The 144179-nt window shown below is 36.6% G+C and overlaps 7 protein-coding genes across 8 annotated transcripts; 3 read left to right on the top strand and 4 right to left on the bottom strand.

The window, feature by feature from the left end:
* Positions 1-42397: 42397 nt before the first annotated feature.
* Positions 42398-48380, top strand: LOC104896361 (peroxidase 57). Its single transcript, XM_010683107.4, has 4 exons — positions 42398-42853; positions 46526-46705; positions 46814-46973; positions 47751-48380. Exons 1-4 carry the CDS (start codon positions 42545-42547, stop codon positions 48155-48157), a joined length of 1056 nt encoding a protein of 351 aa, XP_010681409.2. The 5' UTR covers positions 42398-42544; the 3' UTR covers positions 48158-48380.
* A 10081-nt stretch (positions 48381-58461) lies between these two features.
* On the top strand, positions 58462-69038 carry LOC104896360 (hypothetical protein). Its single transcript, XM_010683106.4, has 7 exons — positions 58462-58835; positions 66844-66987; positions 67077-67151; positions 67252-67445; positions 67533-67704; positions 67783-68193; positions 68731-69038. The coding sequence occupies exons 1-7, from the start codon at positions 58596-58598 to the stop codon at positions 68860-68862; spliced, it is 1368 nt and encodes a 455-aa protein (XP_010681408.1). The 5' UTR covers positions 58462-58595; the 3' UTR covers positions 68863-69038.
* A 1238-nt stretch (positions 69039-70276) lies between these two features.
* Positions 70277-77288, bottom strand: LOC104896359 (hypothetical protein). 2 transcript variants are annotated; one of them, XM_048647435.2, is made up of 12 exons: positions 76808-77288; positions 76645-76731; positions 75963-76130; positions 75127-75206; positions 74233-74321; positions 73982-74085; positions 73830-73911; positions 73642-73717; positions 73438-73552; positions 71840-72371; positions 70742-70803; positions 70277-70653 (listed from the first exon to the last, which is right to left on the bottom strand). In XM_048647435.2, exons 1-11 carry the CDS (start codon positions 77064-77066, stop codon positions 70743-70745), a joined length of 1653 nt encoding a protein of 550 aa, XP_048503392.1. In that variant the 5' UTR covers positions 77067-77288; the 3' UTR covers positions 70277-70653; position 70742. The 2 variants fall into 2 exon arrangements, with proteins under 2 accessions (XP_048503392.1, XP_010681405.2); XM_010683103.3 differs by lacking the exon at positions 70742-70803 and having other exon boundaries at positions 76808-77286.
* An 18754-nt stretch (positions 77289-96042) lies between these two features.
* On the bottom strand, positions 96043-108034 carry LOC104896358 (probable transmembrane ascorbate ferrireductase 4). Its single transcript, XM_010683102.4, has 4 exons — positions 107689-108034; positions 107556-107607; positions 107201-107397; positions 96043-96645 (listed from the first exon to the last, which is right to left on the bottom strand). Exons 1-4 carry the CDS (start codon positions 107830-107832, stop codon positions 96334-96336), a joined length of 705 nt encoding a protein of 234 aa, XP_010681404.1. The 5' UTR covers positions 107833-108034; the 3' UTR covers positions 96043-96333.
* A 1787-nt stretch (positions 108035-109821) lies between these two features.
* Positions 109822-110891, top strand: LOC104896415 (protein FAR-RED IMPAIRED RESPONSE 1-like). Its single transcript, XM_010683165.2, has 2 exons — positions 109822-110479; positions 110707-110891. Exons 1-2 carry the CDS (start codon positions 109822-109824, stop codon positions 110889-110891), a joined length of 843 nt encoding a protein of 280 aa, XP_010681467.2.
* Positions 110892-115659: 4768 nt separating this feature from the next.
* Positions 115660-118116, bottom strand: LOC104896356 (uncharacterized). The gene is made up of 8 exons (XM_057395710.1): positions 117957-118116; positions 117660-117880; positions 117438-117575; positions 117273-117347; positions 116965-117205; positions 116616-116842; positions 115885-115980; positions 115660-115809 (listed from the first exon to the last, which is right to left on the bottom strand). Exons 1-8 carry the CDS (start codon positions 118114-118116, stop codon positions 115660-115662), a joined length of 1308 nt encoding a protein of 435 aa, XP_057251693.1.
* A 6608-nt stretch (positions 118117-124724) lies between these two features.
* Positions 124725-134801, bottom strand: LOC104896354 (protein decapping 5). Its single transcript, XM_010683101.4, has 8 exons — positions 134512-134801; positions 131993-132093; positions 130518-130595; positions 129507-130445; positions 126432-126503; positions 125553-125741; positions 125323-125433; positions 124725-125227 (listed from the first exon to the last, which is right to left on the bottom strand). Exons 1-8 carry the CDS (start codon positions 134654-134656, stop codon positions 125081-125083), a joined length of 1782 nt encoding a protein of 593 aa, XP_010681403.2. The 5' UTR covers positions 134657-134801; the 3' UTR covers positions 124725-125080.
* Between the last annotated feature and the right edge of the window lie 9378 nt (positions 134802-144179).

The raw sequence follows: 144179 nt of genomic DNA, 5'->3' as shown, positions 1-144179 counted from the left end.
AGGAATGAAATGTTTATTTGAAGGCTCTTCATCACATTGAGGAATTTAGTGAACTTGTCATTCAATTTTCTCTCCACCAACCGTTCAGGATAAGGAACCGGGGGCACATAGGTCTTAGTTGGTGGTGATGATGGTAATGGAGCTTCAACACCAACTTGGACTTGTGGCTCATCTTTTTCCACATTCTCTTCTTTCTAATTAACCTTTCTTAACTTCATCTTCGTTCTCAACAACCTCAACTTCTTCTTTCTTCTCAAACTCCTCATTAGGCATCTTGGGACCCTCATAACTTGTTCCCAACCTAATGGATGACTTTGGTTTGATGTAGGTTGGGGTTAGGGATGGGTTGGCCTGGAACTTAATTTGTGGGAGTATAGGGGATTTTTCAGCTACGTAGGCAATTTGGGTTTCAAGCATTTTGTTATGGGCTTGTAGATCTTGAAACCTTTGCTCATGATTTTGGAGAATTTGGTTCATGGATTAGAGTTGTTGGAGAATTTAGAGAGAGGTTGGATCGGGAAATGGAGTGGGTTCGGGATTTTGCTTGGGGAATGGAGGATTAGAGGGAGGTTTTTGGGTATTGGCTCTTTGATGTGGAGCTTGGTAAACATTGGACCCTTGTGAGGATCAACCACCTTGATTGTAGTTTTGGTTATACCCTTGCATATACCCTTGGTGTTGAGCTTGGTTGTACCCTTGTTGAGGTTGATTCCATTCTTGTTGAGGTTGGTTGAAGCCTCGGGTGTAGTTTTGTTGAGATCATTTCCAATCCCCTTTGGTTCCCTTGGCAACCATCACCTCTAGAGTTTATCGCCGCCATATGCTCCGAATGGGTACCTCCACAATAAGAAGTATCATGGTTACTACCATCACAAATATCATAAGAAAAAGAATTCATTTGTAAAGGATTAGATGATGCAAGGTTGTTAACCGCTGGGTCTTAGTTCTTCCTATTTACTTTCTCTCTTATTACCCGAAATTAGTGAATTTTAGCCCCAAAAATCACTTATTTCTCCCTTTATTGTCTGTTCTTAATATCTTACACATCGTCTATGAAGCTACGGGAAATCAAAAATCGCATCACTCGGATCTTCTTCTTTAACGGGAAAAAATCGATGGCCACAACAAGAAAATCACCCTTTATGACGGTCAAAATCCGTCGGTGAAAACATGGTGTCCGACGGTAACCTTATTACCGATGGCCAGCCGTTACTAACTGGCCGTCGAAAAATTAGTCGTCGGTAATTCAGAGTTTACCGACAGATTAACCATCGATAACAGTTATCGTTGGTTTTTTTAGTTACCGACGGAGATACTGTCTGTCACAAATTACCGACGGTATTTGATCATTTTACGGACGGATTAAACCGTCGGTAATTGCTGCTATTTTTAATCCGTATATTTTTTTTTTTAATTTTCTTTTTCATAATATTTGATAAAATAAAAAATGCAATTCAACTAAAATCAAGACTTTGTACATCTACAATCTAATAAAAATAAACATTTCATTTAACAATTTGTAAAACATTACATATGTGCTTCCAAAAAGAATACAATAACTTTGATAAATCTAAAAAAAAACTGATATACTTACAATCAAATACAACTAATACAATTAAAATATGATAAATCTGAAACAAAAAATAAAAAATTTCTAATTAAAATAACTAAATTTCTAGATCTTCAATCTTGAGGAATCAAATTCTGCAACCAAAAACATTAATAAAAAACCCATATCAGAAAAAAAATGAACATAAACCATACAATAACTAAACAAAATAAATTACACACCAAATGCACCGGTAGTGACGACGACGACAAGGATTCGATGCCCCTTGTGCAGAGGAGGTCGAGCCTCTTACCCAGGAACGGAAGGCTGAGGCGTCCCCTTAGAAGGCGCTCAAGAAGCCTGCCAAAGAAGCTGCCAATGGGCCGGTTAAATCAACCACGGCTATGGTGGCCAAGAAAGGGAGCGATCTCGTCCCCCCGTCCCCTGATGAACGGCCGGGTGGCTGAGGTCGGCAGTTCTTCATATAAGCAGCTCACCCTCCCGGCGAGGATACCCGGCGCTGGAGTCTTTTGCCAAGCCAAAGAAGTCGGGCTTCCTTGAGTGCTCTGAGGTAGAGGTGCCTGATACCCTCCAAAAGAGGTGGACTCACTCTCTTGTTAAGGACGGGTCCATGTTCCAGCCCAAGCTCAACATTTTGGACGATGAGTCATTGCTGCTGGACCGCCCTCTGGAAGCCGGTAACTTGGGGTACCAGCTACTGAAGGGCCTTCAACTGAAGTACCGACATGCCTATTGATCCAGGGAACGCCCCTCCGATGCCTAAGTCAGTAATGGGTAAACCGGTAGCTCTCAAGTGGAGTATGATTGTGATTGTGGACGTACCTTATGACTCAGATCAACGGGGTATTTAAGCACATGCCTTTTTTTTCTTGCAGATACCGTATCATGTGCTATCATCTTGGTCAAATGGTTTTATGCTATCATGTGTAGTAGCACGGCAAATAAAAAAGGCCTGTGCTTTATTTTGACTTGTAAGAAGAAGCCAACAACTTGTTTCTTCCTGCCAGGAAAGCACCTATTACAGCTCATGGTTTAAGGATCCAGTGCAACAAATAGGTAAGGAAACTGCCTAGGAGGAATGATATTAATGCAGACGTGCATGGAGAAAGCTTTGCACCCTTACTTTGAGGTAACAAATGTGAGTGTTCATGAATGTGATTTCTTTTGCAGGCTTTGGTCTTGTTATCATAGGCCTGTGAAGATTATATAAGGAAATTTAAAATTATTCTACTTCTCTCCACATATTTCTGAGAATTTAAAGTCAATGTTGATATTTATATCTTAGTGTTGATGGTGGATTTTTAGGCTAAGGATATCAGTTATATTGCGATAGAAGCCATGCACATTGGATCCTGCTAGTGGGTGGATTCTGTGAAAAAAGACTGATGACATCTACTCAACAACTGAGCATGGAGGCACTAGTGATCAAGAAAAATAATAATTTTCATAGATCTATCAATTTCTTAAAGACTATAAACGAGCATCTACAGGTCGTTATATTTGATTTCCCTCTCCTCTCTAGTTTTGTCATGTTGGCTTTCATGTGGCACTAGAAGAATTTCAAGCGTTTCAAACAGCATACTATTTTTTTAAAGTAGTTATTTCATGATATTATTCAGAATTCTTAATATGTTTACTTTAATTGGTTATGAATTGTAATACTTCCTCCGTTCTGTTTTAAATGAAACATTGGGTGAAATGACACTATTCATTGATCAATTTTGACTCCAATTTATCGCTATTACATAAAGAAAAAACATAGTCAAGTGGGATCTTGTTTGATTCGTCTCGATGCATATTATCAAATTATAACTTTTTTATATTTTTTACGTGTACACAACTAAAGATATTAATGACTAAAGAAGCGCATTGGGTTGCGTGAAAAAGCAAACGTTCCATTTAAAATGGAACGGAGGAAGTATTGTTTTTGAAAATTTCATCTTCGATATTTTTTATTATAGGATTAAGAGAATCAACATGATGACTTGGAGTAGCAACTCATGATATCAAGGATGCCAGGAAAATGCATGTATATGGCAAGATGACAAAGGATGGAAAAGAGATATATGACTATTAGATCTAATTATAGATTATCGTATGAATATGTTTTATTTGATGTTCTTTATTTTATATTGAACATAATATTGTTTTTCATTAGTTTATGTATGGTATATGCATATAGCATTGATAAGTGTACAAAATTATATCATATATTACAATATGTTTCCAATTCTTTTGTCCATATTGTGTAGTCTTATTAGTACTTTTATTTTCAATATAGATCTATACATTTATACACACTTAATTTCCTAATAAAGAAAAGTATTACTTAATTATCCACAAGGTGGTCATAGGAGATGACAAAATGTATTACCTAATGATGCACGAGATGTTACATGAAATAGCAAAAAGTGATACGTAATGTTGAATAAAGTCTTACTATAGGCTATGGTAACACTTATAGTACTACCAAAGATTTAAAAAGTGTTGCGTAATAAATTTCAGGCAACACTTTAAAAGTGTAACAATATGTAATAAAAGTGTTACACATGTGACTTTAAAGTAATATTTGTTTAAGTGTTACTATAGTCTTTCAAAAGTGTTACCTAATAGCATAGGTAACACGTGCAGATGTAACACACAAAATAGTGTTACGTACGTATTAGCTAATGTAACACTTTAAGTACTTTAAGTAACATTTTTTTGGTGTTACTTAATGACAATTATGTAGTGGTTCCTATGGGAATGCCTGGACGTGGAAGCATTTGGTGTGGTATAGCGTACGGAGTAGCATTTACATCGCTCATTCCTCCCCATTCGTCAGAAATAGCCTATGCGTCGTGTCCTAAACTAACGTAGATCCTTATTGGGAAATTTTGTTGAGGCCTGTAGCGTCATACCCAAAATCGATACAAATTGTGGTTTCCGTACTAGTGTTTGCTTTGTTTCTCCAAGAAATAGGAGAAGTACCTAAAAAAAACAAACAAAACATCCCACTAACAGAATGACGAGACAACGGGCACCTGTCCCAACCGAAACCACAATAAACACAAAACTAAAGATCACTATCAACACAAAGAAGTAAGCCTTGACCAGGAAGACACTTCAAATAATGTAGTATATGAATAACAGCATCAAAATGTGTCTCGTGTGGTTATTTCATGAATTAAGATAGGACATGGACCGAATAATGAGATTCAAGTGAGTCAATATTATGGCTGATTTTTACAGGTTGACGTTGACGTAATGACTTAAGGTCCTTAAAGTTACGACGCAAGGTCAGCCGCAAGGATAAGATGCAGAGCCCAAGTCAGCGAAGCTGTTAACTAATATTCCGAGAAAGAAGGGGTCGAGATTAAAAGCGTTTGACTAAGTAAGAGCACAAGTAATGACAGTTGACCAAAGCTAGGGAACACATATGATGAGTCGAGAATAATAAGGAGAATCTCCTAGATTTTCGGAGAACAACCGTTGTAAAATCTTAGCTTAGGATTATAGTATTTAAGCACAGAAAAAGCCATAAAAAGATACGACATTATTGATAAAAAAGCATACAAGGAACAATTATTCATTATTCACATTCACTGATACTACTTTTTGTACTTAGATCAAGATAGATTGTAACGATTGTGGTTTATCTAGAACGACGATCATCGATAGTGCATCGGTGGAATCATCTCCACCCGCGGTTTTTACCCACCTTCATTGGGGTTTTCCGCATCACCATTTCCTTGTGTCCATTCCCTTGAATCCCCTTTGCGTTAGTTAGTTGATTCATAAGTCCGAATATCTGGTTGTCGTGTCCCTGACTTCAATTCTGTCGTAAGGCAAATTTCAGCATAAATAATTTGGCTCCCATTGTGGGGCACAACCAGATTAATTACTTTCTTCTAGAACCCATCCAATGGCTGAAACACCAAGTTTCGATGAAATGCAAAAGCTCTATTTTTTTTTTTTTTGATTAGGAAATTAAGTCACCGCAAGGGCTAACCCCTACAAGGCTACTAGCCTGTAGGAAACACCAACACATTGGCTGGTAAGGCATGCATAGCATGCTAAGAAAATACCCCAACATAATGCTGGGAGTAAGGATCGAACCCCTGACTTCAGGGGGCCAAAGGGGAGCGCTCTACCTACTTGAGCTAACTCCTATCCTTAAATGCAAAAGCTCTATGATCAAATGAAAGCAGAGATGACCGAAATGAAGAGAGATAATGAGGGTTTATCCTCTGACTTCTCTTCGTCTCAAGAGAAAATCCAGAAGTTGCAAGAGGAGTTGGCCTCATCGAAAGCATCCAAGACAAAGCGCGGTGCCAATATGGAAGACATTCCTTTCATGCAAAATTATACTAATTCAGACAGTGTCGAAACTGAAGACGACGCGGAGTTCGAGTTGGAAGATCCTGTGAGTGATGTAGAAAAGACTCCTAGCGACGAAGATGCAGATCCCATGGCGAAGCGGATGAAGCGAAACCGGCGCCTAATGAAGCTTATGTCCCAGCTCCCAGGGGCGCCGACGCCAAGCATCGTTGAGCATCCTGATGGCTATGCAGAGTCGCCATTCATGGAGAGAATTTCAAAGATCGTACTCCCTAAAAAGCTCAATCTCTCCGTCCTCATCGCCAACTATGATGGTTCAACCGACATAGGCGAGCATGTTACCCAATACAAGCAGAGAATATGGCAAGCGTCAATCCCCTGGCACCTCGTGGAAGCGTACATGTTCAAGTCTTTTGGAGCCACGCTAACCGGTCCAGCCCTCAAATGGATTGGGTCCCTCAAGCCAGGAAGCATCAGCAACTTCTCTACCTTTGTCAACAAGTTTTATGACAAGTTCAAAGGCAGCCGCAGCCTGGAAAGTAGACTAGCGATCTATATGACGTCGTTTAAGGACCTAAAGAATCTGTTCGCGATTACTATAATCGCTTTAATAAAGTGATGATTAGTATTAAAGATCTTGACACTAAAACTGCCATTGAATGTTTCAGGAAAGGTCTAATTCTTCGGTCAAAGCTCTACAACTATTTGACGAAATACCCGTGCTAGGCGTTCGAGGCAGTCAAAGCCCGAGCACTTGCGCAGATGAGATTGGAAGAAGATGATGCCATCCTCAACACTATATCAACGTGTCGTGCGCCCGAAAGTCCCAACGATCGCAAGTCTTACGCTCCTAAGAAGAACAATTGGTGAAATCACCCTTACAATCGCCCTGGTCTAGTACATAACGTTACTGATGTTATTTGCAATACAAGTGCTGACACAAGGACGAAGTCGCCAACTTATCCTGACCTTGAGTCCTATGGATTCTCTGTCGATGTCGGAGGTGTCGTAAACGCCTTAACCAAAATTGGAGCGCCGTCCTGTTGGCCGCGAAAGAGTGATTGGCCTGACACGCAAAAAGATCAATTGAAATGGTGCCGACTCCATCTCGACCATGGCCATAAAACAGAAGAATGCATTGCGTTACGTCGGGAGGTCGCGTTCATGCTCAATAAAGGCCATCTGCAAGATCTGTTGAGTGACAAAAGCAAGGCGTCCTTCGAAAGGAATCTTTCTCAGCCAATTCAGCCCGCGTCGCCAACACATGTAAAGGTAATTAACGTGATTTCAGGTGGATCTGATGTATGTGGACTGACATATTCTGCAGCAAAAAGGCTAGCAAGAGAGGGTGCCCCCTCTTCCGCCATTCATAAGTCTTGCAGGTCCGAAGAAGAGCACATGCTGGAAGCGATGGTGATCACCTTCGATGATGATGACGTATGCGAGGCAGAACACCATGATGGCCTAGTCATATCCTTAACCAAGTTGCTCCTGAAGCAGACAGTCTTCAGCCAACATCATCTTAAAAAGCGCTCTCGAAGGTATGGGATTGTGTGAAAACGATATTACTAAAAAATCCACTATTTTAGTTGGTTTCAATGTAGAGGCCAACATACTGTCGGAGAGATCACACTATCGATGCTAGCCAAAGGTGTCAACTTGCCAACCAAATTCAATGTCGTGGATTGCCCGTCTGCCTACTATATCATTCTCGGACTCCATGGATCCATAAAATGAAGGCAGTCCCATCAAAATACCACCAGATGTTGAAATTTCCCACCAAATGGGGCGTCCAAGAAATAAAAGGCGAACAGAAGTCCGCACGAGAATGCTACAGCTCGTCGCTCAAACCGCCAAAGGCATCAATCTAGCAATTAATGAATTGATCAGCACCCGACGCACCCGATGAACAAAACATGGACGAAGTTACGCTTGATCCAGTCGTTCCAGACCTTGTCGTTCGACTAGGAGCGACGTTGTCGCCAGAAATGCGAGGTCAGGTAATTGACTTTTTGAAAGCTAATAAAGATTGTTTGGCTTGGTCCCATGAAGATATGACAGGAATAAGTCCCGGTGTCATTACGTAGTAACTCAACGTCGATCCCGATCACAAGCCGGTAAAGCGGAAACGACGGAAGTTTGCGCCTGAACGAAACCAAATGATCAACGACGAGGTTCAAAAATTGATCGACGCCGGAAAGATACGCGACGTAAAATACCCAGAATGGCTAGCCAACGTCGTGTTCGTGAGCAAAAAGAATGGAAAGTGGAGGGTCTGTATTGACCTTACGGACTTGAACAAGGCTTTCCCCAAAGATATGTTTCCTCTTCCACACATAGACGTGATGGTTGAAGCGACAGGAGGGCACGAGCTCTTGACATTCATGGACGCATACTCTGGATACAATCAAATCTTGACGCACCCCGACGATCAGGAAAAGACAGCATTCGTCACCAACAAAGGTATATATTGTCATAAAGTTATGCCCTTTGGATTGAAAAATCCAGGTGCCACCTATCAACGATTGGTCAATCAAATGTTCAAAGACCAATTGGGCGACATGATGGAAGTATATATTGACGATATGCTCGTGAAATCTAAGCAAGCGAAAGATCACATCCAGCATTTGTCAGAGGCCTTCGACGTCCTTCGCAAGTATGGTATGAAACTGAATCCCACTAAGCGTACGTTTGGAGTTGCTGCAGGAAAATTTTTAGGGTATGTCGTGACGCAACGAGGGATCGAAGCCAGCCCAGACCAAATACGAGCCCTCATAAACATCCAATCCCCAAGGAACGTCAAAGAAGTGCGGAAATTAACCGGAAGCGTAGCTGCTTTAAATCGTTTCATATCCAGGTCGTCAGAGAACTATCATTTATGCTACGACGTGCTGCGAAAAAAATAAAGGCTTCGACTGGTCGCAACAACACGAATATGCATTGCAAGCACTCAAGAAATACCTCGCGTCACCACCATTGTTGTAAAAGCCTTGTGACGGAGAGACGTTACAACTTTATTTGGCTATGAGTGGCGTGTCCGTCAGTGCAGTTCTGACACGAGAAGCAGAAAGTCAACAGCTCCCGATATATTATTTCAGTAAGTCTCTGCTAGACGGAGAGACCAGGTATGTCTCTTTGGGAAAACTCATCTAAGCTATAGTAGTCGATGTTAAGAAACTTAGACACCATTTTGAAACGCATATTGTTGTCGTGATGACTAATTACCCTGTAAAATCTGTCGTACGACGACCTGAGTTAACAAGACGAATGAGCAAGTGCGCGACAGCACTCAGTGGATACGACATCCAGTACCACCCCATAACCGCCATCAAGTCGCAAGCATTGGCAGATTTTGTGGCGGATTTTAGCCCAGAGCTAGAAAAGTTAGCGAATGATGAAGTCGCGCAAATTAACCATATTGACCATGAACCTTGGATTCTATTTGTTGACGGATCATCTAACTTTCGTGGTGCAAGTCTAGGTATTGTGCTAAAGTCGCCACAAGGGAACAAGGTGGTAGGAGACATCTGTTGTGAGTTTAGAGCGACGAATAACGAAGCCGAATACGAAGCGCTAATAGCAGGAATTACCTTGGCAGGAAACCTGGGGGTGAAAGCGCTAAAAGTCTACAGCGATTCATTATTAAAAGTTAGCCAAAACAAAGGAGAATTCGCTGCAAAAGTTCCAAAATGGCAATGTATTTAGAGATAGCTTAGCAAAAGTGTAAAATGTTTAGCCCGTTTGATATCTTGCAGATCCCAAGAGATCAGAATACCCAAGCAGACGCATTAGCCAATCTCGGCTCTTCCTTAAAGGACATATCATTCACCTCCGTCCCCATAGTTCATTTGGCGAGTCCAGCAATCACCAAAGATGCTAACAAAATCGTCGCAACGACGGAGGAGCACGCCCAAGTTAACGACGACGACAACCTTGCTGCTGACAACAGCAATGCAAACGACGATGGAGACGTCGCAAAGACAAACGATCTTAGCCATGAAGAAGTGAGTATCAGTTGGACAAAACCATTTTACGATTACCTACCTAACGATGTACTTCCAGAAGGCAAGGCAGAGGCGCGCAGAATCCGCTTCAAAGCGTCAAGATATGTAATCAGCAGGGAGTGTTGTTTAAAAAGGCTGTCGAAGGCCCCTAGTTGCGCTGCTTAGAAAGAAATCAGTGGGACAAAGTCTTGGATGATCTGCATGAAGGAACGTGTGGGAATCACTCAGGAGGACGCAACCTATCCAACAAAGCGTTGCGCATGGGTTAGTATTGGCCAATGATGAAAAAGGACGCTATTGGGTATCTCACCAAATGTTATAGTTGTCAGCGACACGCAGGTATGATGCATAAAGCCTGTGAGATTTTACATCCTTCTTTAACCTCATGGCCTTTCATGAAATGGGGAATGGACATAGTTGGTAAACTACCTCCAGCCCCAGGTAAGAAGGTCTTTATGTTGACACTAACCGATTATTTTTCTAAATGATTAGAAGCAGATTCTTTTCAACAGGTACGCGACAATGAAGTTATGTCTTTTATATACACTAACATAATTTGCAGGTTTGGTGTCCCTTCTGAGATAACATGCGACAATGGGTCGCAGTTTATTAGCGACAAGACAAAACACTTCTGTGACAAGTGGAATATTACGTTGCTGACGTCAACGCCAAGGTATCCACAAGCTAATGGCCAAGCTAAGTCTAGCAACAAGACAGTCATTGATACCTTAAAGAAGCGACTTAACACGAAGAAAGGCAAGTGGGCAGAAGCGTTACAATCCATCCTGTCGGCGAATAGCATGACACGACGCACCGCGACAGGACAAATACCGTTTTCATTAGTCTATGGATGCAAAGCTGTTTTGCCATCAGAGGTAAATGTCCCAACTGCTAGATATGGATTAATCACATAGCAGTAGAACCGCAACGAGCTTTTCAACGATTTTGATACTATAGAAGAACTATGAGATGTGGCATTAGTGCGTATGGCAGCCCAACAATAAGTCGTGGCAAGGAGTTTCAACAAGAGTGTCAAGTAAAATCATTTGTCGAAGGTGATTGGGTCCTAAGGAAGGTGTTCCAGAATACGCAAGAAATCAACGCTGGTAAGTTAGGACCTAAATGGGAAGGACCATATTAGATTAGCAAAGTAGTAGGCAACGGGCCTAACGGCTGGTCCGACATGACGGAAGCCTTGTACCACGTAGTTGGAACATTACGCATCTTAAGTGATACTTCTTCTAGCTAATTGATTTGCTACGTTTCATTTCCAATTTTTAGTTAATAAAACGACACTATTATAATGTCGACGTCGCTGACTGTCAGCGACCTTAGTGTTGTCTTACTGTGCGTTGTTTTTTTCAAGACATCTACTTACCTTTGTCTCAATAATGTTGCAACGTTCCAACGATGCGACGAGTAAACATTTATTTCATTGCGCAATAAGAGTAGATTGAAGATGTCACCATCAACGATCTTCCAGTTTTCTTTACTTCAATAAATAAATTACGACGATTGTCCTTGAGATTGCCTGCGATGGTTATCTACAATGTTCTACATGCTAGCCCTGCTACTTACATGTAAGCATCTATGTATTTCTTTTGGATATTTTAGTTACCACACTAGTGAGTCCATAAGATTGCGTCTGAACGACCAAGGTAGGCTAACTAAGCGCCTGATCATGCCCATAAGACGTCAGTGTTGTGCATGTACATGTTATGTTTTATGCACATGTTATGTTTTGATGATGAAAATTAATATAATATTTAGTTGCATGAAAGTATGTAACAGTTGCAACAGATGCATGAAGAAAAAAATTGATAAACGAAGACTTTGAAGAAAAGAAGAATCAAGAATGAAGTCCAAGTTTATAGTTTCTTAGAATAGTTACTTTGGATTAAAATGTAATATGCTCTAACTTGGTGATATGCTATGTGCTAAATATAGAAATATAAAGTTAGTATAATTATTATTTTCTTTGAGTTAAGAAAGTAAATAATTGTATTAAAATTATATATCTATATAAAAAGGAAATAGGTTTTCAAAATCAGAAATAAAAAGGAATTAAGGAAAAACGTGTTTTTTGAAAAAGATTTTATAAAATCGTGTTTATAAAAGAATTTGATAAAAACGAGTTTTAGAAAAAGATTTTATAAAAATTGTATTTCCTTAAAATGTGTTTTACAAAATAAAAGAATTTTGGAAAAAGATTTTTACAGAAATCAAGTTTCCTTAAAACGTGTTGAAAAGATTTTTTACAAAATAATTTTATCTAAAACGTGTTTTCAAATTGATTTTAGAAAAACTGGAATTTCCTAAAAAACAAGTTTTATAAAATCAGATTTTATTTTGGAAAATACTTTTTGAGTTGAAAAGAAAATTTGTTATGGAAAACATATCTTTTTAAGAATAAAGATAAAGATGAAAAAGATAAAGACTGATTTTCTAAAAGAGAATTAAATCCCTTGAATTAAGGAATTGAAAGATATCCTTTGGAAGGATATTCGTCCAACTCATGTTCTATAAAAGGGATTCATAATTCACTTTTAGATCTCACGTTTTCAGAGAGAAAAATCGAGTCTATTAAAAGTTGGAAATTATTTCCTCCGGCACTGAGCAAGTCAGATTTAAGTTACTATTTTACAATTGTAATTTTCCTCTATTTGCTTGACTAAGAAGCACATCATTGAGGATCGTTCTTTCTTTGTAACTTTACCATTATAGAGAGTGTCAACACTTCGAGTTAAGTGTTGGGGGTCACTACTAGGGTTAGTAGTGAGGGGAATCTTATTGTATCAAGAGTTTGATATTTTAGGGTTCAAATAAATAATAAAGAGTTTTATTTCTTGTGGACGTAGATCTCAGAGGTGAGATTGAACCACGTTATATCTTGTGTTTGCGTGTCAAATCTAATATCTTTTTAGTTTATTATTCGCAAAAACTCAAATCAGCGATTTACGAGTGTTTGGCACGCATGCCAGGCACTGAGCCATAAAAGGAATTTTGCGAAAATCGATTAGATTTCACCACTCAATGCAACCCCCCCTTCTTGAGTGTCACCTTGGGTTCCAACAAGTGGTATCAGAGCAGGCTATTCTCGTAAGACTCACATCTAGAGAATAGAAATCATGAATACGCAAGATGACTATCGTGAAGTGTCCAGTTTTCAACGGGAAAGATTATGGATGGTGGAAGACTAGGATGAGGATCTACATTCAGGGTTCTGATTTTGAATGCTAGAGAATCATAAAGATTGGACCTCTCCCTATTCAAAACAAAGATGATGAAGGAAAACTGATCGATAAGGAGGAAGATGAGTACAATTCTGTTGACTATGGAAAAGCCGAAAAGAATTACAAAGCTATGAGTATTCTCCAATCTGGAATTGGACCTAATGAATATTCAAGAATCTCGGCGTGTACCACTGCTAAGGAAATTTGGGACACACTGGAATTGGCCCATGAAGGTACAAATGAGGTAAAACAGTCTAGGATAGATTTACTAGTCCATGAATATGAATTGTTCACAATGAATAAGGACGAATCTATTAAAGATATGTTTACAAGATTCACACTAATAACTAATGAACTAAGATCCTTAGGAAAAATTATTCTTCTGAAGATTTAGTTAGAAAATGTTAAGAAGTTTGACTAATAAATGGCTTCCCAAAATCACTGCTATTCAAGAGGCTAAAGATCTAACAAAACTCTCACTAGAACAACTAATTGGTTCTTTAATGACCCATGAACTTGTTTAGATCCTAAATCAAATGAACCAAAGAATAAAGGGTTGGCCTTAAAAACTGAAGTAGAAACGGATGATAGTGAAAGTGATGAAGAAGTAGCGCTCTAACTAGAAAGTTTCAAAATTTCTTAAAAAAGAACAGGAGCAACAACTTCAGGAGAAGTGGGAACTTCAAAGGTAAAGGCACTACTTTTAACCCTAAGAAAAGTGCTACTAACTCTGGTTGTTTCAAGTGTGGTGAGTTGATCACAGGATTAAAGAATGCCCTCTGTGGAATGAAGAAAAGCCTAAGGAAAAACGAGAGCAGTCGAAGAAAGAGTACAAGAAAGCTATGATTGCAGCAGTCTGGGGAGACTCGGATTCTGACGAGGATCAGTGCCAGGCACAGTGCCACGAGGCAAAATTTTTGAATGCTGTACAGACAACTCTGAAGACGGCACTGCCTGACGACTCACATCTATGCTTGATGGCTAAAAGTTCGAACCCCTTGAAGAAGAAAGACAGTGAGGTAAGTCTAACTTCTTAAAACCTTCAATTCATCTTCTTTCAAAAAGTAAGCTTGTCACATTGCTTGGAAACGTAATTGATGATTGTCAAAACATGAATGATAATTTTGATAGCATGAAAAGGGAAATAAAAAACTTGACCAGGCTAAAAATTGGATTAGAAACAGAATATAAGGATTTATTGAAAGAAAACAAAACTCTGATGAAAAGGATTGACGAGAAAGACATAGAGATAAACACCCTAAAACACGAAAAGACTCTAATGATAATCTCGTAAATAGCTCAGTGCCAGTCACTGAGTTCGAAGCTGAAAAATCTAGTCTTGAGGAACAAATTTAAAAATTAAATCACGAGTTGAATGATCTTAAGAACTCAAGACAACAATCAAGAATTGTTCCACTAATGCTGCCTAGTGATGCAAAGATAAGAGAAGAGCTAGATAAAGTTAAAAGAGACTTAGAGACTTCCCGAAAAAAGAAGTAGTGATTTAAATACCTCAGTTGAATTTTTGGAATCACAACTTTCTATTGCTCGAAAGATGCACGAAAAATGGACTAATGGGATGAATGCTCTAAATTACTTAACTTGCACCACAAACAACATGAACAAAACTGGATTAGGATATACTGACCAGCAACCCAGTGCCAGGCTCAGTGCCAGAACCTTCGAAAGAGACTTTCGAAAGAGAAAATACGTGGGCCTTCCTGAAATCTAATTTGCAATTTTTGTGGAAAAATGGTCACTATTGACGACTGCAACAAAAAGAAAAATCGAATTGCAAAGAATATCAAACATGTTACTCAAATCTGGGTTAGGAAAGACATACTAAATGCTCAACGTAAGAAAAAGGGACCCAAACAAATATGGGTTCCTAAAACCAACAAGTGATCATGAAGAAAAAGGTAACATGCCCTTGAATTTATTTGTACTGACGACCAAATAGCTGATATTTTCACTAAATCACTTGCTCGTGAAAGATTTGAAAAACTTAGATTAGCTTGGGGATTGATGTCTGGTACTTAGTTGATTTATGTGCTTATTTTACCCCTTTACATGCTTAAGAGTTCGAAAGATTCTATCTCCACTAAGTCAGACTTTTGATTTAATTCAAGACTCCTGAAAAAGCTATTGATGTTGTCCTGATAACTGACACCTAAGTTGCTTCAGAATAATTCCATGGAAAAACTCCAACAAACGTATGATTTTTTAAAAAATTTATCCATTGATGTTGCTTTGATAAAAACCTTAAAAACTTTCAAAAATTGGTTTTCAAAATTCATTTTAAAAATTATATGCAAGGCATTAGAAGGGCATAGTGGACTTAAACCTAAACACATTAACCGGCCCTCCCCCTAAATCTCTCAAAACCCGTCAAACGCTTCAAAACCTTTGCTTCAAAATCCTCAGCCACAAAAAAAAAAAAAAAGGCCCAGAATACTCCCACAAAAAGATGCCGGCCATGAAAAAACCGTCCAAGAAAAGCCCTCCGACAAACATTCCGGCCTAGTACAAACCCACCACAAGATCGTCCCTGAACACGGCGCCAGCGACTTCTTCTTGTCGCCCACCGCCTTCTCCGACTACTTCCGCTGCTACGACTTCTGGTGCCTCCTCCTCTCGCAAACGAAAAGGTGCGAATTCCGGTAAGCCCCAATCTCCTTCTAAGAGACCGAAAACTTCTCCGGTGAAGATTCTGACTGGACGTGTTTTTCCGACTACTTGGTTAAAACGTCCGGCCTTTAAGTTTTTGTTGGATGAATTGATAACTCAAGGATGGATTAAATTGTTGGGTTATAACGATGGAATTTATGAATCTGAGGTTAAACAATTTTATGAGAATTTGGTGGTAAGTGATGATTTGGTTTTATCCTCTGTTGTTAATGATGTTGTGATTACTTTAACTGTCACTGAATTGGCTCAAGTTTTGGGGGTCCCTTCTAGTGGATTTTCGGAATTACCGTACCAAACATGGCCTTTTTGTCAGGGATTGACAACGCCACTATTATTGTAGGGTGCTTAATGGTGGTGGAAGAAGTGCGTGACATGAAGAAACAATTGCAGCAGCTACACCATAAACACCTTTCCTTTTATCCTAGTCCTACTATGTAATTGTGTCTATGCCTTGTAGTTTTTGGAAAAACATGTCATTTTTGTTAAACTGTTTTGATGCTTTTTGGATGTTCTTTTGGATTATTTTGGAGATTGTGAATTGGTGTTGGTTGTAGCACCAGCATCACTAGCTTAATTAGTTGAGCTATTGGATTATTTTGAATCTATTCTGATTATGTGCATGATTGTTTGTCTTTTTGCTACTTTTTGAGAATGACAAAAGGGGATAAAGAAAGCATATAATATTGACTAGAATCTTGATGATATCCTAGGTTGAACTAATGTGAATTGAATATAAATGAGCATGTGGGACAAAAGTGAATAATTGAATGCTATTAATCTGATGTACGGATAGGTTTTATAAAGGGTGAATAATCCATGCATTTTTTAAGGGGGAACAAAAGAATATATGCATACTTTAAGGGGGAAAAAATGTTTATCTAACAATATTATATTCATGGTTTGTCATCGTCAAAAAGGGGGAATTTGTTGTGCACGTACATGTTATGTTTTATGCACATGTTATGTTTTGATGATGAAAATTAATATAATATGTTGTAGCATGAAAGTATGTAACAGTTGCAACAGATGCATGAAGAAAGAAATTGATAAACGAAGACTTTGAAGAAAAGAAGAATCAAGAATGAAGTCCAAGTTTATAGTTTCTTAGAATAGTTACTTTGGATTAAAATGTAATATACTCTAACTTGGTGATATGCTATGTGCTAAATATAGAAATATAAAGTTAGTATAATTATTATTTTCTTTGAGTTAAGAAAGTAAATAATTGTATTAAAATTATATATCTATATAAAAAGGAAATATGTTTTCGAAATCAGAAATAAAAAGGAATTAAGGAAAAACGTGTTTTTAGAAAAAGATTTTATAAAATCGTGTTTATAAAAGAATTTGATAAAAAAGAGTTTTAGAAAAAGATTTTATAAAAATTGTATTTCTTTAAAACGTGTTTTACAAAATAAAAGAATTTTGGAAAAATATTTTTACAGAAATCAAGTTTCCTTAAAACGTATTAAAAAGATTTTTTACAAAATAATTTTATCTAAAACGTGTTATCTAAAAACGTGTTTTCAAATAGATTTTAGAAAAACTGGAATTTCCTAAAAAACAAGTTTTATAAAATCAGATTTTATTTTGGAAAATACTTTTTGAGTTGAAAAGAAAATTTCTTATGGAAAACATATCTTTTTAAGAATAAAGATAAAGATGAAAAAGATAAAGATTGATTTTCTAAAAGAGAATTAAATCCCTTGAATTAAGGAATTGAAAGATATCCTTTGGAAGGATATTCGTCCAACTCATGTTCTATGAAAGGGATTCATAATTCACTTTTAGATCTCACGTTTTCAGATAGAAAAATCGAGTTTATTAAAAGTTGAAAACTATTTCCTCCGGCACTTAGCATAGCACTGAGCGAGTCAGATTTAAGTTACTATTTTACAATTGTAATTTTCCTCTATTTGCTTGACTAAGAAGCACATCATTGAGGATCGTTCTTTCTTTGTAACTTTACCATTATAGAGAGTGTCAACACTTAGAGTTAAGTATTGGGGGTCACTACTAGGGTTAGTAGTGAGGGGAATCTTATTGTATCAAGAGTTTGATATTTTAGGGTTCAAAGAAATAAAGAGTTTTATTTCTTGTGGACGTAGATCTCAAAGGTGAGATTGAACCACGTTATATCTTGTGTTTGCATGTCAAATCTAATATCTTTTTAGTTTATTATTTGCAAAAACTCAAATCCGCGATTTACGAGTGTTTGGCACAGTGCCAGTTACTGTGCCATAAAAGGAATTTTGCGAAAATCAATTAGATTTCACCACTCAATTCAACCCCCCCTTCTTGAGTGTCACCTTGGGTTCCAACAGTCAGAATAGCGACAAATAACGAAATGCATGCATGTCACACAAAAGAGTTGTCTGAATGGCCAAAAAGCATAAAAACATCAAAGTTATGGTCACTCCCCTAAGTGACCCAAAAGTACAAAGATAAAAGTCACTCTCTAGAGTGACTCAAAACATAGTTTGATAAAAGTGTAACAATATGTATTAAAATTGTTACATATGTGAATTTAAAGTAACATTTGTTTAAGTGTTACTATAGTCTTTCAAAAGTGTTACCGAATAGCATAGGTAACACGTGCAGATGTAACACCCAAAAAAGTGTTACGTATTAGCTAATGTAACACTTTAAGTACCTTAACTAACATTTTTTGGGTGTTACTTAATGACAATTATGTAGTAGTGACTTTTGTAAGGCCTGGACGTGGAAGCATTGGGTGTGTTATAGCGTATGGAGTAGCATTCACATCGCTCATTCCTCCACATTCGTCAGAAATAGCCTATGCGTCGTGTTCTGAACTAACGTAGATCCTTATTGGGAAATTTTGTCGAGGCCTGTAGCGACATACCCAAAACCGACGTAAATTGTGGTTTCCGTACTAGTGTTTGCTTTGTTTCTCCAAGAAATAGGAGAAGTACCCAAAAAAAAAATTCCCACTAACAGCACAACAAGACAACGTGCACCTGTCCCAACCGAAACCATAATAAACACAAAACTAAAGATCACTATCAACACAAAGAAGTAAGCCTTAACCAGGACGACACTTCAAATAATGTAGCATATGAATAACGGCATCAAAATGTGTTTCATGTGAGTATTTCATGAATTAAGATGGACATGGACCGAATAATGAGATTCAAGTGAGTCAATATTATTGCTGATTTTTATAGGTTGACGTTGACGTAATAATTTAAGGTCATTAACATTACGACGCGAGGTCAGCCGCAAGGATAAGACGCAGAGACCAAGTCAGGGAAGTTGTTAACTAAAATTCTGAGAAAGAAGGGCTCAAGATTAAAAGCGTTTGACTAAGTAAGAGCACAAGTAATGGCACTTGAGCAAAGCTAGGGAACGCATATGATGAGTTGAGAATAACAAGGAGAATCTCCTAGATTTCGGGAGAACAACCATTGTAAAATCTTAGCTTAGGATTATAGTATTTAAGCACATAAAAAGCCATAAAAAAGATACGACATTATTGATAAAAAAGCATACAAGCAACAATTATTTATTAGTCACATTCACTTATACTACTTTTTGTACTTAGATCAAAAGATAGATTGTAACGATTGTGGCTCATTTAGAATGACAATCATCCATAGTGTATTGGTGGAATCATCTCCACCCGCGGTTTTTACCCACCTTCATTGGGGTTTTCCTCATCACCATTTCCTTGTGTCCATTCCCTTAAATCCCCCTTTGTGTTAATTACTTGATTCATAAGTCCGAATATCCGGTTGTCGTGTCCCATACTTTAATTCTGTCGTAAGGAAAATTTCAGCATAAACAGTCAACACAAATAATTTAGGCGACTAATAAGCATGCGATAATCCGGTGAGTCATAATACATTGGCCCATCAGCAAGGGTGAGCTTATGATTCGAGTGAAGAGGAATCTCACAAAATGAGAAGTTGAGAGACCAACTTCATGAAAAATCTTCAATGCATATTTACGCTGACATAGATATAAACCTTGTGGAGAGCGAGCACATTCGATGCCAAGAAAATACTTTAAAGGGTCGAGATCCTTAAGTTGAAAACACTTATCAAATTAAGACATAAAATAAGAGCAAAAAGTAGGATTATTACTGACCACCAAGATGTCATCCACATAGACGACAAATAAGAGGATATTTCTACCTTTGCAGTAAGTAAACAATGTATGATCAGCATGAGACAGTTTAAAGTTGTACCACCAGAAAGATGAAGTAAGTTCAGAAAAATAGTTACTAGGAGATTGTCATAAGCCATACAAAGACTTACGCAATCGATAAAAATTTAATGGGAGTAGCAGAAAAACATGTGGAAGGCACATGTAGACCTCCTCATGTAAGTCACCGTGTATGAAAGCGTTGTTGACATCTAGTTAATGTACCTCCCAATTTTTAGCAACAACGTAACGACAACAAGAAATGTTCGAACACTCACCACCATAGCAATAGGAGCTAACGTTTTAGTAAAAACCTTCCCCTTAGTCTGATGATTGCCAGGAACAACAAGGTGAGCTAGCTTTATCACGTTTAATAGTTAGAGTTCAGGTTCATGAGAAGATTGAACAGACATGAGGTAAGCTCGATGTTTTAGAGAAAACAATTAGTAAAATAAGAAGAAAAAAAGCACTCAATGGGATAAGAAACTTGAAAAGATCAATGAACCTAGGTCGGACGTGCACTTAGTCTTATAAATCCACTTGCATTCCATAGATTTCCGTCCTGGAGAGATCGACAACATCCCATGATGGTTTTTCCCCCAAAGCTTCAATTTCTTGCTTCATGGCATTACGCTAACTTTCATGTTGAGGTACTTCTTTAAAGGACCTAGGTTCAATATTAAGACTAACAGCAGTAGTAAACAACCGTTTGCTAGCACAAAAAATCTCATAATAATTAGCAATGTGATATGAATGCACAACTAGGATAGTTGAACACTCAAGGATTTCGAACAACACAAAGGAATTTCGGATATGAAAACTAAAATAAACACTCCTGAATATTTTAGTTAACACTTAATCTAACTCAAACCACTCCTGGAATTAAGTAGATTAAACACTAGTTAATTAACAATCCTGAAAATTAAGTAGTGGTCGAAAATAATTGGAAGGCACAATTAAAATCAATAACAAAGTTTTTGTCTAAATCATTCATGCTCTTGTAGGGTAGCATGACATGTTTATTTATAATGACAAGAATCAACTTGCCCTCCACACAACCTAGCCATTCGGCCAACATAGAGTAATTTAGGAAACTATTCTTCCTTGATTCTAGCCTAGAATCTAGCTAGAACTTAAGGAAACAAAAGCTTAAGGAAAGATAGCAAATCTTTCCTTAATTACATGGATATCACACGCCTAACTAGTCTTCCAAGTTAAGGCACCTCTTTCCTAAAATACAACCATGATATTAAGACTAAGTGATCCGAAATCAACCCAGTATTTTTCGGACTTATTGAAGTTTTAAACAACTCAACTACTTTAACTAACATTTTAACTAATAATGAAACTAAGCTAAAATGTTAACTAGTTTTCTTCTTCGAGCCAAGTAACACATGACACAAATGCATTGTTGTAGGTCTTCAAAGTGAACCCCATGTGTTTCATAAGAAGTGAGATTGGCTCCACTTGACTTGATGCCTTTGGATCTGCATCATTCTCCCCTTCTTCAAAAGAATTTGCCCTCAAATTATCATCATCATAATATGGAGATAGATCACCAACATTGAAAGTAGCACTTACCCCTCCATAGTCACTAGGTAAGTCTATCTTGTAAGCTCCATCACCAATGACTCCAATGACTTCAAATGGCCCGTCAGCCCTAGGCATCAACCTGTTCTTCCTTTTGCTTGGAAATCTTTCTTTCCTCAAGTGAATCCATACCAAGTCACCTTCCTTGAATCTAGGTTGGTGCCTATGTTTGTTAGCCCTCTCCTTGTATTGTGTGTTCATCTTCTCAATTTGAGCTTTTACTTGAGAACAAGTCTTGTTAAAAGCTTCCAACCTCTTCTTTGAATCTGCATGGATCTCATTTTTAGGAAGAGAAACAAGATCAATGGGGAGAAAGGGATTAACACCATAAACTACCTCAAATGGAGAACGTAAGGTAGTTGATGAGTGAGAACGATTATAAGCAAACTCTGCATGGGCTAACTTCACATCCCAAACTTTTTGAGTCTTACTCACCAATCCACGCAACAAGGAGCCAAGAGTGCGATTTGTTACCTCTATTTGGCCATCAGTTTGAGGATGATGACTAGTGCTAAAGAGGAGCTTTGTTCCCACCATATTCCATAAGCATCTCCAAAAGTGGCTAAGGAATTTTGAGTCCCTATCTGATACAATACTTCTAGGGATTCCATATAGCCCAATCACCTCCTTGAAGTACAAATCAGCAACATGTGAAGCATTATCCGTTTTATGCATGGGAATAAAGTGAGCCATCTTCGAAAATCTATCCACCACCACCATGATAGCATCCTTGCCTCTTTGAGTCCTAGGCAATCCCACAATGAAATCCATGCTCACACTATCCCATGGAAGATCCGGAACAGGTAAAGGAGTGTAGACTCCTTTATGAATTGTGCTTTTAGCACATTGACAAGTAGCACACTTGCTCACCACCATATGAACATCCTTTCTCATGCTAGGCCAATAGAAACTCTCATTCAATGTATCAAGGGTATTTTGTATGCCAAAGTGGCCAGCCACGCCTCCCCCATGAACTTCTCGAACTAAGAGTTCTCTTACTCCACACTTTGGAATACATAGTGTTAGTCTTGGACGAACACTTAAGCAACTACAATAGGGGAGGTGAATTGTAGTTGGAGAGATTTTCAAACTTTTTGCGGAAATAAAAGAATGAATAAGTAAGAAGAAGCTAATTGCACGAATAAAGAAAGAACTAGGAACACGAGATTTTTACAAGGAAAACTTTCTAGGCCCAATAGGAAGAAAAACCTTGACCACTAGGGATTTTGACTCAATTCTCTTTAATCACTTTTAGGCTGTACAACCTAAACTTGGACCAACTCTGTTCCTCTAGGAACTTGTTCCCATTCAGCCTGTTCTCCCTGAACAGTTGACTTCTCCCTTGACTTCACTCAAAGTCTTTTCTCTTTCTCTCTTCTCTTTCTCTTTCTCTCTTTCTCTCTTTCTCTCAAGAATGATTACAGATTTTGATTCTCTCAACCCAATCTATAATACATCAATGTCTAAGAAGAAGAAAAACCGAGCTAACTTTCACTAAGAATATTACATAAAAATTCTGAAAGTTATTCTAAAAGATCATTACAAATATCTATTTGTAGGGACCTATTTACTTGATTTCTCCTCCATGAACTTCTCCATGTTCTTCTCCATGAACACACGTCCTTTTAGCCACTTCTCCATTTTGTCCGTTGTAATCTATCCGTTGGCAGTTGAGTTTGTTGGGCTTCCACGATCTTCTCCATGATCTCAGCCACTTCTCTATTATCACACGCCTTACATATAGTTAGGTTGTTGTGGTTTCTAAATTCTAGGAACTACCTCAATGTTCACTTTGTTGGCGCTGCTGCTTAGGTTAATGATTTGCGGCTCCATATTTCTAGGAAAATATCAATGCTGCGCATACATTACACTAAACAAGATATTATGGAATCTTCATATATTTCATTAGTTATCACCATAATATAAATCAAATAACACAAGTAAATAATAAATAATTTTAAACTTGATTAAATACTTAATCAAACCTTCATAAAATATTTACCATTTTATTTGTGAACCTTAAGAACATTTATCCGTATTAAAACTAGACAAATAAAATATATAAAACAAACAACAAACTAGAGAACTAGAACTAAGACAAAAACAAGTTACTTCTAACAAGGAACCTAAAAATCGAATTAAGCTAATAAAACATTAATTATATGTCATTATCAAAATAGTGAAATAACAATATTCCCCTTTTTTTATTATGACAATTAATTAAAAAAATTTTAAGGTTTTTTGTTTTTGAAAAGCAACTCCAAGAAAGAAGAAAATAAACTACACAAACTAGCCTAGTGTAAACAACTTTACAGACTGGGAACAGAAGCAACATAGGTAGGAACAGAGACAAGCAGAATATTCAAGGAACTATGATAAAAATTTTGTTTTTGTGTACACACTTTATCTCTTCCCCCTTTGTCATTATCGAAACCAAATGTTGTACCTGCAGCACTAGAGAGTCAACAGTCTAGGCACCAAGCAAGTTGCTCAAATAGATATCTCATAATATTAGCCATCCAAACACGCACACAAGCATAATAGGCAAGCAGAAAGAAGTATTAGGAACAGCAAAAATCAATCAATATGCAGAGTAATGAGAAAGAAAATGGAGAAAGCAAAGAAAATATTAAAAGTACTTCATATGTCTCAGAAGGACATAAAAAGTAGAATCCAAAAGAGTGTTGAATAATTACAACCCCAAAAAAAAATTGTTCAAAGTAGCCAAAGATTAAGAGAAGTTAGGATTTGGTTCGTTAGAAGAGAGAGGAGACCACTGAATCTATCTTGGAAAGCACACCATCCACCTTGTTCCTGATCCCAGTATCAGCATTCTTGAGTGCAAGTAGTTGATCCTGCTGCTGAGAGTCGAGAACATGAACGATAGCTTCAATTGCATTGATCTTGGTGTGTAGGAGGGTCAAAGAATCCTGAATTTCCCGGAGCATCTTGTTAAGTCCAGTAGTAGAAAGTAAAGGGAAATCCACGGCAGTAGAAGGAAAATGATCAGAATCTAGGTGAATAAAGACAGTTTCACCTTGATCCTGGTCCTTCGGGAACTTGGACCCAGCCAACCTTTGGCTTTTTCTGACAGACCCACTGGCAACTCCTTCTTCATCTAACTTTCTTTTACTCCCTACCTCAACCTTAACAGGAGTTTCTTCTCTCTCACACTCTAGCTTTCCATTTGCCAACCTCAAACTCAGTCTTGATAAAGTTTCTTTTGTAAGATAATTTTGGGGCTCAAGAGAAAAGGAGGGGCTGGAAGGGAGTTTAACCTTGCATTGTTTGAATACATAGGACAGAAGATTACCATAACCCACTTTGGTGTTGTGGGTAATGCAGTGAGAGAGATGGGCTATAATCAGTGAGGGAAGGTTGATTTTGATGTTTTCAGCAAGGCAATACATAATGGAAAGATCCATTAGGCTTGCCTGGGTTCTTTTGGAAGAGCGAGATAAAATAAAACGCCAAACCAACTGAAACAGCAGCTTATGAAATGGAGACAACTCCTTTTGATCTAAAGATAAAGCATTCGAATGGCCGTTAAAGAAGGCAAGAATTTTGGCATTATTAACTCCATTTATGTTTAACTTAGCCCTTCCCTTAATGTAATCCTTATAACCCTCATTCGGAATATCAAACCAGTCCCCAAGTTTCTTCTCAGTGATTGTAACAACTGACCCATTAACAAGCGACACACACACACACCCTCTGTTATTGCAAACCCTAAACAAAAAGACTTTTTCATAAAGACCCTCATCTATGCTAACAATTTTCAACCACTTCTGAAATTTTAAAATTTTCAACAACTCATTCCATTTAGACTTTTTGCACCATGCAATGTCTACACAAAAACCCACAAGAAATTGCGAAGATTTTGTTTTCTTACCTCTTTTTGTAGGTACAGCAAGTTCTTGTTCTTGTTCGCTTTCAATTTCATGATCATCATCTTCCTTTTTCGGGGAGAGAGAAATTGGTGAAGAAGATGTCGTTTATGACCCAGAAGAATCTGTGTCATTCTTGGAGGATTCTTGAGCACTTTCTTCTTCAGGAGATGGTGGTTTCTCTTTCGGTAATTTTGCATGTGCATCAGAGGTTTGAGTTTTGGAGGACATGTTGACAGAGATTTTGTGAGGTTGAAGATGAGAATTAGGAGAGAGAGAGAGAGACTTGAGTTGATGTGTGAGTAATAGTGAAGGGTCAGTGATTTGATGTGTTAGGTTTATAAAGTAATCATGATGCCGTGTGAAAAGAAGTGGAAGGAGTGGTTTAATTAAGCGATTTATGGGTTTTCGGAAGGCAATTAATGAAGTTACTCCTCTTAACTCTAGATTAATTGAACGCTTAATTTTGGGCATAATTCAGAGTGATGTGTTTAATTTTTGGACGGAAGGTGTGAAAAGAAAAAGAAACAAGGAAATTTTGAAAAATATTTACTCTTGCATATGATAAAATTTTCGGTCCATAATATACAACCTACAAGCATACCAAATATGTGTAAGGACACTAAGGCTCCGTTTGGTAGGGCGTAAAATATTTTCCCGAAAAACTGTTTTCCTCTATTTTCAGTTTTACATTGTTTGGTTGGCAAAAGAGTGTAAAACCATTTTCCCTTGGGGTAAAATTACTCTCCCAATGATGGAAAACCATTTTCCTTTCAAAATGAAGGGAAAACTATTTTCCTTACCTCTCTTGTACACTCCTCTCACTACCTCCTTGCTTTCCCTTTCATTTCATCATTTTTCTTACATTGAACCAAACAACGGAAAACTAATTTTGGAATTGTGTTTTCCATTGTCAATTGTTTTCCATGAAAATCATTTTACACTAAAAATGTTTTACGCCCTACCAAACGAGCCTAAGGGTAATATTCAGAGACATATTTGAGTCCTTATACTTGACCCTAGGTGTATGAAAATCAATTCATGAAGATTGCAGTACATACTTAGTAAGAAACAATTTGGGGGAAACCATATCATGTGCACATTTAAACAATCTTTATCATTCCTAGTTCCAAGCGTATCTTTTCAAACCTGTCCCTAGATATAGGTTTAGTCAATATGTCAGCTATTTGATTTTCAGTAGGACAGAAATCAACTTTGACTAACCCTTTCTCTACATTGTCTTTTAGGAAATGATGTCTAATGTGTATATGTTTGACTCTAGAATGATGAACTGGATCCTTCGAAATACAATAGCACTAGTATTGTCACAAAATATAGGAACACACTTGAATCTTATGCCAAAGTCACGTACCTGTTGCTTGATCCACAATACTTGAGAATAACATGCAGCAGCAGCCACGTATTCAGCTTCTGTTGTGGAAAGAGCAACGGTATTTTGTTTCTTTGAGCTCCAAGAAACCAAGCTTGATCCTAGGAACTGGACAGTACCAGATGTGCTTTTGCGATTCACCAAGTCTCCAGCATAGTCAGCATCGAAATAGCTTATAAGATCAAAGATGTCACTTCGAGGATAGAACAAGCAAAGATCATCACTTCCTTTCAAATATCTAAGAATCCTTTTAACAGCTGTCATATGGGATTCCTTAGGATTTGATTGGAATCTTGCACATAAACAAAACTAAAGGATATATCAGGCCTACTTGCAGTTAGATAGAGTAAGGAACCAATCATACCTCTATAGAGTTTCTGATCTACGGACTTACCACTTTGATCCTCATCTAACCTTGTACTGTTCCTATAGGAGTATGGTTTGTTTTTGCTTGATCCATTCCATATTTTTTCAATAACTCTTTTACGTATTTTTGTTGATGGATCATTGTTCCTCTCTCAGTTTGCTTGATTTGCAAACCAAAAAGAAGTTTAATTCTCCCATCATACTCATTTCAAATTCACTACGCATTATCTCAGCAAATTCTTTACAAAGAGATTCTTAGTTGCACCAAAAATTATATCATCCACATAAATCTGAACCACTAGGATGTCTGTTCCTTTGGATCGAAGGAACAGGGTCCTATCAACTTTGCCTCTTATAAAATCATTAGAAAGTAAGAATTTTGAAAGTCTTTCATACCATGATCTAGGAGCTTGCTTAAGCCCATAAAGAGCTTTATCTAGCTTATAGACATGGTTTGGAAGATCCGGTTTTCAAAACCAGGAGGTTGTTCCACATAGACGTCTTCAATCAAATATCCATTTAAAAAGGCACATTTGACGTCCATCTGTACAACCTAAAACCCATGAATGATGCAAAGGCAATCAAAATTCTTATTGCTCTATTCTGCTACAGGGCAAAGGTTTCATCAAATCAATACCTTCTTGTTGATTGTACCCTTTGGCTACGAGTCTGGCTTTGTTTCTTATGACTGTTCCATGCTCGTCTAGCTTTTCCTGAAGACCCATTTTAGCCCAATTACCTTTTGGTTCTTAGGCTTGGTCTCTAGGTGCCAGACCTTGTTCCTCTGGAACTCATTCAGTTCCTCTTGCATGGCGTTTATCCAGTCAGACTCCAGTAGGGCATCATTGATCTCGTGGTTCTGTCATAGACAAAAAGGCATGGAAAGCACAGAAATTTTTGCTTGGGATCTCGTTTGAGTTCCCTTTTCAATATCACTTACTATTAAATCCAATGGATGGGATTTTAAGTGTTTCCACGGTCTTGGTTCAATTCTTCTTGTCTCTGCTCCTCCAGTTTGAGGAGCTTCATTCGTCTCGTCTTCTGGATGAATTTCTGGTGCCTGTTCCTCCTGTATAACAGGATCAGGAACATTCATCTCTTCTTCAGAAATATGCTTTTTGTCGTTACCTGCAGGTGTTAGTTCCTCATCAATGTTTACTGACTCCTCAATACGAGTCAGTCCTATTTCAAAGTCATTTTCATGACTTGGTTCCTGCAGAGAGTTAGTTTCATCGAAAATAGACATGGATACTTTCCTCAACACACATTGTTCGTTTGTTGTAAACTCTATATGCCTTACTACTTAAGCATATCCAATAAAAACAGCCTCATCGCTTCTAGCATCAAACTTTCCTAAATATCTTTACCATTATTATGTACAAAGCATTTACAACCAAAGACTCTAAAGTATGAGATATTGGGTTTTCTTCCTTTAAGTAGCTCATAAGGGGTCTTTAAGATGATAGGTCTTAGCATGACTCTATTGATAATATAGCATGTCGTATTCACTGCTTCGGCCCAAAAGTTCTTCGGAAGATTGCTTGCTATTATCATCGTTCTTGCCATGTCCTCCAAAGTGCGATTCTTCCGTTCTACCACGCCATATTGTTGTGGTGTTCTAGGAGCTGAGAAGTTGTGATCAAGACCTTCATGCCTGCAAAACTCATCAAATTTTGAGTTTTCAAATTTCTACCATGATCAGAACGCAAGTGCTTAACTTAAACCACTTATTCTTTGAGTTCTTTTACAAAGTTAACAAATTCGTCAAATGTTTCATCTTTGCTATGAAAAAAATAACCCAAGTGATACTTGAAAATCATCAACTATTACAAGTACATATCTCCTACCAGATCGACTTTGGATTCGAACAGGGCCACACAAGTCCATATGAATCAATTTAAGAAGACTTTGTGAGCTTACCATTTTAATTCTTTGACTTGAACGAGGATCTAACGTGTTTACCTTTTGCACATGGTCCACAAACTTCATGGTTTGAGACTTTGATAGTTGGTAATCCAATCACCAAGTACTTACCACTTAGCTTCTGGAGTAATGTCATGCTTGCATGACCACATCTTTTATGCCAAAGAAGTAGTTCATTATCAACGGCACTTAAACATGTTAGGTTGTTCCTAGGAACAAGGTTGAGATCAACAACATAGGTGTTTCTCTTCCTGTTCCTTTTAGAATTTTGGTACCTGTTCCTGTATTGCTTACTATACAATGTTCATTAGTAAAATTTACATTGTTCCCTTTGTCGTAAAATTGAGAAATACTAAGCAGATTATGTTTTAAACCCTCGACCAAAAATACATTGTCTATGGAATGTGACTTGGACTTTCCTACCTTCCCAATTGCAACTATGTTACCGGTATGATTGTCTTAGACATTAATGTATTATACATTGAGAAAGGTTTTTGTTGTTCCTTTCCCTTCTCCTTGTACTTGCCTTTGCCTTTTTCATTTTCCCAGAGAGGGCATTCTTTTATGAAGTGTTCCGGACTTCCACACTTGTGACAACTTAACTTTCCAGGCTTTTTCAAGTTCTTCCCTTTGTAGTTCTTGTTGAAGAACTTTTTGAATCTTTTCACGATCAGTGCTGCTTCTTCATCATCAGTATCTGAATCCTCCAGATCATCGGACTTAAGAGCCAAAGCCTTAGGTCTTTTTGAGTCAACTTCATGAGTTCCTAGGTGGATTTCATGAGTTAACAAGGAACCGGAAAGTTGCTCGATATTGAATGTGGTGAAATCTTTAGTTTCGAGCAAGGCAGTGACCTTTGCCATCCATTTTTCATCCTGAGGAAGACTTTGTAGAACTTTACGTACTTGTTCCTCAGGGGTGATGATCTTTCCTAGAGATTCAAGCTCATTTATGATGTTGGAGAATCTTGTGAGCATCTCTTGAACAGATTCCTTATGTTTCATTTGAAATAGCTCATATTTGTGCATGAGCATGTCAATCTTCGATCGCTTGACTTCGCTTGTTCCTTCATGAGTAACTTGAAGAAGTTCCCACATTTGCTTGGCTGACTTGCATCCCATTATTCGATTGTGTTCGTGGGGACCAAGACCACAGTGAAGAATTTTCTTCGCCAAGTTATTCATCTCCATTTTGTCGAAGTCATCTTTATGAAATTTGGAGAGAGGTTTAGGGATGTCTTCACCTTTTTCATTTTTCTCTGTGACTTCGAAGTCACCAATCTCTATTACTCTCCAAACTTGATAGTTTTCGGCCTTGATGAAGATTTCCATACGGTTCTTCCAGTATGGGTAATACTTGCCATTAAACATGGGTGGACGCTGAGTTGAGTAACCTTCTTCCAATCTTTCTCCTGATGTGTTCATCGTTTCCAGGAACTAACTCCTCAGTGTTAACTGATTTTGGAGGAACCTGGCTCTGATACCAATTCTTTGTCTTGGACGAACACTTAAGCAACTACAAGAGGAGGGGTGAATTGTAGTTGGACAGATTTTCAAACTTTTTGCTGAAATAAAATAATGAATAATAAGTAAGAAGAAACTAATTGCACGAATAAAGAAAGAACTAGGAACACGAGATTTTTACAAGGAAAACTTTCTAGGCCCAATAGGAAGAAAAACCTTGACTACTAGGGATTTTGACTCAATTCTCTTTAATCACTTTTAGGCCAAAAGACTCTCTTTTGTACAACCTCAACTTGGATCAACTCTGTTCCTCTAGGAACTTGTTCCCAGTCAGCCTGTTACCCTTGAACAGTTGACTTCTCCCCTGACTTCACTCGAAGTCTTTTCTCTTTCTCTCTTTCTCTCTTTCTCTCAAGAATTATTACAGATTTTGATTCTCTCAACCCAATCTATAATACATCAATGTCTAAGAAGAGGAAAAACCGAGCTAACTTTCACTAAGAATTTTACATAAAAATTCTGAAAGTTATTCTAAAAGATCATTACAAACATCTATTTGTAGAGACCTATTTACTTGATTTCTCCTCCACGAACTTCTCCATGTTCTTCTCCATGAACACACGTCCTCTTAGCCACTTCTCCATTTTGTCTGTTGTAATCTATCCGTTGGCAGTTGAGTTTGTTGGGCTTCCACGATCTTCTCCATGATCTCAGCCACTTCTCCATTATCACACGCCTTACATATAGTTAGGTTGTTGTGGTTCCTAAATTCTAGGAACTACCTCAACGTTCACTTTGTTGGCGCTACTGCTTAGGTTAATGATTTGCGGCTCCATATTTTTAGGAAAATATCAATGCTGCGCATACATTACACTAAACAAGATATTATGGTATCTTCATATATTTCATTAGTTATCACCATAATATAAATCAGATAACACAAGTAAATAATAAATAATTTTAAACTTGATTAAATACTTAATCAAACCTTCATAAAATATTTACCATTTTATTTGTGAACCTTAAGAACATTTATCCGTATTAAAACTAGACAAATAAAATAAATAAAATAAAACAAACAAACAACAAACTAGAGAACTAGAACTAAGACATAAACAAGTTACTTCTAACAAGGAACCTAAAAATCGAATTAAACTAATAAAACATTAATTATATGTCATTATCAAAATAGTGAAATAACACATAGTTTGTTTCCTTTGAAGAGGAAACCATCTTGAAGCACGAACATACCTTTAGGTGCAGCAACCATGGAGCTAAACTCTTCATCATCCTTGTAGTATTCTTTAAGATGCTCGAACCCCAATACTCTTGCATCCACCATAGCTAACAAGTAAGATCTCCTTGAAAGAGCATCTGCCACCACATTGTTCTTACCTTCTTCGTATTTGGAGGAGAAAGTGAAAGATTGTAAGAATTCAACCCACTTGGCGTGCCTATGGTTGAGTTTTTGTTGCCCATGAATATGCTTGAGTGCCTCATGATCTGAATGAAGAATGAAAGGTTTAGGCCTTAAGTAGTGTGACCAATGGTCTAAAGCTCGAACAATAGCATAAAACTCTCGGTCATAGTTGGAGTAGTTTAGCTTAGCACCATTAAGCTTCTCACTGAAATAAGAAATAGGCCTCTTCTCTTGAAGTAAAACAGCACCAATTCCCACTCCACTTGCATCACACTCCACCTCAAAAAGTTTATTGAAATCTGGCAAAGCTAGTATGGGAGCACTACATAGCTTCTCTTTCACTTCTTCAAATGCCTTTTGAGCTAAACTAGACCATTCAAACTCTCCTTTCTTCAACAAAGCAGTGATAGGAGCCATGATAGATGAGAAGTTTCGGATGAATCTTCTATAAAAGGAAGCCAAACCATGGAAGCTTCGACACTCATGAGCATTAGTAGGAGCTTTCCATGAAAAGATTGCTTGGACTTTTGAAGGATCCACATGTACACCTTCTTTTGACACTATGTAATCAAGGAATGCAATGCTTGAAACAAGGAACTCACATTTTTCCATCTTGCCATACAATTTTTGTTCCCTAAGTTTCTCAAACAAACTTCTGAAGTGCATTAAGTGATCATCAACATTTTTGCTATAAACAAGGATATCATCTAAGTAAACAACAACAAACTTGTTTAAAAAGGAACGAAGTACCTCATTCATGAGTCTCATGAAAGAACTAGGGGCGTTGCATAAGCCAAAGGGCATCACCATCCACTCATAAAGACCTTGCTTAGTCTTGAATGTTGTTTTCCACTCATCCCCTTCTCTAATTCTCATCTGATGATAACCACTCCTAAGATCAATCTTCGAAAAAATCAAAGCCCCATTAAGCTCATCAAGCATATCCTCCAATCTAGGCATGGGAAACCTATACTTCACAATGATGTTATTCACAGCCCTACTATCAATACACATCCTTCATGTTTCATCATTCTTTGGCACAAGTAAACCTGGAACCGCACATGAACTCATATTTTCTCTAACTTGTTTAAAAAGGGACGAAGTACCTCATTTGTCGTTGCAATTCCTTTGAAGCACTTGGATCACATCTATAAGCTGGTTTGTTAGGTAGAGGGGCTCCTGGAACCAAGTCTATAGCATGCTCAATCCCTCTCAAAGGTGGCAACCCTTGTGGAAGTTCTTCTGGAAATACATCCCTAAACTCCTCCATGAGTGCATCAAGTTTCGGCTCACATGGCCTTTTTTCGTCACTCACAGCATGCCTTACAAACAGAGCATAGCACAGTCCTTCTTCTTCCACCTCTTTCTCGAACTCCTTGCTTGAAAGCAACACACTAACCCTTCTTTCTTCTTTCTTGTGAATCACGTCACTAGGAGCCAAAGGATGCAATCTTACCCTCTTTGTTCCAACCAAAACAGAATATACATTGGAATCTCCCTCATGAATCACCTTCCTATCAAATTGCCATTGTCTCCCTAGTAAAACATGACAAGCACTCATAGGAAGTACATCACACCATAATTCATCTTTGTAGCTTCCAATTGAGAAAGAAAGTAGTGCTTGTTTCTTCACCTTTAGCCCTGTGTCATCAAGCCAACTTAGTTTGTAAGGGTGTGGGTGTTCCCTCACACTAAGGCTCAATTTCTTCACCACATCTGCCGCCACTACATTGGTGCAAGAACCACTATCAATGATCATATTACAAGTGTGTTCTCCCACTTTGCAACGTGTATGAAACAAGTTCTCCCTTTGTTCTTTGCTTGGAAGACAATCAACATGTAAAACCCTCCTAATAACACCAATGAGCTTACCATCATCTTCGGCATAAGCATCCTCCTCACCATATTCACCATTTTCTTCTTCTTGGGGCACGAATTCATACATCTCCTCTTCTTCATTCAAGGTCATATATTGCCTCATGGTGAGAGCTTTCTTGGTTGGACAATTACTAGCAATATGTCCTCTTCCTTGGCACTTGAAACACTTTCTATTCTCTTCAAATTTTTCTTTAGGCACGAACACCTTTTGTTTTTCCACCCTTTTATCATCTTTAGGTGTATTATTGGCGAAGCCTAAGTCGTATCGGCTAACGCGCAAATAAATCAATACTACCCTACACAAACGTAGTATAAGGAAGTAAGGTTCGAATCCACGGAGAAGGTAGGTTTGGCTTGACTAGACGTGTGCTATGGTAACAAGGGGGGGGGGGGTTTTGAGGAATGAAAATTAAACAAATAAAGTATAAACAAGGAAAATCAAATAATAAACGAGATCTTGGCAATCAATCTTCACAACCAATTCAACCCTTGATCATTGAACAATTCAACACCTAAGTTACTTGAACGCCCTATTGTGAATCATAAGATTCAATCTCCCCTAACGTAGTGGTAAGACTAAGCGAGCGCTCTAATCTTACCCTTAATGGCATAACAACCTAGTCCAAGCGTTCTAGATTCAATTAAGCAACTAGATAACAACTAGGGAGATTTCAATAGGGTAATCTAGCATTCACACAAGCGGTCGAATGCGAAATTATATGATGATTCTTCTAATACTCAATCATCCACGAACGTGCAATAATTGGGCATAAACTACAAACCCTAGATAATCTCAAAGCAGACAATTATCTAGATAGTAGAGATTGCAATAAGCAAGAAGTTAATTGATCAAGTTAACTTAAGCACAAAAACAATCAAACATGAAGAACATGAAGAATCATCAACATTCAAGCAAATTAAAGGAAGAATTGAACTCACAAGTTGATTAAAATGGTTGATTCGATTGATACACCAAGATGGAAGATTAGCTCTCCATAATATCAAAGATTACAATTTCTATTTTTTTCTCTCTAAAAACCAGATGAAAAACTGTCCAAAACACAAAGGACGAAATGTTCCTTTAATCAGCAAAACAAGAGAAGACGAAAAGCCGAAATCCGCGTTGCAGGTCTCCGCGACCGCGGAGGAAATCACCGCGACCGCGGAGGGGGTCCGCGACCGCGGTGAGGTCGCGGAGATGCTCACGGCAAATCCCTTTGATTTCCTTCGAAATTCGTCGCGACCGCGGTCATGTGCTCCGCGACCGCGGAGGCTGCTGGTACATCTTCCTCCATCTTCCTTGGATGCTTCCTCAATTGATTAACAAATTCTTCCCATTCTTGTTTCCTTGTCACTTAAATGCACTTTGTTGACTTGACATTTTCTTCAAAAGCACATTGTTACAATTTGACCCTCTCATCAACATAAAAGAAAATAAAGAACTTAAATACCATATGATGAGAAAGAGTACAAAATCATACCAAAATATGTTCAAGACCACACAAAAATAACCAAATAAGTACTGGAAAATGCCATATGAACATGGCATATCAATTATCCTTTTTAAAACCCTCATAATTCTTATTAGAAGATGAATAAGAATGATAAGATGAAGAAGGTTTAAGAGAATTACCAGTTTTTGCATAGGAAACTTTCGGCCTTTCCTCCTTTTCATAAGCTTCAAACTTCAGAGCAAATCTACATACATCCTCAATAGTGTGATAGCTAGACACCTCTATTTGTCTTGCTAGTGCACGATTCAACCCCTTGATGTAACGAGCAATCTTGAGAGCTTCCTTTTCGTCCAAGTCACAAACAAGACATAACTTATCAAACTCCATAGTGTACTCATGCACAATCAACGTATCTTGGCACAAAGCTGTCAATTTGATGTATTGCTTTTGCTCGAAATCACTAGGTAGGAACTTCTCCTTGAGTTTCTCTTTTAGCTTAGTCCAACTACTAAGCTTCTCCTTTCCTCTCCTAGCACGCTTAGCTTTCAAGTTTTCAAGCCAAATTCCAGCATACTTGGTTAACCTAACCGAAGCAATCTTGAATCTCCTTTGATCATCAAAACCCCTATAGTCACACACCTTCTCCAATTGTCTAATCCATTCAAGCAAATCTTCTGGATTAGTATCTCCCGTAAAATTCTCTAATTTCAACCCTTTATCATCATTGAATTTAGGTTTTACAACCTTTACTTCTTCTACATCTTCCTCATCCGAGTTCCCTATGTATCCAATGTTATTTTTATCTAACTTCTTTGTGATTATAGAAGCTATAGCATCCATTCTAGTCTCAAGTCTACTAACATTAATAGAATCCACATTATACTTAATTTGAAAATCATATTGTTGCTTAGTTAAATCAGCAAGAGCTTTTGTGATTTTCTCCAACTCACATTCCATATCAATACAGTGCTACCAACAGTACGCCACACAAGAAGCACAACAACCCTAACCCCACGACAGATTGAAACTTTAAAGAGTGAAAGTATCAACTTACTTGGATCTAGAGAGAGTACAATCCCTTCTATCCTCACCCTCCTGGAAAATCTGATACCACTTGATATGAATGCACAACTAGGATAGTTGAACACTCAAGGATTTCGAACAACACAAAGGAATTTCGGATATGAAAAACTAAAATAAACACTCCTGAATATTTTAGTTAACTCTTAACCCCACTCAAACCACTCCTGGAATTAAGTAGATTAAACACTAGTTAATTAACAATCCTGAAAATTAAGTAGTGGTCGAAAATAATTGGAAGGCACAATTAAAATCAATAACAAAGTTTTTGTCTAAATCATTCATGCTCTTGTAGGGTAGCATGACATATTTATTTATAATGACAAGAATCAACTTGCACTCCAAACAACCTAGCCATTCGGCCAACATTGAGTAATTTAGGAGAGTATTCTCCCTTAATTCTAGCCTAGAATCTAGAAACTTAAGGAAACAAAAGCTTAAGGAAAGATAGCAAATCTTTGCTTAATTACATGGATATCACACGCCTAACTAGTCTTCCAAGTTAAGGCACCTCTTTCCTAAAATACAACCATGATATTAAGACTAAGTGATCCGAAATCAACCTAGTATTTTTCGGACTTATTGAAGTTTTAAACAACTCAACTACTTTAACTAACATTTTAACTAATAATGACACTAAGCTAAATTGTTAACTAGTTTTCTTCTTCGAGCCAAGTAACACATGACACAAATGCATTGTTGTAGGTCTTCAAAGTGAACCCCATGTGTTCCATAAGAAGTGAGATTGGCTCCACTTGACTATGCACCTTTGGATCTGCATCACAATGGCATAAACCATACTTGAGGAGTTAATGAATGTGGGCAGTAGATGAGTGAGGTGTATGGTACGTGCCAAGTGACAAATATAATCGGATAAATAGGATCGAGGTCGATGTGCCTGTTGTGAACTACTCTCAATATCGTTGGCAACATGTGGAGTTTACTGGTTATTTGAAGCAGTACTCAACATGATAGGGTCTATGAGTGTTTGGACAAGTGTTGCACATGGTCCAGCATCATAATGATGAGGAGCATTGCGAGGTAGGCCCGGCCCTGAGCAAGTCCAAAATAGGACTCAAAAAAGGGCCTCTATTTTAGAGAGGCCTCAAATTTTTAAAAAAATTAAAGAAGCTTAAGAGTCAAGGCCCAGCACTGAGCAATAGTAGTAGCAAGCACGCATAACAATTTCTCTCTCCTCACCCTCGATTTCGCTGTTCGCATAACAACTCAATCAATTTTCGGCGCTTAAATTCTCTCTCCTCACCCTCTCTCTCACTCTCTGTTCAATTTTCTCAGAGACTCCATTGTTAACCGTTGGGTCTTAGTTCCTCCTATTTACTTTCTCTCTTGTTACCCGAAATTAGTGAAATTTTAGCCCCAAAAATCACTTATTTCTCCCTTTGTTGTCTGTTCTTAACTGCTTACACGTCGTCTATGAAGCTACGGGAAATCAAAAATCGCATCACTCGGATCTTCTTCTTTAACGGGAAAAAATCGATGACCACAACAAGAAAATCACCCTTTCCGACGGTCAAAATCCGTCGGTAAAAACGTGGTGTCCGACGATAACCTTATTACAAGCCGTCGATAACTGGCCGTCGGAAAATTAATCGTCGATAATTCAGAATTTACCGACGGAGATACTGTTTGTCACAAATTACTGACGGTATTGATCATTTTACCGACGGATTAAACCATCGGTAATTGCTGCTATTTTTAATCCATATGTTTTTTTTATTTTCTTTTTCATAATATTTGATAGAATAAAAAATGCAATTCAACTAAAATCAAGACTTTGTACATCTATAATCTAATAAAAATAAACATTTCATTTAACGATTTGTAAAACATTACATATGTGCTTCCAAAAAGAATACAATAGCTTTGATAAATCTAAAAAAAATCTGATATACTTAAAATCAAATACAACTAATACAAGTAAAATATGATAAATCTGAAACAAAAAAATAAAAAATTTCTAAATAAAATAACTAAATTTCTAGATCTTTAATCTTGAGCTTCAATCTTGAGGAATCAAATTCTGCAACCAAAAACATTAAAAAAAACACATATCAGAAAAAAAAAATGAACATAAACCATACAATAACTAATCAAAATATATTACACACCAAATGCATATGATGATAAATTAAATAAAATAAAATAAATTATGATAATAAATCTGAAAAATAGTATAGCATAATAAATCTGACAAATTAACCAAAGAAAATCAAATTAAAAACAAAATTACCCCACCCACCCAAACCACCCAAAAACCCAAACCACCCACGAACCCAAACCACCCACGAACCCACCCACCTAAAAACCCCAAACAACCCTACCCATAACCCGCAACCCCACCCCAACCCCAACCCCACACAACCGCACAACCCCAACCCAGCTCAACTCGTAGCCCGCAATTCCCAACCCACAACCAACACCCCTGCCACCAACATCAGCGTTTTTTAATCCCAAATTTACCCAGAAATTCAACCTCACATTTCACAAAATTTGGGGTTAAATTTCAAACAAAAACCCTCTAAAATTCGAATAAAAAACACAAATTCAAAGAACAAAGCTTAAAAACAAGAAGGGGAAATCAACAAGAAAAGAAATAATGCCACCTAAAATAACTTAGAAAAAATGAAATAGGAAAAAAAATACCAGAAAAAATGAAAAGGAAACAAAAAAAAAAACAAAAAAAAAGGAGAGAATACTTAAAAAAACCAGAAAAAATGAAAAGGAAACAAAAAAAAAACAAAAAAAAAAGGAGAGAATACTTACTTGTTAATTTGAGATGATGAGAACTGAGATTTTGAGGTTGAATAATTGAAGATGAAAAAAAGAAAGAGGGTAAGAAGAGAGTGAAGAGAGAGGAGAGAGAATAAGATGTGGAGGCGGGTGAAATAAGAGAGAGGTGGTGAGGGCTTAAGGGAATTGAGGATAAGGGGAAATGAGATGATAGGAAAAGGATGACGCACAAGAAACTTAACAAAAAAAATTTACCGACAAATTATCCATCGGTAAAAACACGGAGCCGGCGATAAATTTAATTCTAAAAATCAAAAAGAAAAAAATGTATTATTACTGTCGGCTGACCCGACGGTATCGCCACCAAACCATCGGTAAGTAATGACGGTTTACAATATCTGTCGGTAGTATATTTTGTCCGTTGGTAAAATCCGTCGATATTTTTTATTTTACCGACGGATATTTGAGCCGTCGGTAAAGTCCGTCGGCAAACACGCGGATTCTTGTTGTGGGCTATAAATTTACAAATTTCATCTCCTCTCAATTCACATATGAAATTCAGAAATTCAGGTAATTAAACTTTCTTAGTCTAATTTTGATTTTTTATTTTTATGATAAATTTTGTAAATACCAAATTATCTCAATTAAATTGGCAAATTGGTGTTGGTTAGTTTAATTTACTAATTTTTATTGTTTAGTTTAATTTACTAATATCTATTGTTTAATTTTAATTTACCAATTTTATTTGATTTATGCAGCAGATTTTGGACCTTTTGGTGTTGGAGGACTGATTTTGAAGATTCAAAACACTTACACAAAAAAAATTTGGTGTTTTCTTTCTTTGCAATTAATAGTTATTGTGTTGTTTAGTGATTGTGTTAAATTTTATTTCAATTATGCCTCCTCGATTTAGAAAATTTGATTCGGACCATGAAAAACGTAAAAAAAAGTACCAACTTGCATTGAAAAATAGAACTGGAGGGTATACTATTTTACAATTGTATAGTGTTCTGTACTGAAACAACGATTCAAGCAAAACAGCCGCAACTTTGAAATGTGATAACACTTCCATGTAAATTTATAATCCTACAATATACCTCCTACTTTTTTTATGATTATGATGATTATTATGATGGCCAAATGCTCCACTAGGGGCCACATATTTACTTTCAGCATAGGGCCTCTATATCGTTTGGGTCAGGGCTGTTGCGAGGGGACACTGTATGTTAACGGGAGGGTCAGGGCAGGCTGTTAAGCTGCATAGGCGACGAGCAACAAATAGGGAAGGCGTCATATGGCGGTGAGACAGCCTAAGTAAACGACTCAAGTTGCAAGAACCGTCGAGCAGCAGGTGGATTAGGGGATCCACTCCCCTTGTCGTGAGATATAGGCCGTCCAAAGTTCAAATCAACATAAGGAGGTGAATGTGACACAAGCAAGTAGGCAGGGGTGACTAATAAGGTTATGTGCAGGATGAGCAACTCCACAAGGTCTCAAAAATATAAGCATCAATTCTATTAGTTACCCGTCCAAAGTTATAAAAATAATAATCTGATTACAGGTTGTTCTCTTCCAATTTATAAAGTATAACTAGTTATTAGGCCCGGGCTATGCCCCGGGTAAGAAAATTTTCATTTATTAATATTGTACTTTGATATGATAGCACTAAATACAACTTGGTCTAGTGGTTAAAACTTTAATACATGAACTTGAGGTCATGGGATCGAAACCTATACTATGTAATTTCTAATTTTTTTTATTGTACATGGATTACATGAACTAAAACTCCCTAGGGAGAGCGCCACGTGGCACCGTTCCTGGTTTACGCACGCCTTTTAATATATTATTATAGATGTTGGATGTAGATTCAAATAGGTTAATTTCTATCTAGTGTTTTGTTTCGTCTCTTCCTATTCTCAAAAAAAAAAACATTAATGATTATTATTCCTTCTCTTCCTCTTCACCAAATATGTTCAATCCTATACTTCCTCCATTTCAAATTACTCGCTACACTTTTTATATAGGGAAGTTTCATATTACTTGTTACACTTAATCACATATCCCTCATATAACTAATATTACAGTAACAAAAATTGACTAGAAAATCGTAAAAAAAAAAAGTATATCGAGTATTTGAAATGGAGGAAGTAATTTAAATCCACACAGGACCCCTAATTTGTACGAGATTGCCCGACAAGTAGGATCTAAAGACAGAAAAGCAAATGGAAAAATATATCTTTCATAAAATGAACATCTCGTAAGACAAAAACCTCATGTGTCTCTAAATGCTTATTTGGTTGCAATGGGAATTAAATTTCCATGGAAATTTACAATTTTGTGGAAATTAATTCCCTTATGAAATTCTTAGCAGTTAAGTCTAAATTGTTTGGTCTAAATTGTTTGGTAGTCATAAGAGAAGTTGTAATCTATAGGAATTTATGTAGGATTTTCAAGTGACAAAAGGAATGGTAGGTAAATAAATTCCTATATTTTGTGGGAATTCCAAATTCTCATGAATTTTCATTGCCCCCATTTCCCTCATTTCCAGTCAACCAAACAACTATCCAAATCTGAAAATCGTGAGAATTTCTATTACCTACATAATCTCCTTCATACCAAACCATCACTAAATCATAGACCTTCTACCCCTTATGTCCAGAAGGATAACCCAAGATGATAAACACTTCGATTACGAGAACCAAATTTATCTCTCCGACAAGGTTGATTATGGACATAACGTACACAATACTCGGAATCATAACAATGTACAAGTTCAAATGGGAGGATAAAATAGAGACACATTACTTAAATAATTTTTAAATCCAGCAAGAACAAGATCTATCTGTGTACACCGGTCCAAAATACATAAAACCTCTTTGCAGATCACTTCAGGCTTATATTTTAAAGGAGATATGGAACGAACACAATACTTCTACTACATCGATGTGCTGTTCCACAATTTGCGCAAATGTCCAAATTATGCCGTTGTATACACCTGTTATTAAATATATAATCTACAATATCGATGCGTCTTTTCCGGTATAATTAATTTGTTTTCTTGACATTCTCCTGTTAAGACTTAAGAGTTGTATGATTAATTTGTCTCTGATTATTTGTCAATTAAATTTGCAGAGATTCTGAGATAAAGCCTGCATGTGTTACGTGATTTTTTCAACCTCATAAATTGAGGAAACACGGTGCACTGAATGGAATATTATCAACTAGTTATTTTAATATTGTCTTTCTTGTCCAATCCCATGCCTATAAAGATGATACAAATTACTCGGACAAAATCACTGAATTTTCTTTCAAAAACTAGCCAAGTAAAGTAGCTATAATTTTAGAACAACGTCAAAGAAAATGAGGCATCCAATAGTTGTAGTTTTAAGCATTTTGGTACTTAGTCAAGTGAGTGAGTGTCATCGTATTAGAAGTAATTTGCAAATAGGGCCAATTGTAATTGGTGGTCCCACGTCACCTCCTATGCTGCAGCCTAGTCCGACGACGACGATGTCTCGATTGAAGGTAGGGTTTTATAAAGGGTTATGCCCTAATAAAATTGTGGATGTTGAGGCACTCATCACAGCCAAAGTTCAACAAGAATTTGTCAAGGATCCAACTATACTTCCTGCCCTCCTTCGTATGCAATTTCATGATTGTTTTGTTCATGTAAGTACTAATTAACTCTATTCTAGTATTATAAATTATATGTTGGTTTACCCTTTGTGTAGAGAGTGTTGAACACTTGAACTATATAGTAGCTCAAAGCAAGTTAAAACACTTAGTAATTGAATAATATATATACTAATTAAATATTATTATATTGGTAATTTATCTCTATTATATAAGGGAAGGGGGGAGCAATGGTGTCCTCTTTTGAAACGCCTATTTTGCCCCCCTTCTCTTTCTAAATTACAAAAGGAATGTCAAAATCAAAATACCGAAAATAAATTTACAACACTCACTCACAAATCACTTAAAAGAAGAAACTTTACAAATCACCCATACAATTGAGGAAATCACGTTATAAAAATCACGCAAATCACTCAAATAATTAGGAAACTTTATCAAAACTTAAAATTAATATACAAACTAAAACTAATAACCTAGAACGTTAATACATACAAAAATATTTTACTTACAAATCACTATTCTCAAGAACCATTCACAATTAATGGTGGGTCATGATAAAAATAGAGGTGTATTTGTAGTGAACTCAAAATTTAGATATTAGACAAGGAAAAAAATTATTTACTTTTATATGTTTCCTATATATAATGAAACTTTTACATATATTTGAACGTATTTTTTTCTATTATATAATAGCGATAAATTATCAAGGTAAAAAGGTTTATATAAAATATCATTCAAGAATTAAAGTACAACATATCTCTATTATATAAGGGAAGGGGGGAGCTATGGTGTCCGCGAATGAAGAAACTATCTTACCCCCCTTCCCATTCTAAATTACAAATTCACTTACAAATCAAAGGGGGCTTCAAACAAAAATATAATTATAACAATCACTCACAAGTCAACTAAAATCATAAAATTGCATAATTTACGTTATGCAAATCACTAAAATGAGGAAACTTTACAAAAACTTAAAAATTCACTACAAACTACAACCTATGAAATATTGACTTGAAATCAAAGTGTCTTCTACTTTCTTTACAATTTATGAAGTACTGTACTTAATTCAAAAATCAACTAAAAAATTATAATATTAGAAATCATAAATAAATTCAAAAAAATTTCTATTTTATTCATAGAATTTAACTTTGAAAAGTAAAAAAAAAAAACAATAAGAATGGTGAGAGACTTAAGTGACAGAAACTAAACCAATCAAATTTTGCAACTAAAAACAATTATACATCGTATGTCTAATGTTCAAATTTTGACTCTTATGCCAAAGAAAATTGAGTTTCTGTTCGAAAAAAATTCAAGCACGCATCGAGTGCAAAAAATTCTAGTAGAAACCTATAAACTTACTATATAAGAGTGATTTATTTAATACAAAAATTACTCTTTAGATCTTAATAACCTTTTGTCCTAAATAGGTCACTTTTACTTTTATACAAGTGACTCATTTAAGGTAAATAATTATTCTTTGTTTAAAAATGACTCATTTGAATTAAAAGAGTGACCCATTTTGCGAAAAGTGAACGATATAATAATTAATTTATTATGAACCTGATACTCAATACTAATTGAAAGTTATGAAGTATTGGAGGTCGTCACGTGTAATCTAAATGTATACGCTTATATGTGGGCATGAAATTCAATTAATTTCATTACAAAAATATTAAACGAATTATACGCAATGACTCAGGGCTTCGCCAAGGGAAATAACTAGTTTTCATTTATGCCCATTACAGAGATAAAGAAGAATTTTGGATTGAGTTGTTGTATTTTACTAGCATTATAACATCTATGTTTGTTCTAATTGGTGACTTTAATGAAATTGGTTCACCACAAGAAAAAGTAGGGGAGTTGCTCCTTCACTTTACAGATTCAAGACATTGGATTGTATAAAGTCTAATTACAATGTGATTGATTTACCATTTCCAAGCCAGATATTCACTTGGAAGAAGAAATTTTGTGGGAAATATAACATTTGGGAGAGATTAGACAAAGTGGTAGTACCCCCAAATTTTATAGATCAATTCCCTTCAGCACATATAAATCATCATGTATTTACAACATCAGACCATTGTCAAATTTAATTGTCCTATATGGGAAATTCCAATTCGAAAAAAGTGGCACCATTTAGATTTGAAAAGCAATGGACTTTCCGTAAGGATTCACAGTTGGATTAGCTAAATTTTGGAACCAAAGATGATTAGAAGGGTCTAATATGTACAATTTTACGAAAAAAAATGCAAAATGCTTAAGAAAAAAGCAAAGGAATGGAGTTAAACTAAATTTGGAAATATTCCGGGTCAAATATGTTGAACAAATGCTCAACTCAGCATAATATAACCTCTCGTTATAAATTATAATGCAACCCCATCCACAATTAATAAATATAATGTATTGTTAAGAAAATGTAATAAGTTCCTTACAACAAAGGAATAAGATAAAATACCTAAAAAATGGAGATAAAAAATAACACTTTCTTTCATAAAACAGCTTCAATTCAAAAAATAGAACTATGACAAAAACATATACAACAAATAATAACTCTAGCTCACAAAATCCATTTTTAGAAACACCTCCAATGTCTTGAATCTGTAAAGTGAAGGAGCAACTCCCCTACTTTTTCTTGTGGTGAACCAATTTCATTAAAGTCACCAATTAGAACAAACATAGATGTTATAATACTTAGTATTTAAGTTCACCAAAAATCCATTTTTAGAAAAAAGAATTTACATTAATTTGCGAAAACCATTTCATGCGAAATCAGATTGTGTATGAAAAATTTGAAATTTCATTTCACCTATAATTGAAAATCAAAGTGTTCAAATTTAGAAAAGGAGAAAAAATAAAAATGACCATTTCATGCAAAATCAGATTGTGTATGAAAAACTTAAATTTCCTTTCAAATATAATTGAAACTCAAAGTGTGAACATTTAGAAAAGGAGAAAAAATTAAAATGATGAAAATTCTTAAATATCTGTGAAATCAGAATTTAGAAGTTAGATAAGGAAAAAAAACTAAAATTGTATTATACTTTTCGGTTACAATTTTGGGATCATAGAGAAATTACTGAAATCCATATAAAAACTATTATAAATTACAAAAATGAACAAAACCAAAAAAAAAAGAACATGACGATATTTGGTAAAGAACATCATACTGATTATAAAAGAACATGCGCATATAAGACTTGAGAAACAAAAAACTATTCAAAATCACAGAAATGAATGACAACATAAAAAGAACATGGAAGAATCTTATTCACAAAATAGAGGTGAACTTACATACTAACTTGCATTTTCAGTTTGTTTACTACTTAGTATTAGGCCTAAAAATATCATCGCACGCATCGCGTGCACAAAAGACTAGTAGTAATATAGGAGTCTTTTATAGGAGAGTGGATTCCAAAAGTACACCATTTTCACACATGTTGTAACGCAATTGGATACTCTTTCAGTTGTCTTTTGATTTACACTATGCTTTTTTGTTGGGTTCTCTTCTTTTTAATTCGTTATTCATTTTATCGCCATGTTAAATTATATTTTTTTTAAAAGTCACGAGAAATAATCCATTCTAGAAAGGAAAGGCACAATGATAGCTATACATGAGCTGATATTACTATGATGTATATTTTCATATATTCTTATTACTATAATGTATATATATAATTATCTAATTCTTCGTTATATACTCTTTTGAAGGGATGTGATGCATCAATCCTAATAAATGGATCTTCAAGTGAGAAAACAGCAGGTCCTAATCTTACTGTAAGAGGATATGAGCTAATTGATGCTCTGAAAGATGTTGCAGAAGCCCAATGTCCTAATGTGGTCTCTTGTGCTGATATTATTGCTATTGCTACTAAAGAAGTTATCAAATTGGTAAGCTATAATTTCTTAAAAAATCTATCCTAACTAATTTGCCAAATAATATTGATGACTTTTGGTATGTTTTAAAATTTAAAAGTAATATGACCGTTATTATAATAGGGAGGAGGACAAGGATATCTTGTTCAAACAGGGCGAAGAGATGGACTTATATCAAACGCTCAAGATGTCAATCTTCCAAATCCTTTTGGATCAGTCTCCCAAAGCATATCAGCTTTTCGGTTCAAAAACTTCACTACCGAAGAAATGGTTATTCTCTTAGGTACACAACGTACAACAATTTTATTTCCCAACTTATAAATAATTTTAACGAAATATATAAACATAATAAAGATAGCTAGGATGTCGTACTTGTGTTCAACTATTATTGTCGGAAAAACCGCAAATCTTGTGTGTTCTGATTCAGTAATAATTTTATTATGAAACCGTTAAACTTTTAGCTTAAAATGGGAACTTTATAAGTTAAAAGGGTCACTTTTTAATTCAGTATGGATCGCTTCTTAATTCAAAAGATTACTTTTTACGTTGAAGCTAAGGAGTCACGTTATTGACCTTTTAAAGCTAAAAAGTTACTCATACTACTATAATTTAATGTGTACCCGCCTCATTTCAGAATTCGTAAAAAAAATAAATACTTAAATCATCATTTCTATAGATAATATCAATGTTTCATTTAACATTTAGTTGAGTAACTAAGATATTCATACTCTTTTTTATTTTTTTATGTTTCCAGTTGGAATCTCGTTAGGAGATAAGAATACCTCAAACTAGCTCAAATATTAGAATGGACTAAAGTAGAATTTTGTTAAAATTATCTCATTTGGATCGATTTCACATAATAAAATTGTTAGATATGATTTTGAGCTAAATCATACAGGTATCTTTTTGACGTAAAGAGACTCACAATACATTATGATATTAAATAAAATTCATCTTCATATACCACCCCAAAACTTTACTAATTAACTCAACTTATCAAACTTTAGATTGCAATAATGTTTATTCAAGAAGTGTTGTTTATGTTAATTCCGTGAAACAGGTTGTCACACTGTAGGAATTTCACATTGTGTATTCTTTGAGGATCGACTATACCAAGGTACTAGTCAATTTGACGCAAATATGAACTCAACTCTTCGAGAGCAATTGATACCAGTGTGCCCACAAGGCGCGGGGTCCAACAATTTTACCAATCTTGATCAAAATCCACAGAGTTCGAATACGGTTGATAACTCTTTCTTTGATCAAATTGTCAAGCAAAGAGGAATTATTCCACTTGATCAAGCACTAGCTCGTGATTCTCAAACAAAGGAATTTGTTGAACAACTTGCCCAAAATCCTAACATTTTTACTACTAGATTGTCTACTGTCATGATCAAATTGCAAGCGCTCGACGTCCTCACTGGCAATCAGGGACAGATTAGAAAAGTTTGCAGCAAATTCAATTAAGTGTCTACTTCTAGATGATTAATATGTTTCCTATACAATGTGGGAACACCTAAAGTTAGGTACACCCTACAATATACATCTTCCGTTTTTAATTACTTTCAGTATTCTCTATTTTAGGAAGTTCTCCATTACTTGTGATGTTGATATTTTTGTCAATGTACTCTCTTTTTCTCTCTCCTAACACACACGAGTTTTTTAAAAGTTTTTTACCCCTCTCTGTCAATATCTTCTTATTATTGCTTATTCAAGTTGAGTTGGATTTTTTGCCATAGATGTATCCCTTGAAGTTTGGTTGAATGTTTTGCCAAGTAGACTGTGGTAATTGTAAGAAATTGTAAGGGATCATGAACAAGAAGAGACTGAAATGTGATTAATTTTAATAGTTTTGTGAAAATTAGATATTATTTTTGTTGCTGTGAATTACTAAATTTCATTTAACTCGAAAAATTCTAGGGTTTTTTTTTCGCGATTTGGGGTGAACAAAGTTCAGCAGAGAAGAAGATGAAGGGGCCTAATTTTTTGTTTTAGAAATTGCAAGAAAAGAACGTCTTCAGGAACTGACAAAATGCCGCCAAAACACTTAATATTAAGTAGGGGCAAACTTGTTAATAAATGGTAATGACAACTTAATGTCCGTTAAAAAAGGGTATGTCATGAACAGTTTGGAAAAATAAAGGGTATATGGTGAATATTTAGAACATTGAGGCTATATTATGAATTTCGTGATTTGTCGGGAATATTTGGTGAAAATCCTAAAAAGTGGATTCCATGACAAATAAAGCAAAATCTTAATGGGAACTTCACATGCAATCATCTAAACACTTAAAAACTCTTATTTTTGAGCTTATGAAGATCAATAATCAACAAGCAAATGAAAATTTTCGGATTTCTCGTATCATACAAAGAAAATACCAAAAAAAAACTAACTTAAGGTGAAAGTTTTATGGTGGTTCTTATGTACCTTGGCCTTTGGAGAGACTTCCTAAGCTTTCTCCTCCTTAAACTTGAGTTCACCAAATGATTTATCAACCCAACATCCATCCTTAATAAACCTCCCAAAAATCAGTCCAAAAACCTAAACTTATTCAGAAATCTCTTACCTCAATAGTCTTCTTTTTTTCCTTAATTTTTGCTTGCTTATTTAGCTCTTTGGCTTATATAAATAGCCCCCCAGTATCTATTACAGATTGAAATACCTAGATATTAGTTTGCACATAAGAGTTAATAAGTTTTGGAAGAAGAAATTCATAAGAAAAGAAAGAACGCATGTTTCTCGCTAGTGTAGCCACACCAGGGGAGTGACAGAGAGGTAGAGAGAAAGTTCTGGGTTTTTCTCAATTCTTCTCCACTTGCTACGAAATTTAAATGTCAACTACCTATATGTTTTTACTACACTGGGTGAGTTTAGATCCTAAGGTATGAAGGGTTTTCTAAGTCAACTTGGCCTATTCCCAACAAGTATACATGCGGGAATTCTGATCATCCTACCTTTAACAATTTTACTTTTAATTCCCTTTTTAAATGTTAATACTTATATTTATCTCTTATAAATATCCACTTATAATTTCCGGAAAACATAATTATATTATTTTTAAAATTCACATGCTCACAATAAGTAATGATGAGAGGAGAATCAGCAAATGATTTTTTTTCTTAATATTTTTGTTATGTATTGAAGTATATGATACTAAGGTTCTGTTCTTTGGACTGAATTAATGAAGATTCAATTCAGTTCAGGAAAAACCAGTTTAGTTCAGGATTATTCATTTAGTTTCCTCTCACAAACAGTTAAGTACAATTTAGTTAAGTCCAATCCAAAAAATAGAGCATAATTCAAGCATCTTTGCTACTGAGTATTTTTAATAGTCTTGTGCACTAAACTTTTGAATTGAAATAGGTTTTATACTATTTTCTTGAGTTATAAGTTTATTAGTCAAGCTTAGCACAAACATTGTTATATGTAAAATATTTGGCAAAAAAATGTATATATTAAAGGATATTGACTAAGAGAAAAATATATTGAGAACCCATTTTATACCCAGGACCCGTTAGTCTAGTGGGTCCGGGTAAGATTATGAATTTTTTAGACCCAATGGGTTTGGGTCCACTTTAATAAGTTCGGATACGAGGCTTCCTGGAACCACGCCCAAGAATATGACACATTATCATCCTAATAGGGTCCTTGATATCTATCTCTTGTCTTATATATTTGTGACATGCTTCAATATTGCAAGTAAAAATAGCAATAGGTAATAACCTAGTGGTATTAGCATCACCTTTAATCATATAAATCTTGCGATCAAGTCTCACCCCTTACAAAAGGATCACTAAAATTCCCCCTTCCTGCAAGGGATTACAACTTACCTTATAGAAAAACATTGCAAGTAAAAGAATACGGATGAAGTGTATGATAAACCACCACTTTTTGGTAAAATATAGATCAATAACGGGTGTTATAAACGATAGTCTATCATAACAAATCAAAGATATTAAAAGTTGATGTGAAAAAATTCATGTAAATACATAATATGTTTGAAGATTTATTACTTATACTATTCAAAATTTTATATTGTATATTTAAAAGATGTAACTCTAACCATAACGCAAAACTTCTTATTCATGTCAATGGGACAAGTCAGGTTTAATCCTAACTATAACCCAAAACTTCCGAGTTGATCGAGTTCGGTTCATTTTGGGTTCCAAGTCAAAAGCTCTTGTTGAAAATCCAAGAAATTCTAGTTGGTTTCTCAAATCGGATCATTTTTGCACGTGACTAAGTCAAACTAATCTTAGACCAAAAAAACATATTAAGATTGTTCTTGAATGTAGGGAGTCTTTAGTTTCTAGTAAATACTCATATATAAATTGGCAATATAATTTGTTAGTAAAATCTTATAATATATTCAAATAATCAAACTCATTAATACAATCAGCTAACAGCTTATTTTCTTTAATTTTCAAATACGATCAAGAGAGAACCATGATTCATTAAATTTATTATTAGCGCCGAGTTGTTAAGAGTAAAGCCCACATGTGAGTTAAAAATAATTGTCCCACATTGAAGAATTAGAGATAGAATGACTAACATATAGATTGGTGGGTTACTCCACCTATCACCAATTGGTTTTAGGATGGAACCCTACCAACCTTGTATGTGGTCACTCTCTCCTCCAACATGGGCTTGTGTGTGGGCCCAATGAAGTTTATCATGGTATCAGAGCGGACGATCTTGGCCCGTTATGAAATGCAAGATGGAAGGTGTTGAAGATCTGTTTGGAGCAAAAATAAGCCCAACAGAATTGTAATGGCCCCAAGAAGGGGCCCAGTTGACCTCATGTTGGAAGTCCGGAGAGAGCCCAACGAGGATGTTGACCTATCCAAAATGCAAGATTAAAGGTGCTCACATTGAGGGAGTGTTAAGAGTAAAGCCCACATGTGAGTTAAAAATAATTATCCCACATTGAAGAATTAGAGAGAGAATGGCTAACATATAGATTTGGTTACTCCACCTATCACCAATTGGTTTTAGGATGGAACCCTACCAACCTTGTATGTGGTCACTCTCTCCTCCAACATGGGCTTGTGTGTGGGCCTAATGAAGTTTATCACGAGTCGAAGAAAAAAGATGAGAGAGTAAGCTAGAAAGAGAAAGAGAAAAAAAGAGAGGGAAAAGCCCTAAATGAAAACCCGAGAAACCCTAGCCCTTTTGAAAAAAATTCGTCAGCTATCTCAAATCTATGCTAATCTCTGCAATTTCTTCAGGATTGCTAAAAATCCTTTCATCTCATCATTCTTAAAGTACAATTAAGTTTTTGTGTTGGTTTTGCTCTATTTTAGCCTAGTTTAAAGTTGGTAACGTAAGGTTTACTGGTGCAATAATTCGATCCTACTCTATAAAGGTAGGGTTAGTTCTCAATTAAAGCTCTTTATTGAGCCTATTAGAGGCGATATCCAGGTTGGTTCCATAAATTGGTTCAGACTTTGCAATTAACCACCTATGAGCTAGGGTTTTCTTCGAGTTTTGGGACTTTTCGTTGGGTGTTGGTTTTTCAAGCATTTTATGAGTGGCAGAGAGATCTAGTGTTGTGTGAGAGAGAGGGTGTTTTGTTGTGGTGTCATTCATTATCAATGAGCTTTTTTCATTAAATCTCGTCTGGTTTTGGGGTGTTGTAAATCAAGTGCGCAGAGGATTTATCAAGATTGAAACCCTAACATTTATGGTGATGGTAAGTGTCATTGAATTATTGGTATGAACATTGATAGTATTTCTGCTCGTGTGATTTATATCTGCTATAAAAAGGATTAGAAGGTTGCCTTTTTTTCTTCACTCCAACTCCTCCTCTTTTTCCCATTTTTTGCTTTCTTCTCTATATTCCCTCTGAAAGAATCTTAAGCATTAAATTTGTCTCTATGAATTTCAAAGATGTTGTTCTGTCTTCTAGGTCTTTCCAGAATGATGGGGTAGCCCCTCTGGTACTGTTAGTGTGCCTAATGAGACCCCTGTTGTGATTACTTCTGATGCAACTCTTGCTGATTGTGTACATGACCCTCCAGTTGATGCTGCTTTTCCTGAGGTTGTTGTGGTGGATGAACTTTCACAAGTTCAGAAAGATATTCAAGAATTGTCTAAATCATATTTGATAAGTAAGATATTTGGTGAACCCTTAGATGTGCGTACTATAATTTCACGTACTTAAATAGAAATTTGTGAAAGGGGGCATAGAATTTCAGGATATGGGTAATCACTGGATCCTGTTAAAATTTTTTAATCCTAATGATCTTTTCTTAGTATGGTCAGAGAGACCTTGGCATGTACAAGGTGAGCTTTTTGTGTTACAAGCTTGTAAACCTGATATGTCTAAGGTGAGCTTTTTGTGCTACAAGCTTGGAAACCTGATTTTGACCCTTTTCTTGAAGAGATCAAATGGGTTGATCTCTGGGTTCGTATTCCCAAATTCAAAGCGGAGCTTCTAAATTTTGAGTCCCCTGCAAATTTGTTCGCTGCCAATAATGTGGGTGTTTTGATTAAGCTTGTATCTGACTCTCTGTTAAGAAATAAGATAAGGTTTACTAGAGTTTGTATCCGTGTTGATATTACTAAGCCTTTGCTTGAATATGCTGAGTTAACTCGTGCTGGTGGGAAAGTATGTGGGTATAACATTTGGTATGAGGATTTTAGTACTGGTTGTTCTTTCTATGGCTCTGAGGAGCATGCTATTGATGCTTATCCCTTATTACATGCTCCTAAGAAAGAAATTTCTATATCTCTCTTGAAAAGTCCCAAGCAAAAAAGCTTGGCTGAGATTCTATCTCTGGCTATCAGGTAGGAAAAGCTTGCTACTAGGGTTGTGGAAGCCAATGGGGTACAAGCTAAAGCCTAAGTCAGTTCCTAGAGTCCCTGGTAATAAGAACTTTATAAATCAAAAATCTATGTCCCATTCTAAGTTTATTGTTGAGTTTGTTAAGAGAAAGGATTCTAGTATTGTTATCAAGGAAAACTCTTTTGTGCCTGCTGGTAAGGCTATGGTGCTTGTTTATGGGAAAGGTAAAGGAAAGACTTTTCTTTATGCTGCTTCCTAAGTTGGTCCAGGTGAGTGACTCTGATGATGAAGCTATTGATGTGGCTGCTCCTATCCAATTCCCTTCTATCTAATGCTTGCTTTCAAGTTGTCATGCTTGAATACTCTCACTATGAGAAAGGTGAAGGTGTAAGGCAGGATCTTGCTCCACCCAAGGCCTCCCATGTGGTGTTGTCTCGCCCATCCCTTTACAAATTGTTTATCCTGAGGACTACTTTCAAGGTAATCAGTTTGATCCTCTTACTAATTTTGCTGACCATGCTTATGGTGATCTCTCTATATTTGAGTCTGGAGTTGAAAATGCTACCATGGTGATCTATGATGATGAGAAATCCCTTGGTGAGCTCCATTCTCAGCCTGAGAACTCAGTCCATTCTGTTAACTCGGAGATCTTCATTGTTAGGCACATTGGTGCCATGGGTGTTGAGCAACAACCCCTTATGGAACCCACATATCCCTCTAGTGTTGCTAAAAGGAGGAAGGGAATAAGTGAGGAAGATTCAGCCTCCTCAGCTATGAAGAGATCAAAAGTGTAAGTTTTTATGGTAGATGAAAGTTTTTTGGATGTTGTAAAATTGTTTTAAAATGTCTTTGAGCTTTTGGAATATCCAGGATTGAAAGAGGAAAAACGCTCAGAAGAAGTTAAACTTTTTTGCAATTTAAATAGGTTATCTATTGTAATGTTATGCGAAACCAAGTTTGTCCTTCCCCCCTCCCCTACTTATTTGAGGAGGACTGATTTCACATCTTTTAAGTGCATCCCAACCATGGGATGTTTGGTGGCATCTGGTTACTATGGAAAGATAATATAGTTAATCCCTTTAATCTGTAGATTTTATTTAAAGCTTCACGTTTTATTGCTTGTAAACTAGCTCTTTTAAATTCATGAATTTCCTTCGTCATTTTGTTTGTTTATGCACCTACAAATGCTTCGGATAAGTGTGAGTTTGGGGATGAAGTGTCTCAGTTTGTGAATAAAATTATGATCCGTTTATTATAATGGGTGACTTTAATGAGCGTAGATCAAAGAAGGATAAGTTGGGTGGGTCCCTGTTCAAGTACTCTAGAGTAGCTAGATTCAACAATATTCTCGCTAGTACTAATTGTTTAGAGCTTGAGTTTTTTGGTCAACCTTTCTCGTCGAGAAGGAAAAGGGGATGAGTCGATAATACTTTAGAAAGATTAGACAAGGCCATAGATAATACTAGTTGGTTAAATCTGTTTCCAGTAGCTAAGCTTCAAAATCATATTTTCACTTCGTCTGGCCATTACCAAGTTTCTTTGCATTTATGTAGTGTGAATGTTCTAAAGCTCCCCCTTTAGTTTTGAAAAAATGTGGTGTATGCGTAAAGATTTTGATACTCTCATTAAAAAAAAAACTTGGTGCAATCAATTTCAAGGTTCTATGATGTTTTGTCTTGTAAAAAAAACATTTGTCAAAGACAAAAGTTAAGGAATGGAATCGCACTAAATTTGGCAATATTTTTTGACTAATTGCGTTAGTAGATTCACAACTTGAAAATGTTCAAAATAGGATAATCCTAGAACCTTGTAATAATTCGCTTGTAGATAGGCAAGAAAGACTTGGAAATAAACGAAGAGATCTATTTTCGTTCCAAGCAAATTATTGGAAGCAAAAGAGTAGAGATGTTTTTTGGCTAAAAGGAGATTCTAACTCCTCGTATGTCCATGCTAGTGCGACAATTAGGAAAAAATCGTAACACTATAAAAATGTACAGATCGAGTAATGTTTCAATTGTTACCAATCCTTCGCTAATAGAAGATGATATTACTAAAGACTTTAGGTTGAGGTTTCTCGCTAATCCTAATTGTCATTTTGATGAAGATACAGATTTTGAGTTAATTACTCCGATTATTTCTATCCAAGAAAATTCAGCATTAATTAATTAAGGAAGTCACTAAGGAAAAGAAACTAACGTTGTCGTGTTCGATTTAGCACCATATAAAGCTCTGGGTCCGGATGGGTTTACTCCATACTTCTTTCAGAAATATTGGACTTTAGTAGGCAATTCAGTGACTATAGCAATCAAAGCTTTTTTCATTTTGGTAGAATGTTGTCAGAATTTAATCATACGTTTATTACGTTGATCCCTAAATTTATTGACAATCCAGAATCAGCTAATAATTTTAGACCAATTAGTTTATGTTCGACTTTATATAAAATTATTGCATAAGTGTTAACTAACAGACTCAAAGTTTCATTAAGAAATATAATTCACCCGCTTCAAGAGGCTTTCATTCTTGAACAAAAGATTCAAGATAATATTCTACTTGCTCATGAAGTGTTTAACTCGTTTAAACATAAAGGAGGGAAAGAAGGATGGTTATCTATTAAATTGGACATGGAAAAAGCCTATGATAGTCTTGAATGAAATTATGTCCTAACTACTCTAAGAAATTAGGTTTTCATAGCCAGTTTATTGAATGGTTAAAAGTTGTATCACTACAGTGTCCTATTCTGTGCTTGTTAACGATATCCCTGGTAGCCAGTTTATGCCATCACGTGGCTTAATACAAGGGGACCCTTTATCTCCATATTTGTTTATATTGTGTGCAAAATTGTTAGCTAGAAAGGTTCATCAACATAGTTTTTTTGGTAGTAAGGATCTAGGTGTTAAAATTGGGAGATCAAGGATTGAAATTTCTTTTTTAACCTTTGCTGATGATACTCTGCTATTTGCAAAAGCTGACTCTAGGTCTTGTTTTATCATTAAAAATATTCTAGATGAGTATTGTAGAATATCGAGCCAGTTGGTTAACTTTCATAAATCAGCTTTTCAATGTACAATAAATGTGTCGGAGCAGGATTATGTTATTTTTAACAATATCCTTCATATGAATCATTCCCTCTCCTTAGGGAAATATTTAGGATGTCTAGTTATTACTGAAAGAGTAACTAGATAAACCTTTGGAGAAGTTGTTAATAAGTCCCAGAAGCAGTTATCAAAGTGGAAAATGAATTCACTTTCCCAAGCAGGGCGTACGATTCTTATTCAATCAAATTTTTCCTCTAAGGCAAATTTCCAAATGCAAAGCTTTATGCTCCCTGTGGCAAATTCGACTAGTCTCGATAAAATTAATAGGATTTTTTTTTGGAACAAAAATGTGGATAGCTCAAGGACAAATTTTATTGGTTAGGATAAAATTTGTAAACTGAAATACTTTGTTGGTCTTGGTATTAGAAAAGCCAATGTAAATAATATTGCTCTTCAATTGAAATTACTCTGGAGAATATTAAAAGATCCGGATAACATTTGGGTATCTATGGTTACAAGGAAGTATTTAAAAAATAATAGTTTGTGGAATCGTGTTCCTCTCAGTTCAGCGTCTTGGCAATAGAAAAAGCTTCTATCGCTTCGGTCGACGTTTAGAAAAGGTCTAAGGTAGCAAGTTGGGAATGGGGTTAGTATTTCTTTTTAGTTTGATAATTGAGTCTATGTGTCTCCTTTGGCGGATATGTTTCCGGATGTTCCTCTTGAAGTATCACTCAAGATTAGTGATTTTATTTCTGAGGATAACCAATAGATGCATGATAGGTTAGCTAGTGTAGTCTCGCTTGATGTAGTGAAGGAAATTAAAAGTTTGTTCTTCCCTACCTCTTGTATGGAAGATGATTTGGTTTGGGGTTTAACTTCTCATGGAGATTACTTGGTTCAGTTTGGGGCTAAGTTACTGCAAGGCTACGGTATCCGCTATACCCCCGAAAGTCCAGTATGATTGGATTTGGAAGAGTAATATCCCTTCAGAAATCAAGTCTTTGATTTGGAAGAATTGTTTGGATGGCCTCCCTACGAAAGAACGACTTGAAAGAAGTCATGTCTTTCTTCCTCAAGAGTGTGTATTTTGTAACTTCCATAAGGAAAATTATTATCATCTGTTTTATGATTGTTCTTTTGCTCATAATGTTTTTGCTAAGCTTCAAGATTTTGATTCGTGACCGTCTTTTTTTGGTTTTGATAGTCATCAAAGTTTAAGTGAAAATATTGCTGGAATGAGAGGAAATTGTAGTCATGATGATATTTGCAAAAATAATTATAGTTTGGTGGCATATTTGGTTTGCTCGAAATAGGATTACTTTTAAAGAAGAAGTTATGGTTCCTTCTAAGGTAGCCATGTCTATTATTCATTTCCAAAAGGATTGGAGTCATGCGCACAATATGGAAGATCGTCTTGCCATTTTCCATAAGCCTAAGCCCCAAAAGATTTCCAAAGAGGTTTGGTGGTCTAAGCCCAATAGCGATGAATTCAAGCTTAATTTTGATGGCTCTAAAATAGACAATGATGCTACTTCTTTTGGTTATATTAGTTGTGACTCTCATGGTAAGATTTCCATCATGGGTGCTGGGAGTCTCCATCAAGTTCGTCTATTTTAACTGCAAAAGCATGGGGTTTCAGAGAAGGAATTAAAACAGCGGTTTCGCTGGGTATTGCCCGTCTTATTGTGGAGGAAGATATTTTTGGTTATTAATTCCCTTAGGAAAGCTTGGTTGATCCCTTGGGAAATTAATAATTTAATTTTGGATGCCGGGATAGATGTTAGGGTGTTTGATTCTTTCTCTACCAACCACTATTTCCGCAAAGCAAATCAAGCAGCGGATTTTTTGGCTCACAAAGGTCACTCGGTTCGGACTCCTCACCTCCAAAAGAATGTTTTAGGTTGGTCATATCACCTATGTTAGAGACTAGCCTAGTTTTTCTCTCCTAATTAAAAAAATCATTGAATTTATGAGAGAATATGTGAGGGATAGACTGAGTTTGAAAACGCCTTGCTCGTGTGTAGATATTTCGCCCTCAAGGTCTCAACTGGCTACTTGTAGTGGTAGGTACCTGAGAGAAAAATGGCCGGTTTTCTCACATCGTTTCTTCAAATTCAATCACCGGTATTTCTTCCATATTCACTTTCCTCAATTCCTAATTTGAATGTTCCACATCCAAGATTAAGTAGCAGAAGAAGAGTAAGGAAAGCTCTACGTTTGGTTATGGAAGCTAACTCCAGCAACGAAACTTCGACAAAATTGGTTACTTTTCTGGGGAAAGGAGGTTCTGGAAAGACCACTGCAGCTGTCTTTGCTGCACAGGTTCGAATCCCAATGCTTTTCATTTTTGCTTCAAATATCCTTCAGATTTATAATGTTGTATGTTTTGCCAATAATAAAAACTGCACTAGGATCTACTATTATTGTCATTTTAAGATATGTCCCAAGTTTTATGATGATGATTATGATTACGCAATTCTGGAAAGGTTTCTGTGAAATAGAGACTGAAAACAGGTGTATAGATAGAGTAACGTAGTAGATTATGATGGGTTTCATATGTTTTTTGTTTTTCTTATTCTCATCCTAACAACTGGTACGGTAGGCGGTGATAGATGATGGTATGATAATGAGTTTACGGTTAATATTGCGTGCACCTGGTGTACAAAAAATTTATTGTTATAGCCGATTACTTTTAAAGTCAAAATAAATCTCTTTTCAGGTCGAGAGGAGTCACTTTTAAACAGAGGCTAACATTTTGCCGGTTACTTATAAAGTTAAAAGTGACTTATTTAAGATTAAAAGTAATCCCCCGTTTTACATGTAACTTTTTATGTTAAAGGGATCATTTCTGTATAATATGACCGGTAAAAAATTAATCCGGTTGTACATTAATTAAGATACTGTACCAAGGATGTCTTGGCCTAGTGGTTAAGATTGACGTGCTGTGAACAATAGAGGTTGTATCAAAGGTTAATGGAAATTTATGAATAGAAACACATGTTTGCATATGGTTTTCATTAGCATTAATTTTTGGGAATTAAGATGATAGGTAGTTACATAAAATTCATACTCACTACTATCACTTTAGTATCGGCTTCTAAATGAGCCGTAAGTAGTAGTTGATACTAGTTGCCCAACCCTTGGTTCCTAAGTTTGGTAGCCAGTAAAACAATTTCGATTTGCTTTATCTCCACAAACTCACTAGTGATCTTTAATCAAGATTGGTATTGAAAGAGAGTTGACCTTTTTCACTCTTGGAAGCTTACTTTTCCCTCTCAGCATGCCTATATCATAGATAGGACTTAGGAGCAGCCAAGAGGCATATTAGTAAGACTTGGGTAGCCTTGATTGTTAATTTTGTATATATATTGATATAATTATCCAAAAAAAATCTTCATCTATCTAGTGGCGAATCTAGCCACATGAGATAGACTTTATTAGCTAGTGAGATAGACTTTTGAAAACAATGACAAAAGTAATTCATTCTTGACAGTGATAAACTCTATCGCTTTCTCTTTCATTCCATTTTTCTGAATGATCCTTACATTCTTCCTAAGCTACATAAATATACTACTCTGATGCTCTGATTACAGACTACAGACATATCCATTCCTAGGATGACAGGTGTCCTGGAATCCTTCTTGGATCAGACAAAATAACGGCTGTATTAACAGCACACCAATGAGCAGATTAGCTACAGACAAAAACATTAATATCAGTACTATAGTATTACATCAGCAGTACTAATACTTGGAGACAAAGCAAACTTAATTAGTAGACTGATTGGGCTGAAGAATGTAAATTGAGACCATATTAGGCCATGGGTCTCAACACTCCCCCTCAAGATGAGAGTGAGGAGACTGATTGAAGTGTGTGAACTCCCAGCTTGACCAGTATATTTCCTTGTATTTGGGCATCCTGCCAGTCACTGTCACAAAAAGCTTTAAGCTGAGCTCCAGACTTAGAAGCAAGAAGGATACCTTGATCCTGTGATCCAGCTAGGTATCTTAACACCCTTTTTGCAGCTTGGAAGTGAACAGAAGTAGGACTGTGCATGAATTGGCTTAAAACATACACAGTGTAAGCAATATCTGGCCTAGTAAGAGTTAGGTAGATGAGCTTCCCAATTAATCTCTGATAGATCTCAGGATGTGGGAGAAGAGTGCCAGCAGTAGATAGAAGTTTGACATGTGTATCCATAGGAAGCTTCAGTTTTCTGCATCCATTCATAGCATACTGGTCTAGAAGATCCCTGATGTATTTTTTAAGATCCCCTGAGCAGTTCTATCAACCTCTATTCCAAGGAAATAGCTTAAGTTTCCCAGATCTTTCATCTCGAATTCCTTGTGAAGAAAGCCTTTAGCTTGAGAGATAGCCTTCATGTCATTCCCTGTTAGGATCAGATCATCAACATAGGCTAGGATTGCCACAAATGATGATTCATTAACCCTAGTGAACAATGAGTAATCATTTCTTGATTGACTGAAGCCATTCTTCATTAACACTGATCTCAACTTAGCAAACCACTGCCTTGGTGCTTGCTTTAATCCATAAAGAGATTTAAGCAATCTGCACACCTTTGCAGGTGGTTTGCTTGCTTTCATTCTTCTCTTGAGGTGTGACATCAAACCTGAACCCTTCTCCTTCATAACCTGGTGGATACTTCATGTAAACAACTTCATCCAACTCCCCATGGAGGAAGGCATTCTTTACATCCATTTGATGTGTATGCCAACCCTCCATGGCAGCTACAGCAAGAAGAGCCCTCACTGTAGTCAATTTTGCTACAGGAGCAAAAGTTTCAGCATAGTCTATGCCATACTTTTGCCTATTTCCAAGAATACTAACCTAGACTTATGTCTAGTAGTGTTCCTTTGAGGATCATACTTAGTAGTGTATAACCACTTGCAACCAATGGCAACTTTTCCAGGTGGAAGGTCAGTGATCTCCCATGTGTGATTACTCTCAAGAGCTTCTAGCTCTTCATTCATAGCAACTAGCCAGTGAGAATGTTTAACAGCTTTTTTGAAGTGTCTTGGATCCTGAGCGGTACTTACAGTGCCCATCATACAAGTGAACTGAGATGTGACTTGAGTTGTTCCAACTCTTTGAACATGATTAGCACTGATGTGATAATCTTGATGCCATACAGGTGTCTTAGGAGTCCTGCTAGACTTCCTAATAGGCAGATCTGGAGCAGTAATTGCATCTTCAGTCTCTTCAGTTTCTTCTCTTGCTTCTTCTCTAGTTTCTTCTTCACTTTCTTCATCATCATACACCAACAACGTTGTTCTGTTCTTCAGAATATTGTTCTGTAGTTGAGTGAGGAGTACTTGAGTGGAATATGTGATAAGGGTATACAGATTCATAGAATCTGACATCCCTAGATACAAATGATGCCCCTGTTAGCAAATGATGGAGTCTATACCCCTTCTGAGTGTGAGAGTATCCTAGAAAGATACATGGTACTCCTCTTGCTTGAAACTTGTCTCTTCTTCTTTCTGGATTGTATGCAAATGCCAGACACCCAAATGATCTCATTTGTCTGTAGTCTGGCTTCTTTCCATGAAGAACTTCATAGGGAGTTTTACCCTTCAGAATATCACTAGGAACCCTGTTGATAATAAAGGTAGCTATGAGAACACAATCTCCCCAGAATTGGAGAGGTAATCCAGCATGAAACCCCAGTGATCTTACCATCTCAAGTATGTTTCTATGTTTTCTTTCAGCTGGGGCCTGTCAGGGCATGATGTTTGATGAACAATCCCCATTTCTCCAAAAAACTTCTTGCATTTTGCATCATCAAGTTAAGAGCATTATCTGATCTTAGTATTTTGATTCCTTTCCCAAATGAGTTTGAATCATAACAGCAAAACTGTTGATAGCATCAAATGCATCAGACTTAAGTTTTAGAAGATGAACCCAAGTGACTCTTGAGTAATCATCAACTAGGGTAAGAAAATACCTGAATTTCCCTCTGTAATTGACCTTGTATGGCCCCCATGTGTCAATGTGAACAAGTGCAAACTTCTCTGTTGCTCTTGAGTCACTCTTATGGAAGGGCAGCTTTGTGAAGTTAGCTAAGGGACAAGCTAAGCACACATCTGCTCCATTTCCCTTCACACCAATCTCTTCTATCATCATTAACTTCTTCATGGGTGTGTGACCCAATCTATGATGCCATAATGTCTCCTTGCGAAGCTTAGCAACATTCCTAATAACACTGGGAACTTCTTTACAACTACTTGCAGTCATAGCATTCTTATTACAAACACCAATCTTTTTCATGTATGTACTACTAGTACATTGTTCCCTGATTCTTCTCAAGGTTTTACTCACTGGTTCATCTAACATGTAATACAAGCCATTTTCACCCTTTCCTACTCCTTTTACTTCTCCTGTGACTTCATCAACTACCATACAAAATGTTTTATAGAACATCACCTTATAATTTCCATCTTCACACATCTTTTGGACAGATAGTAAATTATATTTAAACGTTGGGATGTACATCACATTGTTAAGTTTAACATTGTTTTTCAACACTATATGTCCAGTGTGTGAGATTTTAGAAGTCTCACCAGTTGGTAAGTTAATCAAAGCATTTTTCTTACATTCTGTGAGATCAGTAAGTATATCAGGAGTCCCAGTCATATGATCTGAGGCTCCTGTATCTATGATCCATGCATCATTTTTCCCTACATCAGCAAAATAACAAGACACCATACCTGTAGAGCTTATAACCATCTCATCATCTGTGTCTCCTGCTTTAGATGGTGTAGGCAACAGCTTGAGAAGTTGTTCAAGTTGTTGGGCAGTTATAATGCTTCCCCCACTTGATGCTCCATCATTGTGATTAAGATGAACATTAGCAGCTACCTTCTGCTCTTTAATCCTTCCCTTGCTCCATTTTTGTTGATTGTAGTTCATCTTACCTTTTCCCTTGTATTGAGGTTGAGTCTGGTTCTGTCCTTGGTTCTTTCCTTTTCCTGGAAAACCAATTACAAACCAGCATTTTTCAGCAATGTGTCCTGGTTTTGCACACACACTACATTGAAGGCTCTTTTGGTTCATCACTCCCCCAGTTCCCTTGCTGTACATAGCTATAGAATCTGGTTCTTCCTTTACTTGACCTAGAACCTCCCTCTAAGCTTCCTCTTGTTCTATATAGCTACATGCTATTTCCACTGTTGGAAGAGGGCTCATCATCAGCATTTGACTCCTCTGTGGTCCATAGATCTCATCTAGGCCATTTAAGAATTGAAACAACTTTATATGTATGTATATATATATATATATATATATATATATATATATATATATATATATATATAGGAATGAGATCTCGTGAAAACTATCTTTAGGGTGAAAACTGAAAACAAGGGTAATTTTTAACTCCTTTAGGGTAACTTTTAACACTTTTAGGGTAACTTTTGCCAGTTTTGGGGTAACTTTATTATATTAAGGGTAGTTCTATATATTTGAAGGATAATTTTATTTATTATAAGACTAACTATTATAAAACTGAAATTCATACAACCTATTAGCTCAATTGGCAAAACATTGTGTAAGACACAACGATGTAGGTTCGAATCCTTCATAGGTTTCACTATAATCAAAGTTAAAATAAGTTACCCTTAAAATAATCTAAAAAGTTGTCATAAAAAAGGTAAAAGTTACCCTAAAAGTGGTAATAGTTACTCTTATAATAAATAAAGTTACCCTTGAAATATATAGAACTACCCTTAATATAATAAAGTTACCCTAAAACTGACAAAAGTTACCCTAAAAGTGTTAAAAGTTACCCTAAAAGGGTTAAAAGTTACCTTGTTTTCAGTTTTCAGATTAAGAGCTGTTTTCAGCGGATCCTACCCCTATATATATATATATATATATATATATATATATCTTCTTGTTGTTGTTGTATAGCTTCTATGAACTCAGTCACTTCTGTTGTGACTGTGGTAATAGCAGGTAGAGTGGTGAGAGATTCCAGTTCTTCCCACACACTTCTCATGGAAGTGTAATATTCACTCACTTGCTTTCCATCTTGTTTTGTTTCATACAAGTCCTTGTTTAGCTTGTATTTTCTAGTTCCATTAGTAAGAGCAAACCTTTGCTCCAACTGCCTCCATATTTGACAAGCATTGCTTACAAACATAATGGATTTCTTTATTGGTTCAGATACAGAACCAAGGATCCATGAGATTATCATGCTGTTGCAAGTATCCCATGCTTCAGCCTTCACTCCTGTGCCATTCTCTCTTTTAACCTGTCCTGTAACAAAGCCTAGCTTTCTCTTTGAAGCCAGAGCTATTTCCATGGAACGTTTCCAGGATCTGTAATTTGATGATCCTTGAAGTTTTTCCACAATCATAAAATTATTTCCATCTGAAGGATGGAGATAAAGAGGACTGGTTGTTTCAATAGTAGTCATCTTCCTTTTTTTATCTATTTTGAAAAAACTGGTTTAACAAAGTTGAGATTTTTTAGTGAAATGAAAGAGAATCAGTGAATGGTTGCGTTTTGAGTAGCCGTAGCTCTGATACCATGAAAACAATGACAAAAGTAATTCATTCTTGACAGTGATAAACTCTATCACTTTCTTTTTCATTCCATTTTTCTGAATGATCCTTACATTCTTCCTTAGCTACATAAATATACTACTCTGATGCTCTGATTACAGACTACAGACATATCCATTCCTAGGATGACAGGTGTCCTGGAATCCTTCTTGGATCAGACAAAATAACGGCTGTATTAACAGCACACCAATGAGCAGAATTAGCTACAGACAAAAACATTAATATCAGTACTATAGTATTACATCAGCAGTACTAATACTTGGAGACAAAGCAAACTTAATTAGTAGACTGATTGGGCTGAAGAATGTAAATTGAGACCATATTGGGCCATGGGTCTCAACAACTTTGATAGCTAGTGGTTCATAACTCAACAAAAAACAATTAGGAGTATTTGTGAATCCTTTATCTCATGTGTGGATATAATCCAGAAGGCTAGATCTTAGATGTAACTTTCTTCATTGTGAATGATAGTGTTAGGGGTTGGAGCAATACCAATTGGGTTATCTCACAAACAATAATAATAAAGTGGATTAAAAGCACAAGAAACAAAAATATAGGACACAGAAAGCTTTCACGTGAAAACCAACGAATTGCAAGATAATTCACCCAGCTACACTAGGATTTGAATGATGCATAAGATGATGATACAAGGCTCCTAAGATTTGTCAATATGAGTTTTAATTGTATCCAATCCTATAAAAGCTCGAATTCTCTCTCTAGAGTTCTCACAACTCTCTAATTTCATCATTAATATGCAAAACGGCTAAACATCATATGTAATTACGCACAAATATATATAGACATGTGGCCTTTGCGACAACACTTCTTCTATAATCCTTTGTCTCTTCATGTCATGAATTAAGCACGACAAGTTCATGCCAACCATATTCTTAACCCAATAGACAAATGTATATTTGCACAGTTTTCCTTGGCAGTATACTACTCGCTGATTTCATATCATCAAACACTAGACTAGTTATCTTTTATACTTCTATTAATTTCTCATTTATAATATCTCTGCACTATTATTTGTTTAACATATGAGCAATATTATCTGGCAAAATATAAAATCCTAATACGAAAACGTCAAAGCCTTAATCCCTATATGATGGGCTTAGCTTCATGGGTCAAGATCTCATCTCTAAGTGATTGTCCGCATAGATCGTCTACTTCTATTGTCCTTTTTCAAGTGCTATATGCTTCCGCAAATCTAAATTTTTTCATTATAATTGTGATGCTTTCTATCAAGTCATCTTTGCCCTTCTCCCAATTCTTCTAAAATCTCCATAATTCCAACTCTCCATTACCCTTACTAGATTATCGCCTAGTCAACTTCTTACATGCTCAAACCAGGGTAACTAATTTCCTCTTATCTTATCCTCAATTTTAAAATACTAATGCTTTAAATCATATTTCCTGGAAAAAAGTGTAAAAAAAACTAGTTAAATTAAATGCTATACCTAGCCTTCCTTGTACTAACAATAGTATTTCAATTTCAAAATTTGTTCTGCACTGGAAACAACCATGATCTTATTCTGACCCACACATAAGTGAGCAATACAAACTCTTTGTTGATGATGCTAGGTTCATTTTCTCATGACATTGTGGTTTCTTTTGAAGTAAATGATAAGCTTACTTTCTTTACATCATATATTTTCTTTACTTGAACCGGTTATTATATAGGCATGTTGTGTTTAAGCTTAATTTTTGAAATTCACATTAACAGTCTTTCCGTTTTTTATCAGCTCTATGCAAAAGCAGGGCTTAGGACATGTTTGGTGACACATTCTATGGACCTCACAGCCGAATACCTTCTGAATTGTAAAATTGAAACTACTCCGATCATGTGTAGCGACAACCTTTCAGTAGCTAGGTTGGAAACAACTAAAGTGAGTATCTGCTTATTTTGGCTTTTGCTCTAACTATAGGTCTTTTATACATGCCTGTTCTCTAGCTAATATGTTCATGATAATTGCAGATGCTCCTTGATCCACTTAAGCGGCTGAAGAAAGCTGATGCTCGTATTAACATCACACAAGGGGCCCTTGAAGGGGTGGGTATGTAACAACTACTAAATTTATTGAAGTATAAAATAGATATTACTAGCATGCTTCATAAATATAAATTCTCATGTCATTTTATTTTGTATTTAGATCGTTGGGGAAGAACTGGGCGTACTTCCTGGAATGGATTCTATACTTACTGTTTTTGCCCTGGAAAAGTTTGTGGGAACCTTAGGAATTAAAGCCCTGAAAACTGATTACAAGGACAAGTTTGATGTAGTCATATATGATGGTATAAGTGCCGAAGCAACTTTACGAATGATAAGTGCTGCAAGTAGTGTAAGGTGATGAGATTCCCAATACTTCCACCCCAACCCGTTTAATCTCTGAAGAATGGATTGAAAATGTACTCTAATGCCTTTGTTTTGCAGGCTATATGTTAAATATCTACGTAGCATAGCTGAAAAAACTGATTTTGGAAGATTAGCTGGTCCATCAGTGTTAAGATTGATAGATGAGGCCATAAATTCGAGTGGAGGCAGCTCCACTTTTAATGGAAAATTGAGTTCGGAGATATGGGATTCTCTTGAGAGGATTCTTGAGGTACTGGAGATTCTTATCTTGCAGTAACATTTGGTTGTGCAAGATTTGTAATCAATTATATTACTTTTCTATCTTCAGAGAGGGGCTTCTACCTTTGCAGATCCGCAACAGTTTGGCTGCTACATTGTAGCAGATCCATGCAATCCCATCTCTATGAATACTGCATTGCGTTATTGGGGTTGTACAATCCAAGCTGGGTCAAATATTTCTGGTGTACTAGGCAAAGCTTCTCAAGAGTTTTCTGTGGAATCTGTGGAAAGTGTCAAAGAAAGCTTCTTGCCTTTGCCATTTGCTTTCATCCCAAATCTTCCAAAATATTCTTCCTTGGATTGGGATACGATAATGTCACATACTGAGAGTAAGAATGCAAGAGATCTGCTGATTGAGAAGCCTAGCAACATTCTGTCACCAGTCAAGTTTGATCCATTGAGGAAGTGTGTCACTCTTTTCATGCCTGGTTTTTCCAAGTCAGAGATCAAGCTGTATCAGGTAGGCGTTGACGACTTCCTCTTGATACTATCATAGACTTTCTGTTTGGTCTGCAGTTGCATCGTCTGAGACAGTTCTGAGAAACATGATATTTGCTTAAATTATTTAAGGCTTTCTGACTGATTCATTCTTTTTTGTCGAATCTGGAAAGGAAATTTCTGGGTTTATGGACCATTTGTGAGACTGTTTTCCTTCTTTTTGGTAGTTTTCCAAGTAACTAGATAGGAATTGACTTTGAAAATATTTGGCGGGGCAAATGTTACCTAATGCGCTACTTCCTGCAAACAACGATCCACAGAGCTGAACTGGTGCATGCAACCTGATACTTGTGGGATAATTCAACAAAGTAGGTAGCGAATTACGCTCCTATGCCTATATACTCGTAACACTGGTGGTTTTGGGGGGGGGGGGGGGTTGGGGGGAATAGTCTCCATATGCTTGCCGGTTCTCCCCCCCCCCCCCCCCCCCCGGTTTTGGTGATATTTATCCTTTTCATTGTCTTTACTAATGCATTTCTATATTTCTATATAAATGCAGTACCGGGGTGGATCAGAGTTGCTGGTGGAAGCCGGGGACCAGAGGAGAGTCATCAAGCTACCTCGTGAAATTCAAGGAAAGGTAGGAGGTGCTAAGTTTACTGACAGAAGTCTTATAATTACAATACAATAGTGATTCTCTCAGGAGGTGCTAAGTTCCGAGACAAAAATCTTGTAGTTAGAATACAACAGTGATTCTCTCACGGCACTTGATACAGCGTTGTAGTATGTATGAGCACATTAATAAATATTCGAGTTGTATGTAACTTTTTTGTTGGCCTAAACTTTAAAATCATGATTTTTCCCTTTTTTGGGTGCCTTGTGTCATGTGTCATGCGTGTGTGCTTTTGCATCCAAAAATACGTGGTCGAGCCATAAGCATGCACGGTATCGTGTTATGCTTTTCGTGCTCATGTTGTGTTTGTTAGTGTTGGGTCGTGCAATGCATCATGCTAGTCCGATTGGGTGCCATCTTTGAAAAATATGGAACCAAGCCAGAACCCCATCCCTGAACTATGCAAAGACACAACAAGGGTAGTTCATGAAACTCATTAGTCACTAATAATTATGTTTGATGAGAAGATGAGGTGGCAGAGGTAATACTCTTTTTTCTTTCTATAAACTTGTTTTTGCATAGTTTTCAATGGACCTATTTGACCCATTTTATTTGGAAAATTCTATACGGTAACATCTTAATTTTAAAAATTCTATGTGATGGAAACGAAAATCCTTCATCATCTAATGTGACCTTGTGGTTATGTATGTCATTAACATCCCTTGTTGCTATTTAACGGCTAATATATTTACCCTAGCCACTGCTTCTTTTTCCTCCCATCTTCACCAACCATCTATACAAGTCTGTATGATTCAAATGCGTGCCTAACTGCATGATGTATTTATCATTTAAGATTGTAATAACATATTTGAGGAAATTAATTAAAATTCTTTTTCTTGTTGAACATCTAGGTAAGTGTCCTGTGTGAGGATAGGAACAGCCCACATAAAAATCTTCTTTATGATGGAGTTTCCGAAAGAGAAAAAAATCTTGAAATAAAAAATAATTCCTACGCATAATATGTTCAAAACTACAACCCCTGCAAAACTTCCCACTTCATATTTGTAAGCAAGTAAAAGTGAAAAATTCTGAAAAATTAAACATAATGATAAGAATCTAACCAAATTCCTTTGAAAAAATAAAAAAAGAATCTAATCAAATTCCACTTAGCTATATTTCCTCTTATATACCCTCCTCTGATATAAACGTTCAAAGTTTTGAATGCCTGACCAGAAGATCACAAGTTTTAAGGAATTTAGGACTTACGTGGGACTAGAAAGAACATCCAAAAAGATATTTTTATCCGCTAGAGTGAACTAAGCTACTCGGAACACTTATAGAGTTGGTAAGGAAACTCGTTAATAATACATAATTGTCCTCATAGTCAACCATTTCTTGTTATTCTCTCCTGTTCATCTTCAATCTCTCAGTTTGCTGATGCTCTGCCTGCTGTAAAATAATTCATATATAGTCCACGATAGAAAGATATATGTAAAATTTTCCAAAAATAAGAGACCAGAATACTTTATTGATCATGAACTCAGGCTTTGCAATCAACATATATACAGTGTATACAGTGCGATTATCATGTTAAGCCCCGCTCCTTGGGCAAAATGGGCATGAAGAGAATGCTACGAGAAACAGATGAACGCAGCTCTAACCTAATTACAAATGTACAAGGTTCCCTGTGACAGGTTATTGCACAAAAGATTAGACATTAAATAATCTTCAAGTTTCCTAGAGCAACAAAATTAATTCTCCCTAGTCCTCAAGCATCTCTATTGTCTATCCCATTTCCATCGTCTGCCCACCTCCTCAAGAACCTTTGAACGAGCTTTGCTTTTCCTTGCTTCATCTTCAATCCACGATCTGCATCAAGAAATAGGGTTTGTAATTAGCATTGCCTCTATCAAGAATTAATAATAAATATACTTTGGAAAATCTGGAAAAAATTGACCTTAGTAAGGTTTTGTAATGGCATTGCCAAAAATCCATATATGACAGCAATAAACAGAGCAACTGTTGATCATAGTCTTCCATTAAAAAGTGTTTCGATCCTCAAAATGAAGAATTGAGACAAACGAGACAGTAATAACATGATGGGTACTAGGGTAGCAACACTAACATGATTGCTTGTAAGTTATAACAGTTATTCAGAGCTGTCTAAGCTTTTGTAAAACAACCCAAGAAAAATGAAGATAAAGAAAGAACAAGCTAAAATTTATTACCATCCGATGCAGAATATTGTAATCAGTAATGTAATACTTGACAAAAGTCTAAGACAACACATACATTCTTGTACGTAACCAGACATTTCTTACACCACAAGGCAAATAAATCTTATGGGAGGGCATACCATTTTATGTGAGAGAAACTAGCATATACTTCAGTCAAGGGGTACGGGTTATTCAGGAAACACGTAATAGATTCACTCAGTAGTCACTACCATGAAGACAGATAATGGGCATGACTGGAAAAATATTATCGACATGAGGTGCCCAAACAAGGGGTCTGTTATTCTGTAAGCAAATAACAAGGTAGTCTAGCGGCAGGATATTAGTATAATGCCCATGCCCCCACCCAGATTCAAATACTGGCTGAGGTATTGATTCCAAGGTCTCTTGAGCAAAGCTATGGGGTTGTAATTGAAATCAGGTATGCATTTAGGGTGTATAACCTGCTTCGCGTTGTAAGTAGATGAACAGAAAAGGGGAGTTGAAATGGTTGGAGGAACATCAATATTCTGATCAGGAATACAACTTTACCACCATGATGATATGTACAATACCCTAAGCTAAAATGCTAAATAAAAAACAGGGGACAGATGACATTCCTTATTTAATAAGACTTGTTATCATATAAACTGCTATGTTTCCGCTACTACATAAACCAAAAGATGCTTAGTTAATGAAGGGTCATGTTAGTGAGATCAGTTTAATTAATGAATATCTATCTGATGGTCTCCCTAAATGTTCAAGAGACCATCCTAAACCAGGTGGTTTACTTTATTCTTAGTAGGTTTGCATGTTTAAACTCAAGGTCAAGGGAATTTTACCTCATGATTCGAAGAGCTTCAATCTCAGCCTCAAGCAGAGACTTGGCATCAATTATTCCTTCCATCTTAGTTTCCAAATAAGAACGAAGAGTTTGTGCCGAATCCTCATCAGAGATATGTTCAGTTCTCTCCGATACAAGCCTCTCAGATATTTCATTGACTTCCTCCTTCAAACCCTCTAAAAGTTGCTTCTGGCAGTCCATTGCAGCTTTCTCCTTCAAAAACCCATTTAAAGCTCTCTCTTGAACAATCTTCTCTTGTTCCAAAAGATCGAAAGCATCTACATATGACTGATGTACCTCAATGCCACGTTGATTCTCCTCTTCCATCTTTTCAGCCCAGCATCTCTCTATATCCCCTCGATCTAATACCTCCTGTTTGATCTCCTCTTTTGCAGCTTTCCTAGAAGATTCCTCATCTTGCATTCTTAACAATTCATTCTGAATAGCTTCTATCAGGCGGCCACTTGTAAGTGCAACAGCTGCTTGTGCTATTGTTGAAGGTCTATTTGGTTGAAGTCTCCTAATTTGTCCTGCGATGGGACAGACGATTACAAAACAATTATGGTGCATACACATGCATAGGTGCCCAGAAAAAAATTCAGAGCTAAGCAACAGAAAATTAGCATGCCTCAAAGGAGTGCCGTTAAAGGAAAGACAAGTCCATGCATGCTAGGAGAGAGTTATTTGGATAAAAACCGAAAATTCAATCCTAATCAAACCAAATTTGTAATCCACATTGGACTCAAACTATGTTCGAATTGGATTCGGATTGAGCTTTTTTGAAAAATTGGATTTTCGGCTCGGATCGGATGGAGAGTGATTGGATCCAAAAACTCAAAATAATCGAATAGTAGATAGGGCCTTGAATTGTGTAATTAGAATTGGGTTTAACATATTCTTTTTAAAAAAGAACAAATGGTCGGGCGGCCTTTCCCTTCCCCTAAAACTCTAACTGGTTAACTTCCTAATCACTACTGAAAACTTTATTGTGATACTTGTGCCTATCGAAAACTTTGTTTTGATGCTCGTGCCTAATTATGGGCTTGTACAAGTTAGTTTTTCTATCGAAAACTTTATTTTGATGCTCGTGCCTAATTTATTTCACCGAAAATGGAGTATAAAAAAATTGGATATATCTGTTCAGATCCTTTCTATCGTCTAAAAATTCATATTGGATTGGTTTTGACTCAAACTCTGATTGGATTGGATTCGGATTGGAAACAAGGACTAGGCAACTTGAATACATCCTTCAATGGGACAGATTCTTACGACTAGGTGAACCTGAAGGAGCGTGGAAGTTAAGAAAGGATGCCATGCTTATCATTTCGTGAAATCCAAATTTTATTCGGATAGGATTGGACTAGGCCTAAGTCCAAACCATACACCGAATTTTAACCCTTAATGCATGATATCAGCATGCATATGTTGCAAACATTTCAAAATTGAGAGCAAATTGTGTCAATAGCCAAGAACTCTTAGTTAAACCATGTCCCCAAGACTGATTTACCAACATTTCTGTAGGGGTGAACACATGCACAGGGGACCAAAACAATTTCTGCAGAAGACCTTGGACGAAAAACAAAGCAAGCAACCTACCGAACACTCTTCTAAGCAGGCTTCTGTCCCCAGCAAGCATGTCCATGAAGAGTCCTGGCCGTTCATCTGAGCTTATCACCCTCACATCCATTAGGTCCAATTTTGTATTCAGTATCTGGACTGTTAAAGAGTCAGGCTAAGTACTGAAGAACTGCATAAATAAACTACATTAAGCCAAGCAAAATCATTCTGAAATATTTCTACCTCCGGATTTCCTGTGTGGGCAAAATCATATTCCAGCTGGGATCTCCATTCTATTAAATCTTGACGAGATATAAATCTGCAATATTGACAGTAAGACTTGTCAAAGTTACGGATACGAAGCAATGAATTTCTTTTTTATCATATCAAAAATCTTCAAGCATATAATAAATACTTGGTTCTACAGGTACCTTTCAGGAGAGAAATTCAATTCTCCATCAGATTCTTGCTTCAGTGTTAGTTTACTTGGCATAACACCAGCTTCAGCTAGAGCTGTAATGCAATGGAATCAAAGTTAATGTTTAGTAAAAGTACACAAATTCAATAAAAGATTGACTATTACCTTGTATGGAGTCAAAATCCGGGTCTCCAATCTTGACATCGTCATAAGCAGAAATAACAGACCCAGAGAGAGCAGCTGTTGTGATTATCTTGTACTTCGGATTCCTACAGGACAAATAAAACATTCAAACCCACACAATAAAGAGATGCACCAAATTCATTATATGAGTTTCCTGCAAGGAAAACAGATTTATGATGCAACAATTAGAAAAAGGTAATTAACCGTAAACAATAATACTAAACCTTTGGTACCTTTCCAACAATGAACTTGCTCGAACTAGCCATCTTGCATATTCTCTCCGAGTGCACAGCTCATTAGTTTTGACATCTTCATCAAAAATCTGCATACTTTAACTGTTTCAGAATGCTATACTCAGAACTCATTCATAATTCTCACTTTTAATTACCATCATTTAAAGCAATAAGCAAGAAATAAATAGACTCAATTCATCATCTGCAGCAAAGCTTCAAAATGTAAAATTCACAATTGGTAAGAAAATCATACATATATCTACATAAAAAGTTAGTGCAACCCCAAGGGAATGGGATCAGTCCATATAGTTTTACATTCGCCAAAATAGTCAAAAAGGTGTGCATAAACATTCCACTCAAGAGAACGAGCAAAATGTGTGAACCATATGGTACAAGAGCACTAGCAAAATATGTGAACCATATGGTACGACAAACTTGACAGTCTTTTCCAGCTTTCCAAATATAAATTGTATATCTGGCCTTCTACAAAGATATATTCCTAATGTATCATATGCACAGATCCCAAAATGGTACGTAATCATCCCAATAGGAATACAGAAGGAGATATGATCCAAAAAAAGGTTGGAGGTCAGGCGCCAATAGTGTAAGCGAACATGAGCTTACAAGGCTAGGGCTCATAACCCTTTTCTTCTAATTATCAACAGACCAAAAAGTACCTACAAACAATTACTACATAACTTATGTTTGCACCATCCAAAACACCAATGCAATAAAAGCAAGAAGCCAAAACCAACCCTTTTTACACCACAACAGCATAACAATCACATCAAAATGAAACTATGGCAGTAGCCATCAGACATTATTAGATTAAAAAAGTTACTCCAATAAAAGTGACGAATACCAGCCCATCAAACAGCATTTCTAGGAACAAACCTTCAATTTTTTCAATGCATTTATAGCTTCTTGCTGATTAGAATCCACAGGAACACTAACAACACGTGGTGGGCGATTTTCTGCAAATCAATTTCTACCTTCCGTCAGCAGCATGCAGTTAACATAAGACCTCAGTCAATACCTAGAAAATAATCAAAGAATAAAAAAGCTACCCCCAGCTGATCTAAACTAAAACCTAATATCCCTTCAGAGGGTGGGAGTATGTGTTATTATTTGCATCAAACCATACGAAAGTTCCACTATTGTTGTAATACTTGATAACGGTACCTAGTACAATCCTACAACAATGAGCAAACAGATAGACACTTAGAGAAAGAGGGAACTCATTAGGAAAGGCATTAAGGCAAAAGCAAGATAAGTTCTAGATGCAAAAGAGGCTAGTAAACACAATGATAGAAAGAAAACGAAGAATACAGCAGTGAATTGACAGATAAATAATATAATCTAGTTAAATTTAAATTTGGCATTTCTATATTACATTGTTGTTTGAACTAGTATGATGTAAACAGTCATCCTGAGATATCATTCTTATCATTTCAAGAGGCTGCCAAAGACCTGGACTGTCAATGTTGACAAACTTTTAATCCCATTTCCTCAGCATAAGAACTTCTGTATCATTTATATTTCCATCAACAAGATCTTAGACAGAGGCTCTGAGCTATATCCTAGCCTGAACCACATATCTAGAGTGAGCAGGAAACATTGATCTCCCTCTTAGATAACTTAAATAATTTGGCAAAACATACTAAGGTCACTCAAATGTCTATACTTTGCAAAATGTATTTATGAAGTTTGTATTAAAACCAAAACAATACCTGATTCCACAGACTTAAAAACCACCTCAAAAGAATCCACTTCGGACTTCTCGGCAACTTCAATTTCCTCCTCAAATTCATCAAAATCAGCAGCTTCAGTTTCTGAGACTTCAACAGCAATTTCTACTGAAGAATCAACGGATGAACTGCTCGATGGAAATCTGTAGCCTGTAATGGATAATAAGCAATAACACTAGACTTAGAAACCGAAAATGCAAAATTTTTCCATATATTAAAGGAACAAAAACAACAAAATACTAAATCATCAAATACTAAGCTCCATTAGGCATAAAGTAAATGTTTCTATCAGCCACAGAACCCCCTGGCCCCCGCCAAAGTTCCTAATGATTAGAAACATATTTTTGCTTCTATATCTTGAATCGCAAAAATGTAAATTAAAACGCTAATATTGTACATTGAACAAAAATTATTACCGAGATGAAAACATCCTAATGTAGTTGGTAGGCGATACATTTGATGATACTCCATAGCATTGACAGAACTATGTAATCCAATCGTATCGCCCCAATTATAATTTCACATACAATATTGCAATTCAACATACAACATTTCCTACACCCTAAAATGTAAGAAACTAGGAATTCCCATCAACCATGCTTAATAAAGATAGAAAAACACACAATTACAGGACATGATAAAACAAACCAAGAAAGAAACAAACCATTTTTCGACAATCCAAAATGAGCTAAGGCAGCGACAAGTACAGCGATTGAAGTCCCAATACCAACAACCAAAAATGTCGGGAAACCTACGCAGAATTCCATAAAACATAATCAAAATATAAAAAAAGTAACTGAGAAATAGTGAGAAATCTGGTAATAAACCTTTTTTATGGGGGGAAGTGGGAGGTTGAGGAAGTTCCCAACCACCAAAATCATCGGTTGCAGAATCATCGGAGGATACCCAAGAAAGCTGAGAGGTTTTGTCAGCAATGGCGGAAGAAATGCGAAGGGTGTGATTTCTGAGACTGTAATGACTGAGAATTGTGATCGGAGGTTTAAACGGATTACGGCGAGGAGAGAAACAGTGCGCATGAGAAAGGAGGAGAGAGAGTGAAGTAGTAGGAGTTGTTGAACTGCACATTTTGTGCTAAAAAAATTGGGAGGAGTTGAATTAGGGTTTGGAGAAATGAATTAGAAGAAATGATGCAGTAGTGACAAGTGAGATTCAGATGTGAGATGGAAGTAGAAATGGAGGGAGGGTTGCGTTTGTTTTTCCTCTTACTCTTTAGTGTTTGTGTTTCCATTCATTGACGATGCTCTGCAGATAAAACTAATACTAATTCATGGGTGGATTAAGGCGCAAATTAGATCTTACACACTGACATGGTACAAGGATAAGTATCATCTCAGTAGAGCTGGCCACGGGCCGTGCTGGGCCTGAGCGCGGGCCACGGGCCGTGCTAGGCCTGAACGCGGGCCAGGCCCGCGGGCTGAAGTGGAATACGGGTCGGGCCAGGCCTGTGGCCCATCAAACTCGTGCTGTGTCGTGCCGGGCTGAAATTGTGGGAAACTTGTCCATGGCACGGCACGGCCCACGTGCCTGGCGGGCCGGGCTCGTGCTCACCGCGGGCCGGTGTCGTGCTCACCGCGGGCCTGGTCCGAAAATCACAGTTTTTGAAAAAAAAAATGCTCGCGGGCCTTGTGCGTAAAAAGGTTAATTTTTACCCTTTTTTGAACTTTTTGATAGATATTTTATTGGGGGTTATGTATCTGCCATTAGTTTCCTGACTTTCCTGTATAATGTGGTTGTGGCAATTTTATGGATGTAGTTGATGGTATGACGAGTGACAGACAATCATATTCCATATACTTGCTTTCTTATTGATGCATCATAGTTGATAGAATTATATTTTAAGCTTTATTTCTATCTCTCTTTCTTTTTTTAAGTTTATTTTTTATTTTATATATTTGTATTTATAAGTTAATTATGGTGAAAAAAAAAGTAAAAAGTAAAAAGTAAAGAAAATTTATTTACGGTAACATTGTAACTTGAAAAATACCTCAAATTTATTATTGAACTCTTGATAATATTGAAAAGGAACAAAATAACTAGATGTCTAGAATCTTAACAACTAAAGACATTACAAACAATAAGAAAGTTACATTTCATTGATTGAGAACTATTATCATCACTCATCATCATCATCATCATCATCATCATCTATTTCTTGTACAAGATCGTCGGCTAATTGAATTGATTGAGAACTATTAGATCCAGAAGCCGACGTGCCTTCATCATTATTCGTTTTGAACATACGACTTATCTTGAGATCGATCTTCGGCATCTAACCAATCTTTGAAAGAGACACACATTTCAAGAGTTTCGGTTTTAAACTTGATCTTCTATCATCTAGCACTCTTCCTGATGCGCTAAAAGCTCGTTCAGATGCAACTGATGAGACTTGGATAGCAAAAATATCACGAGCCATCGCCGCCAAAATTGGATGCTTTGTGCTTTGTCCTTTCCACCACTCCAGTAGGTCAAGTCCAAACTTTTCTTCATCATCCATACCTTTCATAAAATCATAGCTTAGATACATTTGTAATTCAGAAACATCACTTTGAGTTCTCCGGGATGATTCACTACCAGAAAATTTAGACATCATATTAGCAGCTTGTGCAAGTAAACCTTTTGACCGTTTACTTACGCTCTTGGATGATTGAGAAGGAGCAAATCGAGTAACTGTTCCATATTTATTTTCATAAGTTCTAAATAGTTGGAAAAATCGAGTGGTCACATTAGTTTTAAAAGCTCCAACATCACTTTCAAGTAGCATGCATTGAAAATAAATATCAAGTAACAAGAAAGTACCATCATATTTTTGCCTTGGATCTAAGATAGAAGCAAAAACATAAATAATAGGAAGCTCCGTATAATATTTGCGCCATTTCACCTCCATTGCTGGAAGATAGTCATCATAAGTTTCTTCGCCACGATGCTCATATAAAAGTTGAGCAAGTAAACATGCATTACTAAGAAAAGATTGAGAACATGGATTATAAACAGAAGAAAAGCAATGGGTCATGCTATATAACAATTGTAAGAAGTTCATATACTTTTCACAATTGTTCCAATCACTTTCTAATAAAGCCATTTGTGGAAATTTTTTATTGAAGAAAATCGTTATTGGAATTTTATACTCGATTGCCTTACTCAACATGTCATAAGTGGAGTTCCACCTAGTCGGACAATCGGCTTTGAGTTTTACCACCTTTAGCTTTTGCTGACGCAGAAATGCTTTCCACTCCTGAAGTCTCATAGAAGAACTGTTAATAGAAAGAATTGCAGTTCTAATTTTCTCATAAAAAGGACCAATAGCAGTAGTTCCATCTCTCACACATAAATTTAAAACATGACAAATGCATCTAATGTGAAGTGCTTCTCCATCTAAAATTAAATCAGGTAATTGTTGTTTGACCATGTTTGCACTATATGTCATAGATGTTGCATTATCAAAAGTCATGGACATAATTCTAGTCCTAAGACCATACTCATCAATAGCTTGCATTAGATGATGAGCAATGTTAAGACCAGTGTGCGGGTATTCTAACATTCTAAAATGAATAATACGCTTTTGCAACAACCATTCATCATCTATCCAATGACAAGTCACACACAAGTAATGAGTCCATAACCACCATCCCATGCATCTGCAGTTAAAGAAACTCTACAAGGAAGATTACTTAATAGTTGAATTAACCTTTCTTTATGCTCTAAATAGTTTCTCATCGCAGATGAACGAGCCATTTTTCTAGAAATTGGCTTGTGTTGAGGTTGTAGTGCTTTGTTGATTTAATTATTAAAAGGTTCATTCTCAGCAAAAAGAAAAGGTTGTTCAGCATGCACAAGCATTTGCGCGAGTTCGTCCCTATCCCTCTCATAATTTTAAGTGAAACCGTGTGGATGATACTGAGAGATTTTGGGTTGTGCTGGATCGCTAGAGGGTTCACCACATTTTTGGAGTGTCTAGCTAAGTGACCCGTCCCTTGTTTAGATATAGCAGATAAAATCATGTTACATGTTTTGCACTTAGCTTTGCTTTCATCCTTATTTAATAAAAAGTAGCCCCTAAACCTTACTTTTTCGATGTTTCTTAGTTGCCTTTTCCTCTTCCCTACACCACTCATCTAATGGATTTGGGATTTCGGAGAAGAGCCTATCCACTGATTGACCACTAGATCCGGATCCCATGCTAGGCATTGTTGATGAAAATTGAGGTATAGTTTGGGTGGAATGGTAAGAACTAGGATCTTGTGGTGTGCCAAATCCGTAATAGGGTTGGTATGCGTTTGGTTGAAATCCCGGAGGGGGATTCATATCGAATGCAGAAAACGGTTGGTTAATTTGGCTAAACTGATTGAATCCCATGTTTTGAGGTGGCGGCATAGACATGTTTGGGTTTTGTTGGTCACTAGAAGTAGCTATGTGTTTGGATTTTTTGGAGGAGGTATTTGGTTTTGATGCCATTGCAGAAACAAATTCACAAAAACAAAATATACTCAATTAAAATTAACAAAAATAACACTAATTAATATAAAAGGAATCAATTAACAATAATAATTAATAGCTAATAACGTACTAATAATATAATTGTAAATAGAAAATGATTAGTAATAATAAACTAAAAATAATTGAAACAAAGTTGAGTTAGATCTTACAACCAATATAGTAGAAATAGAATTAGGAAATGTGAGAATCGCAACTTCAAAGGTTTCTTGAATGATCTCCAAAAAATCTTCACCCAAAGAACAAGTAATTTTGTAATAGTACTATTAATTATTTTAAGAGCAAAGTGTTAATTTATAATTGAGAGATTTTGTTATTTAGGAATTGAGAACTTTGATAATTCTAAATTGAGGAGATTGAAATAATACAGAAGAATGAATGATGAGATGAGAGTGATGAGTTGTTTGGAAAACATACTGAAGTTTTGGTGTATTTATAGAGAAAGGAAAAAATTAGCCGTTGTAAATTTAGCTGTTGTAAAATTAGCCGTTGCTTGGTGCATATGGATTATGGACGTTGCAAAATCTAAAAATTTCACTCTTGCAATACATTGTGTATTTGTGACATTGTACTTATTATGTATTGTCATTGTCACAATGACACAATGTCATCAATTATCATCACTTTACCTGCACAATTTGCAGCAAAAGGAGAGTACTTCAAGTTTTCAACTCAACGGCACACTCAAGTCAGTCAGCGAGCCTCTTTTTCATGGGCCCAGCCACGGGCCAGCCCACGGGGCAGCCCACGGGCCTGAACGGGCCAACTTAGCGGGCTCGTGCCGGGCCCGGGCTGACTTTCAAATTCCCCAAACGTTAACGGCCCACAACCCATGTTATGAGCAGCGGGTCGGGCCGGGCCCATAGCGGGCTCGGGCCGGGCCTAGAACGGGTCGGGCTCGGGCAGCCCGCGGGCCAGCCCGGCCCATGGCTACCTCTAGACTATCATGTGTACAAACTAATACTATTAACAATATCAAAAATTATCAAAAGAGACGGTCTAATTTTAATATAAAAGTAGACCTAGTCACTAAATAGATTAAACTAGTCACCGAAAGAAATTAACCTAATTACTATTGGACTAATTAACTTTTTAATATTGGGCTTACTATTGTCTAATTTTAATTTAAAAGTAGAAGGTCTTTTACAAGATAAATTCTATGCTTGAGGATAATAAAATCTTTTATACAAATTATTAGAATAGGTGGTCTAATTTTAACATAAACCTAGACGAATTTAATATTCAATTTTTCTAACAAGCTCATTCCATTTCACTCTAACCTAACACTATTCTAGGTATCCCTTCTCTTTTCCTTTCTTTGTTTTCTTGATTCTCGAACAACAACAGACGATTTCAAAAAATAACTCGGTAGTCTTACGAAACGGATTAAACTAGTCATTAAACGGATTAATCTAATCATCTAATGGGTTAAAGAATATCATTACTGAATCGATTAAACTAGTCAGGAATTAGATTATACGGGTCTCCAAATAGATAAAACTAATCACAATATTAAAAAAAGGTGGCATGTTCTCTTCTTAATATTGGGCTTGGGCCGTGCCTAATCTTAAATGGATTGAACTTTTTATTGTAGTTGTCAAAGGTAAATCTTGTAAATTTTGATCGTAAATTCTAGCTCTCTTACGCTCTAATACCAGGATTGACCCCAGAACTGGACGGGTTTAAGAACGTCTCGGTTGTACTTCAGATTAATTATATAGCGAAAGGGGGACTATCCGGTAGGAAATTAATCTCATCAAAGAATTTATAAAAAAATTGAAAATAAGATTATTGAAATTTATATTTGATTTCAAAAAGATAGTTTATTATTAATGGATTAATAAGTGGATGAAATCAATTTTGAAAATTTGAAAAGATGTTGAAAACAATTATAAAGAAACGCATATATGAATAATAATTTACTTTGATTGAACTTGAATGAACTTATACAAGGATTGAGTAACAACTAATTTTGAGCGTGAGGCTTTTGTATTTGATTCTTAATTTGCTCTCTATTTTTTGTTATGAAGAAAAAAACTTAGTTCGCTATGAGGATACAGGTAACTATTTATAGTAAATGAATTTTGGATTTTTGTGAAACATTTGCGATAAGTGTTGCCACTTGAAATGGAAAATTAAATTGCTTTTGAGTTTGCCTGATAACTTTAGTCTTGGAACTATCTTTTGTCTGATAACTTGAGTCTTGGAACTATCTTTGAATGAAATTTTGGCTCAAGTGAAATGAGTGTGCATGCATGCTAGGTGGATGTAATTGATGAAGATTTCTAGTTTGGACATTTCTTCATTTGTTTTTTTGTAGTAATTGCAATATTGTCTTTTTATGCCTTTGGGTGATGAACTTAGGATTCATCAGATAGGCAGGTGATAAACCTGATATTTGATGAGTCATCATAGAAATACCTGCATTGAAAATGTTAGTAAATTTTGTCTCTTATTTTTACCTAAGTGATAATCACTTAGCGGGATCTTTTTATTTTTAATGCCCTAACTTTTGCCAGGAAGATCCTGCGAGCTTATTTTATTTTAAAAAGAAAAAACTTTTTCTTTATTGTAAATAAGGATCTTGAGCACAAGCTCCTCCAAATGGGTCATCAGGTGAGGAATGGACTGATGAGCCGAATGAATCGTCTGAATTTCGGATAAAAAGTTGAGTTTGTCTTTGGAGAAAGCTTGGTTTCCTTTTTGAGTAATTTTTCAGATTCTTGATTTTCTGGGTTCTTTGATAAGTTGATTATTTGCAACCATTTGATCTTGGACAGTCTTTAATGAGAAAATTTTGTCAATGGCAAATTTTTCCCATCACTTGATCTTGAATTCACGTACCAAAGACATGGGGAGTGGTGTTGGGTACCATTGAATAATGTTATAAGACCAACACATTATCCATGAGACATTGAATTCTATATGAAATAAGAGTACTATGGAATATGGAGTGTTGGTTTGTACATGAGTGGAGAAGAATTCGTAGGATTTTTTTACTTCCATCGGTCATATTTGTTGAGAGCTTTCAAAGTAGAGCCACCATTCATAAAATCATATGGAGAAATTATTTGGACATTGAGGGCAAATAGTGAAGAACCATGAATGATTAAATGCTCTTAATAAGAATGCTCGAAACCATGCCATCTGATAGTCGATGTAATTATATTCTTGTGGCTGGAAAGGGACTAAGAATTCTTTCGGAACATAAGCAGATACCCATTCAGTCTGTGGGATAACCTTTGAGTTTTATAAGATGTTTCAGGTCGGTATTGACAATACATTGTGAAAAGAGAATTAGTAAACTTGATAAGTTTGGGAATTTGAGGAGTTTCTTTGAAACGTGTAAGGAGTAGGTGTTCCTTATGAGGTTTGGTGATGTATTTATGGCTTTCATAATTTGAAGATTGGGATTTTTGAGTAGTTAATTTTGAGTTTGAATTTTGAGTATGATACTTGACTGGGGAATAAGATAAAGGTGGAAAATCGGAAAATGCGTCAAGCTTATCAGATGAAGATGGTTTCTCACTTGATGGGCGGAACTTATGAAATCTCATCACATAATCTTCCGATTTTTGAATACCTTTGCCTTTATTAGAATCTTGATGCATTTTGCCTCCTGTAATAGTTGAACTTTAATTATTACTACTATTGCTTTTTCCTTGTAAAAATTCTCTAGTTAAAAAATCAGGAAGAGAATTATTTTCTCCTTTTATGAATTCTATTTGAAAATCAAAAACTAATAATATAGCTTGCCATCTGGCAAAAATTTATTTTGAAACAATATTTTGAACATCCTTTTGTAGTATTTCTTTAGCAGATTTACAATCTATTTGTAGTAAAAAGGTTTTATTATAGAGATCATCTTGAAATTTTGAAATACGAAGAACAATAGATAAAATTTACTTTTTAATAGTTGAATAATTTTTTTGAGAACCTAACCATATGGCGGAATGAAATCTAATTATTTATTCATTTTTATTTTCAGGTAATTTTTGTTTAAGAATGCCTCCATAACCCATGTCAGATACATCTGTTTCTACTATCATGAATGCATTGGGATTTGGGAGACCTAAATATGGAAGGGACTTGACTTATTGTTTTAATGTTTGTATTATATGTGTATGTTTAGGTGACCAAGCTAGAGGATTTTTCCGTAATCTTTGGTAAAGACATAATATTTTCTTAAATTAGGGAAAAAGTCTGAAATATAATTGAGACATCCTAAAAATCTTCGTAATTGATTTTTGTCTTTACTTTCATCTTGAAATTTATCAACAAATTCTATGGCTCCATTAATAGGTTTTGTAGTACCTTGGAAAATATCATGTCCTAAAAATCGTATTTTAGTTTGAAATATTTTCATCTTAGGAAAAGAGACGACTAAACCATTCTTTTTACGGTTTTTCCACCAAATACCCCTGACAAAAAAATTTATTCACCAAATACCCCAGCTTTTTTCAAAATTCACCAGATACCCCTAACTTTAAAAAAAATTCACCAGATACCGTTACTATTAACGGACGTAAGTGCTCCGTTAGCCTATATTTACAAGTTTGCCATAAGTCAACTTAATTAGCCCTAACTCAACCTAATTAGCCCTAATTAACCTAATTAATCCAACCCCAACCCCCAAACCCTAGACTCACCACCCAACCCAGCCCCAGCCCTCCCCCTCCCCTCCCCCTCGCCGGCAACCCATCTTCCTCGCCAGCAACCCCCTCCCCCTCATGCCGCCTTTCCGGCAGACCCTCCCCCTCCCTCACTATCGTCGCGCCTCCCCTCCCCCTCCCTCCTTTCTTCGCGGTCCTCTTTCCGGCAGCAGAAACAACAGCAGCGAAAAACAGCAGCAGCGGCGGGGCCGGCGAGAGTGAGGGAGGGGGAGGGGAGGCGCCGACGAGAGTAAGGGAGGGGGAGGGGAGGCGCGCGTGACGAGAGTGAGGGAGGGGGCTGACGGAAAGAGGAGCGCGAAGGAAGGAGGGGGAGGGGAGGCGCGACGAGAGTGAGGGAGGGGGAGGGGGCTGCCGGAAAGCTTGGCGCGAGGGGGAGGGGTTGCCGGCGAGGGAGAGGGGTTGCCGGCGAGGGGAAGGGGGGGGGGGTGGGTGGGGGGCTGGGTTGTTGGGGGTGGTGGGTTAGGGGAGAGAGAGGGAGTTAGATTAGTTAGGTTTTTTTTAGGGTTTTTATGAGTTTTTTTTAGGTTTTTTAGGGTTAATTAACACTAATGACTAACGGAGTTAACCGTCGTTAGTCATTAAGGGCATTATTTGTCATTTTTTTAAAAATTTGGGGTATCTGGTGAATTTTTTTAAAAGTTAGGGGTATCTGGTGAATTTTGAAAAAAGGTGGGGTATTTGGTGAATAAATTTTTTTGTCAGGGGTATTTGATGAAAAAACCGTTCTTTTTAATACTCCCTCCGTTTCCTAAAGATCTTCCTTGTTACTATTCCTACAGATACCAAAAAAGATCCATTTGTTGGGGTGTGGGGTGGGTAAAGTAGGAGAGAGAAAGGGGTTAAGATAAATAAACAAATAAAAAAGGTTAAAGTAGGAGAGAGAAAGGGAGTAAAATTGAATTAATAATGTAATGGTGGATCATATGAGAGGAACATGAGAGGGTAAAAAGGGAAAAAAATTCCAAATAAGGAATAAAGTAAAAGAGGGAAGATTTTTTGGAAACGCACTTAAACGAAAAGAGAGAAGATCTTTAGGAAACGGAGGGAGTAATATGTAAGAAAATATTAAGGTGTTTGAAATGTTGATCTAAAGTATCATAATTATAGACTATAATATTTTGAGTATAAGGATTAAAAATATCGTTCATAGTATTTTGAAACTCTGATGGAGCATTTTTTAAGCCAAAAGGCATTACATTCCACTCATAATGTCCAAAATGAATATTAAAGGCGGTTTTGTATCTATCCTTTTCCTCTATTTGAATTTGAATTTAATTTTTGTATCAAACTTTGAGAAGATTTTTGCATCATAAAGACGACTCAATAAATCTTTTTTATTAGGGATTGGGTACCTAATCACCATCTCATGTTAAGACTTTATTAAGAGGTTTATAATTGATTACTAATCTAGGAACCCCTCTTCCTTTTCCGCTTGATTCATAACATAAAAAGCAGCATAACTCCAAGGGGATTTAGATGGTCGAATTAACTTTTTATCTAATAAGGTTTCAATTACTTTTTTACAAAATTCTAACATTTCTTGATTCATTTGAATAGGTCTTGCTTTAGTAGGAATAGCTTTTTCTGAAAATTCTTTTTCATAAGGGAGTGAAAACCGTATGTTTTTTCCTTTTCCAAAAAGCATTAAGAATATCTGCACAAACTTCTTCTTTAAATTTTTGTTCTAAATCACATATTTTCTTTTGAATATATATAAGAGTTTTTTAATCTTTCTTCTATTTTTAAGTATGATATTTCATGTTGTGAAAGAGAAATTTGAGATTCTTTATCAGTTACTGTATTTACTTGTTGAAAAATAGATGAAGATTGTAATATTACCAAATTTCTTTGGTAAACTGGGGCAAGAAATTGATAAGATATTTTCTTTCCCATAATATTAGTATGAACACCCGTACGATCAACTGAAAAAGGATAAATTTGAGTAATAAAAGGAGTACCAAGTATTATTTCATTATTTATATCCTTTACTAGAATGAATGTATTCTTTTTTTTTTTGACAATGGTGGAAATACAGAAATTAAAAATTAAAGCTGTTTGTAGTGAATTGCGAACAATTTTGGGCACATAGTTGAGCTACATCATGTGCATTCTGAACTTGCTGGCGATTCACCTTCAAAAGAAAGCACCAGGAAAAGGATATTGCGATCTCTTTTATTTTGCTAATAGTCCAGTAGATCGTTGTTGGTATTGCCAAGGGGGATTGCAGCGCCGTAATTAAGTTGGAGCAGTCCGTTAGGAAGGTGGTATGGTTCAAGTTGTGTTGGACAGCCCATTATAAGGCATGTAGAAAAGTTTGACATTCAGCATGTAGCGCTGAAGTAGCAAGACCGTATCGTCCTCCTCCCGTAGCAACTAATTGTAATGGGATATTGGTCCGATGCAAGGTCCAGGCGCCACCCATAATTCCCGTTTCTTTGTTCCATGCAGCATCAAATGTTATTATATATCTTGGTTGAGAGGTCTGGGTTGCACCTAAATGGACCCCAAGGAACCCCGGGGGTGACTGTAAAGATTGCTCCGGTGGATGAAGAAACCTTAGGTTGTTAAAACAAGGTAAAGTTTCCAGCTGTGAGTCCAATTCCGTTAGATCCCTAATTTGTTGCACAATGTGCGTAACATCAGGGTTGATCTTACAAAAAATGTGCTCATTCCTATGCAGCCAAATGCTCCAAAGAGTCCAAATGAACCTCTTTAAGTTCGGACTATGTAGTCCATCCTCGCTATGAAGAAGCAGGATTTGTGTAGCAACCCAATCCCAGCAAGATATTGGATTACCATGTGAGTTTTGAAAAGGAAGATGGCACAGTTGCCAAGTGTTAAAAGCGAGAGGGCAGTCCTGGAAAAGGTGCTGTAAAGTTTCGATTTCTTGGGTGCAAATGTCGCAGGTGGGAGCAACTGGCACCTTCCATTTAAAGAGTTGTTCTCTTGTAGGGAGCTTGTTCAAAAGGATCCACCAGATGAAATATTTCCATTTTGGAAGCAGGGGAAGATGCCATAGAACCTTAAAGACTCTCTTCTTGATCTCGCTTAAAGTACATAAACTGGGCACCTTATCCTTTAGTAGACATGCATAGGCAGTTTTTGAAGTATAATGGCCCGAAGGATGGTGACCCCAGACCATGAAATCACCTTGCGATGTCGCGGGAAGCTCCATTGAAAGGATCTCTTGACTATCTTTAAAAGAGAAAAAATCCCTTACTAGAGACATTTTCCAGATTTGATTTTCCACATCAATGAAGTCACTAACATGAGAAGTAGTTATTTGTCGCAAGGTGACTGTGTTCGCAGCAATAGGCACCCGGCCATTGAGCCATGCAGAAGAGAAAGTTTTCAAATTGTTCCCGTTTCCAAGCTTCCAGTAACAATGTTTAAAAAATTGCACTTTAGCCAACTGTAGGCCTTTAAAGCCCCAAGATCTTTGCGCACCTAGTTTACTCACAAATTTCCCAACTGATAGAGCAATTGGTTTAACAGCTTGATAACATTGCGACATCAGACATGATGGTTTGGTATACATGTGCCAGACTTTCCTCATGAGAAAAACTTGATTAAGAACCTGGAGTGAACGAATTCCTAGACCACCTAAACCTTTTGGTAAATGAACTTTATCTTTCTTGACCCAGTGTATGCCAGATTTATCCTTATTTGACCATAAAAAAGTCATGATCATTGCATCTAGACGGTTTGTGATAGAAATGGGGATAGCAAAGGATGACAAAATATGCGATATCATGGCAATGATGACGGTGTTAATTAGAATTACCTTCGTAGGCATGGAGAGAAGAAGGCTATTCCAGTTTAAAAGTTTCTGAGATATGACATCTATGAGAAAGTGAAAGTGATGATTTCTGGAGTGTTGAATATCTAAAGGAACTCCAAGATGAGACGTCACTATGTCACTATGGTGCATATGTAAAAACTCCTTGAAATCATTCTTAGCAGTCATTGAAGTATTAGGGCTAAACTTGATGTAGGATTTAGTAAAATTTATTGTAGACCCCGAGATTAAGCAAAACCTGTTGTTAAGAGAAGCCAGATATCTACAAGCAAAAGGGGAAGTTTGGAGGAAGAGAAGCGCATCATCAGCAAAAAACAGGTGCGAAATGGAAGGACTTCGATGGCTAACTTTAACACCTTTAAAGAAGTGTAGGTTCTCACCTAAGGAAAGCATGCGAGAGTAAATGTCCATACATAGGATAAAAAGGTATGGTGACAAGGGGTCACCTTGACGCAAACCACACTTTGGGTAGATAGGCTTTGAAAGGTGGCCGTTGAGGAGAATTTTAAAAGAGACCGAAGAAACACATTGCATAATCCATTGCACCTATCCAGCTGGGAAACCATAAGCTTGTAGAACTTTCCTTAGGAAAGTCCAGTGCACTCTATCATAGGCCTTGTTAAGGTCAATCTTCACTGCAGCATACGAATGAGCCGTTCTTTTCTGGCGATTTATAAAATGAATTAGCTCATGTGATAGCAAGACATTGTCTGTCATACTCCGTCCAGGGACAAACGCATGTTGATACCGGGAGACTAGTGAAGAAAGAAGAGGTTTCATACGAAGAACTAGACATTTTGTTATGCATTTGTAGATAGTGTTGCATAGGTTGATTGGGCGCAATTGTGAGACCTCTGTAGGATTAGGAACCTTGTGAAGCATAACTAGCAAGGTATTGTTCCATGCTTTAAGAAGAAAACCCGTCTGGAAGAAACTTTGGATTGCTTCAATTATATCATGACCAATAAGATCCCAATGAATTTTATAAAATTCAGCCGTGAATCCATCCGGACCTAAAGATTTAGAACCTGCAATCGGAAACATAGCATATTTAATTTCTTCAGCACTAAAGGCTTGCGTTAAACTTGCCTGTTGTTGCTCATTGAGTACTGGAAGATCAAGCTCTTTGAGGACTTGGTTAGTTTCATCTTCATTACTCGAGGTGCTAGTATTGGAGAAAATGGAAGTCCAGAAGTCTTTCACAATTAACATAATATGCTCCGGGTTCGTTGTCCAATTCCCCTGGACATCTTTAAGGGAAGTTATATCATTCCTTATCGTCTGTTTTCGAATTCTGGAGTAGAGAAGATGCGAGGGACAATCTCCAAGTAACATCCAATTACGTTTCATACGTTGTTTCCAATATAAGAACCCTTGTTCCAAATGCGGTTGTGTGGAGATAATTGATTGTAGGTAGTCCTGACCACTAGAGAGGTTATATACTCTTTGTCCCATTGAAGCAAGAGTATCACTCAATTTCCGCCAATTTACCCATGCGTTTTCTTATGGTTTAAACACCAAAAGCGTAATTTTTGTTGGAGCAGACGAAGTTTTTGTTGTATGACAAACATTAAGGAACCATGATAGTGAAGAGAGCAAACCTCCTTAAGAATTTTGACAACTGGATGTAGTTGTAAGCACCATGTTTCTATTTGTTATGGACGTTTAGAGGTATGAGTCTGGTCAATTGTGGTGTAAACTATTGCTGCATGGTCTGAGCATAGAATCAGCTCATGATAAACAAAATGATTAGGAAACAAAGTGGACCAGGATGTCGTAACAGACACCCTATCTAATCTTTCTAGGAGTAATGCAGACCCTAGTTATTTATTTGTCCATGTAAAACGTGGGCCTTGGAAAGGAACCTCTATCAGATTGGATTGAAATCTCCAGGTTATAAACTCCTTCCACCCACGTATAGTACTAGAACCACCAAGCTTGTCCTCATATTTCTCAACTTGGTTAAAGTCACCAATAATCATACAGTGATTTAAGGGGAAAATGTATTGAAGAAGAAGGTCCCATACTTCATACCTATCTTGAACCACAGGGGCGCCATACAAAAAACAAACATTCCATTGAGTGCCATTTGATTCAGAGACATACATAGGATGAAGTTTTGACACACATGCATAATCGAAACTTGAGAATTAGTAAAACCTAGAACTATTAAGCCTCCTTTAGTTCCTAGAGCATCAATGCCAACAACAAAATTAGGATTCATGTGGCGAAATTTTGTTTGAGCTAAAGAGACAGTAGTTTTTGTTTCCGATAAGAAGATAAACATAGGATTATGCGTATTATAAAGCCAAAAGACATACGCATAAGCAAGGAAATTTTCATTAGAAAGGCCCCTTGCATTCCAGGAGATAATCTTCACAAGAACCTTGTAGGTTGTATAAGGTCAGCCTCGCCACCTTCAAGAGGAGAAAGAGATAGCACCATAGAGAAGTGTAATTCCATGTCATCATTACCATTCATTTGGTTTGTAGCTGATGTAGATGCTTCATTTTGCACCTTAAGTTTTTTGAGAGAGGGAGGGGAATCCAGAGTTGCATGGCGTTTTTGATTTGTTGTTGCCTTAGATGTGATTTCAGGCCCAACTTCTACCCCAAGGTCATCTGCCATAGTGATATCAGTAATAGATTTTGGCTTGAGTTGAGTTTTACCCTGATGACTCCACAACATGTTAAAGCCACCTTTGTCTTCCCATCTTTCCCACTTGATTCGACGGCGTTTTAGAACCCAATCTGTATCGATATAACTTGGGTGGAGCGTGTCAATGTTGTCTCCCAGCGATTTACCCCGAGGTAAATCAGGGGCCCTTCTTTTTTTTTCTGGGCCACAAAAGAGTAGAAACATGATATCCGTGGATACTAGGGGTAACCTGCTGCACTGGTTGCACACTGGATATAATTGGTTCCTCGACAGGCCCATCTGGTGATGATGAAATGTTCCCCGTTGGTGAAAAGTGAGAAGTAGGCGAGTGGTTGAAAGGGGATGGATGTACTCTAGCCCTATGATTGAAAGAGTGCAATATAGCACGTAAACGTTGTCTTGCATGAGAGAGAGAACCTGACTGTGGGACGATGCTTATTGGTTGCAAAGGCGATAAAGGTCGTCGAGATTGCATTATTTGAGGTAGAGCAGAGCCTTGGTGCATTACATCCTAAAGAAGCCCCGAGTTTTGATGCTCTGACTGTCCTTGTCCCAAGGAGTCAGGCAGTATGACTTGTGAGTCCCTAGATTGTTGCTGGGCCCACTCCTCAATACCGAGAGCTTGAAAGAGTGTTTGGCGGGCGCGGACAGGGTTACTAGATGCCTCATCTTGTAACTGAGGCCCAAATTGTGTTGGGGGAGTGTTTCGAGAGTGGGAGTTGTAAAATTGAGCATATGGATCAGAAGAGAGCCCAAATCTACGCCTTGGGGACTGAACAAGATCCGGCTCCTCCAGAGGGTCCCTGGATTGCCTCCCTATGGGGTATTCTTGGGCCTCAGAAGTTATAGGTTGTTCCCCATCGAAGTTTTCTTCACCCGAGAAATAGGGATCCGACCCCTCAGACACGGAACAAGAGGGAAATGCTGGGTTGCCCAAATTTTCGTCACTGTCCGACGGAGAATAAGGACGATTTCGAGGGTAGTCCTCTTGATCTTCAATATGCTGTAATAGGTTGACTTGCATGTTCCTGAACCGAAATCGGTCTGGTGATCCCTCGATGAGATTTGTATAGTAAGCCAGGTTCATGGGCCCATAAAGAACTCTTCGGCCTGATTGTTCCAGGTCCGCTACACGGATACGAATACGCCTATGTGCCTCATAATCAGAGAGATTACAAGACCTCGTATAGTGTCCTGCATAGCCACACTTTTTACAGAATTTGGAGACCCCTTCATAGCGAAAATAAACCCAAATAACCTGAGAATCATAAAGAGGTAAGAAACAACCTGGAATTAGAGGTTTAGAGAGATCGATTAACATTTGTGCTCGAAATTCTGGCTCATTTGGAAGATCCGCAAATTCATCCGGCATGGTTTCGATGAATCCCACATGGCGCAATGCCTGCATGGCCCATGCATTCGATAGATACCCCAAGGGGAGCCCAGCAACTCGAACCCATAGACGTGCATGCTGAAAAATTGATACTTTGAGGTACTATAGACCAATGACATGCCCTGAAAGTGACAATTCTACCATCAATGACTGTTGTATGTTCTTATAGGAGAGCCTCCACGTCAATGCGATGAGTCATGAGTGCATGTGAAAATATAATAATTCACAATTAGTTGGACTGCGATTGAACCACGTTTTATCCATTGAGCATTTATGAGACCTTGGATCAAAGTTGGTGCTGGAGGATTAGGGCCAAAGAAATGCCCTAGGACGGACAAATTCCAATTTATGCGGTTTAAGGATGATGGATCAGGTGGTGGGTCAATTAATGCACCCATACGAAAATTACGAAACTCATTTGTTCCTTGCATGGTGAAGGAATAAATTGAAAATGAAGGTTAAAGGGTGATGAGGACATGACTAAGATAAGAAGCAGTAATGGAGGTTGAGAAATTAGTAGACTAGAGTGGTGCAATAAATAGGCGGGCAAGTAGCAGTTCTGAGATTCACTCTTCAGCCATGATATTCGTGCAATAATACTATTGGTGCAATGGTGCATGAAAACCAAATGCAAACTCTATAAAACCTATAAAGTGGAATCCTAGTAGGGACTATTCCCGGAGAAAGCTAAGCAAGCTGATTGGGGAAGGTAGAAAGTTCTTATTTCTTCTCAAGAAGATCTCTGCCGCGTGCAGAAATGAAAGAAAAGTTTGCATGTAACAGTGGGTATAGAAACTACTCACTCGATGTGAGAGGAGCTCTCGGTTTTTAGAGAGAGAAAGTTTTTTTTTCAATGAATGTATTCTTAAAACAATAACCTTGAATGCAAATATATGCATTAGGGAGTTTATATTTTATTTTTAAAGGTTCACCATTAGCACTATGTAATTTTTCTATTATTTTTTCGTAGAAAATGCTAGGAATCAGTGCTTCCCTTATACAATTTAGATCAGCTCCACTATCTAGTAATGCTATAGTATTTAAGTGAAAGTCATTACTATTTTAAGTGAAATGAGAATATACATTTTTGAAAATTTATTCTATCTATAATATTTATTTGATCTTCTTTAAGGTCTTGAGATGAAATTTGAATAGGAGGTGAGTTTGAAGTATAAGGTTGATCCTTTAGACTATTATTTGGTTCTAACAAAGCTATTCTAGTTTGAAGTTCTAAGTCTTTAGTTTTGAATTCTAACAATCGTTCTTTAATCTCTTTTACTTGAGTTTTAAGAGTGCTAACTTCAGTTTGTAAATCTTTAGTTGTAATTTGCTTGAAAATATTAGGAGTTGGATAAGGATCAAATATCTTTGATAAAGTAACTGCTTCAGTTCTAGTAGGATTTTCTTCTTTACAAACAATATCTTTTAACTTTAAAAGGTATTCCTTTTTTATATCTGTGTCGTTAATTTTGCCTATAACTTCAAATAAAAATTATTTTTCATTATTATCTTTTGTAATAACATTGGCGGAAGGAATAGAGATAATGTCTAAATATTTTTTAGGTTTAGTCCAGTTTCGAAAATTAATCGGAAAAAATATCTTCTTACTATGTACTAAGTTTAAGTCATCACTATCATGTGACCTAACTTTCTAACAAAAGTAACCATAATCATATAATTATAAAAGTTAATGCATGTAGCAGTTAGATGCATATAAATGGGACCACCCTTATTGGGACTATATATTTTCTCTTCTTAACGGCTGACCAACGGATTTAACAAGGATTGACCAACGTCTGACCAACACTTAGTGCAATTTTTTTAAATACTAAACCCAGATAATTATATATTATATGATGTAGGTAGCGTTTAGAGAAGAGTTATAACACTAGATAGTTAAGCTAAATTTAATACATGTAAAGATAATAGATTTCCTTTTAAATAAACAAAACATAAACTATCCTATTAAAACATAGTAGAAGGTTACCATGACTTTGTAACAAGTAGCAAGTTCACGTAGCATATTAGTGAAGTACATCAAATTAACTAAAAACGAAATCACAAAAAGACAAAATAACAACCCATTTTAAATTTTAACACTATTAGTAGTACTAGTATGAGTTTTTAGACTGTTTCAGACTTAATATCGGAGGATCCTACCCCCGAGGATTAACCCTTTTAATTAAGGAGGTTAGATTTAAGTTGATACTTCAACTCATTTTGTCTTCCAATAAGAACTGACCTGATTCAGTTAACTTATTTACAAATAAATTTAATAAAAGTTGTGAAGAGAAATGGTAAAAGTTAGTTAAAATTTAAGAAATACTAATAATAGAACATATCTACAATATATAACTATGCATATTTTAAAGGTGAAATTGTGTATTGAGATTCTTGAAAATAAACAATTTCAATTAAAATGAATAAAATGGGTCTAATGGATAACCCTTCTAATAAATAGGTTTAGTTAAGCTATGTTCAACAGTTTATTATCAACTCGAAAACAAAATCAACCCAAGCTAAAATGTTAACCAGCTCTACTTCCTTCTTTTTTTTTATTTACTTGTTACACATAAATGCAAATTTATTAAGAAAGTTAAAGAAAAAAAGGAGGGGAGCACAAGGAGGTTTGGTTAGATCCCTTCTGAAATGATATACTTCCTCTGTTTCTAAATAAGTGCAACACTTCTTGTTTTCACGTTTGCCAATGTATTATTTTAACCGTTAATATCTTCAATTATCAATAAGTAAAAATTATAAAAAGTTGATATTAAAAAAATTCACATTCAGACGAATCTAACAAGATCCCACATGACTATGTTTTTCCTAAAATGTAAATCACCAAAGCTAATTAAAGTTTAAACTGTGAATAGTAAACACTATGCAAATGTTGCACTTATTTTGAAACGGAGGAAGTATGTCACATACTTTAACATCAAACTATTTTTTAGGATCGAGGATTGTCCCATATTATATTTCTATATAGCATTAACAAAAGGAGAATACATTTTTTTTACTAATTATACATGCAGTCAAAATATCGTAGTTTTTTCATTAAGAACTCACAATATCCTTCATTATTTTTTATAAGAAAAGCAATAAGAGGATAATGTGCTAAGTTAGAGAAACCATTTGCAAGTTGCAACAACACCCCTAATAAGAAAAATCAAACAGAAGTAATAAGAAGAGAAAAAAAAATGATCACATTGCTATACAATTGCCTATTTATTAGCAATAGCCAACACCCCACTTTTCTTTGGGCCATCTAAAGCACCTTCTATATTCCACTAACAAGGTACATATGACTAATATTTGTTGTTAAAGTAGATTGCTTTTGGTGGACAAATTGTGAATTGGTGGTGTTTTAGGCGAAATAGCGGCCAAAATAACAAGACCACCAAGAAGGGCAAGTCCTAGTCCAAGTCCATTTACAACAATGGATTCAGAACCTCGCTTTGGAACATTTCTCTTAGTTTGCATGAATGTCAGCTTCTCTAGGAGCCCTGTTTCTGCTGTTGCTACCGCCAAACTGTATGTGTATAAGCCTAGGAATACATGCCATGGCAGCATTTTCATCCTTACTCGCCGCATTTCTCCTCTGTGCCAAAAGCTCATGAAACCCATCACCCACTGCACTTCAACCAACATCAACTTAATACACTATATAGAGGTATAAGAGAAGCGTGATAAAAAAAAAGCTGTATAGTGTATATAACGACTTATTTGATACTTCTATTATTGACAGTCTCACTAGACACTAGGGCTGACAATGGGTCGGGTTGGGTCAAAATCAGGTTGGGTTGGTGGGTTGACGGGTTGAGAATCCCTTGACCCAACCTGACCTGTTAACTTAAACGGGTTAAAATTTACAACCCAACCCAACCTTATGATACACGGGTCAACCTTCAGGTCGACCCGTTTATTTTTTTTTTCATATTTTTTCTAGAAAAAAAATAAAAACAACATAATTTATTTGCAAATAACAGTAGGCAGCAAATTAAAATTAAGGCATTACATAACCATATGATAATATTGTTCAAAATCAACATAACTTTTGTTCAAAATCAACACAAATGTTCAAGATTAACATCATTACAACTTCGTAAGCAATTGTTCAACCTTAAGTGTAATGACTAAGTCATAATAAGCAAGAGCAGTAAAGTACTCCAAATTTTTTTAGGGGTTTTTTTAGCTTGTTTTTTCATAAAAGGGTTAGGTGGGTCAAAATCAGGTTGGAATTTTCAACCTGACCCAACCCATTTAATTAAACGGGTTAGGTCAGGTCGACCCATTTAATCAAACGGGTTCAAATTTTTGACCCAACCCATTATTAATGGGTTGGGTTCGGTTCGAGTCGGGTTGGCAGGTTGGGTAATATTTTGCCAGCTCTACTAGACACTAGAGAAGTAGCCAATGGTAAGAAAATCCAAGAAGATTATTACTTTATTAGTGAAACTAATGAGGCTATAGAGTAGGTCTCACCCTCCACTTGAGCCTCTACAGAGTCAATATCTAGAGATGGCTTTTATCAAGGACTGTCATCGAGCAGTCCAAAGATTTATTTTGTTAGAAGTATTTCATGCTTCCCAAAATGCACCAATAGTCTCGGTTTCAGTTCAGCTCATCATTTCAGTTTTGTTCGGTTCAGTTCAACTCATTTCAGTTTTGTTCGGTTCATCTACTATCCTCTCATAGTTCTACTTTAACTCGATTCAATTTACTTTCAGTTCAGCTCGTTTCAGTTGAGTTCATTTTAAGCCAAAAGAACGACCAGGCCTAGATCCAGTTAAAAAAATAAGTAACTCTTTGCCTCTTAGAACCCATCCCCTCCAAAAGTGAATTATTGGCCAAATCAAGTCCAAAAGTGTGCCCTGAAAACTAAAAAGCATCGGGTTGAGCTTTTTAATGATGACAATGATGCCGGTGCCGATGATGACCTTGGGGTGAAAGGCGTTGGTGGCTTGAGTGAGCTCAAACACAGAGAGTTGGCGAAGAGAAAGCTAAGGTTGATGGAGAGACAACTATCGGCAATTCAGCACGTGGATGTGGAAAGAGAGATGAAGTGATTGAATGATTGTCTGATCTTGTATTTGAGGGAATATTAAGTATTTGTTAGAAAATGGATTGGATGTAATCAAGGGGAGGCTCATGTAAGTCAGAAAGTTGGCTATAGAATTCAACAAGTCATGAAGTCAACGGTCAACTTTTGAACCTTCCTCAAAAAATTCCTAGAGGTTAAAGCTTCATCCTCAGTTGCACAACTCTACTTTGATTGATCTATGAGTCTGGAAGAAGATCAAAGTTATCAACTTCCAAGTTCTAAATGATATTCAATAATTTGTTTGTAAAAAATTATCTTCCATAGAACTCTTTTTTTCCCTTTTGTTTCGGCCCATTTCATGGACCAGCCCATTTCTAGCAAATTACCAAAATACCCCTACTCCTAGGGCCATCAACCCTCCACCAGCTGGAGTTGACTTAAATACCCTACTTTATTGGAAGTCACAACCACTATAAGTAGTGCTTGTCCCATCAGTCAAAAGGTATTCATTTTTTCACCTAACAAGCTAGAGCATCTCTCTCTACAATTACTACTTTCTCTCATTTTTCCGGGAACGCCCCTCCGACGCTCAAGTCAGTAATTGAGGTAGAGAGAGAAAGTAGTAATTGTAGAGAGAGATGCTCTAGCTTGTTAGGTGAGAAAAGGACTACTTTTTGACTGATGGGACAAGCACTATTTATAGTGGTTGTGAATTCAAATAAAGTAGGGTATTTAGGTCAACTCCAGCTGGTGGAGGGTTGATGGCCCTAGGAGTAGGGGTATTTTGGTAATTTTTCTAGAAATGGGCTGGTCCATGAAATGGGCCCAAACAATTAGCCCCACGCCAATTAATCGGAGCGAAAATCCGATTTGTAAGGGCGGTTGATTGTCGGAATCGAAAGAATTGCATCTCCTTTAGGCTAGAAGGGGCCCGCAAATTGTTAGAAGAGATTTGCAGGCCGTAGGCGGGCCCTCGTACGCTGGCCGAGGCTGAGACACTCATGCGAGTTGAGGCGCCGCAAGAAAATGGCTGAAGGGGGCGGGCGCTAGGCCGAAGGGCTCCCTCGACCATAGCGTGCGAGCGCTGGGCCGAAGGGCTCCCTCGACTAGGCTGAGGGGCTCCCTCGACCATAGCGTGCAAACGCTGGGCCGAGGAACTTCTGGGGCGCGCTAGGCCGAGGCCTGTACGAGCTGCTGGGGCGCGGTAGGTCGAGGGCGAGGCTGGTCGAGGCCCTTGCGCTGGCTTAGGCCCTCGCGCCTTACGCTGGCCGAGGCTGGGTTTGTGCGAGCTGGCCGAGGCACTCCCTCGAGCCAGGCTTGTGTGAGCTGGCCGAGGCACTCCAGGAGTCCGAAGCGTGTGCTAGCTAATGAGAGCCTGCATTCGATGAGACGAAAGATTTGTGATACTTAGTTTATTTTTCTAAGTATAGGACGCCTCTCGTTGTCCGAGAAAGGTCCAAGGTCGCCTTCAGAGGGGCTAATGTGCCCCTGCGTTTGAGGAGGCGTAAAGTTGGTGATACTTAGTTTATTTTTCTAAGTATAGGACGCCTCTCGTTGTCCGAGGAATGTCCAAGGTCGCCTTCGGAGGGGATAATGATCCCCTGCGTTTGAGGAGGCACAAAGTTGGTGATACTTAGTTTATTTTTCTAAGTATAGGACGCTTCTCGTTGTCCGAGGGAGGTCCAAGGTCGCCTTCGGAGGGGCTAATGAGCCCCTGCATTCGAGAAGACGAAGAGTTGGTGATACTTAGTTTATTTTTCTAAGTGTAGGATGCTTCTCGTTGTCCGAGGAAGGTCCCAACTCAAGATCTCAACGTTTCCGAATCAATTGCCGAGTTGTTATTACTTTCATCGGGCAGACAAGGTCCATATTTAGCTGATCTTTCTCAATAGTATGGCCCAATTGGAGGTTTATTGATGAAGGCCCATCTGAACGGTGGGGTCCGAGCCTTTTCCATCCTTTTCTCTATATAAGGGGGAAGGAGATTTCATTTTCTCATTCTCGTTTCTTCCACTTGAGCATTTCCACACCCTATCTCTCTAGTTTATCTCACTAGAATTGGATTCAGCTTCTTCCTTCAACCGGTCTCTCCACTTGAGGTATGCCCGACTCCTCTATCTTTTTTTTTTGTTCTTTTTTAATAAAGGCCAACGGCCGACCCCCTTTTGTTAGTAAATAATGGCGTCGAGGTCTGAGCCGGGTACCCCTCCCGAATCTCCCCCTATGTACAAATTATCGGAGGAGACTCGGGGGGTAGGAATAACATTGGTGACGGCGACTGCTTGTTGTCTCGACCCTTCGGTCGTCCCCGATGCGGTCCTCCTTCCGAGCCATGCGTGGTCCTTTGTGGAAGAGGTCGAGGAAGACGTGCCCTACCCCTGGGAGGTATCCGTAGCTTACCCTTATGCACAACATAGTTACTTTGATCATTTCCTTCATGGTGTAGTTACGGCCGACCAGGGTGGTGCCACTGAGAATTCGGACCAGGTAGAGTACCCCCCACTCGTGCCCGGCGGGGGCCGGCCAACAAGTACCCACATCCTACTTGGATGAAAAGGATGATGAGGGACATGTCCACCCTCTGAGCGAAGTTGTTCATTCGTGATCCTTATGCCTTACATAGACCAAGGAATACGAATACGGTGTTAACGACTCCCCCTGGGTGTGTTGTGGTGTACCGAGCATGCTTAGATTTTGGCTTGAGATTTCCTCTTCATCGCTTCATTAGAGAACTCATGACAGCATACAACTTTACGTTTACACAATTGGTGCCCAACTCCTGGTATACCATCTTGGGCTTTGTTATGATCTGTCATTCATTGGGAGTCACTCCCACCCTTCGCTTGTGGCGGAACATGGCCAAGCTAGTAAAAATCCCCGACACTGAGGATAACGGTGGTGGCTGGTGGGGCTTTCAATGCCGGAAAGGGTATAAGATGGTTCGGAAGATGTCTACGGCACAAAAGAAGTTCCGACGTCAGTTTGCTTATATTTACTATGGCGGTGACTGGGGTTTGCCTATCACGTGGTCTCGAGAGGGACCACCGGACTTGTTTGAACTTCGAGGTGCCAGAGATGTCAAAGGAGGAGGTCGTGGCAGCCTGTTACTTTCAGACTCATTGCGAGGAGGTAGACGGGGAAAGAGTGCTTGTCCCCTTTAATTGGCTCCCCAAGCCAAAATATGCTTAAGATGAACACTTCTTATCTGCCTTCGGAGTGAGCCAGGCTTACCCTCAGGGTAATGGGTCGGGATGATGTTTTCATACTTAAGTTTTTTATTGATATATGCTGATGTTGCCTTACTTTTACTTGTGTAGTCGTTTCCCGTTCACGATTAGACAAAAATATGGCCAATAGAGTTGATATCAACGCCATCATGGCCCAAAGGCTCAGGGGGGAACTTCAGGACGAATCGATCACCAGGGTACCTCCGCCACCTTCGGTAAGTTCCGCTTCTCTTCTTATTTGTTCGTTTCTTATGTTTTCATGCTAACTTTCGATGCATCCAGGATCCCGCCAACACACGGCGCAAGAAGGAGCGCTCCACTACTTCGTCGGGGCTTCCCGAGACAGTGATCGCCTTGGAACAACCACGTTCGAGCGTGGAGAGAAGGCCTTCCTCGAGTAGAGGGCCATCCCTCCAGTCGGGACTGGATGCCAACTTCGACGAGGGGAATTATGAACTTCCCCCAACTCCCACATACACTCCTTCTTCTCCTTCGCCGCCGCCAAAGAGGGTGCGCGGGGCATTGGCTGGGAGCGACGCCCTTTTCACTAGGCTGTCGACTGATGACAAGGGTCGACGATTGAGGAAGATGTGCAGGGAGATGGCTGGTCCCAAGGATGAGGAGTATCTCGAGTCCATGGGCGAGGTCGACGAGCTTCAGCACGCTTGGTTGGATGTAAGTGTTATCATCTTTGTGTTTTATTGTATCATGTATGTCTCTCTAACTTCTTTTCCTGACTTTGCAAATGTTTATTCGGATGACTATGGTGGCACGCCGCCGTTTAACTTTGACTGAGGAGAATGAGAGGTTGTCCGCTAGAGTAGCTGAGTTAGAGGTTGCGGCCCGGGGGCATCAGACGATTGTGAAGGATTTGGAGACAAAGCTTCACAAGTCTGAATGCGAGCTGACGAGGGCGATGAGGGCCATTGACAATGATCAAGCTGACTTTCAGGAGAAGTAGAACGAGCTGAATGGCCAGATTGGCCAACTCACGAAAGATCATGATGATGCCTTGAAGAAGGTGGGTCGTCTCTCGGCGAGGCTGAAGGAGGCTCGAGTGAAGGCTGAGAGGATTTCCGCGAAGTAGTTCCAGGCGTGGCAAGAGTCAGACGAGTGTCTGGCGTACAACACCGAGGTTGGGGGAACTCTTTCCGAGCCGGTGAGGAGTATGCACTGGCTCGGATGAAGAAGGTCGTGATTCAGGACTGTCCCACTATTGATTGGGAGGCTTCGACTAGGACTTATCAGTCCCTTTACGAAGCCGAGATGGCTCTGCTACGTGATCAAATGGCGACCACCAGCTTGGGCCAGCAGGCTGAGCCCGACGCCCAGCAATTCTCGGGAGGTTTTGAAGAAGTTGCATTTGATGAAGAGGTTAGGGACTACGGCAGCTCTTCTCATTAGTACCTTGGTACTTAGCCCTTTGTTTGCTTGCGGCGGTCTCTGTTATGCTGTAGTTTTCAAAGAGGTGGCCTCCTGTATGTTCAAGGTTGCCTCCCTTATGTTGTAATATTTCAAAGAGGTGGCCTTCTGTTTGTTCGAGGCTGCCTCCCCTTATGTTGTAATATATTTGTGTTATCAATGAGAGTATCGCCTTCGATCTTGTTTTGTTAAGTGTTGTGATTTGTCGATATTTGCTTTTTGTTTCGTGATTCATTGTTTGGCGAGGCATTGCCTGGCTCACACTATTTCGGATGTTGTGGTGCAACATATTTTGTCGAACTTAGAAAATGTGGCGAGACATATGCTTGGCTTCTTTGATTCATTACTAATGTTTTTACAAAATTTACGCCGAGGCCAAAAAGCCTGGCCCATGCACATCAATGCCCCTAAATTACTGTACTTAAACAAAATACTTCTTCAAATTATCCGCATTCCATAGTCGGGCAAGAGGGAATCCCTCAGGTGATTCAAGCCGATAAGTTCCTGGTTGCCTAGTCGAGGGAGCCCTTCGGCCTATGAGGAGGCAACCAGGAACGTATCGGCTTGAATTATCAATCCCAGCCTCGGCCAGCTCGCACAAGCCAGCCTCGGCCAGCGCAAGGCGCGAGGGCCTCGGCCAGCCTCAGCCAGCGCAAGGCGCGAGGGCCTCGGCCAGCCTCAGCCAGCGCAAGGGCCTCGACCAGCCTCAGCCAGCGCAAGGGCCTAGGCCAGCCTCGCCCTCGGCCTAGGCCAGCCGCGCCCCAGCAGCTCGTACAGGCCTTGGCTTAGCGCGCCCTAGAAGTTCCTCAGCCCAGCGTTCGCACGCTATGGTCGAGGGAGCCCTTCGGCCCAGCGCTCGCATGCTATGATCGAGGGAGCCCCTCGGCCTAGTCGAGGGAGTCCTTCGGCCTAGCGCCCGCTCCCTTTAGCCATTTTCGTGCGGCGCCTCAGCTGGCGTGAGTGTCTCAACCTCGGCCAGCGTACGAGGGCCCGCCTACAGCCTGCAAATCTCTTCTAACAATTTGCGGGCCCCTTCTAGCCTAAAGGAGATGCAATTCTTTCAATTTCGTCAATCAACCTCCCCTACAAATCGGATTTTCGCTCCGATTAATTGGCGTGGGGCTAATTGTTTGGGCCCATTTCTAGCAAAATTACCAAAATACCCTACTCCTAGGGCCATCAACCCTCCACCAGCTGGAGTTGTCCTAAATACCCTACTTTATTGGAATTCACAACCAGTATAAATAGTGCTTGTCCTATCTGTAAGGTATTCATTTTCTCACCTAACAAGCTAGAGCATCTCTCTCTACAATTACTACTTTCTCTCTCTACCTCAATTACTGACTTGAGTGTCGGAGAGGCGTTCCCGGAAAAACCCCGGGGTAGTTTTTCAGTGTGTTTTGCAGGTTCACCAGCGTTAAGACCCATCGGAGCTCTCGTACCGTCTCGGCATTCAGTTGACATCCCCTGCATCATTATTTAAAGTTTTTTGACAGAAACACCTCTTATTTAAGAAAAAATTATGAGAGTTGAATCAATTAAGGGTTGTTTTAGTGTAATTTGCAAATTTCTGCTTACAACAACTTTCAGCAGGTGTCTAGTGCATTTTTGGAAGCATGACCATAAAGTTAGGAAACATTTAGAAATAGCTCGTAGTTGAAATTATTAAAAACAGATGACCTATGGTTGGAATTATTCTGGTTAACTTTTCAATAAATTAAAGGTAAAAAAAAAACTCTTTGAAAATGGAGTAACATTTAACTTGAACTAGTCTTTTGGCCCTGGCGATTCCCTAGATTAATTATAATTATCAAATATATTATTATTCAAAGTCTCGTAATTGCCTTTATTAGCTTTTCGTTATTTTCTATTTAGTATGAAATCGGAGAATGGACATAATTATGACATGATAAGTTATTTTTTTTAAATGAAAAAATACTTAAAATATTAAAATCGGGTGAGAAGCCATTAAATTAAAATACTTAGCCTGTATTAAAGCTAGTAGAGTAGGAGTAAAAAAAGCCCATGATCTTGCCACTTGGACGAGAAGGGCCTAACTTCTTTGTTGTTCTTTAAACCGCTGTAAAAAAAAGTTACTTTTATAAAAAAAAAATTATAAGAAATTGGGGATAAAAAAATAACAATTTTAGTGGAATTGAGATAAGAGAATGTTTATACCTTAATAAAATTATTAGATATCAAAAAGCTTGTTTATGTCTTTATAGTTACATATAATAATAAGACTTTACTATATATATATATATATATATTGACGGGAAGACTTTACTATATTTAACTTTGAAACATTAAACATTGAAATGTAGTGGATATGATTGTGTAAACAAAAAACTGTGCCACGTGGCGCGAAATTGCGTAGTATAGGAGTTTGATCCCGAGACCTCAAGTACATATACTAAAGTCTTAACCACTAGATTAAGTTGTATTTAGTGTTATTATCATAAAATATTATACTTCCTCCGTTTCAAAATAGATGGTACATTGTGATTAAAACGGACTCCTAGGCAAAATTTCATAAGTATGTTTAAGTAGTATAAATGGAGGTAGATTAATTCTAGTGGTCCCATGTGAAAAGGAGGGAGAAAGAAAAAGTTGGGGACCACATGTATTAATTAAGTAAAATGGTAAAAGTGTAAGGCAAAAGTTACTAAATAAGGAAAAAAAAACAATGTATCATCTATTTTGAAACACTCATAAATAGACAATGTATCATCTATTTTGAAACGGAAGAAGTATTAATAAATAAAAATTTTTCTTATCCGAGGCATAACCTAAACCTAATAACTACTTTATATAGATTATTAGATTGACGTGCGGCACTCTGGTCCTAATCCGCCTGAAAGGATGATAAAGAGTGATAAAGGGAACAGGAGTGCAGGACCACATTCCACACAATATTGGTGTCATGGTGTGTGTCACTAATGATTTCAATGTTGCATGGAGGGAAAGGGATCATTGCCAATGCCATCAATCATGCCAAAGTATTCAAAGAAAGCATTTAAACTACCACAATACCCTTATACTTCAATTCTTTCTTTTTTTTTGTAAAGTTTCATGAAGTATATCATAGTGCGTTTGCTTAGGGAAAAGTCGGACCTAACAGAAGCCTATTGTGAAAAAGTGACATTTCGTTTGATGATAGCGTATTTAGCATATATTATGTGTCTGCGTATGATAATCTAGAATTAACCATTTAAGTAATTTATCCACATATTTCTGAGTGAATTCACTATACTCCTTTTTTTTTTTATAGGGGAATTTCACTATACTCCTAAGTACAGCATATATGTGTTATATCCAATACAATTTTTACTGAACATGGCTTATTTGGAAGAGTTAAAATAAGTAATGAGAAAAAAGTACCCTTGCACAAATGTATGATAAATGTTGTAGCTAGGGATGACAACCCAGTCCGAATCCGACCCTAGTTCGCTCCGATCCGAAAGAAAAATTCTGAATCGACTTCGACAAATAACTCCGACTCCGTTTAAAAAATCCGACTCTGGATCGGAGGAGGGTCGGAGTCGGATCTCATAAAATAATCCGACATCCGAATCCTAATCCGACTTTGAGTCGATCAATATTTTTGTCTTATTTATGTTAATGTATTATTTATGTATAATATGACTTCGACTTTTAGCCAATTGTATTACATAAGATTTTCCCATTGAAGAAATGATTGTAAAAATAATAGTAATATTTAGATTATTTGTACTATATAAGATTTTCATATGATGATTATAATAAATTGCAATGATTAAATTATTGTATTATAGAAGACTATTCTATTATAAAAAATTGGCAGAAAAATAAGTCGGATGGTTCGAAGTTGGATGTTCAGATTTTAAGTCGGATCGGACTCGAAGTCGGATGTTCGGATTTTAAGTCGGAGTCGGACTCAAATTCAAAATCCGACTTCTTGTTGGATATAGGATTATGCATAATCCGATCCAAGTCCGACCTTTTGTCATTCCTAATTGTAGCATACTCCTTACATCCTCAAATAAGTTAATTACTAGTAGTTTCTTCAATTTGAAAGAAATTACTCCAGCATCAAAGTCTATCTTCTCTTCTTTGATGTGAATATCTAACAAATGGGTCTACCATTAAAGTTACAAAATTAAACATACTCCCCCGTTTTCTAATAGATTTTCCATTTTATCATTAATGATTGTTTCAAATACATTTGTCATTTTCTTATTTGATATGATCTACCCATTAAAATATAGTTTATCTTTAATTTTCATAATATTTCTTATTTTCTCACAAATCAACCGGGGGTCTTACTCACTTTATCCAATTACATTCTCACCCCTCAACAAAGAATTCATGAATAATACTACCAACTCCAATTTTTATTCTAATTTTATGCAATTAGGATTCCACCTAAAATTTCTCCTTAATACTTGTACAAAAAGAAATGAAAAATCTATTTGTGGACGAGGGAATAGTAAATAGAGATAGAAGAAAAAAAAACCTCAATGGCAAAGAGGGAGACACAACTCAAACCCATCCAAGAATGTAAGCTGTAGAAATTAGCAACAACACCATCTTCTCCATGAAATTTCGTCCAAATCCCAAAAACTCCAGAAGCCAAGGCCACACCTTGCATCCCCAAATGCACTAATTTCTTCATATTTCTTGAGCCTGGCACCCATCTATGAACCAAAATAGCTGATAATAACCCACCAAACAAATCCACAAAACAATAAGAACCCAAAATTTAGATTCTTTAAAAGATGCACCATTTCAAAAATAAATGAACACTAAAAAACTTCAAAATGCAGCTTAACTAATACTCAAAAAAAATTGAAATTATTTCACTAACTAACCTTCTCCACTGATAATTATGAAACCAATCACCATTAGCAGAGGATGAAGCACCTATTAATCACACAAACCAAGAAAAAATTAAACACTTTTTCTTGGTAATTTAAGGAAGGGAGAGAGAGAAAGGTTAATTACAGCATAGATGAAGTTGTCAGGAGAAGAGGGAGAGTGGGGAATGAAGCTGGTTTTGAAGAAAAGTGCCCAAATTAGGACAAGAGCTGCTACTAGAACAGCTGATATTCTGGCAAATACAACAAGTGGAAATATTGAGGATGACATTTTTATTTTCTAGTTATTAGTTTGTAGAGCTTCAAAAAGAATGAAACATAGCAAGTCTTTGATTTCACTCAGGAAATGTGTGTCACCGACGGCTTGCTTTAGCAGAGCACTAGATCTGCGCCGTATTTACGAGCACTCACTCGCTCACTCACTCAGTGAAGTGATTACTTGCAGTACTTGAATTTACAGTCACTCTCCGTAGTCCGTAATTTATCGGTATGGTTTTGGCGTTTTGCGCTCACGAGTAGTAATATTTTAACCGTATTGAAAATGGCGCCTGAGTATTGACTTTTACAGCTTATTTTCCTTTTTAAAAACAAACCCCTTATTTTCCTATGAGGAGTGATAAAATGCTAGCAGCTAGCGTTTTATTTTGTCTATAGGAGGACTAAACTGCAAAAGGAAATTGTGGGAAGGAGTTTGGGTGATGAAAAGCGAAAAAGCATGAAATGACAGAAAAGAGGAAAAAGCAGATGACAGAAAAAAGGACAGGAAGGACAGCGGGAAAAGTTGGACAGAGAAAAGGGAAGTGTAAAGAAAACAAAAAAAAAATCTAAGATTAAAAAGACCCGTTAGAAAACAAAAAAAGAGTCAAAACTTTCCAACAAAAAATCTGTAAAAACTGAGAGGAAGAAAAAAGAGAGGAAAAGACGAAAAAAAATATCTGAGAAGAAGGTTCGATGGGTGAGGATATTGAATTCAGCACACCAAATCATGAACAGGTAAAACAATTATAATTTTTTTTGTTTCTAGCCCACATTGTTTTAATAAAATGGCTAAGAAATCAGGAAAAAAAAGTAATAAATATGTTAAAAGTAATTTTAAGAATTTGGTAAATAGTTCATATTTAAAGAAGACAATGAGGGGAGAAACCTTTATGTAAATAGTTTGTTAAATAGTATATAATTTATAGGAAAAATCAGAAAGAAGTATAAATATGTAAAAAGTGAGTGTAGTAATAAATATGTCTTCCTAAATGAAGAGAATGTTTACATAAATTGCAGGTTTGATCATAGAACTTATGGCTGGCTCACCTCACCTGGCTGCATAGAAATACCCAGTTGGTCAGAAAATTATAGTTGCAAAGGGATAAATTTATTGCGCCATATTAATGTTTAGATATTGTCTTTTAAAGAAAGTTTAATAAAAAAAACATGGTTTAGTGTTAAAATAGTGTGTTTATGGAAAAAAAATGAAACTAACTAACTTGAAGATATGTTGTCAAACAGTTGACTTGAAGAATGTGTTTTAGTTGGAGAATATTAATATCTGATCTGAACAATATGTTTGTCTAATTGAAGATAATTAATATATGTGATTGTATTAGCAGCGAAGAAGTAGAAGAGTTGACTTTGATTTGAATGAGGAAGTGCCTGACATATTTTTGGAGGAGGAGTCAGGACAGTTAGTTGAATTGTGCAACGAGGATAACATTGTTGAGGAATGTGTAAGTGGATCTCATCATCTTACAATCAAATAAAGGTTGATGTTCCTTGTTGGCATGGTATTTGGTACATGGGATGAGATTGACGAATGCTTTGTGAAATACGGGAAACAAGAGGGTTTTGGTGTTCGTAGGGTAGGTGGTGGTAGTAGTATGCAAAAGAAAGAGAAGGTGAAGGTTATGCGTAATTATACGTGGAGATGTGAGTGTGAAGGTGAACCAGACAGGAAGCGAACGGTGGATGGTAAGCGGTTAACAGTTGGGAAAAAGGGTGTGGACGTATCTAGTAGGAAGCGAAGAAGTGCAATTGTCCTGTGATGATATATGCTAGTGTAAATGAAGAAGGGTTATGGGAAATAAGGAAAGCAATATTACAACATGAAAATCATAATCCTACACCTAGCAAGGTTAGAAACATAAGCAAATTTCGACAAGAAGAAGTTAGTTGTGCTGTGCGGAGGAAGTTGTTTAATGATAAAGCTGCTGGAGTGAGTATATCTCAGATACACAAATCCATTGCTACGGATAGGAATTGACTCGAGAATATGCCAATAACTGAGAGGGACTTGCGTAACATAGTAGCAAAGGAGCGTAGATTGAAATTTAAGGACGGAGATGCTAATGCCATGTTGAGTTATTTTGACAGAATGACAGATGATAACCAACAATTCTTTCACATGCATCGTTTGGATGATGAAGGTCACATGAAAGATGTATTGTGGGTTGATGCGAGAAGTCGTGCAGCGTATGAGTATTTTGGGGACGTTGTATGTTTTGACGTTACTTACCTTACTAATGATTATGCACTTCCTTTTGCTAATTTTGTGGGAGTAAATCACCATGGTCAAAGTATATTACTAGGATGTGCTTTAGTATCTCACGAAGATGCGGAAACTTATACTTGGGTCTTTAGTACTTGGGTGAAGTGTATGGGTGGTAAAGCGCCTAATTGTTTTCTTACCGATCAAGATGCTGCAATGAGGAAGGCGTTGGTGAATGTTATGCCCGGCACTAGCCACCGTTGGTGTTTATGGCACATTCTTATGAAGTTTGGTAAGAAGCTGGGTAAGTACGCGCTTTATAAGGAGTTCAAAAGGGTACTTCTTGATGCCATATATGACAGTGTTTCAGCTGAAGAATATGAAGTTGAATGGTGTGCTGCAATATCAAAATACGGACTCGGGGAAGATAAGTGGCTTGAAGGTGATTATATACTAATGATTATCATAGCATGTTAATCACGTTTTATTTAGCATAGCATTATACATAGCAGTAGCATGTTATACATAGCCTTTTACATAGCATTTGGTAGTGTATATGATTATTCAACATTATTGCCTTTATTAGTGGTTAGATGCTGGTAGTGTATATGAATATTTAATTGTAGTGAAGGTGATTATATACTAATGATTAATTTTGTGTTATTGTAGGTTTGTATAAAGAGAGGATGATGTGGGCTCTGGCATATATGAAGCACATGTTTTGGGCTGGTATGAAGACGACGCAACGTTCAGAAAGTATTAATAGTTTTTTTGACGGTTATGTGCATAGGAATACGAAGCTGTGTGATTTTGCGGAACAATACTGCAATGCTATGGAGAGTATTTGCATATGAGAAACAAGTATTTCCATATAAGAAACAAGTATTTGCATATAAGAAACAAGTATATGCATATAAGAAACAAGTATTTGCATAATTGAAACAAGTATTTGCATATAAGAAACAAGTATATGCATATAAGAAACAAGTATTTGCATAATTGAAACAAGTATTTGCATAATTGAAACAAGTATTTGCATAATGGAAACAAGATTTTGCATATAAGAAACAAGTATTTGCATATGAGAAACAAGTATTTGCATATAAGAAACAAGTATTTGCATATAAGAAACAAGTATATGCAAATAGGAAAAATTCACAAGAGAGAGCTCAACTATTACTCATTTTCTATTATAAGTCCCAACAATGAATTATTCCCTACAGGTCCCAAGTTTACTATCTTGTGATTTTCATAGGTCCTGAGTTACTTAAAATCAGTTTAAAAGGTAAGATTTTTAAATGTTTACCATCTTCGAACACTTTCAGCAAGTGACAAAGCCTTATGAAATGGGGCGAACATTTAAAAATATTACCTTTTAAACCGTTTATAATTAATCCAGGACTTGTAAAAATCACAATATGGTAAACTTAGGACCTACAAAGAATAATTCATAGTTGGGACCTATAAAAGAAAATGGGTAATAGTTGGACCCTATCTTGTGAATTTCTCCTATAAGAAACAAGTATTTGTATAATTGAAACAAGTATTTGCATATAAGAAACAAGTATATGCATATAAGAAACAAGTATTTGCATAATTGAAACAAGTATTTGCATATAAGAAACAAGTATATGCATATAAGAAACAAGTATTTGCATAATTGAAACAAGTATTTGCATATAAGAAACAAGTATATGCATATAAGAAACAAGTATTTGCATAATTGAAACAAGTATTTGCATATAAGAAACAAGTATATGCATATAAGAAACAAGTATTTGCATAATTGAAACAAGTATTTGCATAATTGAAACAAGTATATATGCATAATTGAAACAAGTATGTGCATATGAGAAACAAGTATTTGCATAATTGAAACAAGTATATGCATATAAGAAACAAGTTTTTGCATATTACAAACAAGTATATGCATATAATAAACAACAAGTATGTGCATATAATAAACAAGAAACAAGACAATTTACTACATGACAAATGTATGTCCCTATTTTTACAACTCCCATAATTAAGTTAAACCCCATACATAACAAATATATGAACCAATTGATAATGGCATTAATTAAGTTATAAATGGGCCTGTATTAAATTAAAAAATAGGGAATGTAATTAAGTTAGTAATTGGGCCTGTTAATCTAAAAAAAAATGGGGTTCTAAATAAAATGTGCCTGTAATTCTTATAATTCTTAATTAACTTATGGATGACTAAACAATTATATGGCCCAAAGTGGGGAAATACAATTAACAGTCACGTAATTAAATGAAACATCATTTCCCAACAAAAAAAAATATGAAACGTCATACTGTGGAACGTCACCTTTACGTCTATATATAAATACCAAGAAACTTGTTCATTTTGCACCAAACACAAACACAAACACACAAGAAAGAAAGTAAGACAACAGTTGAAAAAACCTACTAGAAAAGAAAGAAGGGAGAAATGGAAGGAAAAAACCCACAGTCACAAGAAAACTTGAGTGACAAACAAAGAGAGGCAGATGCTCGTTGGGGAGCATCAATTAAAGAAAAAAAAAATTAGTGTGGAAGGGAGGAACTGATCAACCGGATGCCCACCCTGTTCTCTCAAATGAATATCTAATGAGAGAACATATTATTCCGAAGTGTCACTGGGATAGAGAAAGAGATATTATCCCAGATGTCATCTTGATTCCATTAGATCAAATGGAACAGACATGCAGGTTATGGTATGAATTTACCCGTCCTGAAGACCCCCCTATAAATGCGTGGTTGAGTTATGAAATGGAGAGGAGGGAGGAAATTGCTAGGGATATCATTAGATTCGACGCCGTACAACTGCATGCAAGGATGTCAAGGGATTGGGTGGATTTTTGTGATGGGTTTCCGCTTCTCTTCGGGGAAGACATGTTTCCAGACATGAAGAAGGGGAAGGGGAAAAGGAAGGCAACAAATTTCTTGGTTGAAGACGAAGGATGCAGCAAAAAGAACCGGGTCTAGTTATACTGTATGTTATTTAGTTATTTACGTAAATATAAGTTAATTCTACTTTACTTTAAGTTTTTATATAGTATATAGTACGTAGATTAATATAATTGTAGTTGGTGATGTGTGTTTATTTTTTGTATGGAATTATGATATATATCGTTGTAATTATAATGAGCTTCTCTTATGATATATATTGCTTTTTTGGTATGGAATTATGGTTTATAATTGTTTACATGGTATTTTTGTGAATTGAGTTTTCATTATAATATATGTCAATTTTATGTTTGCAATTACTGTATTTTTGTGAATTGAGTTTTCATTATGATCTGAGTTTTCATTAATGATCTGAGTTTTCATTATAAAAAAAAAATTAATAATCTCTGGCTAAATTTTCTGGCCATAAGAAATTACCAGTTTGTTAAATGGTCCAGATTAATTATCCCAGATCAAGTGGCACAGATTAACATTGAAGAGCGTAAAATTGCAGAAATTAACTGTGGACGATAATGACGCACAGTAGAGTAGAGTAAGGAAACTGAAGAGAGTGACTATTGATTAGACACCAGCTAATAATATATTAGTTTATAAATACCAAACACCAGTTGTTACTCTATTTTTACATTTCTAAACCAAGAACAAAGAAAGTAATAAAAACCTCTACCATAATATTTTTGTACAAACAGAAAAATGGAGGGACCAAATGGAAATGATCAACCTTTACCCCACCCTATGTTCTCCGTAGAACACGTAATGAGAGAATTGATTTACCAATCAAAAGAACATACAAGTTATGGAGGGAGTTTTCCCGTCCTCGTCGTGAAGATATACCTGCATGGCAAAGGCATGACAAAGGTTACACTACATGCAACCATGTCAACAGATTGAGTGTGTTTGTAGTTTACGTTCTTTAGTTACTAAAATATACCTTAATTCTACATTTTTTTGAAACAAAATTGAATGATGCAAAAACGTACTGTTCACTACTCTTTAATCTAAATTTTTTGTTTTGGTATATGTGTTGTCATAAAGACATAAATATAGTAGTATGTAAGTATTTATCCTAATTTTAACTTGCTTACCTAATCATTATCAAATTTGGACAAGTGGTGTAATTAATACGTCTTTATATTTAATTTAGGAAAAATTGTCAAGAATAAGTCAACCTTTGCGTTGACCGCTTTTAACAAGTCAACCTTCATTTATTCCAGTAGCAAGTAAAGCTTGTACATGAATTAGCTTTTAATAAGTTTTTTTCTTATGACCTGAACACCCCTACAATTTTGTTCAGTTTTAACAGGTGTGTATTCTAAAACTCATTAAATTGTTCTCTAAAATATATTTGCACTGCTTGAATTTTATAAAAGTTCCGTGAGAAACTTAAAACTGAACAAAATTGTAGGGGTTGTTCAGGTCATAAGTAAAAAAACTCGTTAAAAACTAATTCATGTACAAGCTTTACTTGCTACTGGAATAAATGAAGGTTGACTTGTCAAAAGCGGTCAACGCAAAGGTTGACTTATTCTTGACAATTTTTCCTTTAATTTATCCTAATATTTTTGTATGTATATATTCCCCATTATAAATTTTTTTCGTCGACACTATCATTATAATGATCTCTCCGCACTAATTGATTGTCTATTCCCAACAATTTAAATACGTAATGAAGATTTTTTTAGGTATGATTTTCTCTATCTTCTTTAGGTATGATTTTCTCTTCCCAACAATTGAAATACATAAATGAAGTTCGAGTATATAGTCAATTCACAAAGTTTAAAATTTCATTATGGTGTAATGGACAATAAATCACTTAACTTATTGTAACTGAATATTAAATCTCTTACTCTTTATAAAATCCAAGAAATACATGATTATGGCATACTAATTCCCCAATTTGTAATTGCAATGTTACTAATTCCCCAATTTGTAATTGCAATGTTACTAATTACAATGACCAACTCCTTAGCCCAGCTCTCCCTCGTTATAAATTAGTAATAGTAATATGAAGACCAACTAACAAAGGTCCCATATTATTAAAGGGCCCATTGGCCCAATGTTGTTAATTACAATGGCCATTTACAATTAAATTTCAAACACCAAGTCACAATGTACTTAATAGATCAATAACACTACTTCTTGCTTCGTTCTCCGTTGACATAACGTCTTCACATAGCAGCCGCTCCCGTTCCTTCGACATATTCTCCTTTATAAATTAGGGATACAAAGTTATTTAAGTGTGAGTAAATTTATGTTACTTACAAAAAAATATATTAAGTAAGTACTTGGATAAAGAAACAAATACCACAACAACTCTATCCACAAAACGATCCGCACAAGCTTTAATCGCAATGAGCATATGGACACCACAACTATGTCTATCCGTGTGCATGAAAAAAATACAATTCGTTATATTGTAACCTGTATAAATAGTTTAATTTTCAATCACGAAATATAACTTAAGATAATCATACGTGTCATTTTGGATGTTCATGTCCAAGCTCACAGTCGGCCAAGTATGTATGCGCCCTACTCTCCAAGATGAATCCAAAGCACTAAATAACGTATCCATAGCATACCCCTACAATGATATTTGTTCCTTCAACGTTACCACATTCATTATAAACATATACTCTCTTAAAAAGGTCAATGGTACTTTACCAATGTTGTGAGGCTGAAATGATGGCAATCCGGTGCCTTCTTTGGCTCCAATGAATCCATCACCAACACTTCTCCCCTATTTGGAGAGTAAGCAGCGCACCACCAATGCTTATTCTCAAGAACCGGAACAAATACCTTCACCAATGTTCAATTAATTTCAAATTGTACTATACCCCATAAACAAATACTTACACAACTTTCAGTACTTACGTGTACTATCCTTTTCCAAGAAGTTCCAACCATTTGCTTCGCATAAGACGATACAACTTTATCTACATCTCTTATACCATCCTGGAGTACTCGTATCTACAAGATAACATAACACACATGACTTATTTCCTAATTATAACATTCCTTGCATTTATTTAAGCACTTAATTTCAATCTAACCGCAAATGTCGGGTCAATCATAAACCTCCTACTCCTCCCTGGAAAACGTTTCTCCCACACTTTCGTGTATAAATTGCTGCCAACCTAACATACTGCAACCACACGTGTAGCATTAAGGATCTTAACATGTTTATTTATACACAAATACATTTCAAAAATACGATATAATACTTACATTATCGTCAACCCACCCCCTAGGACGTGCGACAGAAGCACAACTTTGTAAAGACGCGTAGTTCTCGTCACACTTAATCATATTTGTTGTCTTCAGCGCACTCCGATAATTATCCCTTACAAACCTCCCTAGCTTTTTCTTGTATTGCTTGTATTGGCATGGCCGCCATGTCTCCTTATAACCTTCAATTCTTTTAACCGACCACTTAGTCTTTCGTTGCTTGCGACTTCGACCACCCTCATCCTCATCCTCATACTCAATTACCTTATCCCCCTTACCCCCCTCGTCCTCATCCCCCTTATTCCCCTTACCCCCCTCATCCTCATCCTCATCCTCATCCTCATTATTTCCAACCCCTTCACCCACCAACCCCACACCTGCTGCTCACCTATACCTCGAGAACCATTTCCACCAACCTCCTCACCTATAGCTTCAATACTATTGCTGCCACTGCCACCAACAACATTATTCACAAACATTTCACCAATGCAACCTTCCCAACAGTATTTTGACCCCTCCTCTTGACTTCCACAAACTGGGTCATCCTGACCGAAATTATTATTCTGACCAATAACATGAATTACTTCACGAAGATGCAATGTTTCTGTATGGGGTTGAGGTTGGGAAAATTAGTAAACATTTACATTAATACATCATTTCCAACATTTATTAATTACTTCACCAAGATGCAAATAAAATTTTACATTTACTAAACCCATTACTTACCATTTTCTCCTAAGCCATCATTGGGGCCCGTCTCGTTTTCCAACTCCGGCCGCTGCTCAGCAACTTCTTCATGCACTACACCTTCATGCACTGGACCATGCACTGGACCTTCATGCACTCGATCTTCATGCACTCGATCTTCATGCACTGGATCTTCGTGCACTGGAGATTTCTTCTTCATTCTCCTTCTTTTACTCTTCGTACTCTTCGTGCTAATGCCAGCACTACAACGACTCATTTCCTGCATTCAAAAAACATTATTGAAGAGGATGTCTTCAATCAAAACCAATTGCTAGATATAAAAGTACCTCAATATCTTCTACTGTTGGCATGACATCCCGAGCCTCCAGAGGATGTCTTCCCCCATAAGCGACATCAATACCCTAATTAACATTTTCAACATCTACATTAATATTCTAAACGCATAAAAATAACCCTACCAAATAGGCAATACGGATTCATAATATACACACCCCAAGCTTGCCATAATCACCAGTGGCCAACAAATCTTCCTTCTTCACCTTGTTCACATCTACGGTACTCCACGCCCGTATCCTTGGAAAAGCGCCCCACATCAATGGTGGTCGGCGCAACCGATCAAGATATAGAATCTACATCAACCGATCAAAATTACTAAAGCAAGAACAATTTTCTACTACATCATAAATACTACAAATATTATAACATTGACTTACCGCTAAGAACATAGTGCACCCACCACACCCCTTAGCAAATCCATCAAGGTAGAATCTTTTTGAAAATCCACCTATCGCATTCATGAGATGATCCAGTAACAAACTACACCAATCATACTCATGAGCTCTCTCTGCTACAAATGCAGCATACAACATACTCACAGCCAATCTCTGACATGTCGTAGGGCATATCAGATCATTTAAGCCATCATCAAAAAAGCCTTCTTAAATTCAGCATCTGAAGATATTTCACCTTCAACAATTTGTTTAATTACACTAGCTTTAATCCCCTAACACCAGAACGACTAGTATACCCATATACATCAAAAAACCTCTTTACCTCATCAGAACACACATCATCATCACCGTAGAATGGTACAATCTTCGGCCCCGCCGGAATACCCATAACCCAATAAACCTGTGTCTTACTAAGAGGGAATTCAAGCCCATCGGGCATCAACAACACCCATTCTTAACATAACCCTTGTACACAGCCAATAACAAAAGGTCCTAGGCAAACTTTTACCAGCGAAAAACAAAAGACCTCCAAAGCCATCTCCATCACTAGCTTTCGCTTCCTTTCATCAAATCCCTTCACAACCTTCCCAAATGTCTCTACTCTACAATTCATATTACTCTCCTACATGAAATAACCAATATATGAGCATTTAACATATCAAAATCAACTTTTTAAATATATAACAAAACACAATCTAATCATCATATAACATTACTCTTTTATTATTCCTGGCACGTTGTGTAGCAATTACTTTGCCTTCTGCCTTCAAGCAACCACCTTTGCTTAGATCATTCTCCTATTATAAGTTACATGTATTACATATTATATACTTCATTTATTCACCGTGTAATCAAAACTTCAATAATAAGAACTTCAATAACATTACTTACCCGATACACTCGTGCTTCTATTTCTTTATACGCTCTTCCAGATTTCTTCCCTACCTATTTTCCATTTCTATATAATATCATTATTACAAAAAAATAACAAAATCATATATATATATATATATATATATATATAAATATATATATATAATATATATATATATGCCAATTAGAACATCAAATGTACCTCTCTTTCCCCATCTGAATGAAGATCCTCGGTACTAGATTCTTCATTGTCATCACTTACATGCACATCATCGAATTCAGACACCTCCATTTGAAATTATTAAATGGCTATATCAGTTACAAACTTACAATAATCACATTATAAATTAAAAGCACTCATAACTCCTAATTACAACAATTCTTACCTTTTGCTTCTTCGACATTTCTGCAAACTCCTTGATTACACTAACAAAATACATACAATTATATTCAGATACGTAGTTGGAATGCAAACTATACTATCTACTAGCAGATTCTATAATATCTAGTACCAGCAGAAATTATAATGACACATACAAATTGAAATTTATTCTAAAATAAAGATTACAAAATTTCGAACACAAGTTCTCAAAAATTTTATCAACATTTCAAATTTTATTTTAACCAGCATTACTACAAATTCTTTTTCTCAATATAAATTTAAATTCAATTATTCGCGCACTTAATTATACAATTTTAATTTTTTAAAATTACAAAAAATCACTATTTTTACATGAATTTTTTACAATCAATATAAATATAGAATTGAGATTTTTCCACCAGTAAATATATAATAATACCACTTTTAAATAATTTATATATATATCACAAATTTTACTTACATTATCGGCACAGGTTTCTTCTTTGTCTTCTCCGACGATTATTTTCCTACCATTGAGCTATCATTTTAAATTCGTTGTAATAATGAATTCAAAATGGTGTTCCTTTGAGCTATCATACCATTGAGCTATCATTTTCCCCTTCTTCTTTGTACAAGGGAATACTCTATGTAGTTTTGAATTTTTTCATTTGAAAATATAGGAAAATGAGCTGTTGATCATTGTCACTCCATAGATACTCCTTTCTTTAAACCTCCTATCTCTTCCACCTCTTTGGATCTGCTTTGCCCCTCCAGATTCCTTCAAGCTAAATTTATGGATCAATCTGCCACGGTTGGGATCATCATTCGTGACCATCATGGGAACCTTGTCAAAGCTTGCACCTATAATGTGGTCAAAGCCAAAATTTTGTAGCCGAAGCCACAACCCTACAGAAAGGTCTTCTTCTTGCTATCCTAGAAGTTATCCACAAACTCTTCATAGAAAGCGATCATTTGTTAGTTACCAACGCAGCTCAAATCCCCTTGAATAAAGAAGCAAATTGGGTTACCAATGTCGATCACTTAATCGAGTATAATTCCCTATTCAGTTGTAGAACTTCAGCTTTAAATACCATCTTAGTAATGATTGTGAAGTGTGACTTGCGCGAGGAGCTGTCTCGGCACGAGTGGTGCGCCCGCACCAAATGAAGGTGCGCCCGCACCGTGTCAGGTGCGCCCGCACCAAGATGTGGTGCGCCCGCACATCGCTACGACGGATTTCTTCAAGTTGAGGCAGAACACTTTGGTGCGCCCGCCCTCGAGGCATGTGCGCCCGCACATCGGGCTGGTGCGCCCGCACCAGAAGTTGGTGCGCCCGCACCTATCGGGGATGCGGGATTTTCCGGTTTATTTTACGACTTAGGGCTTGTATCTTAGACTTCATATAAATATGTTTTGTCATATTTAGGGCTTTTGAACCACAAAATACTAAAGAGAGATTAGAGAAAGCACAATTGAGGAGATTAGAGAGAGTCTTTGAGATTCAATTCAATTGAATCTTGCCTATTGTATTTGTAATCGTCTCGTTCATAGTGAAACGATCTTTTCCCCTGCCTTGAGGACGTAGCTATCACGTTGATAGTGAACCTCGTTAAATTTGTGTGTCATTTATTCGCTTTCTTGTTTTTCTTGTGTGTGTGCTTGGTTGTTGTGAATTCTTGTTGGTTTAATTAAACGCTTCCATATAACAATGATATTGTAGGAGTTTCCCTCTTGCGGAGAGCCTCTTAAAATCTCTTTTTCTTACTATATATATATACATATACATATATATATATATATACATATATATACATATGTATACATATATATACATATGTATATATATATGTATACATATGTATATATATATGTATACATATGTATATATATGTATATATATATATATATGTATATACATATACATATATATATGTATATACATATACATATATAATATATATATATATATGTATATATATATATACATATGTATATATATATATACATATGTATATATTATATAATATGTATATATAATAACATATGTATATATATATATACTAGTATATATATGTATATATATATATATATGTATATATATGTATATATATATATATACATATATACATATATATATATATATATATATATACATATATATATATATATATCATTTTGATCGTCTTTGGTGATTTATATTTTACGAAAAAACATAGTCATATGAGATCCTGTTAGATTCGTCTCAATGTCGTATATTATTTTAATATCAACTTTTTATAATTTTTACTTATTGATAATTAGAGATATTAGTGTTTGAAATAATGTGTTGACAAACGTGAAAACATGAAATGGTGCAACTATTTCTAAACGGATGAAGTATATTTTAAGGGAAACTTTTACCATTTTTAGAGCAACTTTAATACGAAGTATGTTAAGATTAACTTTCATGTTCTGAGTAACATTGAGTATTATAAAAGTAACTTTGACTAATAGTAGAGTAACTTTATTCTTCTCCACCTTCTACTTCAACCTTCATCTTCTTCCTTTTTTTCTCTCAACTTTCATAAACAAAAATCTAAACACCAAAATCCAGCAATATAGATAGAGAAAGAGAAATCGAGTTCATTAGATCAAGGCATTATATAATACAACTATTCGATTTAATCGCCAAACTTTAGGCTTGTCTTTTACATACGATTGAGTCGATTTACCATATACATAGTAAATGACTTTACAAGAGTCACATGGACTCATTTAATGAAAAACAAGATTGATATTGTTTCTCTTATTACTCAGTTTCTAAACGTTGTTAACACACAATTTCATGTTCAGGTGCAAGCTATTAGAACATATAATGCACTAGGCCTTGTAGAGGGGGATATGAAGCAATTGTTCTTTTAAAAAGGCATAAAAAATCAAAAGAGTTGCAGTGGTACACCACAATAAAATGGGGTTGTTGAAAGAAAGCATAGGCACCTCCTAGAAACAGCTAGATCCCTTCTGCTTCATTCCAAAGTACCATCCAAGTATTAGGGTGAGTGCATATTGACATCAACCTACCTGATCAATAGAATGTCATTGAGTAGTATACAAAACCTCACACCCTATAAGAAGCTTTTTCACCATAAATCTTTACTTAAACACCTCAATATTTTAGGATGCGTTTGTTATGCTAATATTAATCTTGTTCATAGATCAAAGTTTGATCCCAAAGCTAATCCTTGCATCTTTCTTGGCTACCCTCGTGCACAAAAAGCCTACAAACTCCTTGATTTAGTCACAAGCAAAATTATCATCTCTAGAGATGTAACTTTGTTTGAAAAACACTTTTCTTACCACTATGCAGCTCAATCAAATACACATCTTTTTTCTATATATCCAACTCAGATTTCCTTACCTCGTGTTACTGATTTGAGTGATCTAACTCATACTTTACTTCCAGATTTTTTTGCAATCTTCATCTACTTCTTCCCCTTCTTCTACTGACTCAGTTTCTTCACTTGATCTTACTACTCCACCCACTATAAGGAGATCTACCAGGATATCTAAATCATCTACTCACCTCAATGATTACATTGGTTCTACTTCTTCTACACCTCATTGGTGTAACATTGATGACTAAAACTGAATCTACTACTTATTCAGAAGCAGCTACCAATCCTTTGTGGCTTAAAGCCATGGAAAAAGAACTCACAACCTTGAACAACAATCATATACCTAGGATATTAGCCCACTTCCTCCAGGCACGAAACCAATAGGCTACAAATGGGTCTACAAAATTAAAAGAAAAACATATGATTCTGTGGATAGATATAAATCTAGGCTAGTTGCCTAAGGCTTCATTCAGAAATATGGTGTTGATTTTTAAGAAACTTTTTCACCTGTTATTTAAATGTCTACAATCAGGAGTATTTTAGCCTTGGTATCAAGCAAGGGATAAGATTTGTATCAACTTGACATAAACAATGCCTTCTTGCATGGAGATCTCCATGAAGAAGTCTACATGAAGAGGGCAGATGGTTTATCCAATCCACACAATTATCTCTTCAAACTTACCAAGTCTCTTTATGGCTTAAAACAAGCTAGTAGACAATGGTTTGAGAAATTATATTCAGCTCTCATCTCTCTGTTCAATCTTCTCATGATCATTCATTGTTCATCAAAAGAGATTATGTTGATATCACTATCTTGGCAGTGTATGTTGATGACATTATCATCACATGCACTAACTTTGCTACCATTGATTCTATCAAAGCCTACCTTCATCACACTTTCAGTATTAAAGATCTAGGTAAGCTTAGTTATTTTCTTGGCATATACAAACTTCTGATAAATTTCTTCTTTCCCAACAAAAATTCACCAAAGAACTATTACAAGACAATAGCCTTTCTTTCACTAAAAAAAACTTCTACACCTTTACTCTGACCTTGTTGGCTACAGAAGCCTTGTTGCTAAACAGAACTTCCTAACCCACACCAGACCTGATTTAGCCTTTGTTGTTCAGAGTCTAAGTCAATTCATGCATGCTCCAAGAGTAACGGCCACATTATCAAGCCTTAATTCATACCCTTAACTATGTTCATTCTACTGCTGGTTAAGGTATATTGCTCAAAGCTACTTCCTATTTAACACTTCAAGCTTACAGTGACTCTGACTAGGAATCTTGTCTTACCACAAGACGATCAGTTACTGGCTATGTCATGCTCCTTGCGAATTTTCCTATCAGCTGGAAGTTAAAGGAACAAGACACCACCTCTAAATCCTCTTCAGAAGCAGAGTATAGAGCCAGGGGGAAAGATGCTTTAGAGGTGTGTTGGCTTGTTAGATTACTCAACGAGTTAGGAGTTCCTTCTCTCACACCTGTAACCCTCCATTGTGATAATATGTCTGCATTACACGTAAACGCATTCAATTAAAGCTTAGATTTCGAAGCTTACTGCTGCTATGGTGGAGTTTTTCGTTTTCACCATTGGTTTGTTCAACCCACTAGTTTATCCACGAATTTCTTCAACCCACATGTTTTCTAGGGTTCGAATTCAAGCATTAGAAGACCTGAGCTCTAGAAATACTAGATTTTGCCCTTGAATTGTGTACACATGCCATGAATTTGCTCAAGTTCCTAGAAATTAAATGGTGAGAGGATAAAGTAAATGGAAATCCTCCATTGTCGTCTGATGATATTTCAGAAGAGGAAAAATGGTAATTGTAGTAGTAGAAGTTGTGTCATTGTCGGAAGAGAGAGAAAGGGTCTATGGAGGAGATATTGTAAGCCCAGATTTCGTGGGATTTGATCTCAACCATCAGATTAATTTCAATGGCTCGAATCTTCTGTTTTCACTTTTCAACTTTATGGATATTTTCACAAAATCTCATTCCTATATACTTCCTCCATTCCGAATTGAATGCAACAAATCCAACTTTTTACTATTCACACTTTTCACTTTGACTAAGATTTATGATTTTACATAATGAATAATATAGTCAAATGAAATCTTGTTAAATTCATCTCATGACATACACTCATAAAATGTGATTTTTATAATTTTTACTTGTATGTAATTATAGATATTTGTGGTCAAAATAATGCTTCGACATGTATTATAATGGATTTGTTGTATTTAATTTGGAACGGAGGAAGTATATAAGTCGACCTTCTCGCTATAAAATAAGAAGACCCCAAGAGAGTCAACTTCTTAGATTCATATAATAAACCACCCTATCTTACAACAGTACAAAAGCCCATCAAGGAAAGAAAAAAAAAAAAGGGATCCAGCACAACTACAAAGATTCGCAAAGCTAAATAAAAGATCATGTAAAAACAGGCTGCACAACCCAGGACATACCATTGCAGCATAAAGTGACTTGAAACTAGTTGATCTAAGAAGTCGACCAAACAATCACAATCAACTAGTTCCACTTTACATCACTGAACAACTTTATGTCAATCAATAAAAAAAACTACAAATTTCTTCTGATAATTTCTCTCTGCTGAATAGCTGCTTGCTTTATAAACCGAGAATATTAATGGAAAACAAGCCCGCAAACAACCAAAAGATGCAAAATAACCTTAGCCAAACTAACTGAATCAACAAATGTTAGCAAGAGCAGAAACGACATCTTCTAGCACTTCCAACCAAAGTGATATTTGCCAAAATACATGCAGTACTGATCAAAGTGGCCGATTAGACATGCCACGCCCTCGCCCCCTCCCAGGGTATCCATACCCCCTTCCATAATAAGAGCCACGACCTCGCCCACCACGATTTGGTCCACGCCCACCACGTCCACCACGATATCTCACGAAATCACCAAATGTCTGCAGCCATGAATCAAATAGTTCATAACTTATCAATCTAAAAATTACTAGAAGAAACTCGATATCTTTTCATTTTTCTTTTAGGCACTCAATACCTCTGCATCTATCTTCAACTGCTCAGAGAACCTTGTCCTTCCGTTTTGTGAGTCATGATCAAGAGTGTTGCAGGAGAGAGTATCAAAGAAGTCGTCCTTATTATAAATAGGCTGCCAATAGAACATAAATAAACCTTGTGTTAAGAAGAATTAGATATCTCGCTCCAACCTACTTTCATGATGCAAAGAAGTGAAGAAAATTATCATGCTAAAGAAGTCTTTGGATGTACCTTGGCATCAGTTTGAGGCAATTCCACTTCACCTTCCTCTTCAGAATCATCCCCACCATTACCATCCTTGTCTTTAGTGAGGGACTTGTTACTCTTACCAAGATGACCCCATACTTCATCCTTTTTGAACTTTTCATTCATGGCAGTGAAATCAAAATCCTCAGTAAATCTTGTGACTGGGCGTGAGCTCTGAAAGAAAATTCTGCATTTAGTTTCTTCTGGAAAGTACAGACCAAAGCCTGATAAATTTCCCATATCTGGCTCAGAAAATTGTTGAAAGTTTCTAAAAGATCTTGTTAATCAGAAAGTCAAGCACAACAAAATCCTGAAATGTCACAGCATAGCCTAGTTTTACATGCATTTTCCCATAAAGACATATTAACTTTGAAACCAATCATGAACATCATTCCCTTTTCAGAAGAGGAGCATTTTGGAGACAAAAGAATCTCTATTTTGAGAGGTCAAGAACAACACAGCTGTTGTTAAGACCTCATTAAGTTGGAAAAAGATGTCTTCAGTTATAGTTGAATGAAAACTAAAAGAGTACCCTGAAACTCAATAGAAGAGTGCACAAGAATGGATGGAACTGTACTATTCATGACCCAGAGCCCAAAGGGCCCAACTCCAGAAATACAGGTCACATTTTTTTGTTAAAAGAAAGGGAAACCTGTCAATGACAAATAAAGAGTCACCTCCCCTATATCCGTACGCTCTACTTCTCCAATCTATGATGTAACATTGCAAATGCATGTGAGAGAATACAAGTGCCAAGGTACAAAAGGCTTCTTATATGGGAAGAACAAATGAGATTAAATATAAGACAAGAAATATCACAGGTTTTTCAGCTAGAACATTAAAAAATAAAGATGGTGAAATTACCCCACTTCCTCTTCCTCTTTCACGTCCCCGATAATTGTAATTATGACGTGGATGAAACTGGGTTCCATTAGGCTGCATAGGAGAAAATTCACCATATCAGATGCTGGCTACAACACTAGTAAGAGATCAATGTAGATAAAATATGATAACCGATCAAGAAAAGGGGGCCCCAGTTAAACTAACAGTAGAACGGATCAGGTAGCGAAAGAGTCCCTGAAAGAACCTGTCCGATTCAGTGTTAGGAAACACCAAACACCCTTTCACCAGAAGGAATTACCCGTGTTGCTATGTGAGTAGAAAGGCAAAGAAGAAAATGCATAAAAAGCTACAGTAGTTCAACTACTAGAGAATCTCCCCTCCCCACCCCATCCCCCCCCCCCCCCCCACACACACAACCCCCCCCCCAAAAAAAAAAAGAGGAAAAGAATATCAAATAAAAGATCACACAACCAACCACGTCTAAAACTTTGCAACTGCCAATATTGTACAATTTTGCACAAAATAATTATCAGACATGAACCATAAGATCCATGGTTAATAAATTCGAATTAAATGTATCTATTAGACCAACTCGATTCCTTCAATCCTTACATGCTTTAGCACCAATCTCTTATAATAGAGCTGCATCACAAATATATTAACATAACCAGTCAAACAATCAGAGGTTTAGAGGCATAAGAAAAAAAAATTGTGGGAGATTTGCAAATTTTCCGTAACTGAGCTCTCAACCAGTGCATAGGACTAAACATTGATTGGGTATCACGAGGGCATTTGATCATTGCATCACTTCATTTTTTGACTAAATAAATTTTTATTGCAAATAGCAATTTTCTTCATTTTCACAAGCTACCCATACAAACTGACTGACAACCTTAAGGTTTCGAAGAACTCATGAAGTCAGGAGGATCTGTTGACCTTGTCATCATTCATCAATAATTTGCCACATGGATTCATTACCTTCTAGGATTCATCATCTTCAGTACAATGTGTTATATTAGCTATTTAGGTCATGATGAAAGTATGTTCAGAGATCTATAGATCACAATATTATCTATTTAATTAAGATCAGTGATCGATCAGTCTCCATATATTGACTAAAGATTACATCCATACTTCTCCATCATGAGCAGAGAGCACTGGCCATTTCTTTTATACTCTTAGAAATTTGAGCATAGAAAGTGAAGTGGACAATATTTTTGGTCTCCATGTTTTAATTCTAATAATGAACCCCTACCTCCTTTTTTAATTCACAGCGCGTCATGATCATATCTTTAGATGACTGTAGGCTTATGAACATATAATTAGGTTTTGCTCTTACTTTGTGCATCATAAACCTCATAACCATTTGCTACATTTAGAAAATTCATTTATCCATGCCACAGTCTCTTGGTTTGAAGTACTTACGTAGCTATGAAACTTCTGAAAAAAAGAAAGCAACATCAAGACATATCTGCTAGGCTAGAACCTTGATGGGGTGTTTGGTCCATATAATGGTATGGGTTTGGAATCAGGAATGAAACCAAGGTGGTATCGGTTTGGAACTTGATACTTAATACCTTGTGTTTGGTTTCATTTAGGAATGAAAAATCTTCTTTTATTTGATACCTAGAGGTAAGGTATGAGCCATACTCACCTCCTCCCATGGGTTTCTAAACCCCATACCTTATGGGTTTGAGGTATGGGTTTAAAATTTAAAAATAAGTTAAACAAACACTAGGTATGGATTTTGTTCATTCCAAACCCATACCTCATACCTAAAACTAGTGAACCAAACACCCCCTGAGAGAGTTATTCTCAAGAGACAGATCTAATACTTGGGTGATTAGACCAGGGAAAAAAAATGCGGTCGCGGTCGCGTTCGCGGTAACAGTCACGTTTTCACGGGAACGGCCCGTAACGGTCAAATAGAACGTTTCGCGGCCGTCGCGGCGTGAATTTTTTGGAAAAATTCACTTAAGTGGCAATTTCATTTTGTTTTATGTTTTTTCACTTTATGTTGTGTCTAATAGTATTATAAACACTGTTTGGGATATTTACAAATATATTTTAAACTTATTTTTTTATTTAATTTGCTGTTTGTAGTTTTGTTATTCACTATAAGGCTTATTAATCGATAAGTAAACTGGATAATGCTTTCTTTTTTAAAAAAACCTTTGTTTTTACAGATGGAGGAGAAAAATAATTTAAAAGATCTAGGAAAATGGACAAGCGTTGAATTCTTGAATAGATGGAGGAGAAAACTAAGTTTTTAGAAAATTACAGTTGTAAAAGAAAGTACTGTGAAAAAAAAGGTTTTAGAAAATTACAGTTGTAAAAGAAAGTACTGTGAAAAAAAAGGTTTTATAAAAGAAAAGGGAAAAAAGAGAAAACTCATGCACGTGATAACCATAGACTGCATCTCTTTTGTTTGACCAACTAGTACGGCCTATGGAGTAATAAAACAGAAAAAGAAAAAAAAAAAAGAAGAGAGAGAAGGAGAAAAGAACGATATATGAGAGAAACTCTCACCGGCAGATATGGTGCCAGAGCCGACCGGACATCTCTTGCCGGCATATTCTGCCTTGACAGACGACATAGTGGCTGTCAATTGCATCACTCTGTGTCACGCATATTAGGATTTATATAATATAATTTAGGGTTTAAAAGAAGTATTTCAAAGAAATTAATTGAGGGGTTTTGATCGAAATTGTGATTTAATGATCAGGTAAGATTTAAATTTTCAGTTTAAGTTAGATCTAATGATCATGAGCCTCTTTTCTCTTTCACTTCTTCTTCCTTTATCTTTTTTTCAAATATAACGGGCGTTCTTATATAAAAACCCGTTACAGAACGGCGTTCCACCGTTACAAAACGGCGTCGCGGCGAGTTTCATGTGAATTTTAACTCCTGCCGTTATAACGGTGTTTCTCGGAACGGCGGGTCTGAAATCCGTTACAGAACGGCCGTTCTGTAACGGAACGGACGAGTTTTTGATCCCTGGATTAGACTAGTAATAGAACCTTCAACGTAAGTATTCTCAACTGTGGATAAAGCAGAACCAAATGGCAAAAAAAGAAGAGTAGAAAGATATAGCACCTTGTGAAAAGCCCTTGACGCTGGGGGCAGTGGCAATATAGGAGGCTGTGCTTCCTTCACTACTTCTGCTTTTGCATCTGATGATGATGCTGACGGCACTTGAACAACTTGCACATCTTTATGAGAAACTTGTGGGGATGGAGATGAAGATTTTGGCACTTGTGCAGATTGTGCAAGTTGATCTGGAGTGACCAGAGAAGGTTTTGCGGTTTCTGTCTGGTTTGAAGTGGAGGAACTGATGACAGATGATGTTGTTTGAGAAAGGCTTGGGTTTGGCAAGCTGGAACTAGAAGTAGCATTGACCTTGTTAGAGACAGCAGGTGCATTAATACTAGCATCAGGAGCAGAAATTGCCAATGAAGATATTGACGGGAAGCTAGGCGTTAAAAGAAGCCCAGTATTGGGAGCCTTAGATACTGCAGAACCAGATGATGTATCAGATGCTAGACTGGTGGATGGGACAGGAGGCATGAACTGCGGTAAAGATGTTGATGTAACATTAACATTAGTTGCAGTACTGCTTGAGCTAGCCAAACTGGGGGGGATCTCGGGAAATTTTGGGCCAGTCAAATTCGAAGCTCCTGTTAATAAAGTCGGATTGAACCCAGAATATTGCATTGGTTGCTGCAGCGAAGGTGGCACAGAGAGTCCATGGGGTGGTCGAAGCAATGTCTGCTGGGGCATATGAGGAAGCCCATTTGGAGGGCCATAAAACCCAGGCCAGTACATAGGCATAGCAAGTCCACTGCCATTTGCACCAGGAGGAGGTGATGGCCCCCATGACCCTAAATTTCCACCAGGTTGGTACAAAGGTAGAGCACCTGGGAAACTCGAGCCAGGGTGTCCAAGCTGTTGTCCATGAGAATTAGCATCAGCTGGTGGTGCACTAACAGCTGGTGGCAGATTTGTAGAAGCTGAAGGCGGGTGAGGGTAATGAGACTGCAAAAATTAACTCAAGATCAGATGCCCAAATAATTCACAAATCATGCAAATAAAAGTGTATTCCTTTACCTGAATAATAGCAGGATCATTGTCAACTGCTGATGTTGACGCAACTGGCTGAACAGGAGAAGATTTCACCTGCAAATCCTGCAAGTAGAGATTGATGGAGACAGAGAATCAATCACTTTAAAGTCTGTTGAGAAAATCATAGTAAGAGCTGATAACTCTTAAGTGATATGTGCAACCAGCTAGCCTCCAAATATTTCTACACGAGAATATAGGTAACAGGTAATCCTAATTCAGTTGTTAGCTTAGGATGCACCACAATTTTCATTCGTCAAGATAAATGCCTTACCCTCTGGTTGAGAGTCACATTGTTCTTCACTCGTCAACCCGCAAGCAGGTAACCAGACATGGTCTCTTGCCTTCAGTATTAGATAGACGAAGAAGACTTGCTGAGATGAGGGCTACCAATTGCGCACATTGGAGATGATAAATTCTATGGCTACGCTGATGTCAACTACACTACTATAAGAGCACATTCAGCCCCCAATATGGACAGTAACTGTCTGTTAATATATCATACTTTACTTTCAAATTTTCTACCTACAACTTCAAATTTCAATATCAGTTGCCAGACAAATTTTTCATTCTTACTTTTTACCCCCCCCCCCCCAAACAAACAGTCCTTTATGTTGGGGTCGGGGTTGGGGGGAGAATTGTTTGTCGCAAGGAATAAAAGTATCTGAAACCCAATCACCTAGCACGTCAACGATATGAACAACAATATCGACTATAAGCCTGCTATTTCATGAAACCCAGTGCATGGCATTCTAAGACTATTATAGAACTCTTAAAATAAACTCCCTTCATCTCACAAAAACTTTCACAATTTCTTTTTGGAGTTGTCCAAAAAGAATATTTCTATTTCAAGTGAGGTTTTTCTTCTCCTCTCCTATCATATCAACCTTACATTTTCTCTATAGAACTTACTCTCACCTGTTTTTCTCTCTGTCAAATAATTTATTCTTTAATTTACTACTCCCTCCGTCCCAAAATATAGTTCCCATTTTCCTTTTTTCACGATAATTTATGCAAGTAGAATCTAAGAGAAATAGTAAATATTTTTTGTTTATTTAAATGAATGTTGTATGGGAAAAGATGAATTTAGGAGAGAGGATGGAGAATAATTGATGAAAGAGCATTAATTATAACATTTTGGTCGAGTAAACAAAGGAAAAAACAAAATTCAAGAAGCAAATAATTGATGGGACACAGTTTTGTTAGACAAATTACAGAAAAATGTGGAACTAAATATGGAAATGGGAACTATATTTTGGGACACCCAAAATGGAATGGGAACTATATTTTGGGACGGAGGGAGTATTAACTACATTTACTAATTGTGCCAAAAGCGTATGAGAAATTTTTTGTGGGGCACAGGGAGTAGCTTAGCCAGCCTTGTATACTTCATTAAAGAGCTGAAATCTCAAATAAGGTTAACTTTACAATACCAAACAGAACCAGTGATATGCAGTATATACCTTGATGTCACTTCCACGGAAGAGTATATATTCATAAACCTTATCACTCGGGGCTACTTGAGGACCATCTTTCTTTCGTCCTTCAGTTCCAAACGATCTAACTGCAATTTGAGCAAAGGGGAAAAATCACTATATATGATCTCCACATTTTCGACAAGGTCTCTTAATTTAGGCCCAAATGCTAACTGACAAAGAAAACAGTAGGCATATACATGTCCAAATTCTAACTTAATTCAGCAGGAAAATGAAGACATAGATATCACTTAAGTGACCAAAATAATCTTTCCACTAAAAGAATAAAAGGATAATAAGGTCAGATTCATGAGCAAATCCCACCAAAGAAGAGTATCCAACCTACCCTCGGACTTTCTGAAGTCACTCATAATATATATCAGTGGAAAAGAAACCGTATTGGTGTGTTACGTGTGTACAACAAAAGGACTTCACCAGAAAAATCTCATTACATGACATGTAAGAACAAAACTTGGAATAAATGGAAGTGTGAGTAGTTGCAATTCTCTCAACAGATGTCAATGTAGACATTACAAATCCTACTTGCCACAAACATAGTGTCTGAAGACTAGTACAGAATCCCAGTGGAGTTTGCTGAGGAGACCTCTGACCAACCAAAACAATTATGTAAGAATGTAGGTGATATAAACCTGAATTTACAGGCAAATGACATAAGTTGGGATCTCCTTTTCTCCCCCTAGTGGAGAAGGAAGGATTAGAAGCATGAAATCAAAATTAAGCCGGCTTATGACAACGGAATGGCCAAGTTATAACAAACTTTGGAGTTGTCGTTCCACGAAACCCCATTACAAAATGCTGCGATAAATTCACACCCTTCTCTCCGCATTGTCCATTATGCAATGGTGAACCGTTATGCATATTTTGCCCGTCACATTTGTCCTTTTGTCAAAATTGGCCATACATTTTTATTAGTTAGTTAAAACACACAAATTAATATAATTAATAATTGACCAAATAAATAACCTACTCATATTATGAGAAAATTGGTCATGTTATGTCAAACGAATAGTCCTTAGACCCAAAACAGCATATGAGCTTAGATAAACTAGTCATTTCGTTCCATTCATCTGTATAAGCCGCTTCAGCGACGATGCGAATCCACGAATATCATCACATTCACAATCTGGTAGATAGCATTCATAGCAATATCAAGTCGACAACATTATCCCAGGGGCAAAAAAAAAGAAACCCACAAGCAATTATCGCATAAATCACGTAAAATCCAGGTGAGAACAGTATCTTGCTCTACCATTATCTCTTGGCAAAAACTTGAACGTGAGCTAATTTTGCAAACTGAAATCTTGGTGTCATGAGACGCTTCACTGTCGTTCAGTAGTGAGTAATTATCAACACATCAAAACGATTCATAAATATTCAGAATTCTTCAATCAAAAACCATAACCCCATTACATAACTCCAATCTCCCTCCTACCATTGGTTTATTATATAAAATCAGCCAAGTGCTTTGCACACAACAATCTGGAAAATGATGCACCCACACTTCAAATAAAGATGAGAGGCCTGCATCTATGCAAACCCTATTCTAGGACGCTCATCATAAGCCAATGAGCTTCTTAGCCACTTAAGATCTCTAGATATAAGATACGGAAACTGGCAGGGGTGCTGTTTAAGAGTAACAGACTGAGAAATGTATGTGACATTCCTGCTACCATGACTTACTCTAGGTAGGAACGAGCAGAGCAAGTGCAAGAGCAAGAGCAAAGCAAGTTCTCCCACGGAAGACTGCCATCACAATCCCAATTCATCTTCGTCCAGGAAAGATACAGCTGAGATCATTGACCTAAACCACTTATTTGATTTCTCTTAGTTGCAATAGCCCCACAAATTTTTATCCACATACTGACATACGTACAGATAGTTTGCTCCAAATCATAACCCTCAGACCTTTTATCAAGTTGCTCTCAACCGCTCTTATCCCATAATTATCTATCTGATAGATACAAATGGTACATACATCCATGCTTGCTGTTCCTCACTCCCAATCATTAGTTAATACTCCTCTGTCATATGTCACTCTCCATCTCTCTCCAGCTGCCATCGGAAACCAATCATCCTCTTCACCTCCTTTATAAATCCATTAATCTCTCCCCTCATTTCTCGCCCTCCCCGTTCACTTTGTACGTCTTTCGCTTCCAACTCAATCTAGATACAGAAACTAAATAATAGCACAAAAAAATAGCACACAAAGTCACATAACTTCATTAACCTCCCTTCTTTCCGATATTCACTTCATGCGACTATCGTACCATTTTGCCTTTTCCCAATCCACTAACTACAGGAATTTCATATCCTTAAAACGCACAATTCAATGCAGAATCACGTAAACAATTAACAAAAATTTCAAATTCCATGCCCTAATTCATCGATAGAGCAAACTCCTTTAATTAAAACCTATGTACACACAAAAAATTGCAACAATTCGAATCGGAAAAGGCAAGATTAAAGTGTAATTGAAGAATCGATACCGTTTCGGAGGCCAATACTGGATTCCTCAGTGTTGATGCTGTAGAGAATGCCTTCATATCTGATCTCACTCTTTGATGTAAGACTGATTAAACTACCGATGTAAGAATCGGCCGATGAAGTCGTCTTTGAAGCTTCGGCCGCCATGATTTCTGGTTCTTATCAGACGGTTACAGACTCACCATGAGAGAGAAACTTGGTTTTTGTTGACTCTTCTTAGAACTGGTAAAAAGATGGTGAGATTGATTGATGATAATGGTTTTAGGGTTTTCTTTTGGTAATTGACATCTCAAGTGAAAAAGTGACAAGTTACCCCTTAATTTCACCCTTTAGGTGTGCTTATTTTTTATTTTATTTTTTATTTTTAAAGAGAGGTGTAATTAAGATTATGTTCAGTTCACCTTATCTTTGCTTATTTCAGATCTAATTAGATTAGATCAGAAAAAATAAGTTCAGATTAGATCAAATCAGAAAAAATAAGTTCAGATAAGATAAGATAAGATCAGATCATGCATATATTTAAAAACTCATAATTACTATTAAATATCTTTCATTACATATTAGTAAAAATTATAATAATTGAATATTAATAAAATACTCATTGAGACGAACAAACAAGACCTGATCAGTTCAAATTAGATCATGCATATATTTAAAAACTCATTATTACTATTAAATATCTTTCATTACATATTAGTAAAAATCATAATAATTGAATATTAATAAAATACTCATTGAGACGAACAAACAAGACCCCACATGACTATATTTTTTCTTATATATTGAGAAAAATCTAAAAGATTCTCTCTAATCGTAAATAGTGTCAAGATTCTAAGTGAGAAAGATGAAAAAATACAAAGGGAGTATTATTATTTACTAGTACATTTGTTCAAAAGGATTATTATTGTTGTTGTTGTACTTATTAATTATTAATATTAGTAATTATTATTAATATTGTTGTTACCATTATAAATGTCATTGTTATCATTATATTAAGTTATTTTGTTGTTATTAAATAATAGAAAATTAAAAGCCACGTGTTAAGAACATAAGATTGACGCAAAAATAAGAAATATATATAATATGATAGCTCAAATCCATGACAACGAAACTACTAAGTTCGGATTACATTTCAAAATAAGCTAAGTGTGAGATGCAAATTGTAAATTTAGATTCGGTACACCTCTTCCTACCGAATTCCAAATCTCTCTAGCTATTTGAAGCTGCACGCTATTTATTTCTTTTATGCGCAAGTCATAGCTGTTTGTATATCTTATTTTATTTATAGGAAAAAAAAGAGTTCAGTATGCCGACTTCTCAAGTGTGAAACATTTTTTTTTAAGGGAAAGTGTGAAACATTATATAAGTGCTCTTATTATTTAATGACTTGAGTTATATAATTTTTTTTAGTAATAATAATTATTATTATTATTATAATTATTATTGTTGTTCTTATAATAATGATAATCATTATTATTATTATTATTATTAATAAAAGTTGTGTAAAAGTTATAATAGAAATACAATGATAATAATAGTAATACTATAAAGAAGATCTTATAATGTATTGCATAATAATGAATTACAAAGTAATAATATAATAGTAATAATATATTTTATAAAAGATAAGATCTTGTAAATCAGATCAGTTCAGATCAGATCAGATCAGATCAGAAAAAATAAGTTCAGATCAGATTAGATCAGAAAAAATAAGTTCATATCAGATCAGAAAAAATAAGTTCAGATCAGATCAGAAAAAATAAGTTCAGATCAGAAAAAATAAGTTCAGATCAGATCAGATAAGTTCAGATCAGAAAATTTCAGGTGAACTAAACATAGCCTATTTATACTTATTTTTTTAACAAGAAGAAAATTATCATTTATTGAAAGAAGATAACTGAAAATCTATTCGAGCCCTTTTCAATCTATGTTTATGCATCTTTAACTGAATCTTCATTGAACGTGTTGTAACTCTTTGAATATCAATACCCTTGTTGTAGATCAGATCTTTCATCTTCCAAATCACACCTTCCCCTAAAAACAACCATAAAACCGAGCAAAAAAAAAAAAGAACAAACTTGTACTAGATGAGAAGACAAAACCTTTATTGAAAAGGAAGATAACCACCTCAGGACCAGCAGAATCAAACACTTTGCCTCACCTTCTCTAATCAGAATAGATGGGAGGGAAAAACCCACAAGCCACAATCTGACCAGAGCAAAAAATATAGACTACAACTATAATATGGTAATATCACAAAACAGTACATCTGAAAATATTATAACAACAATCATATAACTCATAAGTAGTAATTTCGTACACAAATAATTACAGAAATAATATAACAACAACAATTACAAAAATAAAACAATTACAAAAATAACAACAATTACAAAAATCGAACGAAGGGCCGACGACGAACGAACTATTGACGGCGAACAACGGTCGACGGCGAATAACGGGCGACGATGAGTAGAACTGGAACGATAACGAATGAGCCTTTTTGCAAATTCGGTTACTGATCGGATAAGACGAACTCGTTGGTTGAGTAAAGATGGTGATTTTGACGAAGACGAACTCGCCGATTGCAAATTTTGGTGAAGATGGTGATTTGGAGCAAATTTCGAACAAGTTTCGTCGGAGACGAAGATGAACAAATTTCGCCGGAGACGAAGACGAACAAATTTCGAACAAATTTCGTACAAGCCCCAATGCGGAGAATGAACAACAGATTGGGAGTGAGAGAGAGGAGATTATTGCGTACAGATTAGGAGTGAAAAGCAAAAACGGCGGTAAGGATGAGGCTCGAGATTTGGAAAGATGAGTGAGAGAGAAAGAAGGCAGAAATGGCGCTGGATGAGGTGAGATAGAGGAATGAAAAGGAAACCCTAGTTAAGCTTTTTATCATTAATTTTACAAGTCTATTTCTCCTAGGAACCGCAGCAATAGATTAAAATATTATATAAAAATTATTTTTTAATAATATTTTATTGTATTGCTGCGGTTTTGCGTGGAAACCGCAACAATAGGTGTGGTCAAACAGTTAACGAAATTTGAAAAAAATTTCCCGTTGACACATATTGCTCCAGTTTCCAGCCAGAATCGCAGCAATATGTTTAATTCCGATTTTTCCTTTTTTTCGTGGTTTATTGCTGCGTACGGGTAAAGCCGCAGCAATAAGCAAAAATTCTACTAGTGTTAGGCAATGCATCAATAACAATTCAACATGCTTATTATTCTTTTGTTTCTGGTTCCCTAGGATGAGTCGGAGAGATCTTACCCTGAGCCATTTTTGTCCTTTCCCGTCGAGTCTATGTCACTTTAGGACATCATCTATTATAGCCTTTCCATTTTCATTTCATTTTATTTCTCTATTTATTTTCATTGGGCTTCCATCATTTTATTTATGATTCTAATTCAATGATGAAACTTAAATCACATAACGAGCTTGGTTAATAGTAAAAAAAAAGATCTAAAATAAAAATGAATAAAATGAAAAAATGGACATACTTTGGATTAAGAGTTATTCCCCCTCTTCCCTCCATAAACAATCATTAGCCAAATATCCTTTCGACATTAAAACTCCACAAATATCCTCCAAACCTTCCACTACCCATAACCAATAACTCATGTGCAAGCCTTACAACATCAAAATAAATCAATGCCAGGCTAAACAAAAAAGTTAAAAGATCCAAAGTGCGAAAAAAATGCAAAAAAAAAAGTTGTAATCCGCGGACCTCGTTTACGGACCCCGATTATGTAACACCCCGATAATTCTCTCTTTTCAGAAATAACTTTATAATATAAAACTTAGAGAATTACCCAGGCATTATCGCCCGTGTGATAACGTTTCGGCTTATTCAGAATTTTGCAGCGGAAAACGATTTACTAATAACCAACTTTATTAAAATTTGCTAAATAAATGACAAGTGTTTGAAACTTAAACACACCAACTTAAAATAAACCACAACCTGAAATAAAGATGTTCCTACGAAAACAGAACTCCACTCCAGATTCCCAATGTGATGCACATCTGCGAACCTGTAATGTCAATGCAATATCAACTCTGCTCACCAGAAGGATCATCACAGGATCAATAAGGCAATGCCATGATCACACACACAAGTAAAGCACGTAATCAGCAAAGCTGAGTACTACATATCAAATATAAATATTCCTAAATATGATACTAACAATAACGTATAGGAATAAATAATAAATAATTATAATAAACTGCAGACAACTTTTACTGAACTAAACTCAAAACATCTTTTTAATACTTAAATGGAATAGTTATCGGGACGAGTTGTCTTGCCTACTAATGTGAAATGCGGGCGCGACTCCGCATTTCAGAGTGACCTGTGATATCGAGGAACCTTTGAAATAAAAGAGGGATGGTGATCAATCCATTCCTAGAAAAGCTATGGCACGCTCACCATAACCCCAACCTTTATGTCCAACTCTAGACGTGCACAAGTCTAAAGTCTATAACTCATTCTCGTTACACTTTACGTTAATTACATCTTATTACTTGTGTTGGCACACACAGACAAGTAACACATAATTAAAATCAAACAGTCATAACATAACTTCTTTTATCTTTGGATTAACAAGTGATCACAACTTACAATCCAAGACTATTTAATTCCTTTTTATTCTTTACTCACTTACTTGTTGAACCTAGCCAACAATAAACTTTACCTTTATATAGGTATAACTTGTAACTTACCAAATAAGGTCCACGACCCTCATAAGATAATAAAATGATACTTCTCATGAATACATGTATTACATGATTCACTTTAACATATACTAATTCTTATATGAATTAATAAATAAAGTAACTTAAGATGCTTGCATCAATCATTCCATACAAACATTATAATCTGATAATCATAATCAATACTAGATCACATGTTGCACACATGCATATAACATGTAAAATAACTCCAGAAATCACATATATGAACAATCAGGTTCCTATACATGATACTAAAAATTTAAACCTTCCTTAAACATGGTACTAAGCCATATAGCACGTAAATAATGTACGTACCTCGTATATACTAGCCTGTAGGCCACTTTTAAATCGTTAAAAGTCTCCTACAACGTATTCTCCGCCTAGAAAATAAAGTAACTAAAATTAATAACTTAAACCAAAAATTACAGCAGCTTTAAAACGATTAAAACCCCTTAAAACACGTTTTAAAAATCGTTTTTAAGTGTCAAACTTAAGTTAAATTTAATCCCTAGTATAGTACTACTATTCTAGCAATTAAAAATCCTTAAAAACCCCATAAATACTTCTTTTATGAAACTACAGCACTTTTAAAATCTAATAACTCTTCTGAAAATATGTACAACGTATTTAAAATTACGTACTAAACAAATCTTATAGTTCATAATATATTTCTTTAGTTTCTAGCAAATAAAAACCCTAAAAAACTCTTATTTCCATGATTAAAACTAAAAATAAACTCAATATAATAAATCTGAAATTTATTATATTATAACCTATAAGAACCGAAATTATTTACATAAATAAAACAGTAATTTAATTAGTAAACATGATAAATAATAATAAAATAACATAAAAACCTAATCTTTTAATGGAATCTTAGGAAGGAAGAAAAAAAATAACCGACAACAATGGAGGAAGAGCAGCGCCGGTCAGTCACAACACGCGGCAGCACACAGCAGCAGCGACTTTCGGTTTTTGAGAAGGATTTGTGACGTTTCTTGTTGAATAAGAAACGTTACTTGAAGAAGAAGAAACAAATTTTGAGAGAGAAAGCCGAAGGAACGACGAACGAGGAAGAGAGAGAAAAGTCGAAGGAGTGAGGAGAGAGAGAATCACGTGATTATGAGAGAAATAAATGTGTAGGGTGAAATAATTGGGTTTTTAGGATATTTATATAAAGGCTTCCCTTTATGGGCTTAGGAAAAGAGATAATGTTTAATGAAACTTTTTTTTTTTTTGACAGGAAATGTTTAATGAAACTTGATGACTAATAAGATGGACAATTTAAGACTTTAGTCATCAACATGACTCTTTCCCTTTATATCCTTTTTAGGATTTTCGATTCCATTAAACTTCTTTTTCAATATACTTTAATATTCAAAACCTTTATTAAAACATGCTTAATTAAAATATTTCTAATTTTATTAAGCTATGAAAAATAATTTCATTTGACTTTTAAAATAGTCAACCCTTTTTAAATAGTCAAATTATTTTCCAAACTCATTTGGATTTAAATATAACCATATAAATACTTGAATATATTTATAAAAATTCTTTAAAATTGTGGGGATTACAGTCTACCCCCCTTAAAAGAAGTTTCGTCCCGAAACTTGACACAAAAACCTCGTACTTTCAAAAGTTGAATTCGTTATTTCGAAAGTTTTTGAAGAAAGGTAGTGCCTCTTGTGCACTTTTCCCATTTTTAAAACACTTGTGTTACTTATGAACACTTTTCTTATGCGGAGAATCTACTTCTTGTGCACTAACATGTGCAAATTGCCCGTCATAGGCATACAAATGAATGAAAATTTCATAAAAATAGACAAAAGCGCGAAATTTATCGCATTCTACCCCCCTTAAAGAAAACGAGTTACGCCCTCGTAACTCACCTCAAGGAATAGGTCTGGATACTTTTTCCTCATATCATCTTCGGCTTCCCACATTGCCTCTTCTGACTCGTGGTTATACAAAATAACTTTGACGATGTGAACATCTTTATTGCGTGTACTACGTACTTTCCTGTCGAGAATCTTGACAGGTCTTTCTTCATATGTGAGGCTACTATCGATCTGAACTCTTTCAGGCTCTAGGACATGACACTCATCAAGGATATAACGCTTAAGTTGGGAGATATGGAATACATCATGCATCTTTTCAAACTCCATTGGCAGTGCCAATCTGTAAGCTACTTTCCCAATACGCTCCAAAATCTCATATGGGCCTACATACTTAACACTTAGTTTGCCCTTTTTCCCAAATTTCATAACGCCTTTAGTGGGTGATACTTTCAAGAACACTTTATCACCTACAGCAAACTCATCTTCGCGTCGTTTTAAATCAGCATAACTTTTCTGCGGATCTTGGATTCGAGCCTGAATTAGTCGGACATTCTTAACGGTCTCCACTAGTGGAAAAATGAAGAAGGGCTGCGCTGAAAATGGCCTGTAGGGCTGCGCTTTTTGACAGCAGCCCTTTCAATAGCAGCCCTTCACTTTTTAAGTAAAGCGCAACCCTTCACAACGAAGGGCTGCGCGTTTTACTAAAAAGCGCAGCCCTTCACTTTTTAAGTAAAGCGCAGCCCTTCACAACGAAGGGCTGCGTGTTTTACTAAAAAGCGCAGCCCTTCAAGCTAAGAAGGGCTGCACTTTTTAGTAAAAGCGCAGCCCTTCTAAGCTTGAAGGGCTGCGCTTTTCAAACAAGCGCAACCCTTCTTAACTTGAAGGGCTGCGCTTTTTAAACAAGCGCAACCCTTCTTAACTTGAAGGGCTGCAGCCTTCAGCAGCCCTCCTACTATGAAGGGCTGCGCTAGTTAAAAAAGCGCAGCCCTTCTAAGCAAGAAGGGCTGCGCTTTTTGAAAACTAGCGTAGCCCTTCTGTTAATTTTTTTTTGATTAAATACAGCCCTGCAGCATGCCACAGTCTCTGCCCACACCCCTTCCCACCCCTGCCCACCCCGTGCACAGCCCCAGCCCACCCTTGCCCACCCCAGCCCACCCCCTGCCCAGCCCCTAGGCCTGCCCACCCCCAGCCCACCCCTGCCCACCGCTGCACAGCCCCCAGCCCACCCCTCTGCCACACCCCAGCCACACCCCCTGCCCACCCCTCTACCACACCCCAGCCACCAGCCCTGCACCCCCATCCCCAGCCCACCCAGCAGCCCCACCACCCCACCCCACCCCCCACCCAAAACCTCCCTTGAACAAAAAAAAAATGCAATAATATATGACAAGTGGAGAAAGGTAATAATTAACTTCAAATATATTTAATAATGTAAAAAGTGTACATGAATTGATAGAAACTAGTACATTCGAGCTAAAATGTATCATATGCAATCATCGGTAATGTGGAACGCCAACTTATCCCGAACTTCATCTATTTCTTCTTTGGTTAAGTTCCTCGAACTTGCTGTGGAATTCTTATAAACCTTGCAAAACAACCAAGGAATAAACACATATATAAGAATTCAATCATTTTACCGTAGTTAGTAGTTCTAAAAATGACATATACCTTCCCGAAATTCAATCAAAAACAAATGCAAGCCTAAAAGTCTACACACTAGTTATAATATATCTCATATAATCATGTTCAAAGAAAATTTGGGGTTAAATGACTTGATAAGTACATTTTGGGAGCGAAAAGGTCAAAATAGGCCGGAAATGGCCTTTTCATTCCCGAAATGCAACCAACAACAAATTAAAGCCTAAGAATCTACATACTAGTTATATCATGCTTCATATAATCATGTTCAAAGAAAATTTGGGGTTAAATCACTTGATAAGTACATTTTGGGAGCGAAAAGGCCAAAATGGGCCGGAAATGGCCTTTTCGTTCCCGAAATGCAACAAACAACATATGCAAGTCTAAGAATCTACATACTAGTTATATTATACCTCATATAATGATGTTGAAAGAGAATTTGGGGTTAAATGACTTGATAAGTACATTTTGGGAGCGAAAAGGCCAAAATAGGCTGGAAATGGCCTTTTCGTTCCCGAAATGCAACCAACAACAAATTAAAGCCTAAGAATCTACATACTAGTTATATTATGCCTCATATAATCATGTTCAAAGAAAATTTGGGGTTAAATCACTTGATAAGTACACTTTGGGAGCGAAAAGACCAAAATAAGCAGAAACTAACATATACTAATAATAAATTAATAAGTTACATACATTTTGAAGATTATCAACATGTTTGCAACGATTGACGATATCGACATGAACCTCATGACGTAATACCCACACGCAAGTCCACCTTCTTGTAGCGGACACTAAATTCACCAAAGGTTCATGTTAGATGTGTATTATGTGTTTCTATATAAGCAAAAAACAAATTAGTCATGTTACCTCGACTAAATGCCAAACAGGAGATTTTGTTGGTCGAATTCCTATTGCATTAACCTCCTTCATCACACTACATCAATACACATTATTATAAGATTAGATGTACATTTAATATTAATAAGTGCGCATATATTGAGTTTCGATTAGGCTACCTATTTAACAATGATTTGACTAGTAAGGACCGCATTGTCTCTTTACGCAAAGAATCAAAGTGGTAGGCTTCATTACTTGACAAACATATTGCAATCAGTGTCCAATGATTCCTACAACAATAAAATATAGTTATTATTTAATCGTAGAACAACTAATAGGTCAATTTAATTAAAGTAAAGTGAGTTTAAGAAGCATACGATTCAATGTAAGGAAGAAGAACGATCTTATGTCCAAGACGAGAACATGTTTTCAAAGAAGACTTGAGATACTCTTTCACCTCCTTTTTGTTATTTAAGCAAATTTTATCTCGTACTAAGCTTGGACATAACCAACCAAACATTGGCTCACTAGATGCACGCAATTCAATGTATAATAGCTTGAGACATCATACTGATTAAAAGAAAACTTACTCATTATGGAAGTTAGTTGGATT

The sequence above is a fragment of the Beta vulgaris genome, chromosome 6 (genome assembly GCF_026745355.1).
Source record: "Beta vulgaris subsp. vulgaris cultivar EL10 chromosome 6, EL10.2, whole genome shotgun sequence".
Lineage (NCBI taxonomy): Eukaryota > Viridiplantae > Streptophyta > Magnoliopsida > Caryophyllales > Amaranthaceae > Beta > Beta vulgaris.
The sequence above is the reverse complement of the archived record's forward strand: the minus strand, read 5'-3'. Positions and strand labels throughout refer to the sequence as shown.

Excerpts from the sequence above, each read along its gene's own strand:
- LOC104896360 (XM_010683106.4), top strand. The coding sequence starts at position 58,596 with ATGGCCGGTTTTCTCACATCGTTTCTTCAAATTCAATCACCGGTATTT. Across the intron at positions 67,152-67,251 it reads CACAAGGGGCCCTTGAAGGG|ATCGTTGGGGAAGAACTGGG; the intron begins GTGGGTATGTAA and ends TTTTGTATTTAG. Across the intron at positions 67,446-67,532 it reads AGTGCTGCAAGTAGTGTAAG|GCTATATGTTAAATATCTAC; the intron begins GTGATGAGATTC and ends TTTGTTTTGCAG.
- LOC104896415 (XM_010683165.2), top strand. The coding sequence starts at position 109,822 with ATGCCAATAACTGAGAGGGACTTGCGTAACATAGTAGCAAAGGAGCGT. Across the intron at positions 110,480-110,706 it reads GGAAGATAAGTGGCTTGAAG|GTTTGTATAAAGAGAGGATG; the intron begins GTGATTATATAC and ends GTGTTATTGTAG.
- LOC104896354 (XM_010683101.4), bottom strand. The coding sequence starts at position 134,656 with ATGGCGGCCGAAGCTTCAAAGACGACTTCATCGGCCGATTCTTACATC. Across the intron at positions 130,596-131,992 it reads TCCGTGGAAGTGACATCAAG|GATTTGCAGGTGAAATCTTC; the intron begins GTATATACTGCA and ends CTCTACTTGCAG. Across the intron at positions 125,742-126,431 it reads AAAGAGGAAGAGGAAGTGGG|AGCTCACGCCCAGTCACAAG; the intron begins GTAATTTCACCA and ends ATTTTCTTTCAG.
- LOC104896359 (XM_010683103.3), bottom strand. The coding sequence starts at position 77,066 with ATGTGCAGTTCAACAACTCCTACTACTTCACTCTCTCTCCTCCTTTCT. Across the intron at positions 76,732-76,807 it reads CACTTCCCCCCATAAAAAAG|GTTTCCCGACATTTTTGGTT; the intron begins GTTTATTACCAG and ends AATTCTGCGTAG. Across the intron at positions 73,718-73,829 it reads TTGAATTTCTCTCCTGAAAG|ATTTATATCTCGTCAAGATT; the intron begins GTACCTGTAGAA and ends TCAATATTGCAG.
- LOC104896358 (XM_010683102.4), bottom strand. The coding sequence starts at position 107,832 with ATGTCATCCTCAATATTTCCACTTGTTGTATTTGCCAGAATATCAGCT. Across the intron at positions 107,398-107,555 it reads CATAATTATCAGTGGAGAAG|CTATTTTGGTTCATAGATGG; the intron begins GTTAGTTAGTGA and ends GGTTATTATCAG. Across the intron at positions 96,646-107,200 it reads TCTCCCTCTTTGCCATTGAG|TGGGTGATGGGTTTCATGAG; the intron begins GTTTTTTTTTCT and ends GTTGAAGTGCAG.
- LOC104896361 (XM_010683107.4), top strand. The coding sequence starts at position 42,545 with ATGAGGCATCCAATAGTTGTAGTTTTAAGCATTTTGGTACTTAGTCAA. Across the intron at positions 42,854-46,525 it reads TTCATGATTGTTTTGTTCAT|GGATGTGATGCATCAATCCT; the intron begins GTAAGTACTAAT and ends ACTCTTTTGAAG. Across the intron at positions 46,706-46,813 it reads CTAAAGAAGTTATCAAATTG|GGAGGAGGACAAGGATATCT; the intron begins GTAAGCTATAAT and ends TTATTATAATAG.
- LOC104896356 (XM_057395710.1), bottom strand. The coding sequence starts at position 118,116 with ATGCCCGATGGGCTTGAATTCCCTCTTAGTAAGACACAGGTTTATTGG. Across the intron at positions 117,206-117,272 it reads CAACAGTAGAAGATATTGAG|GAAATGAGTCGTTGTAGTGC; the intron begins GTACTTTTATAT and ends TTTTGAATGCAG. Across the intron at positions 115,981-116,615 it reads GAGGTATAGGTGAGCAGCAG|ATACGAGTACTCCAGGATGG; the intron begins GTGTGGGGTTGG and ends GTTATCTTGTAG.